Source organism: Panthera uncia, chromosome E1, assembly GCF_023721935.1.
Source record: "Panthera uncia isolate 11264 chromosome E1, Puncia_PCG_1.0, whole genome shotgun sequence".
Classification (NCBI taxonomy): domain Eukaryota; kingdom Metazoa; phylum Chordata; class Mammalia; order Carnivora; family Felidae; genus Panthera; species Panthera uncia.
The window spans coordinates 10,588,347-10,732,525 of record NC_064814.1 but is presented as its reverse complement, the minus strand read 5'-3'; the positions used below and the strand labels follow the sequence as shown (position 1 = coordinate 10,732,525).

At 42.7% G+C, this 144,179-nt stretch overlaps 4 protein-coding genes, 1 long non-coding RNA gene and 1 pseudogene across 6 annotated transcripts; 5 read left to right on the top strand and 1 right to left on the bottom strand.

Annotated features, from left to right (window-relative positions):
* The first annotated feature begins 8,331 nt into the window (after positions 1-8,331).
* Positions 8,332-13,579, top strand: KRT24 (keratin 24). The gene is made up of 8 exons (XM_049636015.1): positions 8,332-9,071; positions 9,872-9,954; positions 10,570-10,726; positions 11,453-11,614; positions 11,710-11,835; positions 12,180-12,397; positions 12,610-12,737; positions 13,139-13,579. The coding sequence occupies exons 1-8, from the start codon at positions 8,442-8,444 to the stop codon at positions 13,240-13,242; spliced, it is 1,608 nt and encodes a 535-aa protein (XP_049491972.1). The 5' UTR covers positions 8,332-8,441; the 3' UTR covers positions 13,243-13,579.
* Positions 13,580-45,099: 31,520 nt separating this feature from the next.
* Positions 45,100-53,782, top strand: KRT222 (keratin 222). Its single transcript, XM_049636014.1, has 6 exons — positions 45,100-45,311; positions 48,409-48,537; positions 49,249-49,469; positions 51,760-51,836; positions 52,013-52,148; positions 52,582-53,782. The coding sequence occupies exons 1-6, from the start codon at positions 45,216-45,218 to the stop codon at positions 52,808-52,810; spliced, it is 888 nt and encodes a 295-aa protein (XP_049491971.1). The 5' UTR covers positions 45,100-45,215; the 3' UTR covers positions 52,811-53,782.
* A 10,434-nt stretch (positions 53,783-64,216) lies between these two features.
* LOC125926509 (uncharacterized) lies at positions 64,217-66,574 on the bottom strand. The gene is made up of 2 exons (XR_007459110.1): positions 65,005-66,574; positions 64,217-64,319 (listed from the first exon to the last, which is right to left on the bottom strand). It is a non-coding gene; the product is annotated as an uncharacterized LOC125926509 (long non-coding RNA).
* A 173-nt stretch (positions 66,575-66,747) lies between these two features.
* Positions 66,748-86,155, top strand: SMARCE1 (SWI/SNF related, matrix associated, actin dependent regulator of chromatin, subfamily e, member 1). 2 transcript variants are annotated; one of them, XM_049636012.1, is made up of 11 exons: positions 66,841-66,925; positions 68,926-68,977; positions 69,151-69,194; positions 72,158-72,262; positions 77,222-77,302; positions 78,477-78,608; positions 78,869-79,040; positions 82,036-82,208; positions 82,969-83,070; positions 83,703-83,913; positions 85,880-86,155. In XM_049636012.1, the coding sequence occupies exons 2-11, from the start codon at positions 68,971-68,973 to the stop codon at positions 86,086-86,088; spliced, it is 1,236 nt and encodes a 411-aa protein (XP_049491969.1). In that variant the 5' UTR covers positions 66,841-66,925; positions 68,926-68,970; the 3' UTR covers positions 86,089-86,155. The 2 variants fall into 2 exon arrangements, with proteins under 2 accessions (XP_049491970.1, XP_049491969.1); XM_049636013.1 differs by lacking the exon at positions 68,926-68,977 and having other exon boundaries at positions 66,748-66,925.
* A 30,035-nt stretch (positions 86,156-116,190) lies between these two features.
* LOC125927631 (nucleoside diphosphate kinase, mitochondrial-like) lies at positions 116,191-117,289 on the top strand (annotated as a pseudogene).
* A 10,991-nt stretch (positions 117,290-128,280) lies between these two features.
* On the top strand, positions 128,281-141,979 carry CCR7 (C-C motif chemokine receptor 7). The gene is made up of 3 exons (XM_049636011.1): positions 128,281-128,605; positions 134,812-134,861; positions 137,815-141,979. The coding sequence occupies exons 1-3, from the start codon at positions 128,596-128,598 to the stop codon at positions 138,892-138,894; spliced, it is 1,140 nt and encodes a 379-aa protein (XP_049491968.1). The 5' UTR covers positions 128,281-128,595; the 3' UTR covers positions 138,895-141,979.
* The last annotated feature ends 2,200 nt before the right edge of the window (positions 141,980-144,179 follow it).

Sequence of the window (144,179 nt, the reverse complement as noted above, 5' to 3'; positions counted from 1 at the left end):
AAAGAAGAAATTCATATTTATTTTTAATTTTTATTAAAAATATTTTTCTTTAATTTTTTTCTACTATATTCTTTACTTTTGTGCATATTTTTTCAAATTCTATTTTACTCCCATCACCTCATTTTAGTCTACCTCAGTGTATTCACTTTTTCAGATTCTCAAACGATTTCCTTTTTTTTCTACCCTCCCTTTTTTTTCCTCTAATCTGTCAAATCATTTTCAACACCCAGACCAAAGCACACCTAGGATCTAGCATCATTTATTCGATTTGTGTGTGTGTGTGTGTGTGTGTGCTTTTAATTTTTTAATTTTAATATTTTTAAAATTTTTTTAATTTTAATTTTTCTACCTCATTAATTCCCTTTCTCCCTTCAAAATGACAAAACGAAGGAATTCACCCCAAAAGAAAGAGCACAAAGAAACAACAGCCAGGGATTTAACCAACACAGATACAAGCAAGATGTCTGAACCAGAATTTAGACTCCCAATAATAAGAATACTAGCTGGAGTCGAAAATAGATTAGAATCCCTTTCTGCAGAGATAAAAGAAGTAAAAAATCACCAGAATGAAATTAAATATGCTATAACTGAGCTGCAATCACGGATGGATGCAGGAGCAGCAAGGATGGACGAGGCAGAACAGAGAATCAACGATATAGAGGACAAACTTATAGAGAATAACAAAGCAGAAAAAAAGAGAGAGATTAAGGCAAAAGAGCATGATTTAAGAATTAGAGAGATCAGTGACTCATTAAAATGAACAACATCAGAATCATAGAGGCCCCAGAAGAGGAAGAGAGAGAAATAGGGGTAGAGGGTTATGTGAGCAAATCAGAGCGGAAAACTTTCCTCACTTGGGGAAAGACACAGACATCAAAATCCAGGAAGCACAGAGGACCCCCATTAGATTCAACAAAAGCCGACCATCAACAAGGCATATCATAGTCAAATTCACAAAATACTCAGGCAAGGAGAGAATCATGAAAGGAGCAAGGGAAAAAAAGTCCCTAACCTACAAGGGAAGACAGATCAGGTTTGCAGCAGACCTATCCACAGAAACTTGGCAGGCCAGAAAAGAGTGGCAGGATATATTCAATATGCTGAATCAGAAAAATATGCAGCCAAGAAATCTTTATCCAGCAAGGCTATCATTCAAAATAGAAGGAGAGATAAAAAGTTTCCCAGACAAACAAAAATTAAAGGAGTTTGTGACCACTAAACCAGCTCTGCAAGAAATTTTAAGGGGGACTCTCTGAGGAGAGAAAAGATGAAAATATATATATAGAAATAAATAAATAAATAAATAAATACCAAAAGCAACAAAGATTAGAAAGGACCAGAAAACACCACCAGAAACTCCAACTCTACAAGCATCATAATGGCAATAAATTCATATCTTTCAGTACTCACTCTAAACATCAATGGACTCAATGCTCCAATCAAAAGACACAGGGTAACAGAATGGATAAGAAAACAAGATCCATCTATATGCTGTTCACAAGAGACCCACTTTAGACCTAAAGACATCTTCAGAGTGAAAATAAGGGGATGGAGAACCATCTATCATGATATTGGTCAACAAAAGAAAGCTGGAGTAGTCATACTTACATCAGACAATCTAGACTTTAAAATAAAGACTCTATCAAGAGATGCAGAAGGGCATTATATGATAATCAAGGGGTCTATCCACCAATAAGACCTAACAATTGTAAACATTTATGCTACAAATGTGAGAGCACCCAAATATATAAATCAATTAATCACAAATATAAAGAAACTCATCGATAGTAATACCATAATAGTAGCAGACTTCAACACCCCACTCACAGCAATGGACAGATCATCTAATCAAAAAATCAACAAGGAAACAATGGCTTTGAATGACACACTGGACCAGATGGACTTAACAGATATATTCAGAACGTTTCATCCTAAAGCAGCAGAATATACATTCTTCTCCAGTGCACATGGAACGTTTTCCAGAATAGACCATATACTGGGACACAAATCAGCCCTCAACAAGTACAAAAAGATTGAGATCATACCGTACATATTTTCAGACCACAACACTATGAAACTCGAAATCAACCACAAGAAAAAATTTGGAAAGGTAACAAATACTTGGAGACTAAAGAACATCCTACTAAAGAATGAATGGGTTAACCAAGAAGTTAAAGAGGAAATTAAAAAGTACATGGAAGCCAGTGAAAATGATAACACCAGAACCCAAAACCTCTGAGACGCAGCAAAGGCGGTCATAAGAGGAAAGTATATAGCAATCCAGGACTTCCTAAAGAAGGAAGAAAGGTCTCAGATACACAACCTAACCTTACACCTTAAGGAGCTGGAAAAAGAACAGCAAATAAAACCCCAAACCAGCAGAAGACAGGAAATAATAAAGATTAGAGCAGAAATTAATGCTATCGAAACAAACAAACAAACAAACAAACAAAAAACGAAACAGTAGAACAGATCAATGAAACCAGAAGCTGGTTCTTTGAAAGAATTAACAAAATTGATAAACCACTAGCCAGTTTGATCAAAAAGAAAAAGGAAAGGACCCAAATAAATAAAATCAAGAATGAAAGAGGAGAGATCACAACCAACACAGCAGAAATAAAAACAATAATAAGAGAATACTATGAGCAATTATATGCCAATAAAATGGGCAATCTGGAAGAAGTGGACAAATTACCAGAAACATATACACTACCAAAACTGAAACAGGAAGAAATAAACTCTGCCTTCCTTCAATCTGTATTGGCTCTGGACTCCGGAGGACAGAAGTCCCTCAACCCCTACAAAGTCACTTACCCATTCTTTTAACTCTTGGTAAACCGACTAAATGATCTTCAGGAAAATTAGAAAATCAAGCTGTTTGAAGAGATTGTAGGTCATTCAATCTCAACAAGGACGAAGCTGAATCATTTTCTCCCAGAACAAAATTTGGCAAAGTGGCGTGACCAAACAGATGCTGGTAAAGAAGAGGAAGCCTAACTGAAACTATAAAGAGAAAAGAATGCAAAAGGACTACGGGGAAAGAAAGTGGGAAAGGAGAAGGTGTGAAGGAAGAGAAGCAGGCACAGAATAGGTGGCGCTCTCCCCAATCACCAATGGGTGATTTGGTGTCTGACCATAGCACAGGGCTGAAATCCATTTGTGGATGGCACTACCTCGTCTGTAAGTGGCTTCTCAGGACACGTACTATTGCAAAAAAAATTTTTTCTTTTTCTTTCTTCTAAGTAGTTGAGCCTGGTGGGGCTCACGGTGGCCACTATCTGGACACTGGCCTAAACAGTGATTATTTCCAGGGGCCGCCCCCAGGGGATGCTGACATGTCCTCCTCTGCCCACTCCCCAAACAATACTTCCTCTCACTGACAACACCCCCAACACACACAGGATCACAAACCCAGATGGTAGAAAACAGGGGTTTGGAAGACAGAACACGTAGTAAAGGACAAAAGTGATCAGCTCCCGAGTTGTTCATGAAGAAGGAGAGCCGTGCTGTTTTTTATTCATTCAAGGAATATTTATGGTTTATCTACAATACGTAAGTTTCACAAAATGCCTGTGTACACAACAAAATGGAGCTTTTCCCTTTTCCCTACTGTCTGTCACGAGAATTTCTGCCAACACCCAGAGAATACTCCATGGCTAGTTACTTTCCTTCGCTATTCTGATCTTATGCTTCCATTTGAAAACCATGTAACAGGGGCGCCTGGGTGGCTGCGTCGGGTAAGCGTCTGACTCTAGATTTCAACTCAGGTCATGATCAGAGTTCGTGCCACCGAGCCATGTGTTGGGCTCTGTCAGCATGGACCCTGCTTGGAATTCTCTTTCCCTCTCTCTGCCTCTCTATCTCTCAAAATAAATAAATAAACATTAAAAAAGAAAAGAAAACCATGCAACAGATTCCCTAGAACAAGCAGAAAATAGGAGCCCCAAGTTTATTCTAGTCCCTCAACTCAAGATTCAGCAGGGGTAGAGGTGCCTGGCTGGCTCAGTCAGTGGAGCGTGTTAACTCTTGATTCCAGGGTTGGGGTTTGAGCCCCACATTGGGTGTAGAGATTACCTTAAAAATATAAAATCTTTCTTTCTTTTTTAAATTTTTCTGAGTTTATTTATTTACTTTGAGAAAAACAGAGACAGTGCAAGTTGTGGAGGGGCAGAGAGAGAGAGAGAGAAAGAATCCCAAGCAGGCTCCGTGCTGCCAGCACAGAGCCCAGTCCACGGCTGGAATCCACGAAGCTACAAGATCATGACCTGAGCCCAAACCAGGAGACACTTAACCAACTGGGCCACACATTGCCCTCCTCCCCCCCAAAAAAAATCTTAAAAAAAAAAAAGATTTATCAGGGGCAGTATCCCACACCTTTCAGTACTTGGTTTTCCTACCAGTCTAAAAACATAGACTATATTAATCTGGATATTTAAAAAATGCTAGTAATCTATCTGATAAAAATTTTGTCAGCGGTCACTATTGGCAAATCATTCTGCACCCATTGCAAAAGTTTGATTGCATAATGAACCCTAGTTTACATGATTCTTTGCAAGTAAAAGAAACTGTTAACAAGAAACTGTTCAAAACAATGTATAACTGAGGGCAGCATTGAACTGGGAGCCTGGATATTGGGGATTCACTCCATTTCTTTTAAACCACCTTATACTGAGCAACTTTTGATGCCAGGCACTGAAGCTGGCATTTCTGAACATTATGTTTCACTGGAATCTTACCAGATTCTTGATTCATTTCAGTTTACAAATGAAAGAAATGGCAAGAACTAATTTGTGAGCTTTGCGCGTCATTATTTCAAATAAAGAGAGTGAGTATCAAATTTGGAGGATGTCATAAAACAACGGGGACCAATGTTTACTAAAGAATTCTAACACTTCAGGCAAGAACAGAGTTGTATTGACATATGTGATTAAAACCCTTTAATCCACTGAACACCAATGGTCTAGAGTTTGCAAATCATAGAATTAGGATTAGTCGGATAGTTTTATCATTTAAAAGTAAAGGAACACGGGGCGCCTGGGTGGCTCAGTCCATTAAGTGTCCAACTTCGGCTCAGGTCATGATCTCACGGTTTGTGGGTTCCAGCGCCATGTGAGCCTCTGTGCTGACAGCTCGGAGTCTGGAGCCTGCTTCCAATTCTGTGTCTCCCTCTCTCTTCCTGCCCCCCACCGCTAGCACTCTGTCTCTCTCTCAAAGAAAATAAACATTAAAAAAAAAAAAAAAGTTTAAAAGTAAAGGAACATAGATACATACAAAGAAAGCATTAAAAATGCATTTCAGGGAATACTAATGAACAGAAAAAAATCTGTGGGTTTACATCTACATTTATTTATACATTACTTCATTAGGCAAAGAATTTGAGGTAGTAATAGTCGTTTTATTTATTAAATGCCCTTCCCAGCCATCCTCTCTGAATACAGAGTATCAGAGAAGCATCTTAGAACTTAATCTTGAATCTGAATTTTAAAAAACAAAGAAGAAATAGATGTTAGCATTAAAAATTATACCAAGAAGAAAGCTAAAAAAAAAAAAAAAAAAAAAAAAAGGACACAAGAGGAATACCTCAGTCATCACAAGCTTCTTCAGTGGAGACCCAAACATCCAGATATCCCAAAACAGAAGGTAAGTAAAGCTGCCAACATGAAAAAGGCACAACTCACAGGACAACTAAAAACACAAACTCCAAGCAAAATTCAGAGGCCAAAGATCCTGCTGAATGTTGTCTTTTAGAGCTCTTTGCACAGAAAGCTCTTTCTACTTAGGCTCTGAAATTTCTCAGTTTTATGAGATTTCTTTCACTTAGCTCTTGTTCCTTTCTTTAAACCTTCTTTTAGCCAAATGCCAGCCTTTCTGAATGTGGAAAGATTACATTTTATAAATTTAAAAGGGAAAAAAAAGCCCAGTGATTGTTTCTCCTCTCCAGTATTTACATATCATTTAATCCTTCCTGCTCCAGCTTCCTGGGTTTCCTGGCTCTGGGGAGGGGTGAGGCAAGATGACCAATGTAAGGTAATGGTTGGTGCTTTTTTTTGTTACGGGTGTGATGGGTGTGATGAGAATTACTCCCAGCTTAACAATTTAAAATTTATAAAGCACCTTGGACGCCTTGGAGAGATAGCACCCTACATATAAGATTGTCAACACATCACTCCTGTGAAAGCAGAGCAGGTAAATATAAAAGCTAATTCCTGAAGAGCCACCCAGCAAAGGAAACTATCACCTACTTAATAGTGTGCCCCAGTCAAAGGCAGTCCAAGAAGAAATTAACAGAAGGCAGAATGCTGGAAAATAAATGATCAATTATAAAGGTTAAAGCACACACATAGTTTAACATGGACTGCCAAGATAAAAACAGTTTTAAATAAGCAAAAGTCAGCTACTTGAGCATACAGCTAAGGAGGCCAAGAAATATTTTAGAAGCATCTATACTTTTTTTAAAGACACTTTTTAAAAATTGTGGTAAAATGGACATAACATAAAATTTACCATCTTCACATTTGTTAAGTGTGTGTTCAGTAGTGTTAAGTACATTCACATTGCTGTGCAACCGACCTCCAGAACTCTTCATCTTGCAAAACTAAAACTATATCCATTAAAGAACTCGTCATTTCCCCCACACCCAGCCACTGACAACTACCATTCTATTTTCTGTCTCTGAATTTGGTTACACCAGGCACCTCATATAAATGGAATCATACAGGAATTGTCTCAAGAAAAAATAACACTTTTAAACATTGTTTTTTAAAGTTTACTTATTTACTTTGAGAGAGAACAAGAGAGCAGGGGAGGGGCAGAAAGAGAGAGAAAGGAAGAGAGAGATAATCCCAAACAGGCTCTGCACCAGCAGCTCAAAACCCGACTCGGGGCTTGAACCTATGAACCGTGAGATCATGACCTGAGCCGAAACCAAGAGCCGGATGTTTAACTGACTGAGACACCCAGGCACCCCCCCCTCCAAAAAAAACTTTTAAACCACAGAAACTACTAGCAGAGGCAAATGGAAATAATCTAAAGTACAAAGGGACAGAAAAACAGGAAGCAGAAAGTGAACTGGGGAGGATTCTAGACTTTGGTATTTATAAAATGAATCCCAATCATAACATTAGTTATCAGAAAAGGATACAGATCTTTTCTAAATATCTTTTCAACAAAAATTGAAAAACACGAGCAGAAAGTAGACTGGGGGAACTCCACACTTTGGTATCTGCAAAATGACTCCAGGCATAATATTGGTTAGCAGAAATGGATTCAGGACCCTTCTGTAGGTATCTTTAAAACAAAGATGAAATCAACATCATCCCTTAGTTTCTTAATATTTTACTCCAAAGAAGGAAAGTTGGTATCACCATCTCAGACTTCAATTCAATCAGAAAGAAAAGCATCTTCGTACCCATTACATCAGTGACAATCAACTCCCAACGGATGCTGAAGCAATCCACCTAAAGACGTTGTCAATCTCTCTGAGACATTCTCTGCTCAGATAAACATGTTGCTGAGATCTACTAATACATGCAGGGAAGACTGTTATATTTAATGTTTTCTTATTAACAGCAAAAATATCTAGCCTGATCTCAGAATACAGAGAAAACTTCAACACAAACGTAACCTTAGAAATATGCTGATTGAAATAATCATAGAGGGGCGCCTGGGTGGCGCAGTCGGTTAAGCGTCCGACTTCAGCCAGGTCACGATCTCGCGGTCTGTGAGTTCGAGCCCCGCGTCAGGCTCTGGGCTGATGGCTCAGAGCCTGGAGCCTGTTTCCGATTCTGTGTCTCCCTCTCTCTCTGCCCCTCCCCCGTTCATGCTCTGTCTCTCTCTGTCCCAAAAATAAAAATAAAAAAAAAAAAAACGTGGAAAAAAAAATTAAAAAAAAAAAAAAGAAATAATCATAGAGAAAGACAATTAAGTCTAAAACTAATGCTGATGTGCAAGCTAATTCCAACTTTAAGAGAATAATATGAACAAAAGTTATGAGTTTGATGGGAAATTTCCATCCTCATTGCATTAAGTATTTTAATTACATTTGCTAATCTGGGGATGTGTCCTTCAATTGGGAAATCATGAAGCAAAATGAATAGAACTCATTCAGAAAAGCATGATCAGTCATCTAAAACTCTGAAAGATTAAAACTGTAATTCTGGGGGAAAAAAGTTTTTGCTTTGCTCCACCTTTTTTTTTTTTCTTGATATAGTAAATGCCCTGAGGCTCTGGCCTAGCTTCAGAAAAAGAGCCAGGGGAGTGTGTTCACAAAAAAGAAATTATCCAATTGCAGATTAGCAAAACTGTAACAGGGATTAAGACGTGACACAGAAAAGGAACACCCTAAAAGTGTGTATATAAGGGCAAAAGGAGAGCTTGCAAATACATTCTTCCCTGTCCTCTCTCTTGTTCACCTGGACAAGCTGAACGTTTGCAGGAGCACCATGTCTTGCTCATCTCGTGTCTCCTCTTCCAGGGCTGGGGGCAGCGGCTTGGTCAGGGTGTCCGCTGCTGGGAGCAGCTTCAGCAGTGGAAGCAGATGCGGTCTGGGGGATGGCTCTACCCGGGGCTTCCGAGGAGGAACCGGTGGCTGTGGCCTGAGTCGGGGATCAAGCAGTGGCTCCGGAGGAGGTTTTGGTAGCTCGGTACAGGGTGGCTTTGGAGGCACTTCAGGCTCTGGGGCTGGCTTTGGTGGGGGTTCTGGCTTTGGCGGGGGTTCTGGCTTTGGCGGAGGCTCTGGCTTTGGTGGGAGGTCTGGCTTTGGTGGGGGCTCTGGAATTGGGGGGGGTGCTAGTGGAGGCTTCTACATCTATGGCAGTGGTCTGGGGGGTGGAAGAGGGGGTGGTGTTGGTGATGGGGGACTTTTCTCCGGAGGTGAAAAGCAAACCATGCAGAACCTCAATGACCGCCTGGCCAGTTACCTAGACAAGGTCAGAGCCCTGGAGGAGGCCAACAGTGATCTGGAGAACAAAATCAAGGAGTGGTATGACAAATTTGGGCCTGGGTCTGGAGATGGTGGATCTGGAAAAGATTACAACAAATACTATCCAGTAATTGAAGATCTCCGGAATCAGGTGAGACACTATCCACTGCTGAGTTCTATTATTTCTGTATCTTCTGCTCTTATTCAGATCATGTACTGTAATGAAGATTTTAAGTCAAGGAATTATTTGAAGACATATTTGCTTGTTGTATATGTAAAATGGGATTTGGTGTGTTTTAACTATGACAATACTGCATATGACATCCGACCACATTAATGATCTGTTTGCCTCTCAAATTTGAGTATTTCTACATAAGAGAAAAATTTATATAATGCGAGGCAGCTAATTAACATGTACATAGAAGAATGATGGCAGTGAGTCAATACTAGCTTTATCTAGTATTTATTTTCATGATTAATTCTAGCAGGTTGACATATTCCAGTGTCTTGTTAGATTTAAATAATCTTTACAACTGTTTTTCTTCCTGGAAAATCCGGTGCAAATATTGTATGAGAATGTGCGTAATCTGAAATGTTTAGCCATTGTTGTATGGGGAATATTTTTTAAAAACTTTTTAGAAGTGAAATTCATTTTTTGCACAGTTTTCTGAAAGAACTTATAGAACAACTGATCTTCCAAAGCAGCAGAAATAAGCAGAGGACTGTGTTCTATAAAACAATGTTCCATGCTGATTCCAGCAAACTGTTACCTTTTTGCAGAAAGATGTAGTTCAGCTATGCCAGATTATCAATAAAGATGTCATTACTAAGCAAGTTTTCAAAACAATTTACCTTTAAAAACCGACTCATGGGACACCTACCCTCACAGGTGCGTGTGCAGATACAGGTAAAAAGCATCCATGATTCATTCACTATTATTGTCTTTTCTAGATCATTGCTGCAACTATTGAAAATGCTGGGATCGTTTTGCAGATTGACAATGCCAGATTGGCTGCTGATGACTTCAGACTGAAGTAAGAAAAGCAAAGACTTGAAAACAAATGTTGTAGGAAAAATAAAATTCAATCTGTCTGTTTCCTTTATTCTAAGCTCAAAGAAATATCTTTTAGGGGATCAAGACCTACATTTACAAACATTCCACCAAGAGTAAATTTGAGAGAGAAAGAGAACACCAGTGGGGGGGAGGGACCGAAGGCAGGAGTGAGAGAGAGAGAGAAACAGAGAGAGAGAGAGAGAGAGAGAGAGAGAATCTTAAGCAGATTCCATGCCCAGCACAGAATCCAATGCAAGGCTTGATTTCACAATCCTGAGATCATGAGTTGGGCCAAAATCAAGAGACGCTCAACTGACTGAGCCACCTAGGCGCCCCTCCAAGAGTAAATTTTTAAAACCGCCACTCCACCAACAAGGAAACAAAAAACAGGTCAAAATAAAGATGAGTTTTTGTTATAAAAAAAAATTAGCCATCAGTAGGATTAACATTAGGTTCATAATTTTCTTTCCATGGGAAAAACTCCTAAGAGAAAACTTGGTAGCTTTCTTTTATCAAATAGCTCAGAGGAAAAAAACTTTTTCTTGAATACATAAGAATGGATGTACTCTGAAATGCTCTATACTGTCCTTTCCAGGTATGAGAACGAGCTATATCTCTGGCAGGCCGTGGAGGCCGACATCAACGGCCTTCGGAAAGTTCTGGATGACCTGACCATGACACGCTCTGACCTGGAGATGCAGATTGAGAGCCTCACCGAGGAGCTGGCCTACCTGAAGAAGAACCACGAGGAGGTAGGAGCACATTCCGCACTATTAAATGACTCTGACCTACGTACTTCCCGCACATCCATTCTGTAAAAAATTCTATCTAAGTGGATTTCCAACTCTTATGTCCAAGGAAAAAAGCAGTCATGAACAAATTATATCTGATTTTGGTGGGAAGCAGGGGGTAGCCTTTAGTGTCCTAGTTTCAATTTTTTTGTTGGCTCTGCATGTTTTAAGAAGTCTTGGGGCGCCTGGGTGGCTCAGTCAGTTGAGTGTTCAAGTCTCGATTTCGGCTCAGGTTATGATCCCAGGGTCATGAGATCCAGCGCCTGAGCCCCTCATAGGGCTCTACCCTGAACATGGAGCCTGCTTAAGATTCTCTCTCTCCTGCTCCTCCCTCGGACACACACTTGCCATCTCTCTAAAAGAAGAGGAAGAGGAGGAGGAGGAAGAGGAGAAGGAGGAGGAAGAAGAGGTCTTTGCTTTTCTGTTTTTAAAATTTTTTCTTTTTAATGTTTATTTTTGACAGAGAGAGAGACAGAGCACGAGCGGGGGAGGGGCAGAGAGAGGGAGACACAGAATCGGGAGCAGGCTCCAGGCTCCAAGCTGTCAGCACAGAGCCCGAGCGGGGCTTGAACTCATGAACCTTGAGATCACGACCTGAGCTAAAGTCGGACGCTCAACCGACCGAGCCACCCAGGCGCCCCTTTGCTTTTCTGTTTCTATCACCGTGATCTTTTTTCTTCGCGCTAGGAAATGAAGACTACGCAAGGAAGCTCCGGAGGGGACGTGACCGTGGAAATGAACGCCGCCCCCGGCACCGACCTGACCAAGTTACTGAATGACATGAGGGCACAGTATGAAGAGCTGGCGGAGCAAAATCGCCGCGAGGCCGAGGAGCAGTTCAACAAGCAGGCAGGTTATCACTGCTGGGTGTCTGAGAGTCACACGCAAGCCACTTCAGGTCATTTCTTCAGCCTGCAGCGACTGCCATTCTCTTTTTTATTTAGAGCGCATCACTGCAAGCACAAATTTCTACTGATGCCGGAGCAGCCAGTTCTGCCAAGAATGAGATCACAGAACTGAGACGTACTCTGCAAGCCCTGGAAATTGAGCTTCAGTCCCAAACGGCCACGGTGAGCGCAAAGAGGTTTGCAAAACCTCCAACAGGGAGTTGAGCGGTTTCATTCTCCCTCTTTGCCAAGATGTTCCGCTTGGCACTTAATAAAAGGGCGTCAGGAGCACTGGCTTGTGGTTGTAGAAAGCGTGAAACATTCTAGTGAAAGACAATATACTTTCATAAAAGATTTAGCGTCAAGGAAAGCAGTTATGCCAACAAAAATGAAGGAACCCATGATATAACAACATAGGGTGTAACTTCTCTTTGTACCTTACGCTATTTTGCGTTAAAAAAAAAAAAATCATCCCATGACTTATTTTCATCATGATTTTTTTTTTTTTAACTGGCTTTTTCTTTTAGAAAAGCTCCCTGGAAGCGACCCTGGCTGACACAGAAGCTGACTACATGGCTCAGCTGTCGGAGATCCAGATGCAGATCAGCGGCCTGGAGGAACAGATCTGCCAGATCCGGGGCGAGACTGAATGCCAGAACGCAGAATATGAGCAGCTGCTGAACGTCAAGACCCGCCTGGAGATGGAGATTGAGACCTACCACCGCCTGCTGGATGGAGAGGGAGGGTAAATGACAGTCAGCCGCTCAGTGCGTTCCTTGGGGTACTTATGTTACCAAACCAAAATGGGGGTTGGGGGCTGGACTTGGGTTTGAAAAGTCACAGTGACATGGTTGAATCAAAAGTCATTTACTTTCCGCAGGGAGAGCCCCCTGCGTGAAGGGTTAGTCCCGCCTTTGCAAACTACAAAGGAACACAATTCCTTTTTTCCTCTAGCAGTTCTGGTTTTGGAGGATCTGATTTTAGAAACTTGGGCTCCAGAAATACAGGATCCAGAAACATGGGATCTAGGGATTTGTCCGTGTCTGGTGACTCAAGATCTGGAAGCTGCTCTGGCCAAGGAAGAGGTAAACATATTTTAATGTTCGTGATCGTTTTATCATTTAAAGTAAAGGCATGCTTTGCTTGTCATATAAAAAGTGTACAGGGGCACCTGGGTGGCTCAGTCAGTTGAGTCTCCGACTTCGGCTCAGGTTGTGATCTCACGGTCCATGAGTTCAAGCCCTACATTGGGCTCTCTGCTATGAGCACAGAACAAGCTTTGGATCCTCTGTCTCCCTCTCTCTCTGCCCCTCCCTCCCTCCCTCTCCCTCTCTCTCTCAAAAATAAACATTAAAAAGAAAGTGTATACTCTTGTTTACATAATCTTAACCCAGAGAGAACATACTTAAGGAATGTACTTGAATTTCTCTTGATCTGGGTTTCTGTGATTATTTCCAAACTGACATGGTGATTCTGTGATTTTCAGAGGCAAACAAGACAAGAGTAACAAAGACCATTGTGGAGGAAGTGGTGGATGGCAAAGTCATCTCATCTCAGGTCAGCAATGTTTCTGAAGTGAAAGTTAAGTAAGCAATTTCCAGATCAGCAAGAGTGTCTTTCAGAAAAATAATGAAAGGACACAAATGAAGAAATCACATCAATCTTTCTAGCCATCTTTCTGGATGTCTTCAGGGAAAAGATTCCATCCAGAAATAGCTAACCAAATAATTTTTCTGCATCTTCTTCTTTTCTTACCCACAACGCTCTTGAAAAAGTTGAAATGACAATTTTGCTCTGTTTCCATGCTTCAATAAACTTACTTTTGCAAGTTAACTAAATGCTTCTGGAAATTTTTTAAGAAATTCAATATTTTCCCTAGAAATAAAGCTTTCAGTTATGATCTAGCTGCATTGTTATTATACTAATATTAATTTGTTATTTATATAGTACCCTCTTCATAAAAATCAAGATTATAGCCATTTGGCGTGTGGGCATTTCTAGCAACATCCCATTGGAACTCACTGAGAGCTGAAATTAGGTCTTAGTGTCCCTAAAAAAGTTGTGGGAAAGAAAATGGGATATGTGATATGGCTCCAGATTTCTGAAAACCTCAAAAGCTCCAAAGAGAAGAGATCTCAGATACTTGTACCCTTACCAAATCTAACCACACCTCTAGCCAAAAACTGTCACTTAGCCAAGCTGGTGTTTCCTTTTCCCACTGTCCACTGCTGAGTTGGCCACGGGGCTCTGTCTTGTCTTGCTTGGGACAATGAAGCTTGTTAATGTAGGGCAGGAGATGGTACCGGCTCAGTCCCAGGAAGAAACAGACACAGGACAAAGCCACACTGGTTAAGGACTTTTCCACTTGAGGAATTCAATAGCACCAGATCACAAACTAGAGAATCAACCCCAGAAGCCAGTCCTCAAGAAAAGAATGCCAGGCGTGGCATAAAAAGCCAAATTTAAAATTACAAAGGATGAACCTGAACATAATTTATGCAAATTATACCTTCAAATATAAAACCAATAAGATCTGTATGAGAGTATCAAACTTTTTAAAAAAAATTTTTAATGTTTATTTATGTTTGAGACAGAGAGAGAAACAGCATGAGCAGGGGAGGGGCAGAGAGAGACGGAGACTTAGAATCTGAAGCAGGCTCCAGGCTCTGAGTTGTCACCACAGAGCCGGATGCAGGGCTCGAACTCATCAACTGATGAGATCATGACCTGAGCCGAAGTCAGACGCTCAACCGACTGAGCCACCCAGGTGCCCCGAGAGTATCAAACTTTAATAATCCAAAACCACCCAAAACATGTAGCTTTTCATTTTCTAGGCATATTGAATAAAACCTAAAAATGAACCTGCAAGCACACTGGGACTTCTGCTTTGATAGATAACTACAGAGTTATATATAATATATATATAGTAATATATATATATATATATTATATATATAATAGCTACAAGCACAAACCACTACTCAAAAAGAGCAACACTGTCTTCAAACATATGTTTCCCATCAAGCCATTACAGTAACTTAAACCTTGGATGTTTTTCCTCTAGTGAAAATTTCAGAAATATGAACCAGCTGATCCAATGTGGATTAATAGTGGAAAGACACAAATGGAAACCAGTTGTGTGCAGCCTCTGGTCCCTCGGGTCATCACGGCCACACTGGGGAAGCCTCTTTCTGTGAGTCTTCCCAGATGCATGCTTGTAGTCCTGTACCACCTGGCACCTACGTTTATGCCTGGTATTATCTGCATGTCAAAGCAACAGTATATGGCCACTCTGAAAATCATCTTTAGGTGAAAACCCTCATCCTGTGTTTCCCTGACATGTGTTAAGAGGCCACATTTGTACTAAATGACCATTTACAGATACAGAAAAGGCCAGAACATGCTGAGATGCAGTAAAATACGTCTCTAGCATTTCAATTAAAAAAAAATTTTAATGTTTATTTATTTTTGAGAGAGAGAGACACAGACAGAGTGTGAGCAGGGGAGGGGCAGAGAGAGAGGGAGACACAGAATCTGAAGCAGGCTGTACTCTGAGCTGTCAGCACAGAGCCTGACTCAGGGATCGAACTCATGAACTGTGAGATCATGAACTAAGCCAAAAAGGACGCTCAACCGACTAAACCACTCAGGTGCCCCATGACCACTTTTTTTTTAGCTGGTTCCTCTATAATGCCTGCTCCATCTTTTCTCCCCACCACGTGCCCCAGGAGGTCACCTCTCCTCTTCAGAACTCCTCTGCACCCAGAATACTTCTTACAAACAGTAGCCATCCAACAACCAAATGACTGAACCATGAGATCATGACCTGAGCCAAAGTCGGACACTCAACCAACTGAGCCACCCAGGCAACCCGCATTTCAATTTTTAAAACGGGAATTACTGAGCCATTTGGGATCATGAAATTTCCTTAGAGTACTGAACAAAATGTTAAGGATAGGGTGTTTGCACACTATGACCTGTCCTGAAATCACTTCAAAACCACATGACATAAAACTGCGTATGTTTTATTCTGGAACTCTATAGTTCAGCAATCCACCAACTTTTCAATGAGTGCGGACTTACTCTTAAGAAGGAAGAGCCAGTGCCTACGTGGTATGAATTTTCATCGGTTGACTTTTGATCCAGAGATTCATACGGTCGTTCTTGTCACTCCGACCTCAAGGGACAATGGGCAAGAATGGTGAGGGTGCTGGACATGGTATCTGTCCTCACAAAGATTAGAAGCAAGAAACGAGGTTTGTAGGAAGCAGGGAAGAGGAAACAGCCAAAGGATTTGAGACCCTATGGAAAGTAGCCTAAATTTGCTTAATGACTTCATGGAATTAGACCCTGTTCAAAAGACCTATAAGAGAATACAGTGATGAATATAAATCACCCAGAATGTAGCTCAAGTAATATTTTCCCAATAACCTCCTCAACTAGCAAAATACTACATGTAATACAACATTTTAAAAAATTATCAGTGGCTCAAATGGGATACTTGAAAAAAAAACAGGAAATATCGGTCAAGCTCTTTTAAAAACAATTTTCTGGGGGCACCTGGGTGGCTCAGTTGATTAAGCATCTGACTGGATCTCAGCTCAGGTCATGATCTCACAGTTTGTGAGATCCAGCCCTGTGTAGAGTTCTTTGCTGACAATGCGGAGCCTGCTTAGGATTATCTCTCTCCCTTTCTCTCTGCCCTTTCCCGGCTCCCATGCACTGTCTCTGTCTCTGTCTCTCTCTCTCTCTCTCTCTCAAAATAAATAAATAAACATTTAAAAAGAAAGAAAAAAAATTTTCTCATTTGTAATATCACTGGCAATATGAAATGATAAGGTGGAAAGGAGCAAACACTGAGATAACATTTCAACTAATTTTTTTTAATGTTTAGCATTTATCTTTATTTTTTTAAGAGGTGGGGGAGGGGCAGAGGCAGAGGGAAAGAGAGAATCTTAAGGAGGCTCCACACCCAGCAGGGAGCCCGATGCAGGGCTCCACCTCATCAATCCTGCGATCATGACCTGAGCTGAAATTGAGAATCACTGCTCAACCAACTGGGCCACCCAGATGCCCTTAATGTTAGTATTTAAATGGCGTATAGAAGACAAGCCCAGAACATATCTATCACAGATCTATCATGTATCAAGTGCATAGATTCCTGGGGTGGGGGCGGGGGGGAATATGTTTATTTCATTGACCAAACCGCAAGGAACACGAAAGCCTACGGTTACAACACTGCAGGAGGACTATATCACTCGGACTCCAGCTTGCTTCTTAATGGCCCCGTAGAGCTGGGAAGTGTTTCCCAACACCACCACCTCCACTAGCTCATCCCTAACACCCTGATCTTTAGAAACACGTACTGCTTTTAGCTTTATTCATTGCTGGCAGCTAGCTACAAAATAAATTACTTCAAATGACTTTTTATTAGTTTGCCTAAGACCAAGAAGTCAGGTTTTTAAATCTCCATGATGGTTGTCACGTAAACAAAGGCTTTGTGGCACCATTTCAAGATAAGGCAATTGTACTTTCCCCTCCGGGGGTGCCACACTCAAAAGTTTCCATGAAGATCCAGTATTAATGCTTGCGATTTCTATCACAATAATAACATAAAAATCACAGAGTTTTAAAGAGTTGGATGGCGACTTTTATTCCAAACCCTCAATTTCTATCCCAAACACCCAGGATAGAAATTCTTCCTGGAAGATTATTCTAGGCCTCTAGTCCCTGCTTGAAGGTGCCCAGACCTTGCAAAGTTCATGACTTGGTAAGGGAGATCATTCCATTTAAGAACAGGTGTAAAGTTAGAAATGGTTTCCTTATATGGAGCCAGATCTGTCTCTGTGTAACTTCCAGCAATCTGATCCTGGTTCAGGCCTTTGGAGCTTTTTTTGGTTTTTTAAATCAAGATGTTGACAGAGCTGTGTTCCTTCTGAAAGCTCAAGGGAAGAATCCTTTATCTTGTCTTCCAGCATTCAAACATTCTTTTTAATGTTATATTTGTTTTTGAGAGAGTGTAAGCAGGGAGGGGCAGAGAGAAAGAGGAACAGAGGTTCTGAAGTGGGCTCTGTGCCGACAGCAGCCAGCCTGCCATGGGGCTTGAACTCAGGAACCTGGAGATCATGACCTGAGCTGAGGTCGGACACTCAACCCACTGAGCCACCCAGATGTCCCGTTTGGAACTATTTTTAAATGGTCACGTGTCTTCTTTTTTCTAAACAAAAATCTCAATTTCTTTAGCCATGCCTCATCTGACATTGTTTCCATACTCTTGATTACCTAGACCACATGTTTTGGATATAATGGACATATTCACAATTAAATAGTCTTCTTAAACTATGGCACCCAGAATTGAACACAAGGATCAAGAGCAGTGGGAGGATGACCCCTAAACTTGTAAATCTTTTGATAGAGTCTAACTTCAACGGCCATAGCATATTCACGACCATTGAGCTGGGACTTTTACAGAGAAACTTTATCCTTCACCGGATGTTTTTTTTTTTTTTTTTTTTTTTTAATTTTTTTTTCAACGTTTTTTATTTATTTTTGGGACAGAGAGAGACAGAGCATGAACGGGGGAGGGGCAGAGAGAGAGGGAGACACAGAATCGGAAACAGGCTCCAGGCTCCGAGCCATCAGCCTAGAGCCTGACGCGGGGCTCGAACTCACGGACCGCGAGATCGTGACCTGGCTGAAGTCGGACGCTTAACCGACTGCGCCACCCAGGCGCCCCATTCACCGGATGTTTTATTCTCTCTTTTTCTTCTAACTCATGGAACTTCCTTTTTTTAATTCTATTTACTTTATAGAATCTTACCACTAATTTGGGGTCATCATTTCGCCCTAAAAAGTGTTTAAAATACATTTTTTATTCTCTCACTCAACATACTAAATAGGTATTATTTAGAAAAAATGCAACAAACCTTAAAATGCAACCAGTATTACACCAAAGCCCCCCACCTGCCAGTAACTATCAGCTTGACATGTATGTTTCCTGAATAAGCCATTTGAATATTTTATTCCACGTTAAATTGTTTCAATGTTAATAAAAGTTTTAAGAAATGCTTATTTACTGGGCCAGCAGGTTGTATAAAGACATAGGAATAGGCTCATAGGAATAGTTACCCTTTAGAAAAAGGAAGCAAAGGTCATGCATGAAAAGCACATCAAGTGACACGGAGTTTATTTACCAAAAATATTGTCTTTCTAGTGTGACAGCTTTTAGTTAAAGATAGATAGATACACAGATAGATAGATAGATAGATAGATGACAGATTTATTTCACTGCCTCTGACAATATACATAATGAAGAAAAATGTGTTTTGTAATATGGAAATCATGGAGGGGGGGGCTTCCCATTAGAAAAAGGCATCTGGAGAGAGGAAGTAGGATGTGTCATGGTTATTGTCTCCAAGTTTAGATCACCTGCTGCAATTCAAAATCTGCATATGTTGATTCACCTGCAGAAGGAGCCAGGGGTGGCCACAGCAGAGGTTTACAAGAACCTGGAGAAACTTACAAGTTTGTTATTTAATACTAAATCAAAACATTATAGCGTATCAGTTCCTCCTTTTCTCTTTAACTTTCTTGGGGGTCCTACACTTCCATAAAACAAGAATATACAGCTAGATATTATTAACCACTTTGAAAGCCCAAGGTAGGCTTTGAGAAAAATTTAAAACTTAAAATATTATTTTCTTACAATTGACAAAATCAAGAAAGAAGAATATTAAAAGGAATCTGACCATTCTCTCTTCCTACATTTTATTCTTATTTAAGACAGGATACATAAGGTAAGGATCTGCCACTTACTATAACTTCACCGGAAATCCCTAAAATTGATTTCAAATAGCTTCATCTGAAAAGATGGCATATTCATCACACAATTCCAAAGGAAAATAAGTTGGTACAAGCACAGTCACCAAAATGCATGAGGGCAGAAATTCCATAAGTGAAAATACAAGCTTAAGTAGGCTGATATCTGCTTCATTTCTCCAGTGGGAGATAACAAATATCTGAAGGCATTTTCTGTGCTTTAAAATAAATAAGACAGTCTATGGGGTTTAACAAACAGTTAACAAAACAAGAATTTAGTACTACAGATGTCACTGAAAATCCTTTAGGTAATTGTACCAAAAAGGAAACACCCACTTTATCAACTAGAAAAGGAGGTACTAATTGATAACTCCCTAACATTCTCTTGGAGGATTGGTTTTGCAGGGTTGAAACCCTTCCATCATGTCCCATTTTGCCCAAAAGTCTAGTCTATTAGATTCTGATCATGGGAAAGGAAGAATCATAGGGGAGAAAGTGGCTCAAGCGGCTCCTCAGGGGGAGATTTTCCCACCAACTTTGGGGGTGCTAACCAGGGAGGAGGTGTGAGCAGGTTGCTCTCTGATAATGAGAAGGATATGATGCAAAACCTCAATGACCCTCTCCCAGTCTACCTGGACAAGATGGCGCTCTGGAGCACCATCAAGTAAACTTCAAGTTCACTTGAAGATAAAATCAAAGAAATTTGGACCTGAGGCAATGGTCAAAAAGTAAAACAGGACTAAAGAAGTATCATCATCTGAGGGGCACCTGGGTGGCTCAGTCAGTTAAGCATCTGACTTTGGCTCAGGTCACAATCTCACAGTTTGTGGGTTCGAGCCCCACATCAGGCTCTGTGCTGACAGCTCAGAGTCTGGAACCTGCTTCAGATTCTGTGTCTCCCTCTTTCTCTGCCCCTCCCCCACTTGCACTCTCTCTCTCAAAAATAAATAAGCATTTAAAAAAAAAAAGTATCACCAGATAATTGAGGAACTTAAAAACAAGGTAAGAAATTTTGCTACTGCTGGACAAAATATGACAAAGTGACAAAATATGAAAAGATTGAGACCATCTTACACCATATCTGTACTTCCCTCAATTCAACCAGATTAAGGAATTTAACAAGCAACAGAATGTACTTCTTAGCTATGTTCCATTTTTTTTTTCTAATTTGCTTACTTTTATATAGTTCATTTTCTGGAAAGAATTATAGAAATGTTTCCAAAATACTTAAACAAAATTAAACTGAGTACATTGCCTATAGTCACTCTATCCTCAAAAGAAGAGATAAATGCTATAGATATACTTATACAACTATTTAATGTATTTGTCATTAAGAACGATATACATAAAAAATTTCTGTGAAGACCCTGAAACAGGCATTGCTAAATACCAGTGTATGAAAGTTCAGAATATGAGCATAACAAACACAGCTTCTATGTGTGTCCTGCTTTTCCAGATATTAAACACAACCATTAATAACACCAGCTTCACGCTCCAGACTGATAGTGTAAAATTAGCAGCTGAAGACTTCAGACAGAAGTAAGACGTGGTTACCTTCAATGGCACAATGGAACATACAAGCTATGGAGAGAAGCTGTGGGTGAAGCCGTGCTTATTTTTATACTGGAATCACAAGTTACAAAAAGAGGATTGTTCTTTTTAGAAATAAATGAAATCCTAAAAATGGAAAGATGCTTTAGCTGAATACACTACAGAAGGCCATTATTTACAAGAACATTATGGCGATTCTGTGTTCAAAGAATCATCGCCTAGTTTATAAGTAAAAAATTTTTTTAAGTTTATTTATTTTTGAGAGAGAGAAAGACAGACAGAGAGCAGGAGAGGACAGAGAGAGAAGAAGACACAGAATCTGAGTAGGCTCCAGGCTCTGAGCTGTCAGCACAGACCCCAACGCGGGGCTCAAACTCACGAGCTGTGAGATCATGACCTGAGCTGAAGTTGGACGCTTAATGGACTGAGCCACCCAGGTGCGTACCCAGTTTATAAGTAAGAACTTTTAGGGTCGCCTGGGTGGCTCAGTTGGTTAAGCATCTGACTTTGGCTCAGGTCATGATCTCACAGTCCCTGAGTTCGAGCCCCGCGTCGGGCTCTGGGCTGACAGCTCGGAGCCTGGAGCCTGCTTCAGATTCTGTGTCTCCCTCTCTCTGGCCCTTCCCCCATTCATGCTCTGTCTCTCTCTGTCTCAAAAATAAATAAACATTAAAAAAAATTTATAAGTAAGAACTTTTATGAATTAGGTATATTTTAAGTGAGGTACCATTATGTGTGTCTGACGATTCTTTAACTCCTTTCTTGACATGTATGTACAAGGCCCTCATGAACAAGAGGAAAATAAAGTATGGCAACTGTGTCCAAAGAAAGAAAAATGCTAGAGAGTTCTTCCTCAAAGCTTTCAGTGTTTTATATGCAGTGCCATGGTACTCCCACCCTCCCCAAAATGTGAAATGCAAATAGCAAATTATATTTGCATCAAATATAAACTGAAGCATTTCTGGAACAGTCCTTAAAAAGATTGTTTAGAATACAGTATTAACACAAAACTAATAACCACTGAAAGCACTTGAAACTTTTTTTAGGTGTGGGTCTGAACTGGCCCTGTGGCAGAGTATGGAGGCTGACAACCACAGCCTGAGCCCAGTCCTGGATGACCTGACTGTCCAACACTGACCTGGAAATGCAGGTCGAAACCCTGGCAGAGGAGCTAGCTGATCTCAGGAAGAACCATGAAGATGTGTGTGTCTGTAGGGTGAAGTGTAACTTGCCCTTTTCTTTTAAAAAAAAATTTTTTTTTAGGTTTATCCATTTTTCAGAGACAAAGAGGGACAAAGCATGAGTAGGGGAGGCGCAGAGAGAGAGAGGGAGACACAGAATCTGAAGCAGACTCCAGGCTGTTGACACAGAGCCTGACCAGAGGCTGGAACTCACAAGACCACAAGATCATGACCTGAGGTGAAGTCAAAGTCAGACGTTTAAGGGATTGGGCCACCCAGGTGTCCCTAACTTTCCCCTTTCTTATTTTTTGTCTTTGATTCCAATCTAATGATGAGGTTAAAGAAAAAAAATTTTTTAAGTTTATTTATTTATTTTGACAGAGACAGAGACAGAGTGAGTGGGAAAGGGGCAGAGAGAGGCAGAGAGAGAATCCCATTCAGGGTCAGCGCCATCAGCCCAGAGCCTGACCAGGGGCTTGAACTCACCAGCCGTGAGATCATGACCTGAGCTGAAACCAAGAGTCAGACACTTAACCAACTGAGCTATGCAGGCATCCCAGAGGTTAAGGAAAATTCTAATAAATGAAGTGAATGCTACTGCCATTGTGGTTGAATTCCTTGATGGTTGTTTCCCACTCAGGAAATTAAAGGCCCACCAGATATGGCAGGCATGTGGAGACGGTCGTCATACCTGGAGCTCAGCTATCCCGGCTCCTCAATGGCAGAACTCACCATGGGGCCCTCACCGAGCAGAATCACCAGGATGCTAAAATTAGGTTCAACAACAAGGCAAACTAAAAACACAGTCAAGGTCGGAGAATTAGGACGACTTCCCTTTGCTGATAAATGACTCTGTTTTATAATGGTATTCCAGAGCAGAGTGCTACTTCAGCAGATAGCTTCCGCCGCAGAAGCCGCCAATTCTGCTAAGGTTCAGATGAATGAGCTGAAGCAGACTATTCAGGCCATGGAGCTAGAACTAGTCTGCAGGAGCCCTGCTATGTCACGATCTCCTCCTGGGGGACTATGCCAAAGACCAATTTGTCCCCACAGATAATTTCCTGATTTCACCTCAGCAATATGGTTCCAAAATATTATATTCCCAAATGGGCTCTATTTTTTAAAGCTCTTAAAATCTTAAGATCTTTGGCTTCTTAATTATTAGCTTAGACAGTAAAGTGTTCACTTAATGCATGAAAAATATGTAGAAGCAAAATGAACTGCACATACCAGCCCCTATTTTGAAAATACCACAGCCCCTGAATCAGCTAAGACACTGCAAATATCAACATGAGCTCGCTGTGAGGGAAACACTGGGCTGGCTCATTTTCGGAATGAGATCACTTGTTTCTATTTCCGGGTAGGTGGTAAGGCAAGACTCCTGTCTAAAAGCTTAAGACAATTAGTGCCGGTAAAATGTCTTCAGGAATATCCAGCTAGGATTTCTTTCAATATCAAGGAGTGATGTTGAATGTTGTGTTTTAATTATGAAGATTTCATACATTTAAACTTGAATAACAATGTTTTCCTTTTTAAGTCAATCTTCACTTATATTCCCAAAAGATGAGATGATTTGTGGTAAGCATTTACTAAGTATCTGATGTTTCAACAGCTGTGACATAGGAAACAGGATAGTGGTGGCATGTCTGTCTTCTGGGAAGCACATTTCCACCATAGGGAAACGTTTACTAACCTAATAATGCATTAGCCAGTTCCTATATTTTGCATCAGCCCAGTAGACCCGAGCCCCAGTCCCAGGCTGTCTCTAAACTCAGAGTGTGACCTTAGATAAGTCACTTTTCCAAAAGTATCCATCTCTAGACCTCATTTTTCCATTATCTATACAACAGGGGAGTTGGCAATCCCTATGATACCTTCTTATTCTACAGTCTATGACCCTATGCAACCAAATTTTTAAAACCATCAAAAAATATCAAGGTGGGTGAAATGAATATTATAGTGAATTAAAATTAGGCCAGATTTACTCTAATTCAAGGAGTTTGTTATATCTTTTTAATACATCCAATGTCAGGTTCTAAGGTAGGGTTTATCAACCCTGCAACTCTAGACATTTGAGGTTGGATAATTCTTTGGGGAGGGGGTAGCTGTCCCGTACAACCTATGCGTTGTAGCAGCATCCATGGGTTTTACCCACTAGATGCCAACAGCATCTCCTATCACCCATTTTGACAGCCAAAATGTCTCCAAATGTTGCCATATGCCCTCAAGAGGAGCAAAGTGACTCCTTTTGAGAATCACTGCTCTTCACATGCAAAGAGCATTTTCATACTCCACAAAAGCGAGTGCTCATCACGGTATGAAATGCTCAGCCTGGTACAAAACACACAGGATGAAGTACCCTCCTTCCCTCAAATCTCAAATCTTCACCCCTTTAAAACATGGCGTCCAAGCAAAAAGGGTTATCTCTGTTTCACTTGAAAGAGAAAGGGCTGGAATAGAGGAAAGAACACGCCTATGAGTCCTGTCTTCTTTCTCACAGCACAAATAGGAACCCTTTCTGATACTTATCTGCCTAAATAACTCTTTGTTTCATCTTTTCTCTGGTGCAAACTTCAAACTTCACTATATCCTCAGTAAACATCCCTGCAAGCCAGGCTGACAGAACCCGAGGCCAACTACCAGACTCAGCTTTCACAGACCCGAGTATAGATGCTGACCCTGGAGATCCAGGTGCTCATGTTTGCAAGGAGATAGAAAGCCAGAACACAGGCTACCAGCAGCTCCTGGGCATCATGGTGTACCTGGAGAACCAAACTGAGACCTCCCACTGCCTGCTCCAGGGACAGGGCTGGTACCTGGGAAGCTGTATTCTGTGAAGAAGGGGAGCAGGTGGGGCTGGGGGAAAGTATAGGTGTCCACTTGCTTCTATGCACGTTCTTAACTAAATGCAACAGTATTATACTACAAGGGCTGAACAAACTTCCACAAGACCCATCCTGTAAGTGCCGGCTCTATAAAGGCAGCGACTGAGGCCTTGATTTATGAACGCACCCCCCACCCAGTCCCACGCATTACCATCCCACACAAGACACTCCACGAATGTTTGCCCAACTGAACTGAAGTTTAGGGCAGCGCCGTGGCCCTATTTCCCCTGCTCAGAAAACAAGCACATTATATCCAACCTGTTATATGCTTAATAGTCATTTGGGGCCATGTAATTCAAAAACAGAATGAATAAAAATACACCAAGTTAAAATGCAATGCCTTCAACTCACAGTCTTTAAAAACAGTCCTGGGTATTACGATATTTATGAATACCTCAAACGATTAAAACAGAGTATAAGATGTTCTATTTTTCTTTTCAGTCATGAGTTTAAAACTGGATCCAAAGGAGGAAATAAATTGAGGGTAAGTTCTATAAGAAAGATTGTCTTATTTCATTCTCTTTGGAGGAACAATATATTCCAGGCCCAAGAGAATTGTGTTTTTATATGAATTTATCATTTATATTATGCAATTAAAAGCATATTTTTAAAAAAATTTTAACATTTATTTATTTTCGAGAGAGAGACAGACAGACAGACAGAGCACAAGCAAGGGAGGGGCAGAGAGAGGAGGGAGACACAGAATCTGAAGCAGACTCCAGGCTCTGAGCTGTCAGCACAAAGCCCGATGTGGGGCTCGAACCCATGAACCATGAGATCATGGCCTGAGCCGAAGTTGAATGCTCAACCAACTGAGCCACTCAGGTGCCCCAGCAATTGAAGGCATATTAATCCAAGGCTTAATTATGGAATAGTTTCAACTGACATATTTGTCAAAATAGCACTGTAATTTTTTTCTTTGAAATGTATGCCTATATGAAGTAATAATAAATGTCCTAGAAGCTTTTATCACACCACATTTAAATGTTTTCCTTCCAACATTGTTCAACTCAATATGTGGGGAGACATTTTAATGAACATTTCTTTTGAAAGGTCAAAATAACAAGATTTATGCTGATAGGTTAGTTTAACACCGTTTTTCAAACTGTATGCTTTGACCCGTTAATAGCTCTTTAAAAATATTGGGTCACAGTCAGCATTTTTAAGCAGAATGTAAGAGAAAACAGCAAAGTACATATTATCTATGAGTGGTAAATATTATTTTACAAATGTTTTAATTATAAGTGTGTGTTTCTGGGTATGTGTGTGTGTGTACGCTGATGTCACAGCATAAAATGCATTTCTTCTTATGGAAGAAATTGGAAAACTACTGTGTTTTTTTGGGTTTTGAGGGGTTTTTTGCAACCTGCCTCTACCTCTATCAGTTCATCGTCCACACTGCTGCTAGAGCCATCTCCTAAATCTGGATCACATAGTTCAGGCACTGTTCCAAGCACTGTATGTGTGTCAACGAATTCAGTTCTCATTATGATCCTGTGAGGCAGACTATTAGTAACCCCATTTTACAGATGAGGGAACACATCTGTAACACAGATGTAACACAGAGCAAGTTAAATAAATTGACCAAGGGAGTCGATAAGTTACTTTCCAAGTTTCTGACACAGGTTCTTCTCTGGATGAATCGACAGTCTAGAAAGAGAAAAAATATATGTAAATATATAAATAATAAAGCACTAACCATAATTCTGACTGGACTTTAAGAAAAATCACTCTGCATTAGTGAAGCTCTAAAGAGTAACGATTGAAATCAACAAGATTTATATGCTTATCTTTCTGACTATTTAGTAGGTAGAGAAGTTAAAAAGTGCCCAATAAGACAGCTGTCTTGGGGCGCCTGGGTGGCTCAGTTGGTTGGGTGTCCAACTTCGACTTAGGTCATGATCTCACGGTTCGTGAGTTTGAGCGCTGTGTCAGGCTCTGTGTTGATAGCTCAGAGCCTGGGAGCCTGCTTCGGATTCTGTCTCTTTCTATCTCTCTCCCTCTCCTTCACTCATGCTCTGTCTCTGTCTCTCAAAAATAAACATTAAAAAAAACTTTTTAATACAGCTGTCTTACTTTCTTTTTATATATTTTTTAATGTTTATTTTTTTATTTTTGAGAGAAAGAGCACATGAGCAAGGGAGAGGCAGAGAGAGAGGGCAAGAGAGAGAATCCCAAGCAGGCTCCACACCATCAGTGCAGACCCCAATGTGGGGCTCAAACTCATGAACCGTGAGATCATGACCTGAGTCAAAACCAAGAGCCGGAAGCTCAACAGAGTGTGCTACCCAGGCGCCCTGACAGCTGCCTTACTTTTGATTAAAGTGGAATGCTTTATCAGTTTACTTCATTTCCATCAACATAAAATTGACTTTTCATTTTCCCTATTTTCTTTTCACAGAACCAACAAAAATAATCCAGTACAAGACAATTGTTGAAGAACTTGTTGATTGCATTGTCTCATCACACACAAAAAAAGATATCTACCAAAGACCAGCTTAAGGAACATCACACAAATCAGCTCACAAAAACTAAGACAAATCAAGGACCATTTAATCTTAGTCATATATATAAGATAAGCCATCCAATGTTTAGAGAATCAAACTGAAAAAGATGTGAAGACCATGGGATATATCCAAACAATACTGATCTTTTAACAATGGGAAAAAGAAATGTCAGCAAGATAGTTGGATTTTTTTTTTTTTTTTTTTTTTATTTTTTTAAAAAAAATTTAAGAAAAAAATTTGTTTTTTTTTTTTTTTTTTTTTTGCTTATCTGCAATGAAGTCATAGGAACAGATCCATCTTCATTTTGAAGTTATTTTAATCTTTCTGAATTTACTAAAAATGAGTACACCTCTGATTTAGGAGGTCTAATTTTGAGGTTTTCCGTTCTGGTCTGAAGCAATCAACTTGGCTCAAGTGCCTGGCTAAACACTCTAGATAGCAAACAATAAGAGGTAATATTTTCCTTCGAGAAGCTAACATCTAGCTGGAACGTAAGAAATACGTGAAAAAGTTCAGTGGCATCAGAATATCACATAGCACCAAAATTAGTAGTACAGATGGTAAATGCCAAGAGAATTCACAGATGAGAGTTCAATATGGTCCAGAGAGGCCAATGAAGATCTCATGAAGCTCTAAAGTAAAGCTACACTAATATAATAGTTCGTACTCAGCAGTGAGCAAAAATTTAAAAGACAGTATCAAGTGTTGACTAGGATATGAAGCAACTGGAACTCACACCTACTACTAATGGGGGTACAAATCAGTGCAACCACTTTGGAAAATGCTGTTATCTACTACAGTTGAAGAAGACACACTATGAACCAGAAATACCTCTCATTCATTCATTCAACAATAATTGAACTCCTCCCATATACCATGCACTGTTGTAAGCACAACTTTCCAGTCTAAACTACCCTGGGTCCCCACTAAAGCAAAATGTATGCATAGATACACCAGAAATCATGTTCAGAAATGTTACCAGAAGCACTGATTATAATGGCCAAAAAAGTATTTTTGAAAACAGGTCTGTGGATTAATAAATTGTGAATTTCTTCATAAGAACAGAATTCAATAAACCAGGGAAAATTAATAAACTAGAACATACAACAAGGATGAATTTCAGGAACATATTTTTAAAAAGCAAATTGCAGAAGAATATATATAGTATTATTCCATTTATATAAAATTAAAAAAACATGTACCACTATTAAATAATGTATGGTTTAGTGATGCAAACAAATGAGGGAACACTGAAAAGAAAAGCAAGTGAAATATAAACAGAATATGAAGGGGGCAAGGAAGTGGGTAGGGGCGCACAAGTGACTCACTGGTAATGTCAATGTTTTATTTCTTTTTTTTAATGTTTTTTTTTAAACTTTTTTTAACGTTTATTTATTTTTGAGACAGAGAGAGACAGAGCATGAACAAGGGAGGGGCAGAGAGAGAGGGAGACACAGAATCTGAAACGGGCTCCAGGCTCTGAGCTGTCAGCACAGAGCCTGATGCGGGGCTCGAACTCACGGACCGTGAGATCATGACCTGAGCTGAAATCGGACGCTTAACCGACTGAGCCACCCAGGCGCCCCAACGTTTTATTTCTAAAGTAGGTATGGTTCATGGGTATTTGTTGCATTGTTTTCTTACTACCTTGTACATATTTTATAAAAATTCTTTTGCATCTACTCAATTATGTTTTTTAAGTTCAGTAAAGTGCAAAGTGTTGTCTTTTGAAGGAAGGATTTGAATAGGCAGACATGAAGCCAATACAAGTGAAGGAAAGGGATAGGGTTGACCATGATATACATGGAACCATGAAGTGGAATCTGGCAGAGTGAAGAATTCATCTTGGATAACGACAGGGATAAGACTAAATATGGAATATGGTCAAATCATGGAGAGTCTTAAGAGCTTCTTTGAGGAGTATAGACTAATCTGAAATTCCACAGGGAACTCTTGAAAACCTTGGGCTTAGGAGTAACCTATCAAGGGTTGAAAAAGGAAATTAATATAACCTCTGTATGCAAGATGGATTGGGGCAGTGGGGATGGAGACTAGAGATAAGGTAAATAGGTTACTGTGACAAATTAAGGATAAATTGAAATTTTTCTGGACCTAGATACTCCTGGGGGAAGTAAAGAATCTGAGAGACAGGATTTGGTTAATTATTAAACTATAAAGAATTGGGGTGCCTGGGTGGCTCAGTCGGTTAAGCGGCCGACTTCGGCTCAGGTCATGATCTCACGGTCCATGAGTTCGAGCCCCATGTCGGGCTCTGTGCTGACCGCTCAGAGCCTGGAGCCTGTTTTGGATTCTGTGTCTCCCTCTCTCTCTGCCCCTCCCCTGTTCATGCTCTGTCTCTCTCTGTCTCAAAAATAAATAAATGTTAAAAAATAAATAAATAAAATAAATAAAAAAATAAAGATTAAAAAAGTTTTTAACCATAAATTATAGAGCTAAGATGGTAAACAAAAATTCTAAAATTGCAAGGTGAAATAAAAACTGGAAAGTGGGGAGAGAGAGCAAAATCAGAAGGGAAGAAGATACAACAGGCCATGCATATATTGAGCTTGATGTAACAATGGAACATCCACCTAGAAATATCCAACAGAAAACCAGAGATACAAATGGATAATGTCTACAAATTGCACTAAGATAGATATTTATAGCATGAAAAACACAATAGTCTTAACTGTCATGTAAAATTGATTATACACAACAAAAATCCTAACCAACAGGTAAACATTCAAACCTTTTAAGTGCATTTTAAAAACCATGTTATGGCTAACAAAACTCTAAAAATTCAGAACTAACTGTATTTTGAAGTATGAATTATCAAGAACCATAGCAGAGGGGTGTCTGGGTGGCTCAGTCAGTTACGCGTCTGACTCTTGATTTCAGTTTAGGTCATGATCTCATGGTTTGTGAGATTGAGCCCTGTGTCTGGCTCTGCACTGGCAGCACAGAGCCTGCTTGGGATTCTCTCTCTCCCTCTCTCTCTCAGCCCCTCTCGGGCTCACATGCTCGCTCTCTCTCCCTCTCTCTCAAAATAAACAAACTAAAAAAATTTTTAATAGAAAAAGAACCACAGCAGAGAGGTCCCTTTCAGAAATGAGTCACACACAAAAATACCCAATTCCATATTCAGAAAGGAATCATGCAAAGCCAGCCTCATAGGTACTTAACTCACAAGCCATTTATTGCTTACAATATGCAGGTACAGTTGTAAGGTAATACAGCTAAACTATCAAATAATAGAATATAGAATATAATATGATGTAGCTAAAAAGTAATATAGCTAAACCATCAAAAGTATCATAGTTGAAAAAAGACCAAAGTGAATCCTAAAAGATTAACACTTAGGATTTCTCAAAGAAAGTTGAAAATGTTTCCCTAAGTCTCAAACAATGCTGACTTCAATGACCATCTCTTCCAAAGTATGAGTCACTAGTTTTCTGGCTACTTGGAGAAGTTTCAAAGGTAATGATTTGTGAGGGTAACTGAGCTTGTAGTACCTGCGTGTCAACATATCACCAAGTTTCATGTCAGGAGTCAGCAAGGATAGATGTACTGAGCCACTGGTGAGCTGAGATATTTGAAAAAAAAAAAAAGCAATTACGAAGGAGTTGAAGCTTAATGGATTAGTATAATGAATTTTTCTGAAGGCAACACTGAAAATATTCATAAAAGGTGTGGCAGAACGTGGAGTTGCTAAAGGGCAACTATTCTACCCCTACCAACAGTTTGTTTTTCATATAGACTGGACTAAATTTCAGGAAATGTGTTAATTTCCAAATGTAATTGCTTAAGATTTAAGCCAAAAGACATTTTAAAAGGTATTAAACTTAATTTTTTTTTTTCTGAATGGACCAGTGGTGTAAGAAGCCAAAGAGAAACAGAAGCCAAACTGAGGGGCCAAAAAATTAAAAGGAAACAAAAAACGTTCACTGATTTCGGAACACTTTGTACCACCAATGAACATAGTATTGCTGAAGACTAGTCTTCAAGAAATCAGCAACTGTGTTAAGTGCTAAATCAGCAAATCAATCAGCACACTTTTATCTTAATACCAGATTATTTTTTTTAACTCTTTTTTTTAAGCAGGCTTCATGCACAGCATGGAGCCCAACACGGGGCTTGAACTCACAACCCTGAGATCAAGACCTGAGCTGAGATCAAGAGTCAGATGTTTTATTTTTTTTATTTTTTTAATGTTTATTTATTTTTGAGAAAGAGAGACAGAGTGCAAGCAGGAGAGGGGCAGAGAGAGAGGGATACACAGAATCTAAAGCAGGCTCCAGGCTCCAAGCTGTCAGCACAGAGCCTGATGCGGGGCTCGAACCCACAAACTGTGAGATCATGACCTGAGCCGAAGTCGGACGCCTAACCAACTGAGCCACCCAGACACCCCAAGAGTCAGATGTTTAACCAACTGAGCCACCCAGGCGCCCAAATGCCAGATTATTTTTAACAGCTCAAAATTTATTGACTGCTAACTATATGAAGTTATGATTAGAAGTAAAAAGGTAACATAACTAAACTATGAAAGGTATCGTACAGAATCCTATAGTTGAAAAGAATGGGTTCTGATTTACTCAATCTCTAAGATTAACACTGAGAATTTATCAAAGAGAACAGAAAATGTTTCCCTAATTCTCAAACAACGCTGACTTCAACGATCCTATCATTGAAAGCACACATGGCTAGTTTTGTGGCTGCTTGGAGACGTTCTGAAGATGATTTTTGAAGGTCAAACTACTGATTCCAGCATTTTCTCCAAACATGTAAAATTATTCACAGAAGTAGAAGTACTATTTTCACATAAAGTGATATGATCTGTAGATGTAATTATGTTGCATTAAACCGAATAATTGCTGGGTATGCTGGATTAGTGTCTTTAATCTGAACACAGCCCCACACCCAAGAGGAAAAGATTATCATTCTATCTTGAGTATACAACACCAATCCCTAAGAGAGCAACTCTTCTCCTGGTTATACAACGAGAATGTCAAAACAAACCTGAACCTTGCAATGAACATTTCCAGAATCCAAAACATATTTTTGACAGAAGTTTAACAATAATCAATTCACTTTCAAGACATGATATAAAGTCAGTAAAAGATGATCTACTCTGATATTCATCCATTTGTTCGAAAGCATTAAATGAACATTAAGTCTAAAGGAGTCATGGCAAAACCCATTAAAGCCGGGAGTTGGGGCAGGTTCCAAAGAAATATAAAACATATACTCTGTGCCCTGGAGAAGTTCTCAATTTAGTGAAGGAGGAAATAATTACCAAGCATTTTGAACGCCACTAAAAGGTTGTGGAGAAGTAAAATTTTTATTAATCTATGTACTTTTAAATGCCATTCATTTAATAGTTAAGGTCAGATACTACCTCCTCCAAGCCAGTGGGGAAATAAATTAAAAAAAATTTTTTTGTACAGCTAAAATTTCTTTTGTAAAATGTGTCTTTATAAAAAGCCTCAAGGTACCACTGCTGGGACTCCAGTTTTTATACATCAAGCTTAGTTAGAAAGGGATCCATGGGTATATACAAGTATGAATGTACTACTATGCTTCCTGTGTCCTCCAAAGCTATATAACCTATCTGAGCAGCTGGAAGGCACTCAGATACTTACACACTAACCAGGAAGGTAGAAGCAAGAAAAGAAGAGAAAGATGGGGAGATAGAAACCGATGCATTTGACAGCAGTTGGCAGGGAGCAGAGTCCGGCCCAGGGAAAGTTGGAGGGCTCAGCACTGGCAGCAAGAAATTAAGGAGACAATGGACATCATGGAGAAATAAAGCAAAAAGGGCCACGGGATATGGAGAGGCGTTTCTGGAGTGGGCACATTCATCTGGCCACTTTGGGCAGTGGAAGAACATTTAAACCTGAAAATAGAACTTAGTAATTCCAGTCATTATGTGCAGACCAATAAGCAAAAATAATATCCAAAAATATATGAACTTGTGTTATAGATAAGAACTACGTCATACCTTTGAATGCGATCCACGCACGTCTCATGCTGCTCACACAATCTGTCATGGGGAGGCTATTGGAGAGGACAACCACAGTGGGGTCCTGCATTCAGGGCATTTGAAACACATAAATGCTCGATTCTGAGGACTGGACTATCACAACTACAAGAGTTGCACAGGGCGTATATCCAGGACCAGGAATTGACCGGCCTATGATCAGAGAAGGTTCATACTGAGGCACCAGCTGGCTCAGGTAGGGTGGATGTTGAAAGCCAAGCAGAGGAATTTCTGTGAAGTCTTGCTTCTGCCATCATCAGCCACCCTCCGATTTTCCACTTACCATCTCTTCCACTTTACTACTTCTATTTACCAGAAAAACAAAAACAAAAACAAAAACAAAAAACTCCACACAATGACCTAATCATCTCTGATATAATGCATATAATGCATTTAGCATCTAATGCTATATAATGCATATAATGCATCTAGCATATAATGTCTTCCTGCGTGTGCTAAAATGTTCCCTCAACAATTTTTTTGTTAACCAATTCTGGACATTTCATATAAATAGAAGCATACAGTATGTGCCCTTTGGTGTCTGGCTTCTTCCACTTTGTATAAGGTTTGCGGGCTCTTCCATACATCAGTATGTCATCCCTTATTATGGATGAAGAAAATTCCATTGTACAGAAATACCACAATTAGTGTGTCCATTCATTTGCTGATGGACACCTGGGTTATTTCCACCATTTGAGTATTATGATCAATGCTGCTATCCGTGAGGACACAGCAAATCGATGGTAATGATGTGAAATTGTTGGAGTTTGGGAGTGAATGGTCAAGAAAGAATTTTGGGGGGTGCCTGGGTGGTTCAGTCAGTTAAGCTCAGGTCATGATCTCATGGGCTGTGAGTTCAATCCCCATGTCAGGCTCTGTGCTGTCAGCTCAGAGCCTATAGCCTGCTTCAGATTCTGTGTCTCCCTCTCTCTCTCTGCCCCTCCCCCATTCACACTTTGTCTCTCTCCCTCAAAAATAAAATAAACATTTAAAATTTAAAAAAAAAGAAAGAAAGAATTTTGGAAATGCCTTCTGTGCAAAAAAAGAGTGGTATTAGTAAAGCAGGAGGACAGGACCTGTGGGCAGAAAGAGTTGCACTGGGGCTGTGAGGAGTGACTGATTATATACCTTCAAGCTGGGAGTGGGGTTAGGGATAGCCTAAGTCTCTAAGGAACTTGGAAGCAAGTTTTCCAGGACCTGAGGGGCTAGCTGTTATTAGGAAAATGTCATTTACTACTAGTAAAACCTTAGTCATGAGACCCTTCAGATGTATATCGGGGGCCATATGCTTGGAGGATGATTGTTAACATATATCTTGGGGGGTAGAGACATAGGAAGTTTCTAAAGGGATTTTTGGTAGGATCCTGGAGGTTGGGCTAATGTTGAGCTAAGGTTGCCTTTTGCCTTTAGCAAAGTATTAACACTGAGGCAGCTGAGCTCCTTGAGGAAAGTCGCTATGCTTGTCTCAAGGACTTGTCAATGGGCTATAAGTTATAAGGAAGTTTCATTTTTTTTCCTTTTGTCATTATTCTCCACATCCATTACATAGGCTGGGGGAAGAGGGAAATGGGAAGTGACTGTTTAATAGGCTTGGAACTAGATAGATATGTTGGTTATACAACATTGTGAATGTACTAAATACCAATGAACTATACATTTTTTTAAATTTTATGTTTTGTAAATGTCATCTCCATTAAAATTTTCTTTTAATTTCAAAGCAAAGTCTCCACCATCACCTGCCTAAAATGTAGGTTAAACTACAAATAGAGAGTGTTATATATTTTTAAATAGATTGCCTGTAACATTGCCTGTAAGCCATCCTTCAAAGCCAAGGTTGGACACTATCTCCCCCATGAAACCTGTTGGGGAAATAGAACTAAAAACAAAATCTTCTCTGCATCTAGAAATCTTCTCCACAAAGTATAGAGAAAGAAAACACTTGTATTATTGAATAAGCATCAAACCCGAATGCAATTCCCATTACAGGTAGTCACTAAGAGATCACAAAGACAGAGAAGAGTCTCATTCTGAGCAGACAGAACCCATTACAGACATGTTCTCAAGATAAATAATAACAGGTCCTTGAGTAAAAGGACTTGTCAGCATCATCTGTCACATGTAGCTCATCCTAACTTTACCTGGCAATTGGGGTCACCATCTGTGTTAGCTATTAGACTTTATATAAAGGAAAAATAAGTTCCTCTTATCTTTAGGGCAGGAGGTGGTTGTGGAGCAAGGCATCCACCAAAGTGAAGCTCCTAGCCTCCTACAGAGACTGGGAGATGGGGCTGCTATGTTCCTTGGATGTTTACCACCCAAAGATCTGGTTCCCAAGTCCTTGAGAAAGACATTCCAGGGTCCTAAAGAGGGCCAAAGATTTATTTAGTTTTTTAAAAGATTTACTTACATTTCAAAGAGACAAAGAATGTGCACTTAACAAGGTTTCTAAAGCTCTAAGAAACAAGGTTTCTAACTTAACAAGGTTTCTAAACGCTCTAAGAAAAGGGAGTGTGAGTGTGTGTGTCTTCCCTTATTTTCAACAGGGAGAATTAAGCTCCTTATTTTTAATTTGTATTTGCCCTTACAAGCCTCCTCTGATCCCATTAGCAAAAAGTAATTACTCTCTCCTCGGGAGGTGCCTTTTCTGTGGCGCCTTCCACTTTCCACCTTGAATGGAAACAATGTCAACAGGATCCATATCTGGTGCCTTTCTTCATCCCTTGCAGTGCCCAGCATACCACACAGAGCCACCAATCGGGAAAGGATGCAGACAACAGGAGGAAACTTTGTGGCAATGGCAATCTTGTGATTCTTGACTGTATAACATCTATGTCCTGGTTGCAATATTGTCCTATGGTTTTCTAAGACATTATCACTGGGGAAACTGGGTATGTGGGATTTCCCTATACTATTTCTTCCAACTGAATCTACAATTACCTCAAAATGGAGAGTTTAAAAAAAATAAATAAAAGCGCCCTAGGGGCACCTGGGTGGCTCAGTCAGTTAAGTGTCGGCCTCTTGATTTTGGCTCAGGTTCTGATCTTACGGTTTGTGAGTTCGAACTCCACATCAGGCTCTGCGCTGATGGTGCAGAGCCTGCTTGGGATTCTCTCCCTCTCTCTCTCTGCCCCTCCCCTACTCACACTGTCAAAATAATTAAATAAACTTTAAAAATTAAAAAAAAAATGAAAGATTATCTCTCCCTCTCCTTCTGCCCCTCCTGTGCTTGCTCTCTCTCTCAAAAAAAAATTTTTTTTGGAAAAAAAATAATAAAAAGGCCCTTGAATAAATAAACACATGTGTGTTATTAACATCAAATATCAGTCACAGAATACAATAAAAAGAAATACAGGGGCACCTGGGTGGCTCAGTAGGTTGAGCATCCAACTCTTGATTTCGTTCAGGTTATGATCACAGGGTTGTGGGATTGAGCCCCAAATTGGGCTCCGCACTGAGTGCGACGCCTGCTTAAGATCCTCTCTCTCTCCCCCTCTGCTCCTCCCCCACTCCTGCAATCCCCCTCTAAAATAAATTTTTTAAAAAGGGGGGTGGGGAGCTAAGGGAACACCTGTCAAATTGTTGAGAAAGTTGTACTCGGGGCCCAACAAAGACCTGTACTCCAGGGACCAGAAAAGAAAGACAAATATTGTAGCTCAAGTGGGAGCAGTGAACGGGGTCACAAGTTTCAGCTGAAGAACTAAACCTTCAAAGGTTGGGGCTTCATGAAGGCACCTCCAGAGGAAAAGGGGATGGGGAAAAGAACATGGAATTTCCTGAACTGTTTGCTTAGTGCTTATAATCTGCAAAGCTAACAACATAGCGACATATGAGTTGTATCTGCAATACATGGAAACTGTGTATAACCACTATCCGAAATTGCCCTCATCCCTGAGTGACAGTGATGCTCATTTTTGAGCATGAAATGCCTGTGTGTCAGGCTGCAGTGAACAAAGTAGGAACAGGCACTGTCAGAAGGTACCAGAGAAAACAAGACCCAAAGGCAGAGTCCGTGATTAGAGAAATGGCTCTGCTTTTTACTTGTGGGTTCCAGGAGCAAAGAATGAATTCAGTACCTGCCAAGAGCAAGCCTGTGCATGTACAGCCTGCTTAACCACTCCAAGTGAAATGTATGTGCAGGGCATGATACGTGTACAGACATTGCACATGCAACTTGAAACATGCTAAAAATGCTGGCAAATATGTTCCAACACAAATCTTTGTCTACTTACATTCTTAACTGATAGTTGGAACAAGACTAAGCCATATTAGGTGGAGGCATGTTCCTATGAATAGAAAAATCACCAATATAACAAAAAGGGGACAAACCGGTAAAGTAAAAGCCTGTCACTTAAAACAATTTTTTACAAGTACAAGAAAAACACATCTTTATTTTCTCACTAATTATGCATCTATAATCTTATTAAAGTGCATGACTGAGTAAAAAAAAGAAACACAATGTCTTTAGCTGCTGAAGAAATGACACTTAATAAATAAAATATTACCCCAGCTCTATGGGATTATCTGCCAAATTAAAAGATCAGTTGGACTGATAGCTCTGTCTAAGGAAAAGAGATTCATGTTTACAACTGCCTGGAGTAGAAATCCATTTAATATAAACTTATGTTGCCTTCAGTTCTATCTGCTATGCTTGTTGGAATAAAACCTGATCACATTTATGTGTAGGACAAAACATTAAATGGACTAAGATTTGTGACCCTTGTATTCAACAAACTTAGGTACCTTAAAGGAGGTTCAAGTGCATTACATAAAAAGTGCATACATATGTGTCCAAGTGCAATGCATACAAATAAATTAGTTCATTATTTTATTTTCAATATTTTTTTCCTCCTTAAAGCAAAAATCCAATCTTAAGTCGAAACAGGTTAGAAGAGATGTTATTTCCCCCAAAGGTTAATGAAAATTCTCATCATATGACTCAGTAGAAACCCACCAAGATGGTGCATCCCTGACTCACTTGGATCTACACACGTAGAGAGGGTAATGTTCTTGAACTTCTTACCTGATCCCTGGTAGTTCATCAGCAACTCTGTTCTTACCTCCTTTGAGCAAGTAAGTAGCCTCTGGGGAGAGTGAACAAAGCCCTTCCTCCTAGATTGAAGAGGTCTCAGGGACCAGACAGAAGATACAGAAGAAACATTCATTCTACACACTTTTTTTTTTTTTTTTTTTGTTCTGCCATCTCAGTGCTAGGCACAGAGCTAGACAGATTCATGACCAGACAGACAGGTCTTGGAACTTACATACTAGACTAGAACCCTCAAGAATAGAAGAGCTTCTCTGGACCAAAGGGAGAGGGTAGAAAGGAGATGGGCAGCAGTAGGTCCCTGAGGGAAAGGGATGCCCAGACCCCTCTTCGGAGTCAAAGCAGCAAAACGGGAGGTAAGTTGGGGACCTGACTGCTTAGGAGCACTGTGTCCTGCTTCTTGGATTGTGTCCCCAGGAAAGGGACAAGGGCCAAATAGGTTTTGGTTGAGCAGTGTGTCTGGGCAGATGGAGCCACAATTTACCTGCTACTTCCCTGCCATAGGCACACTGACGCAGCAGAATGGCTCCCAAGCCCTCAGGCATGGAAGGGTGTATGGAAGAGAGCAGCTGGATGTCGTGAGGGCAAACACAAATTAAAAATAAGAGGTTTAATTCTCTCTGTTGAAAATAAGGGGAGAGACACACACTCCCACTCCACTTTCTTAGAGCGTTTGCTTTAGAAACCTTGTCATTGTAAATTCTTTCTCTGTCTCTTTGAAATGTAAGTAAATCTTTTTAAAAGCTAAACAAGCCCTTAGCCAGCTTTCTGACCTAGAAATGTCTTTCTCAAGGACCTGGGAACCATATCTTTGTACTGCAAGCATAAGGCACATAGCGGCCCTGCCTCCCAGTTTCTGTGGGGAGGTAGGAGATTCTCTCAAATCTACATCCTGTTATAAAGAAGTAAATTTTTCCTTGTATGAAGCCTCTTAGTGAGCCCAGATGGTCACCTCAATTACTAGGTAAAGTCACCAAATTACCAGATGAGCTAGTGTGACAAATGGTGCTGGCAAGTCCTCTTACTTGGGGACTAGTTATTGTTTATCTTGAGAACAGGGATGTATGGGTTGTATCTGCTTGGCTACATAAGAGGGTGAGATTTCTTTCTGTCTTTGCAACCTCTTAGTGGATTACTTGTGCTGTGTATCACATTTGGTTTAACGTGTATACAATAACGAAAGTGTTTTCTTTCTCTACTATAGAAGATTTCTGGGTTGGGGGATATTGTTTGTAATCGTTTCCCCAACATCTTGAACGGGACAAATGGAAAGAACAATGGACTGACCTAGTGAACCCAGACTTGGACAAAATGACCTCAAGGACAATACTGACCTCCTAATCCCAGCTACTGAAGTTCCCCAAAACTTAGACGCAAGGTTTTGGAGAAAAAGCAGGAAACCCAATTGATGAGATTTCATTACACATCCTCTACAGAATGGGAGCTCAAAGGAAAGATTAATTTGTTGTAGAAAAGTAAACAATTCTTATGTCTTATCTACCTGACTCAGATCTACAACAGCTACCACACGAATACTGGGATTTGCCAATGTTTAGCTCCTAGAGTCTTACTTAAGACACTTGTACTAACAACCCATTTCCTTTGGGTGAAGTGGGAGAGGGATGAGTAGAAGGAAACATTCATAACATGTACAGCTATAATTGTCAAACTTTGCCATGTATTGGACTCACCTGGGGAGTTTTTAAAAATGCAGATGCCCAGGAAAAACATCCTGAGCTAATAAATCAGAATCCCTGGGAGGGGATGCAGTGTCCCTATTCCTTAAAGTTCCCCAGGTGGGCTCACTGTGCAGCAAGTTTGGGACCAGTGATTTTGTTTTTAAATTTTTTATTTATTTTTGAGAGAGACAGACAGACAGAGCACTAGTGGGGGAGGGGCAGAGAGAGAGAGAGGGAGACACAAAATCTGAAGCAGGCTCCAGGCTCTGAGCTGTCCACACAGAGCCCGATGTGGGGCTCAAACTCGTAAACGAGATCATGATCTGAACTGAAACTGGAAGCTTAACCAACTGAGCCACCCAGGCGCCCGGAGAACCAGTGATTTCAAAGTGGTACCAGTGTGCACACAGATTAGCTAGAGATCTTGATTAAATGCAGATTCTGATCTAGGAGGTTGGGGTGCAGCCTGAGAGCCTACATTTCTAACCTGCTCCCACTCTAAGTAGCAAGGAGGTAAAGACCTCTATTACATGCCAGTGTTTTACTTCTGATTACCAGGAAATTAGAAGTTGTGCTGTAAAGGGGTAGGCTCTGGAGTCAGACTGCCTGGCTTTGAATCTTGGCTCTGCACTTGATTGCACTTCAGTGTCTTTATCTGTAAACCAAGGATGACAACAGCGTCTACCAATGTTAGCAACCATAGTAGTAGTATGAGAAATGTATCATTAATCTTAATTCACAGATGAGGACGTTGAAATTCAAAGAGTATCAGTACTTTACCCAAGCTCACCTTGCTAGTAATTGGCAGACAGAGGTTTGACCCCCAGTCTTTTCCCACTATATCCTGCAGCTTTAAGGGTCTGGATTGAAATTAGCCCATTATCCTCCTGTCTTCACTGTTTCTGATCACGTGACCACCGATGTTCTGGTCGGAGAGTGCGTTCCTGCGTCACCTCTGACTCCACTCCCCTTCCCTTTAGTAAACAGCTGTGCCTAGCTGAAGCTCCAGAGGTCATACCTGCTCCCCCTGCTCTATTCCCACAGTGTTACTCAAATTCAGCTTTCTAGGGTCTCTCACCCTGAACTTTGGTGGAAATAGCTTTGTTCTTTTTCATTAGCACTGCTTCTCCAATCGGCATCCCTACACTGAAATCTTTTGCAATTAATTAATTAATCCAAATTAATCCAACCATGGGACTTCCCTTTCATAAATCAGCAACGATTCTCCATTATTTGCCAAATAAAACCCAGCCTTCATCACCTGCTTTTCCATGATCTGGCCCTGACCACTTTTGTTTTTAAATTTTTTTTAATGTTTATTTTTGATAGAGAGAGCACGCGCGCGCGCGCGCGCGCGCGCACACACACACACACACACACACACGCAGGCGCGCGTGCAGGAGCAGGGGACAGGCAGGGAGAGAGGGAGACACAGAATCCGAAGCAGGCTCTGCACTGTCAGCACAGAGCCCTACTCGAGGCTCTAACTCACAAACTGTAAGATCATGACCTGAGCCAAAGTAGGACACTCAACCGACTGAACCACCCAAGTGTCCCATGACCACTTTTTTTTTTTAACTGGTTTCCCTGTAATGCCTTCTCCATCTTTTCTCCCCACCACGTGCCCCAGGAGGTCACCTCTCCTCTTCAGAACTCCCCTGCACCCAACACACTTCTTGCAAACAGTAGCCATCCAATAACCAAATGACTGAATGAATGGCTTCAGTCTTGAATACTAAGCCCCAAGGATCTGGGGCCCACTCTCAGGAATGTCCCTAGAGCCAGTGTCCTCAACCACAGCATTTTGGCTGTTGTGAAGTGTGTTATAACTAATGAGTTCCTATTAATAAAGTACAACATTTTCAAATGATTTCCTTCTGATAACCAGAGTGGATTCAGGATTGTCCCTATGACACCCTTGCTTATTTGCAATGTTACGATTTTTGAAGCATAAGAGAACAGGGTGTAATAGAGTTAGTGCACTGAAAATTGCATGAAACCTGCAATTTTATATATGCCACAGTGTTTAATGAGCTATTGTTACTGATATTTTTAAATGAAGGGCAGTGGGTTTTTAAAAAAATGTTTTAATGTTTTATTTTTGAGAGAGAGAGAGACAGAGACAGAGTGTGAGCAGGGGAGGGGCAGAGAGAGAGGGAGACACAGAACCTGAAGCAGGTTCCAGGCTCCGAGCTGTCAGCACAGAGCCCGATGCGGGGCTCGAACTCACGAACTACGAGATGATGACCTGAGCCAAAGTTAGATACTTACCTGACTGAGCCACCCAGGCAGTGTTTTTGAAAAGTAAATTAGCAATATTTTTTCCTTGAAAAATGATATTTGAGATTTTTGAAATAGTTAACTTCATTGTTCACATGCTTGCAGAATACCTTTTTAAAGGAATTTTTTTAATGTTTATTTATTTTTGAGAGATAGAGAGACAGAGCACGAGTGAGGGAGGGGCAGAGAGAGAGGGAGACACAGAATCCGAAGCTTAACCAACTGAGTCACCCAGGTGCCCCAAATACTACTCCTTCCCTTCTCCCCCCACCTCAAAAAAAAAATCTAGCACTATTTCCTTTAATCTAAGATTCATGTGGAGGGGCACAGGCATGGAACTCTCATTTGTGTGAGGCAGTGGGGGCCAAATTCTAGAGCTGCACTGTTCAACACAGTAGTCACTAGCCATGTGGCAATTGAGCATTTGAAATGTGACTTGTCTAAATTGCAATGGGCTATACCAATATACGTTGGCTTTGAAAGACAGTATCAAATATAAAGAACATAAAATATCTTAATATTTTATATTGATTACATGGTGAAATAATTATACCTTGGCTTTATCAGGTTAAATAAAATATATTAAAATTCATTTCACTTGTTTCTGTTTCTCTCTCTCAATCTGGCTACTAGAAAGTTTAAAAATATGCATGTGGTTTACATGTGTGGCTCGTCTTATATTCCTATTGGAAAGCACTGCTGTAGGGTACTTAAGACACATCTGGGAGTCCTATTTAAAATGCAGATTGCCAGGACCAGTCCTCTATGGAATCCAGTTCAACTCTCTGTATTTTTCAGCAGAGATTAGCAGGAGCTACATAAAGTAATGACTGTACTTCTTTACTTTCTTGCTGTTTTTCCCACTACCAACCACCTGATTCTCTTCGTATGTCTCCGTTGCAATTACCAAGAAACAGGAAGAGTCTGGTTTAGATATTCATAACTGACCCTTTGTAATCAGAGCTTTTGTATCAGGCTAACTCATAGGTCTCTGACCTATGGACTGTCTGTCCACACTTCAGTCAAGTGTCCATCTCTAGGCCAATCAGTTGTGGCTGGTGGGGAGGGTGGAGGAGGCAAGGGTCAGGTTAATCAGAGGACAGGAATGACCTGGAACCTCTCCTCTCAGCTTGGTTTACACAGGACTGTAGGAATGCCCAGCACAGACTGGCCTGGCCAGCAGTGCGTTAATTCAGAAATTAAAAGAACACGTTGCATATTCAAAGGCCCTGTGAGCACTAGAGCCAAGGATTGATTATTTCCTGAACTACCATTTGGACACAATTCCAGCCAAGCCACTCTACAAATAACAAAGACGATAGATCCATTCTCAAAAATATTTCAGTCACCCACATTTCAGTCATAACAGCGAGCTGGCCAGAGTAAACAATAAATTTAGGTGACGAGGGAGAGAATACAGAGGCAGATGAGGCAATATATGGAAGAAAACCAAGCAATCATAGTTCCAATCCCAAAGATGCCATCACATCGCCATAAGGCAAGACACCTTAACCCCTTCTGCTTCCGGTTTGTCACCTTTTCAGGGTACAAAGTGACAGGGATTAAGAAGTGGCTTAACCCCTTCTGTTTCCGGTTTGTCACCTTTTCAGGGTACAAAGTGACAGGGATTAAGAAGGTTAGATGGAATGATAGATGTAATGATGCTTTTTGAAGGTAAAAGAGTGCACAAATGTTATATTTACAGGTATAAGTTGTCTGTGAACTATACGTTTCCTAATGAAGGAGTAACCCCACAATAAATCTTACCCAGTGAATACCCCCTGTAGGCAGACCATCTGGTTGTATTTCTTCAACCTTGTTAAAACATTGGAAATGTTAACTCTCAGCTCTCACAATCTATTAGCCCTTACCTGCGGCTATAGCCCTCATCAGAATATGCCTTCAGGAATCTGCCTCAATACATCAAACCCTGCCACCAGGCCAGCAGCCTGCCATGAACCACACAGTATGCATTTGAGAGAAATACAATCAGTCCTGTGGCTAAGGACAATGGCCAACTTAATCTGATGGTAGCCTTTTCCAACACCTGTCAGAATACTCCAGACTTACAACATGTTCTAATAATGCCCTACCACAGCATTTCTGTTTAAATAATCCAAATGGCAAGAAAAACTATAAAAGAAAATTTTAGCTATCATGTTTGCAGCCCGGATTAATTTCCATGCACTATCTTGGGAAAAACAAAATACAATTTCCTTCATCTTGTTCCCCATGTCCTTTTCCACAAGGTAAGTTGACCCACACACACACCCCCACCCCCCGCCAAGGGCTCAACTTTACAGAGAACCAATTTCAGAATACTGCGGATGTTTTCCTTTTTCTGTTCCTTTATGGAGAGTCTGACACATCTACCAAACCGACAGTAGGAGAAAAGGGTTTGCCAAGTATTTGCACAATTGATTAGAGACACAGGAATTTCCGCGGTTGTGAAAAAGGAGCTCTGCGTCTTTAAGGCTCCGCGGAGCTCTCGCTCTCTGCTCGACGCAGACAGACCAGCTCTGCCGCAGCGACTCATCCTATCGATAAGGTTCACTTAGCCAAGGTGGAGGATGGGAAAAGAATGGAGCTGTCCCAGCTACTCAATGAGATCAGGGCAAACTATGAAAAGCTCCTCACGAGAAATCAGATAGAGACCGTGCTCTCAACAAGGATCCAGGTAATGATTTCATACAGACAGGCACCTTCCAGGATAAGGAGACAATCCATGTCTATCCAATTCCTGTCCCGGCCTCTCTGAGGTACAGTATTTCCTTTTCAATGCAGCGTCTACTGGGGAAGGAATTTAGGTTTTACTGCAATGTGACTGGACTACAGGGGGAAACGCTCTAATTAGACTATTAAGTGACCATTCAATGAATGTCAATTGATGCATTTGATTTTTGTATCAATTAGGAGGTTACTATCATTAACAAAACATGGGGCCAACATACAATAAAATGGGGCACTCTAACCTCTTTTAGACATCCTTCAGCAAGGAAGTATTTCAAATACCCTTCGAAGATATTACGGAGTTATTTATAGAGATTGTTTAAATAACATCTTTTAATATGGCAAGCTTTCTAGTAAGATTTATTAGCTTGCATACTTTGTAGAAATAAAACTAAGTAAAATATTTCTGAAAGGTTTCCATCATCGTTTTAATGAGCTCAGTTTTATACCAGATTGTTATAAATAGAAATTACCTAAATATGTGAACATGGCATTCAGAAGCAGTGGTATAAATTGGGACAAATCAAAATTCCCCACATTGATAATGACTCCCCACTTATACAGTTTTGCTTGTGTACTACAAGATGAGAAATGTTGATTTCCAATAACATTGTCCAAGTTATTGGACAAGCCATGAACTATTTAAGCACTGAAAAAAAGAGAAAGCCAAGTTAAATAAGGGCTGACTCTCAATTTCATAGACTTACTTTGCTTTAAAGTGACAATCACATTTAGCAACTCATGAATACCTCAAATGTTTAAATAAATGCACAAATAAATAATTTAGAAACAAAAATTTACAAATTCAGGATTTGGGGGATTTTGTTTGTTCATTTCGTTTACCTATCATATCTGAGTTCAAGTTCTAGTCCAGGCACCCAAATATGGCAAAGAGTGAACTTAAGAACCTCACTGAAAGGGAAAAAATATTTCCAGGAAATCATAGGGCTTTATTTCATTAGCAGTTCATTTTTGGTAACAATATAAATTGCACCTCAGGGTAATATTCTCAGTCTTCACAAAGAATGATCAGTATCCTAAATCAAGCAAAGTCACTGGAATATTTAAGTACTGGAATAGTTCACTCACCTTTTGCAAAGAAAAGGGAAAAAATTAATAGATGACAATTTCTGAAAATTATAGATCAAAGAAACTATTTTGCAATGGTACCAATACAAGTTATCTAGTTTGTAAGTCATGATGCCAAAATGAGTAAATTAAAGTAAAAGGGAAAAGTTGCAGTAACTTGTTTCGAGTCTTCTTAACGTCAGTCTACTTTAGGGGATTTCTTTCAAGGAACTCAGAAATTCAGAGAAGCCTGATTAATTATTACAAAATAAAGAAACATAAGCTTTTGGTGATTCATTGTTGTAGAATAAACTACCCCAAAATTCAATGGATTAAAACGATGGCATTGTCTCTCATGATTCTGTGGGTTGACTGGGTTCAGTGGGGGTGATTCTTCTGCTACATGTGACGTTGGCTGAGACTATAATCATCGTGGGGCACAACTGGGCTAGGACATCCAAGGTGGCTCACTCATGTGTCCGGAACCTCGGCAGGGTGTTTGGGGAAGGCCGGCTCAGCTGAGACCATTGGGTTTGTTTCTCTCTCTCCATCTGGCCTGTGTGTGAGCTCTCCAGCAGCGTATCCAGACTTCTTAACATGCTGGCCCAGAACTCCCAAAAGCACAGGAGTGCAAGTTTTCAGGGCTTCCTAAGGTTTAGGGCTAGAATGGGCACTTCTGCCACATTCTACTGGCTAAAGCAAGACACAGGTCTGCCCAGATTCAGTTTGGAAGGGGACCACACGAGGACATGAATTTGGGGGAGGTGTGGTTCAGTGGAGGCCATCTTGGGACTCCAGCTGCCACGTGAACATAGCTGCCAGTTTCATACACAATCCAAACGACCGGCAGACACGAGCATTGTTATGCTCTCCTATTTCCTAAGTTCTTGACATTCTGTTTTGTAATTGCTCTGGTATGTATTGCTGCTTGACTCTGCCAACATAGCGCTAAGAGCAAGTGATACAACAAACCTAAAGAAATGTATGAATTTTGTCCTTTAATGCCTTGCCCTGAAGTTTGTAAACGTTCATTTACTACAATGTTTGCTTTAAAAAATAGCTATTGTGTCATCAAATTAAAATTTTTTATTTCAAAATGCATTTTGATAAAAACATTAAAAAGTTATTTTTGCTTTAAAAATTATACACAATCAATTCCTTCCATTGCTCCTGCTGCTTTTGGGGCCAAATGTTGAGAATTCTGTCAAAAGATACTTTCATTTGATTTGAACATCAGCATAAGAACATTTAAAGCCAAATATAACATATTCCATTTATTATTTAATATGTCGACATTTAGAAAACAATCTTTAAAGATGTAATTTTTACTACTTCCCTAGATACCCAAGATTAACATGCTTTCCAAAAAGATCATTTGAAAAAGGTAAATCACCAGTGGGTTCTCTTTATACAGAAGTCTATTTTAGAGCTTCTAATGCCTATGATAACTTAATTCTCTAAATTATTCATAATATACTTCCCAGCAGTGTTTAATCCCCGTCCATATACCCAGTCCCAGAATTGATTGGTTTAGACTATATGGCTGTTTATCTGCTTTTACAAAGCAGCCTACAAGAAAATATGGGGGGAAATAATAGCTGAGTTTCAATCCTTCTTCCTGAATAATGCCATAAATAATAGAATGGTCAGAATCAGAGGTCTCAAGCTTAGATCCTGCAAGCTGTTACTTTTCATTAAAATAGATGTATTTTTCTCTGCATTTCCTAGACTGTCATAGTAGGAAGAGACTTCTAAGGTTCATCTTATACCTGAGAAAACTAAAGCTCAGCATGCAATCCACTCACTCCCATACCTGATTAATTAGTAACTAAGCACTGGAACACACATTTGAAATTTAACAGGTTAAAGAAAAAATGAGACAACTATATTATGTTTTTAGGATTTACTTTTAAAGGTCTCATTTTCAAGACTGCTCTTTGTGTCTGTTGTTCTTGGTGGTGGTGGCTTTCTTAAAGCTAGAAGAAGATATGAGCAAAAAAATGGACAAAGATGAAGAGGCTCTAAAAGCAGCTCAAGCAGAACTCAAGGAAGCTCGACGCCAGTGGCACCACCTGCAAGTGGAAATTGAATCTCTCCAGGCGGTGGTGAGAATCATCTTGATCTTAAAAGTGACTGGCCCACTCAGTCCCCAGGCATTTGCTGATTAAGAGACAGAAAGGAATAATGCCTATTAACTTCCAGTGAGAAACTGAAAATCAAGGCCACTGAAATCTATCCCTGGTGCTAGTTCGACTACCCTGCTCCGTCCATCGTGGCCACGGCTATTAGCAATTCACTCGAGGTTTAGTTCACGCCTATAAAAAAGGAAGTAATCCTTGCTTATCATCCTGGGGTTCTCTAATTTCTGGCATGGGAGAACATAGCCTTTTTCGTTATCCAAAGTTGTGACTGTGGGGAGTCTTCTATCTACAACCCTGTGACTTGTAATAGTAAAAAAATATTTAAACGCTTTCCTAACATGCCTTTAAAAGCAGCCTGCTCTGCTTTGACATATGATATGCTACATTTTCAATTTTTAAAAATCAAAAAATCAGAGTGATAAGTCAGTTACGTTGTAGATTTGTTGTTGTTGTTGTAAGAATTATCACAGGATTCCTTTGAAATAGTACGCTCTCTAGCTATGATTTTTGTCATTTGAGTCATACACAAATTTGTCAGGAAACATCTCTTGCATAAGTGATATACTACGATTGCAAACCTTTAAGAAAGAACATAATCGAATGAAGGCATTACACATCAGATTCAGAAACACATTTTGTTGCACTGATTCACTGATGACAATCTGTATAAAACAGGAAAGGGGCCTTGAAAACTCCCTACATGCCAGCGAGCAGCATTACCAGATGCAGTTGCAAGACCTAGAAGCTGTGATCGAAGGACTAGAAAAAGAGCTACAGGAAGTAAGGCGCGGCATCGAAAAGCAGCTGCAGGAGCACGAGATGCTTCTCAACACAAAGATGAGGCTAGAACAAGAAATCGCCACTTATCGCCGCCTCCTAGAAAAGGAAGAAATCAGGTACCTAATTCCATATACAGTACTTAATGACAAGTGGCCAGAAATACAGAGTCACTTACATCTTTGTTGAGGTAGTTAGAAATCACATCTAAAACCCCAACATTCAGGGCACCTGCATGGCTCAGTTGGTTAAGGTGGGACTCTTGATCTTGGCTTAGATCATGCCCTGCATCAGGCTCTGCACTGACAGTGTGGAGCCTGCTTGAGATTCTGTCTCTCCCTCTCTCTCTCTGCCCTTCCCCTGCTCCCTCTCTCTCTCAAAAATAAATAAATATTTTTTTAAGTTCATTAAAAAAAAAAAAAAAACCAACATCACCACAGCATGCTCACTGAGTTCCTAAACAAAATAGGATTAAGTAGGCAGAGAACTATTTTCAGCCTCCCAAAATTATGAACAGAATGGCCAAAGTCGGGTACATTAGCTACAACAAGGAGCGTGTCAAGCCTAGAACAAACTGTAAATAATTCTCAGTTGCTACAAAAATGACCTTTCTTAACTTCCTCATTTTCCTTGCCATTCATCTCTTTTAGAATTAGTCACTGTCTTCCATGGACCACCCACAAAGAAAGCTTGGAAAATTCACCTATGACCACATCTCCCCACCCAAGGCCCACTCCCATCACACATCAAAAGCCAAAATTAATAATGACAATAATAATAATTAATAATAATAATAAAACATGATTATATTACAACCATAAAAAGTTTAGTTCTGAGCACATGTTTTGAAAGTCTTCCAGATGTCCTGATAACAAAAGGTATCAAAATATCACAAGAGAAGTTCTTACTAATTTACAGTTTCATAATCTGTAATCACGTATAAGGTCACGTGGCTCTGAACACAGCACAACCTCCAATTTTCCGTGTTCCCGTGTTAAGAAACTTTCATTCTTGCTTGCTTCAGAATTCCTAGTCCTCTACAAAATTAGAGGAAACTACTTTAACCTATAAGTCTTGACGTTTATTAAGTGTCTTGACATTTATTAAAGTTTTGGAAAACACAAAGTGAATTCCAAATCTACCGCTTACTAACTGAGGCACACGAGGCAAGTTACTGAACCTCTCTGTGCCTCAGGGTTTTTTCATCCATAAAATGGGAATAATATTACCTACCTCATAGGGTTCCCTTGTGGATTAAATAGATTAATGTTTGTATAGTGCTTAAAAGAGTGCTATATAAACATATACACACATATAATTTGTTATTAAATAAAATAAGTGGTGGTGGATTTTATTAAATGCCTAATCATTCAAGATGATGGTAAAGTGGTCTTTAAACCTGTATTCCTTTAATACAACTTAAAACATTTTCGTTATGCTATATTTAAGATACATGAGAAAGCATCAAGAAGAATCTCACAAGCCTCACGTACACACTTCCCCCAGCTCAAGAAATGAAACGTATACAGTATTGTTGCGATCGCTCCACCCCGACCCTAGACACCTAAAGCACATCCCCCCACCTTCTCCTTCTCCCTCAGTCTAACCTGGATCCTGAATTTGATGCTTCTCAGTCTCACACATTCCTTTATACTAATATGTAGATATGTATCCCTAAGCAAAAAGTGAAGATATTTTGCATGTTATTTTATTATTATTATCTTTTTAATGTTTATTTCTTTGAGAGAGAGAGAGAATGCGAGTGGGGAAGGGGCAGAGAGAGAGGGACACAAGATCTGAAACAGGTTCCAGGCTCTGAACTGTCAGCACAGAACCTGACACAGGGCTCAAACTCACAAACTGTGAGATCATGACCTGGGCCGAAGTCAGACACTTAACCAACTGAGCTACCCAGGTGCCCCGTGTGTTATTTTAACCTTTATAAAATTACCTACAAATTACCTCCCCCCACCCCCACTCAATGTTATACTTGGGAGATTCATCCATAAAGGTACAGTGTACCCTGGGGCGCCTTGGTGGCTCAGTTGGTTAAGCGTCCAACTTGGGCCTAGGTCATGAGCTTGCCATTCCCGAGTTCAAGGTGTACATTGGGCTCTGTGCTGACAGCTCAGAGCCTGGAGCCTGCTTCAGACTCTGTGTCTCCCTCTCTCTGCCCCTTCCCCATCACGCTCTGTCTCTCCGTCTCTGCTTTCTCTCAAAAATAAATAAACATTTTTAAAAATTTTAAAAACGATACAGTGTATCTTTAGCTCATTTATTTTCACTGCTAAGTAGTATTTCCATTGTATGAATATACTACAATTTATCCATTCTCTTACTGGCGAGCATTTGTTTCAATTAAAGGCTAATATGGTCTTGCTTCTATAATATAATTCTTTCCAATTTCAGATACTATGGTTGTATCCAAGGTGAGAAAAAAGAACAAAAACCTACGACAAGTAGAGTTGGTTTTGTTTTACCTTCAGGTGAGTTTCTGATATAAGTAAATGACTTGAAAAGTAAAACGTCATTTATAGGGATTATAAATAAATACTGTACAGTAGCAAAAACAAGCAATGTTTGAGTAAACTTCGACACAGAAATTGACTGTGACTATTATTACAACATTGTGATTGAATGTTTCATGTTAATGTTTACACAGCCATTATAAATGAAATATCTTTCTCAACCAAACTCCCACAAAAGTATGAGAACGAAAAAGTGGAAACAGTGACCAAACAAGCAATACTGAATGGAAATGTTGTGAAGGAAAGCACAGAGGCTCGTGGCACAATTCAGTAAGTAAAATAATTTTGACTAAGAAACAATAATACACACATGCAAAGAAATTAACTTCACTTGTGTAATCTCGGTGATCTTTGCATGTTTCCAAACATAATTTTAATATGCTGTGATTTTTTTAAATCCGACATGACTAGATATATATAAACAAAAACCCAGAGGAAGGAGTACTCAACCCTTAATTCACCATTTTTCTAAAATTATAACCAAAACATGTGAATTGCATAGAATTCCTTGGAAATTATATTCATTTGATTTTTAAAGTATGTAAATTATAAATTTCACTATGTCAATTGTGAGTTATAATTCAAAATGTGTCAGTTATGAACTATGCAAATTTCTTGATTTCTTTTTCATATGGAATATATATTAGGTATTTTTAATAGATCCATCCTTCTTTATATGAAAAGGTTTATTTTATCATTTCAGGACAGAGAAAGTGGATGAAGTTATTAAGGAATGGGAAGGCTCCTTCTTTAAAGACAACCCTCGATTAAGGAAAAAATCTGTTTCTCTTCGTTTTGACCTTCATTTAGCAGCCACTGATGAAGGGTGTTTACAGACTAAGCAGGATAATCTACCAGATATAGAAGTCAGGCTTATCATGAGAAGATCATGTAGTATCCCCTCTATCAAACCTCCATCCGGAGCTAATTAATCCAAAGACAATATTTGACTTGATTTGAAAATGACATTAGGGTGGACCAAGGGTAGGCCATAGGGTAGGCCATACTGATCACCCTCTGTCCCAATTATTAAGTATGTATGTTATGATCAATGTGCAATTCTCTTCAGAAAACAAACAGTAAGGAACAAAATTTCTCTGAATCTAATTATGGATGTACTCTTTGAAGAGGGGGAGCTTAAAAATAAAATCAGAAATTCAGTATGGTTTCTATTTTATTTACTCCACATAGTCTTCTCTTTTTTCCTTGAAATGTTATCGGAGACTGTAAGTGTTAAGCTGGCTTAAATCTTTGAAATTTCACTCAACTGGCCAAAAATTCTAGGGAAAAAGAACAGTTTGTTTAAGTATGATTGTATCACATTAAGAATCCTACTAACTTATGCATCATTATTCCATGACTGGTTATATCTAAAAAGATTTTTCTACTTAGAAAGGAAAACAATTATAAACAAACTTTTAAAGAGGGCTCACTATTCACATAACTAAAAAAAACTTTTTTTGAGACAATTATTTGCACACTTAGAAAAAAAACAGTTACTTTCCATGAGCAGTTCTGAGCAAGCTATAGAACACACCCCTCGCTAATTTGATGATTAAATAAAATTAAGTTAATCTTCATACAAAAGCTTTTTGTAACCATTATCTGATTTCCAGAAGAGTAACTTTATTCAAAGAACTTGAAGGTTGTGTCCTCCCCCACAAAAAAATCAGAAGGCCAGCGGCACAAACAAAAGATGAAAATCTCGTTGCTATGGTTACTAGAATAGTTCTCCAATCTCACCATCCCAACTTTTCCATCTGTCAAGCTCAATGTGACTAATTTGGATATTCAGTGTGAGCATTAGATAAGATACTATAAAAAGTATTATAAATATTTCTTGCAATCATTTATGTGAACTATGATAACAGTACTGTTATCTAAGCTATTTGCAGGATTTATGTTTTTAAATTGTTCAAACTGTAATAAATATGGACAGAAAATATATTTGTGAATAAGTCAAGTATTGTTGCAAAGTTTTTTAAACAACCTAATTTGTTTAATACAGGCATATTTATTTATTTTAAGACCTTAAATAATAATACCTGTTTTAAAACATTAGAAATTTATAGGCTATCACTTTTTTTCTAAGCAGAAAAAATGTTGAGTACAACTCACCATACTTTTTCCCAGCTAAAGTGTCATATAAGGGCTACAGCTCATTTAGCATTTTTAGTATAGCCTCTGTAATCTCCCTCTCTCTCTGTCTCTATTATTTCAAACAGAACAAAATGTATATTTTAACCAGGAGAAAATTGTGTTAAATAATCTTTAACATAATACAGGGATATAAAATTTTAAATTTTCTTTTTCAATTACTTTAGATTCCTTTTAGCCTGTCTTATCCTATTTAGCAGAAGGGATGATTTTGTTTTGTCAAGGATACAACGGCACGTTAAATGCTTATTCTTGTGCAAGCGTCTGACATAAAATACATCCTGTACATAAGTGTTTTCATTCAATATTAGTTACATGCTATGCTACAAACTTTATCAATGCTTTGGAAAAATGCAATCGTATAAGCTATTGTATTAAAGTTACTATACTAAGCAACAGTAAGCATAATAAAACAATGTATCCAGCGTAATCTATATGCAGTGTTAAAAACAGTACTGGGCGTCATGAATGTAACTGCTTGTTATAGTAATTCCACTATGCAGCTCTTGTGTGTATAACATGTACATTTTAAAATACAGTACTTGACTTTATAAAAAAGTTTTATTTGCTTTGGGGCATTTTAAATTGGGATATGAATTTACCAGAGTAAATGATACCACTACAATAAAAAAAAAACCTGAAACATGAACTTGAAAGTTGCATTTTATTTGAGTGTGATACATTGTATTAAGTTTAATTGTTCTGATATTATTAGCTCACTTGGGGAATGAAGAAATGTGCAAGCATGGTGGAGACAGAACAGTTTTTATACTTTTTTTGGCAAAAGAGAAGTTAAGAATGGTATAGTCGAATAAATGGTATATTCTAATTAAGAGAATCAAAATAATCCCACCATCCTGGTAAAAGTGTAACAGTAGCTATAATTTGCAAAATGTTTACTCTGCCCTTGGCACTGTACTCAGCAAAGTTGTACATAATCTCCAAATTTTACAGCAGTCCTACAAGATTTTATCCTCATTTTACGGTGAATAGAACTTAATATTCTGGAGTCTCTGACTTTTGTATATGTCAAAATACAAATACAAAAGTAAAGAATGATTCCAATTACTAACGATTATAGGATCCTAGCCCAGGCACCATCACTAATTCCCCATGTGACCAGAAAGGAATTACTTGAGTCCCCTAAGCCTCAGTGTTCACACTTGAAAACAAAGGAAAGGTGATGCTTGGCAATATTCCTACCTTGATTACAGCACAGAGTTGTTTGAAATAATATACGTGTGAAAATATTTGACAAAGCACTACTCAAATATACAATGCCATTTGGATGAAAATTGTCATTGGGAATTTGTGAGGACAGTTATAGCTGATGGTGATTAAGTAATAGTTCAAAACACAAACGGTGAAGAAATTTTCCAAATTCTTCAACTGCTGCTAAATTATTCTTTCCCAGTGAGTTACCTAATTTGAACTGTTCTACCATGATAGTTTTCAAATTACAAAAGTGTTCTCTAAAGTAAAAAAAAAAAAAAAAATGCTTAAATTAATTTGAAAGTGTCAAGTGGAAATATATTATGGAGAGGAGGAGCCAAGATGGCAGAACAGCATGGAAGGTTTTTTTGTGTGTCTCGCGTCCATGAAATACAGCCAGATCAATGCTAAGCCATCCTGCACACCTAGAAAACTGATTTTAGGATTAACATAACAATCTGCACAACCTAAACCCCAGAACTCAGCAGGTACGGATGCAGAGAGGTGAACTGGGGGAGAGAGAAGCCACGGAGGGCAAGGAGCCGCTTTTTCATGTAAAGAGAGGATGGAGACGGGGGGATACAGGAAAAGCACCCCCCAAAAGCAGCTGGAGAGAAAGTGGAAAAGTGGAAACAGCCTCAGGGACTGAACTAAAAAGGGAGAAAGGAGAAAGGAGAGGGTTGAAATTCTATTAAGACTCTATAGAGTCTGAAACGCCACAGCTCGATACCTGGTGGTGCTCTGGTGAGAAAGGCGAATCCCCAGGAGCAGAATGAAGTCTGGAGGGTCTTCGAGCCACACAGGGAGCGGCGGTTCCCCTGCTGGGCGGACACCTGGCAGAGGCTGTGTGGGTCCCCCAAAGGGAAGGACCCAGTGGACCCGGGAGAACAACCACATTCGCTGGTGCTGGAACAAAGTTGCTGGGGGTGAAGCCCGGTGCCAGATGCACTTTGTGATTTGCCATAATCCCTGAAATGCTGCTGCTACACGATCGTGTGTGAACTTTTTCTGGGGCGGGCTGGCACCCTGCCGCAATCTCTGAGCATTGGCAGCAGCACGGTCCGTGAATGTTCCTGGGTGCAGCTGGCACCCGGCCATTGCTCGGTGAGACCCTCAGCAGAGGGGCAGAACGGGTCAAAGCCGCAGTCCCTCAGAAGAAAGGGGTCGGGAAACACAGCCGCATCGGAGATAAAACTCAGGAGGGAGGTGCTGCCTGGGGCTTGGTCACGGATAGTGTAAAAGCGGGGAGTGGATAGAAGCCGAAGACAAAGGACAGGTGCAGGGTTGCTGGTCAGGGAGAGCAGAGTTCCAATACTAGAGACTGGGTAGCTGGGTGACACCATTTTCACTGCTCCCGCGCATGCCCATACACACCAGCATGCGTAACAACAATCCACCCCAGTAAGCCAAGCAGCGCCATCTAGTGGAGAACAGAGCCACTACACTAAGCCCCGCCCAACGGAGCCAATCTCACTCTTCAGGAACACAGAAGAGTGTTCTCCGCCTGCTTAGTTTATGGACTATAAAGCACTTCATAGTTTGACTTCTAGGGGAAAATGAAGTAATTTCAATTGTATTTCAATCTGTTTGCTGGTCCATCTATTCAATTTTCTTTTTTTTTCTTTTTTTCGTTTCTTTTCTTTTTCTTGAATACAGAAACAATTTATTTTTATTTTCAATTTTTATTAAAAAGATTTTTAATTTTTTTCTACTATACTTTTTACTTTTGTGTAAATTTTTTCAAATCCTATTTTACTTCCATCATTTCATTTTATTTCAGTGTATTCATTTTTTCAAATTTTCAAATGATTTCCTTTTTTTTTTTCTTTCCCCTTTTTTCTCTAATCTGTCAAGCCCTTGTCAACACCCAGACCAAAACACACCTAGGATCTAGCATCATTTATTAGATTTTGTGTGTGTGTGTGTGTTTAATTTTTTAATTTTAACTTTTTTTAATTTTTAAATTTTTTACCTCATTAATTCTTTTTCTCCCTTCAAAATGAAGAAATGAAGGAATTCACCCCAAAAGAAAGAGCAGGAAGAAACAAAAGCCAGGGACTTAACTAACACAGATACAAGCAAGAGGTCTGAACCAGAATTTAGAATCACGATAATAAGAAAACTCGCTGGAGTCGAAAATAGATTAGAATCCTTTTCTGCAGAGATAAAAGAAGTAAAAGCTAGTCAGGATGAGATAAAAAATGCTATAACTGAGCTGCAATCTCAAATGGATGCCAACGGCAGCAAGGATAGATGAGGCAGAGCAGAGAATCAGCGATATAGAGGAAAAACTTATGGAAAATAATGAAGCAGAAAAAAAGAGGGAGACTAAGGCAAAAGAGCACGATTTAAGAAATAGAGAAATCAGTGACTCATTTGAAAAGAACAACATCAGAATCATAGGGGTCCCAGAAGAGGAAGAGAGAGAAATAGGGATAGAAGGGTTATGTGAGCAAATCATAGCAGAAAACTTTCCTAACCTTGGGAAAGATACAGACATCAAAATCCAGGAAGCACAGAGGACTCACGTTAGAGTCAACAAAAAAAACAACCACTAACAAGTCATATCATAGTCAAATTCACAAAATACTCAGGCAAGGAAAGAATCATGAAAGCAGCAAGGGAAAAGAAGTCCTTAACCTACAAGGGAAGACAGATCAAGTTTGCAGCAGACCTATCCACAGAAACTTGGCAGGCCAGAAAAGAGTGGCAGGATATATTCAATATGCTGAATCAGAAAAATATGCAGCCAAGAAATCTTTATCCAGCAAGGCGGTCATTCAAAATAGGAAAGACTAATAAAAGTTTCCCAGACAAACAAAAATTAAAGGAGTTTGAGACCACTAAACCAGCCCTGCAAGAAATTTTAAGGGGGACTCTCTGAGGGGAGAAAAGATGAAATACATACATACATACATACATACATACCAAAAGCAACAAGACTAGAAAGACTAGAAAGGACCAGAGAACACCACCAGAAATTCCAACTCTACAAGCATCATAATGGCAATGAATTCATATCTTTCAGTACTCACTCTAAACATCAATGGACTCAATGCTCCAATCAAAAGACATAAGGTAATAGAATGGATAAGAAAACAAGATCCATCTATATGCTATTCACAAGAGACCCACTTTAGACCTAAAGACACCTTCAGATTGAAAGTAAGGGGATGGAGAACCATCTACCATGATATTGGTCAACAAAAGAAAGCCAGAGTAGCCATACTTACATCAGACTATCTAGACATTAAAATAAAGACTGTAACAAGAGATGAAGAAGGGCATTATATGATAATCAAGGGGTCTATCCACCAATAAGACCTAACAATTGTAAACATTTATGCTACAAATGTGAGAGCACCCAAATATATAAATCAATCACAAACATAAAGAAACTCGTTGATAATAATACCATAATAGTAGGGGACTTCAACACCCCACTCAGAGCAATGGACAGATCATCTAATCAGAAAACCAACAAGGAAACAATGGCTTTGAATGACACACTGGACCAGATGGACTTAACAGATATATTCAGAACATTTCATCCTAAAGCAGCAGGATATACATTCTTCTCCAGTACACATGGAATGTTCTCCAGAATAGACCACATACTGGGACACAAATCAGCAAGTACAAAAAGATCGAGATCATACCATGCAAATTTTCAGACCACAACGTTATGAAACTCAAAATCAAACACAAGGAAAAATTTGGAAATGTAACAAATACTTGGCGACCAAAGAATGAATGGGTTAACCAAGAAGTTAAAGAGGAAATTAAAAAGTACATGGAAGTCAATGAAAATGATAACACCACAACCCAAAACCACTGGGACGCAGCAAAGGTGGTCATAAGAAAGAAGTATATAGCAATCCAGGCCTTCCTAAAGAAGGAAGAAAGGTCTCAGATACACAACCTAACCTGAAACCTTACAGAACTGGAAAAAGAACAGCAAATAAAACCACAAACCAGCAGAAGACAGGAAATAATAAAGATTAGAGCAGAAATTAACGCTATCAAATCCAAAAAAAAACCAAAAAACAAAAAAAATAACCAGAACAGATCAATGAAACCAGAAGCTGGTTCTTTGAAAGAATTAACAAAATTGACTGGCTAGTGGTTTACTAGCCAGTTTGATCAAAAAGAAAAAGGAAAGAACCCAAATAAATAAAATCAAGAATGAAAGAGGAGAGATCACAACCAACACAGCAGAAATAAAAACAATAATAAGAGAATATTATGAGCAATTATATGCCAATAAAATGGGCAATCTGGAAGAAATGGACAAATTACTAGAAACATATATACTACCAAAACTGAAACAGGAAGAAATAGAAAATTTGAACAGACCCATAACCAGTAAAGAAATCAAATTAATAATCAAAAATCTCCCAAAAAACAAGAGTCCAGGGCCAAATGGCTTTCTAGGGGAATTCTACCAAACATTTAAGGAAGAGTTAACACCTATTCTCTTGAAGCTGTTCCAAAAAAATAGAAATGGAAGGAAAACTTCCAAACTCTATGAAGCCAGCATTACCTTGACATCTTTGTCTCCAAAACCAGACAAAGATGCAACTAAAAAGGCAAACTATAGACCAATTTCCCTGATGAACATGGATGCAAAAATCCTCAACAAGATATTAGTCAACCAGATCCAACAATACATTAAAAAAATTATCCACCACAACCAAGTGAGATTTATTCCCGGGATGCAGGTCTGTTTCAATACCCACAAAACAATCAATGTGATTCATCACATCAACAAAAGAAAGTTCAAGAACCATATGATCCTCTCAATAGATGCAGAGAAAGCGTTTGACAAAATACAGTATCCTTTCTTGATAAAAACCCTCAGAAAGTAGGGATAAAAGGATCATACCTCGAGATCATAAAAGCCATATATGAAAGACCCAACACTAACATCCTCAATGGGGAAAAACTGAGAGCTTTCCCCCTAAGGTCAGGAACAGGACAGGGATGACCACTCTCACCATTGTTATTCAACACAGTATTGGAAGTCTTAGCCTCAGCAATCAGACAACACAAAGAAATAAAAGGCATCCAAATTGGCCAGGAGGAGGTCAAACTTTCACTCTTTGCAGATGACATGATACTCTATATGGAAAACCCAAAAGATTCCACAAAAAAACTGCTAGAACTGATTCATGAATTCAGCAAGGTTGCAAGATATAAAATCAATGCACAGAAATCGGTTGCATTCCTATACACCAACAATGAAGCAAGAGAAAGAGAAATCAAGGAATCGATCCCATTTACAATTGCACCAAAACCATAAAATACCTAGGAATAAATCTGACCAAAAAGGTGAAAAATCTATACACTGAAAACCATAGAGAGCTTATGAAAGAAATGGAAGAAGACACAAAAAAATGGAAAAAGATTCCATGCTCCTGAATAGGAAGAACAAATATTGTTAAAAGGTTAATACTACCCAAAGCAATCTGCATATTCAATGCAATCCCTATCAAAATAACACCAGCATTCTTCACAGAGCTAGAACAAATGATCCTAAAATTTATATGGAACCAGAAAAGACCCCAAATAACCAAAGCAATCTTGAAAAAGAAAACCAAAGCAGGAGGCATCACAATCCTGGACTTCAAGCTATATTACAAAGCTGTAATCATCAAGACAGTATGGTACTGACACAAAACAGATACTCAGATCAATTGAACAGAACAGAGAACCCAGAAATGGACCCACAAACTTATGGCCAACTAATCTTTGAGAAAGCAGGAAAGAATATCCAATGGAATAAAGACAGTCTCTTCAGCAAGTGGTGCTGGGAAAACTGGAGAGCAACATGCAGAAAAATGAACCTGCATGTGGTATATTTCTTACACCATACACAAAAATAAACTCAAAATGGATGAAAGATCTAAATGTAAGACAGGAAGCCATAAAAATCCTCGAGGAGAAAGCAGGCAAAAACCTCTTTGATCTTGGCAGCAGCAACTTCTTACTCAACATGTCTCCAGAGGCAAGGGAAACAAAAGCAAAAATGAACTATTGGGGCCTCATCAAAATAAAAAGCTCTGAACAGCAAAGGAAACAATCAGCAAAACTAAAAGGCCACTGATGTAACGGGAGAAGATGTTTGCAAACAACATATCAGATAAAGGGTTAGTATCCAAAATCTATAAAGAACTTATCAAACTCAACACCCAAAACACAAATAATCCAGTGAAGAAATGGGCAAATGACATGAATAGACACTTCTCCAAAGAATACATCCAGATGGCCAACCAACACATGAACAAACGTTCAACATCACTCATCATCCGGGAAATACAAATCAAAACCACAATAAGATACCGCCTCACACCTGCCAGAATGCCTAACATTAACAACTCAGGCAACAACAGATGTTGGCAAGGATGTGGAGAAAGAGGATCTCTTTTGCACTGCTGGTGGGAATGCAAACCGGTGCGGCCACTCTGGAAAACAGTATGGAGGTTCCTCAAAAAGTTAAAAATAGAACTGCCCTATGACCCAGCAATTGCACTACTAGGGATTTATCCAAGGGAGACAGGTATGCTGTTTTGAAGGGGCACATGCACCCCAATGTTTATAGCAGCACTGTCAACAATAGCCAAAATATGGAAAGAGGCCAAATGTTCATGGATGGATAAATGGATAAAGAAGATATGGTGCATATATATACAGTGGAGTATTACTCGGCAATAAAAAATGGAATCTTGCCATCTGCAACTACGTGGATGGAACTAGAGGGTATTATGCTAAGCAAAATTAGAGAAAGACAAATATATGACTTCACTCATATGAGGACTTTAAGACACAGAACAGATGAACACAAGGGAAGGGAAGCAAAAATAATATAAAAACAGAGAGGGGGACAAAATATAAGAGACTCAAGTATGGAGAACAAGCAAAGGGTTACTGGCGGGGTTGTGGGAGGGGGCATGGGCTAAATGGGTAAGGGGCATTAAGGAATCTACCCCTGAAATAATTGTTGCACTATATGCTAACTAACTTGGATGTAAATTTTAAAAAGAAAAGAAAAAAAAAAGAAAAAAAGAAATGTATTATGGGACACGGGCCAAAATGAAACTTTAGTTAAATGTATAGACACATCATTCAAATGATCAACACATAAAACCAAAGGAAAGTTTGTACACAGGGCAGAATCTGCTTCTGTGGCTATAAATGATGATCAGCATGGACACACCGACTGCTAATATTAATGGACATACTACAGATTTTGAAGGAAGGTATGTGTGCAAATCAGTACAAGCCTCTTCTGGTTTCCTTTACACACTTAGACCCTAGGCCAAGGTTGGCCAACTTTCTCAGTAAAAGCCCAGGTAGCTAATATTTTAGGCTTTCCAGGCTATATGATCCCTGTAGGAACTACACCATTCTGCTTTTGTAGCTGAAAGCAACTATAAATAATATGGAAACAAATGGGCATGGTTGTGTCCTAATAAACTACAAAAACAGGGGGCAGCTCAGATTGGGCCTGCAGTAGTCCTTTGCTGGTATCTTCCCCAGATCCTCAAACAAGGTCTATGGATGCCAGACCATACCTTCAGATTCTCCACGACCATCCTATTTTCATCCTTTTCCATACCATGTGTCAAAGCTCATGTCCCAAATCCTCAAGGTATCTTGTAGGCAATGCAGAAGCTTGTAAAAACAAACCATACTTTGTCAAATTCTACAACACGCTGTGAAATTACTCTGTCCTGGAATCTACCGGGCTTCAAGATTTCACAACTATTTCTAGTGATAGAAACTGAATACCCATAACTTCTGCTTTCACAGACACAGCTGAGAAAATTAACCTATTTCACCATTTTGCCTATCACCAGACTTTTATAAGCTATTTGGCCTGGGAGAACTCTGTCTTCTCTTTCCCTATTTTAAGAAAAAAAAATTCCAGGGGTGCCTGGGTGGCTCAGTCTACTAAGTGTCCGACTCTTGGTTTCGGCTCAGGCTTTGCACAGAGCCCTTTGGGATTCTCACTCTCTCCTTCTCTCTGCCCCCCCCTCCCCACTCACAGTCTCTGTCTCTCTTAAAAGAAAAAGAAAACTTAAAAAAAAAAAAAAAGAAAACAACCATTTAAAATAGCTTCATTAGAAAATACTACAAACTGCATGGTTCAACGATTGGTTCAAAATCTTTCTGGAGTCACAGATCTCTTTGAGAATCCGTTGAACTACTAACACTCTACCTGGGAAAAAAAAAAAAGTACAAAAAATTGCACATAATTTTAAAGGGTTGATAGACCTCATTAGGGCCTATTCTTGGACTACCTAAGTATCTAAGGACTGTAGATTTTCCCTTGTTCTCCCATTTTCTCCTTTTCCTTCTTTCTTCCCAGCCACGGCTCTCTTCCTACCCCTCATTCTGTCTCCTTCCCCAGCTTCTTCCTACAGCACTGTGCAAAGAAATCAAAGAGACCTGGGCTTAAATCCAGCTTAATCACTTACTAGTTTTGGCTTCCCTGTTTGAGAAAGTATGGGTACGTGTCAGAGAGGAAAGCAGACCAAGTTCCTGGATCTTGCTGCCAGAAAGAAAATTAAACTACTTAGGCCTAAGACTATCTCTGGGGTTTACCACTAGGTTTCTGTAAGGGTTCCCAACACCCTTTATAGTTACAATAGTTTCAATAGTCATATTAATGATGCATCTCATATTTTCCAGGAATAGTCACGATTCCAAAAGCCTGTCCTGTTGTTCCAATAAACACCCTAGTACATACAAGATCATACCTGAGTTTGCCTTGGTGGGGGGGGGGGGGGGGGGGGGGAGGGGAGACACAACACAGTGTAAGTAGAGTCAATCTTGGTGAATATTTCACTCTTCAGTCTTAATTTCTTCAGGACTAGGGAATAGATTTTTTTGTCCATTATATTTTGTCTGTATTCTTCCTTTCTTAATTTTGCAAATCTTTGGGAATGGAAAAAGAGCCAAGCAGAGAAAAGGAGGTAACTATTTATTCACTCCACAAACATTGAGCACGTGGATGTACCATACACTGTTCCGGATATGAAAAGTCCCCACGCTGAAAGAGCTTTCAATCTGATGGGAAGAAAAAGGCAACAAAATAAATACATAGTATGCCAGGTGGTGATAAGAGCTATAGAAAAACAAAACAAAGCAAAGCACAGACCATGGATAGAGATTGGGAAATGAGTTGCAATTTTAAATAGGTCTGAAAAGACCCACTGAGAAGATGACATTTAAGCAAAGACCAGGAGGTGGGAAAGTGTATCAATGTCACTACTCCACTCAGATCCCCTTTTCTTTTTCTGCCATTTTTGTGCCACCTCTTTCCCACTACAGTGTAACATCCGGCACCTGCAGGACTGCCTGGAAATGACACAGAGGAACACCTGCCCCAGCACCACACTTGCCCAATCCCCCCACCATAACCCCAAGTGCAGGGAAGAAACCAGGCTGGAGGTGCTGGACAAAACCAGAGAAAGAAGGTACTGAGATTCTTGCTGAGGCTTTCATGTATCTTACATTAATCTTTTATAAGTCTTAGATGCTTTTATATTAAAAAGGTGGTTTCAAGTACAATTGACCCTTGAACAACATGGGTTTGAACTGCACACGTCCACTTACACGTGGACTTTTTTTCAATAAATATATTGGTAAAATTTTTGGAGATTTGCAACTATTTGAAAAAACTTGCAGAGGAACTGCATAGCCTAGAAATGCCAAAAAAAAAAAAAAAAAAAAAGATAAAGTTAGGTATTACTGTTAAGAATATAGTATGTATTGGGGCACCCGGTGGCTCAATCGGTTTAGCGTCCAACTTCGGCTCAGGTCATGATCTCCAGGTTGACGAGTTCGAGCCCCAGGACGGGTAGTGTGCTGGCAGCTCAGAGCCCCGAGCCTGTTTTGGATTCTGTCTCCTCTCTCAGCCCCTCCCCCGCTCATGTTCTGTGTCTGTCTCAAAAATAAAAATAAAATAAACATTAAAATTTTTTTAAAAGAATATAGTGTATAATACAAGGCATAAAATATGTGTTAATCAACTATTCATGTTATCAGTAAGGCTTCCAATCAGAAGTAGGCTATTAATAGGTAAGTTTGGGGGGAATCAAAAGTTACAGCTGGATTTTCTACTGGGGGGGGGGGGGAGGAGGGCATCTCTAACCCATCCCCCTAATCTCCCTCCTTCAAAGTCAGCTGTACATTATCTCAAACACCACTCAGACTACCTGTCATCCTTTGATGACCTCTCTTTTAGTCGTCCCCTTCAATTTCACTTATCTCCATTTATGACTATGAAAATATTGAGAGCGGAAGAATTAGACAAAATGTCACTTATGCCTGGCTTTGCAGACTTCTAGAAATGTCCTCATCTCTGCTGGCATGCCCAGGATGGTGGCTAAGAGCAACCCAAAAATTCAATCAGTCAAATGTCAACAGTGTTTTCAAGTAATTACAGATTCTTCTCCCTTCACAGCGGCCCACAGCATGGGTCAGGTGTTTATATACCCAAGGAACGGGGTACTACCCGGTAAACCAACGTACTCATGGTTTGGTGGAAAGAGCCCTGGACTACACCAGAAAGCTGCCTCAGTGCACATTTATTGAGCATCTAACAATGAGCCAAGCCCTAAGTAAGCACTGGAAATAGAAAGATGATCAACGCAAGATGACTGAACCTTTGCTCTCAAGGCCCACAATACGCTCGAGATAGCAAACACAGTCTGATACAAGAGAGTGGGTACACAGTATCATAAAGTTACCCAACTACCGTGGGAATTCAGAGGAAGGACTATTGGGGGAAAGTTCCAGGAGGGCACCACAATGAGAATCTGAGCAGGATCCGGAAGGACAGAGGTGTTTAAGCTGAGAGTGGGGATAAGGCAAGGCAGCACTGGGCAGAGACGGGTGGCATCCCGGCGCCGCAAGGGCGCACAACCTCGGGCGAGGGGATTTACATCTCTGGGCCCCGGCTCGGAAACCTGGCAATTCGACTCCACTCGCGCTTGGAAAAACTGAAAAGGTCCGTGTTGCTTTTGGTCAAGGGTTAATGCCCAGCCGTTAAAGCAGGAAGCCCTGCGAGGCGCCCGTGGGGACCGAAACTCCGCGAACCGAGTCGTCCTCGCCTCCACCCCTCGGCTCGCTGAAGTATATACTCTTGTTCCGAGAGAAAGAGCAAGGAAGAACCCGGAAAAAACAACCACTACTCCCCCCACCGCCGCGAGCGCGGTGGGGGCCAGGCCCGCGCGGCCGTAGTGGTTCTGGGCCTTTCTTCTCGGCGCGAGCCCCGCCGTCTTTCGGCCCCGCTCGTGGAAGCCGAGGCCCACGCTTCCCGCCACGCCACCTGCCGCCGTTCGGGCTCCGCGCGGTCGCCGACCGGGCCTCGGCCGCCGCCGGGCCCCTCCGCCCACTTCGCCGTGACGAATCGGCGCCAGGCCTGAAGAGTGCCCACATTCGGGGGGTTTGAGGAACGTTTGTGGCCTGAAAAAAAATCCCTGACTGGACCAAACACCACCGCGTCCTCACCTGGAGGTTTCCTTTTGCAAAAGAGTCGGGTGAGGGCTGGAAAGCAATTAAGAAGAGTGTGGAAAGTGCGAGTGCGGACGCTCCGGACGCGAGGGGCGGGGCGTGCGCGGGACAAAGGAAAACGAGGCCGGAGCTACGGGCGCTTTTTCTGCCCGCGGGTGAGTGTTTCCGACTGGGCCCGATGGGGTCGGGAGGGTGGCGAGTCGCGGTGTCCCTGCTTGGCTGGACCTCGAGTTCCCGGGGGTTGCTGAGGTTCAGGCTGGGCCGCGGGGCCGGAGCTGGGGGCCGGTTGCGGCCTCCTTGAGGCCTAGCGGAGCCGGAGCCGGGAGGGAGGTCTATCTCGGGCCCCTCCTCGGCGGCAAGATTTGCCCCTGCCACTAGCCCCGCCAAACTGGTCAAGGCACCCATGCATTCCCTTCTTTAGTGGAGTTGCTGGTGAAGTGCCTTCTCTACAACAACCTAAAGGAAACGACCTCAGGGGAAGCCCTGGGGCAAGCCAAGCCCTTGGTCCCTCCCCCCCAGGAAGGTGGTTTCCCCTTGTTTCGGCAACGACCGAGGAACTTGTGGCTTAGAGTGGAGAGCGAGAGCTCTGAAACAGTTTGGCCTGGTTTTGAATCCCGGCTCTGGCACTTCCTGGCTGTGTGGCTTTAGACAAGTTACTTAAACTCGCCGAGACTCCCATTATTCCGGTGTAAAGTAGGTTATCAATACATACCTCGTAGGGTGGTTGTGACCATGAACCAAAATAAGTGATAAGCCTGCCCCGTATAAAGTGTTCAACAAATAGCTAGTATTTTATGCCAGGCACGGGGGATGGATCCAGTGGCAGACAAATGTACAAGCTCACGCTTAGAATTTATAGTAGCAGACGAGAGCAATAATTTAAAAATATTAACAATAAAATGTGATGTACCAGGGAGCTTTGCCAATTATTGTCAGGGATCCCCGCAGCAAGGCCTTCTGGATGTTGACAGTCCCTCCACCCACACCCCACCCACTCCCTAATGTGAGCGGAAGGAAATCTATGTGCACCGGAGTCCATGGATTCTGCCCCTTCCTTAAGAGGGAGAGACCCAGGTTGGGCCATTGAAAAATTTCTTTCCACACAGTCCTCTTATTCCTTATGCTCCAGGGAATTCCCTTAAAATGTAGAATAGAAGCAAAAGCATCATGCTTGTTTTCACGTAATGTTCCATGAAAGTATTCCAGTAGTCATAGAAGTTATTTGCTTCTTTTTTAAAAATGAATGCTTGTCTCTTTGTACACATCGTGTGTGATGTATTTTGATGTGAGGAACAAGCTCACGCGTGTATGGTCTTGTTCTGAGCTGGTAATATTAGGACAAAATGCATTAAGAATTGAGCTAGGTGCTGGGACTGCAATAATGAGTTAGATGGTGTCTATTCCACAATCTAGCCATATTAACAGGTATGATACAATGTAATGAACAATATTATAGATCTGTAAATTGGATAGGAGTACAGATGAGGAAGCAATTCATTCTTCCCGGGTAATTTATCATGAAAGTTCCACTGTGGAGATAATATTTTGAAATGGGCTGTGAAGGGTTAATAAGAGTTTCTCAGGTAGACTCTCAAAGTTATTCCCAGGAGAGAGAAAGTTATTTGCCACCATTAGAGAGCGTAAAGCTCATGATCACACCAGTTACCTTTTGCGTTGCCTCCAGGAATAAAATGCTGCCTTGTTTTAATAGAAGTTGTTATTCTAAGAGGAAGGTAAAGCTGCTGTTCATCAGTGATCTGTCAGTATCTGGTAGGCCTTGTTGGGGTGGGCCCTGATAATACATCACATTTTATTGTCATTGTATTTTTATCAGTTTAATTAAATGTTCACATGGCATTAGCAATATGTTTTCCATGCAAGAGGTGGCCCAATATCATAAGAAGAAACTTGGAAGTCTATGTCTAATATTAATGCTAATATCCCCAGTAATTTGTTTTAGTTGTTTAATTCTGATGAGCCAAATGACCTATAAGAACTAGTTAAATATGCAGAAAATTGGATTATTAGAAGATAGTGTAATTTTACTAAGAAGTACCAATTTAAACTACCCTATTCTTTAGGGAAACATCTCTTATGCTTGCTGAGTTTTGATTCTCTTTTTTTTTTTCTTTTTTTTTTTCTTTTTTTATTTTAGTGTCTCAGATTCATTCTTAAGGAACTGAGAACTTAACCTTCCAAAATGTCAAGTAAGTTTCATTTTTTATATTTATCAATCTATTAATAAGAGACTAATGCCCTAGCAAATGGGAATTCCAAAATACTCTCATTTTTTTTCTTCAAAACAGGACCATTGGTAGTTTTGTTGCATAGTATTATATCTCAGTTGTTTACAAGAAGTTATTTATTTTCTTTCAAACAGAAAGACCATCTTATGCCCCACCTCCCACCCCAGCTCCTGCAACAGTAAGTTTTAATTTTCTTGTTAATGTAATAGCCAAGTCTGGCCTTGATACAAAAACCCAGATGTCTTCCAGTGACAGTCACTCAGTCATCACAGCAACAGGATGAAAAATTCAGCCAAAAAACAGCACTTCCTACTAAATAAAATAACTCTTTGCATCTTACCTTGAACCAACCCCAACATTTAAAGAAACATACTGCTGAAATTCCAACCTCCTATGCTCAGTTCTTTTTTTTAATGGGAAATAAATGATAAGTTTAACACCTCTTTCTAGTTAATCTGTCAAGACTCTTAAAAGTTAATATTGAGTGAATGCTCATTCTGCCATTTGTTATTATTTTTAAACCTAACCTTCAAGTGGTTACATTTTTCTCTCCTTGTTTATATATAATTTTCATATTAAATCAAATAGTGAAGCTTCCAGTTCTATAATAACACTCATTGTAAATGTTTATTTTTCAAGCTGTTTAAGTAAGGATTTCATTATCCGTGGGTCAGATCCTGCCTATTGAATGTTTCAAAGTTTCTAAATACTTGTGAACTAGGTTTTTCACCCAACAAGTTCTGGCCCAGCTTGGACAGCATGTAAAATAATCATCCAATCCACAAAACAGATATAACAGGAACTGTTCAGGCCTTGCTGAAATGGATTCCTTGTTGGGTTTTTTTTGTTTGTTTGTTTTTGTCTTAAAAAACAAAACAAAACACTGTTAACATTGACCATAGCCTACAAAAGCAATTCTTTAACAGCTGTCAGCCCTCCTTCCTTACCCCTTAGCCCCAAAATTTCAGGCTAGACTACTAATTAGGTCCTTGTGTAATTTTTTTCTCCACTCCATGACTCTTCTTACTAACCCTCAGATGTATGCTTTAGTTATGTTTATCAACAATTTGTTTTTCCTAAGATACTTCTTAAAAGAGATACCGTATCTCATGGTCTCATTTCCATTTATGTAACATACAATTTCAGAAGTTACTTCCAGTACTCTTAAAGTCCTGTGTTTGGTTTGTTTTCTTTCTTAAATCAAAGAACATTTCTTATGACCATCTCCTTGGCACTCTGCTAGTGGTTATACAGGTGGAGTTGAACAGTTGAGATTCCTGACCTCAAAGAGCTAACCATGTACTTCAATTTTGGAAATGGTATAATTGTAATGTTTTAGTTTTGATTTTTTTTAATTCCCTTACTTAATTTTCTTACATTGTGATTCTCATTCTTTATGCAACCTTTGAAGATGTCATTTTGACGTAAATATTGCCTCTGACACTGTATAATCTCTTGAAGACAAAAACTTGATTTTTTGAGATAACAAAAATAGCTCGAAAACCAAGTGTCCCCTTATGACTTCTCAAATGTAGAAAGGGATTTTTTTTTTTTTTTTTTTTTTTGGCCTTTCTTTAGTCCTATTTCTGTACCATTGTAATTTCACATTGACACATAAAATACAGAAGACTAGGGATTAGGACATCCAACAGAATGGATATGAAATGAATTATCCTCCTTCCTTTTCTTTTTTTTCCATTACCTATTTACCATCACCACCACCACCACCACCAATACCACCACCACCAATACCACCACCAATACCACCACCACCCAAATGTACCACTCCAAGTAACATACACTTCTTTTGTGCCTTTGATACTTCATCTGTGTTTTGCCTACTTAAATATGCTTAATTTGCGTCTTTTATACCTATACAGACTAGAATTGCTCAGTTGTTCTCCTAAAGAGTTGCAAATGTAATATCTGCTTGAATATCTTTCTTTTGGACACTTAGGATATGTGTAGCGGCATGTTTTAGAAAATTGTGTTTATAACAGCTTCAGCTTAGTTGGGGTGTGTTAAGTGTATTTTACATTCTACACGTGAAGACTAATATTGTTAATTGCATGTTAAAATTAAATTAGTTGTTTTGATTGAGTTTCATTAGGTTAAATACCCTACTTTTGGTTTCTCTTTGCTACATCCTTTTTATGCATTCTACCTTGATTCTCATGAACATCGGATGTCATTGTTTTAACCATGAGGGCACTACTGTCTAAGAGCCCGTTTGTGATTACATCAACATACAATTCAAAAAGAAAAATTCCATTGCTGCAGTGAGCAGCTGTGTTTTGAAAGGGTCAGAGCTATCAAGAAACTAGATGAAAAAGGAGAGTTCAAGTCTGTCGACTAGAAAAGTAGTTTGCATTAAAACTAAATGCAGAAAGTGTTCATGATTGACCTCTGGGTGATGGATCAAAGAAGAGATGGAAGAGAAAGTCTAAAAAAGAAAGACTGGGTTGAAAAGATGAGATAGCACCCCAGAATTAAATCCATGCATTTCTTACAAGTCTTTGTTTTGAAATCATGTATGTGACATCCATTGAATCCCACATATGTTCTTTTCTATTGACAACTCTGGCTTCCTGATTTGAGTATCTTTTCATTTCTCACATTATATAGAATGATTTAAAACTGTCTTTGAAAACAATCCATTTCTTGTTTTTATTTGTTTTTAATAGATAAATACATTGGCAGCATCTACATAACTGTCAAATAAATCACATTTTGTTTTGCATGTAAAGTGTTTTCAGACTTCTAGTTTATCACACTTCAAGCCTTCCTATCTCAGACATGTATTGCTAAGTTGTTATGTTATTGACCATAAAGTAATCCTGAGTGTTTGACACACCTCAGTGTGTTGCTTATTTCAGAAAAATCACACACATTCTCACTCACAACAAACACCACTGGCCCCCCCGCAAAGAGGAAAAAAGGGAAGGAAGAAAGAAAGAAAGAAAGAAAAAAACACTTGCAGACTGGTTTCTCAATGAAAGAAAAAGAACAATTACAACACATCATTGCTTGTTTAAATTCAGGTTGCTTTTGCATGCCATATGCAGATCATTTTTCATTTCTGTGTTTTCCTCGTTTGAGCTCATTTCTCATTCGTGTTTTTGTCTCATTTGTTTCCATCAGCAAATGCCCAGCACACCAGGGTTTGTGGGATACAATCCATACAGTCATCTCGCCTACAACAACTACAGGCTGGGAGGGAACCCGGGCACCAACAGCCGGGTCACGGTAGGAGAATCAACTATTACAGCATCCGGCAAACAACTGGATTTGACCAGAAATGCCTCCAGAGTTAGGTCCTTTTGAGTCATCAGCACAGCCATCTAAAACAATTTTTTTAACCTGGCTTTTTCAGTATTTTAAACATTCGTTGTACGATTGTACACTGGAAAAAAAAGTAGTGAGATCTGGATATGTATATAGAAGAAAAGAAGAATCCATTCTGTTTGGTGGTTGGTAGAGATAAAGCCCTGGGCACTGCTTATACTATATGTAGACAAACCTAGAATTTATTACAGCTAAAATACCCTTTTTGAGATAAAGAGTATCTTTCATTTAAGGTCATTGGCATCAAGCTCAAGGACTCAGTTTCTTAATAAAAGCCGGGCTTACGGACCTGAGCTTTTTTCGGTGGCCCACCAGTTTGAACTGCTACACATAATTGTTTGTCTTTTGGATTTAAGAGCTGACTTTCTGAGATTCATTTCTCTCCAGTTAAAAAGAGAAAAACATTTTCATATCACTTCAAAGAATTGCAGAATGCAAGTTGAATGTGCCAGACCATTTTGAAGTGCATTTATAATCCATAGGACAAGGGTATGATTTCTGTAACTGACGATGTTTCATTTAAATGATCAACTTAAGACACCCAAATTGGGTAATGTACTTCACATTTTCATTTTAGAATCATCTTAAACTACAGTCAAAGAAGCTTAAGTACCAAAGAAAGATAAATGTGAAAATGATTTACCAAAAGTAAATAAAAATAAATCCAAAAGCCAAATACCTACATACATTGGAATGTGGCATTGGTGAGAATTTTTACAACCCATAATGGCTGTAAAATTTTTAATACTTGGTTTTTGTTTGCTGTATTCATAAATAATTGAATTAATGTGACTTCAAAAGAGCCCTCTCACCCTGTAGTCAAGCTAGAGCAGAAAGCTTGTAACTATCAAACTGTATGTCTATCTTGGTAAGCATATTGCTTAACTTGATAGTTTTGTTTGTCTAAATTTTTCATTGTTTCTGCATAATTTGTACTTCATAAGCATATCAAGTTTTATGTGCCATGCATATTTCATGGTATCTGGAAAGAATTTTGACAAGTGTGTGTATGTATGCATTTCACAATGCATACAGTTTTTATGTGCATCGGTACGTGTTTTTCCCTGGCCTAAATGTGTTTCACAGGTATAATGGGTGGCAAGGTTATCCAATGATAAAGAACATTTAATTTAAACAAGGAGCAGAATCAATTTTGGATCATTCATGTTAATGCAGAAAATTATTCATGGGGAGTGAACAAGAGAATGATTACATTTTAATAGCTCTATACAGTCAGCTCTTGATTATCTATGTTAATGGCATAGAAATGGTGATAAGTGTAATATTAGAATCATTTGTATTTCAGTTTGTATAAGCATTTTGTTCCTAACTTGGATGTATCTGCGGGAATTCTCTGTTAATAAAGAGAGATCATTCAGTAGGAAAAGGAAAGGTCACTCGCTGTCTCAGGGCCTGTGAGTCAATGATCTGTTTCTCATTCCCTCTTGGAGATGTTAGAACCCAGCATTTGCATTGGGCACTAGTTTCCGGGTCGATTAGTGCAGGAGGGTTGTTGGGCATAGAAAATTTAGTATTTTGCTTCTTTGTGGTGGTTTTCTTGGTATCATTGTCCTCTCAACACCAGATTGAAGTGTAATCAAACTGCTTGCTAGACTTAACCTTGAAGGGCCTAGAAACTGAAGGGTTTCAGCCTGTGTTAACCCCAGCCCCTTCAACTTTTAGTCTTCTCTCCTTTAGGTCACTGAATTGCTGTCTAAGAAAATTAGTTATGCCTGAAGTTTCATACACCTTTTTTGTATATCTAACTTAAGCTTTGTTATGACTTAATAGATCTGATTTTGACCATGATAAAAGTGTTTTATTTTCAAATGACCCCAATTATGTGTTACCTTTTTTTTTTCTCCCCTTTTTGGCTCTTAGTTGGTATTATTGTTTGCAAATAGTCTTAAGTCAGTGATTTGAAGGAATGATTCTGTGAAACCCCATCAAGTAGCTTCCTTTAGGCTCTACAGAACATCTGGTTTCCCTGGTGACTCTCATGCACTTGAATGGTTTTGAGACTATATGCAGTGTGTTGAAACCTCTTGGAGCACCAGTGACAGCTGTGAGATGGAATCCATTCCTAGTCAGTCCTTCTTCCCGAAGGTGATTAGCATGCTCTTAAGTACAGGTGTGAAACCAGGTAGAGACAAGATGTTAAACACAGCTTATTTCTGTACTGCAATGGAAATTCCATCCTAGAAGGAAACCCTTAAATGAGACCCTGCCAGAGAAAGCAGGGAATTGGAAGAAACAACAATAAAATCTCTTGAGTGGCCAAAATAGATTTCATAAAATTATGGTGATTCCCAGGAATTACTCTCATGTGAGCACAGTTGTGACAAGCATAGTCACACAGTTACTTTCCCCAACTCATTGCCAGTTAGAAAATGTAAAGGTGGACAGTTGCGGTTAGAGGTAGCTTTCTTGATAGAAACACGTGAAAAAACCCTCCAAAAGCATAACCACTGGGCCATTTGGTAAAGGGGCCAGCAGCTTTTCACTCCTCAAGCTAGAGGACTACAGGAAAGCAGGGGTTGTTTCTAATGGACTCTTCTCAAAACAAGGTTAAAGTGTCTTAAGTGCAAACTGGTTTTGTGTGTGTGTGTTTTTTCTTTAAGAGTAATGTTTAAGGCATTGTAGAAGTCTGCTGAGATGGCAAATAAATTAGGGATGTTTAGTGATATAAATCTTCAGTGTCCTGAAAACCTGCTAGAATTTAACTTTGTGATTCTTGTTTTGGGTTTTCTTTTGTTTGTATTTATAAATTGACTATCATTGTAATGAAAATACAGCCTCAGTATGTAGACGATTTAGGTACCTTCCTTTGGAAGAAAGGAGGAGAAATAAGCAAATCCATTAATATTATCAAATGTGGTTCTCTGAAAAGTAATCAGAGCAAATATTACTAGAACTTGTTTTTAAAGTGTTTTAATTTGATATATTTAAACAGACCTTTTAGAATTCTTTCTCTTAAAAAAAAAAATCTGTGAGTGGCGGTCTACCAACTTCAGTTATTGGCATAATTCCAACTTTATTTGTAACCCACTTCATGGAATTCTGAAGATTTATGTTGGAGATGCTTTCTAATAACTTTATGAATGAAAAATCAGACCTTTGTGTGTCTTGCTCTGAACCCATGATTTAAGTTTAGCCTTGTAGGAGTTCCCTCACCCCTCGTTGAAACTGCTGCAGACCTGGAGACAGATCTTCTCTTACTGGCTGTTCAGATCACTGCTGTTTACAGTTTCTATCCCTTGTGGCTCACCTCCATTGCCCGCTGCTGGCTAAAACAAAACAAAACAGGGTCTGTCTGCATGGGCACCAGCATGAATTATTGTATAAATGTATAGGAGGAGTGGAAAGAAGAGTGGAAATCCTGCTTCAAAGGTGATATGCTTTCTAACAATTTCATGTATGAAGAAGCAGAGTTACTGAAAAATATATAAGGATGGAGGAAGACCCTCCTTGGAGGAGGAAGCATTGTTTGAAAACAGTGGAATTGGGGCACAGATACACTAATCTCTGAGCCTTGGACAAAAAATAAGGTTGTAATTGATGTCCCAACTCAAAAGAGGCGTTTGTCCAGGGTTTTATCATAACAACTGAAGGGCAAGGGAACAAAATGTCACTAAGTCTCTTTATAAGGAGTTGCCAGTCTCTGTCTTTTGATAATTAGAGTGAAGCCAGCACCTCTTCCCCCTCCCCCAAGCCTGGCAAGGAGAATCAATATCAGTTGTCTCCTAGAAACTGGGGGGAAATATATGATTCGGCCATGATTAATTTATTCTGGGTCCTACATCAAATGTAGTCATATATGTTAAAATGAAAATAAGTTCAGAAAGAAACACTCTTGGATTGGAGTTATCTGGGGTGCTCACTAGAAGCTCTTTGGTATCTCTTGCCTAGATATTAGCCCATAGAATGAACCAATCTCTCATTTTTTCTGCTTTGGTTTTTTTTTTCTCTAACTCACTTTTTCTTCTCTAGCTCACCTTTTTCTTTACCTTTTTAAAAAATATTTTGTCTTTCCTCTTGTTTTCATTTTTCTTTGTTCCCACCAACCCCAAAATTTTTAAATCGATATAAGGTAAGGCCTCAGAAATAACTTAATTGGGCCCTGTGTCTGCCATTTCTCTGTTCCTGATAACTTATTTACTCCGGCACTGTTATTACGACTCAGGACAAGAAAAGGCATGACTTTAGTTTACGCTTTTGGATCCCCTCAATACAAACCACTAGATACAGACAGAACCTTAAGAAAAATAAAATGTCTAGTCCTGATAAAGGAAATAAGGGTTGTTGTTTTTTTCTGTTTTTGAACCTAGGAGGTAGTTTTTGTAGGGGTGTCATTCATGTGGGGGTGCAGTGTATTCCTGAAGCTGTCCGAGTAGATACAAAGCCCCCCTCAGACTGTGAGTGTGGTAAGTGCTGAAAGAGCCCAGACTCGGGCAGATAATCAAGTGTTGACTGTATGTGTAATGGTAAATTAAGCACAACAAAAGGGTGCTAGGTAATGTCCTAACATGGGACATGTGATATGTAACTCTATATTTTTGATGTATGGATTATTATGTAATACTTTGTTTGTTCTTACAGCCAGGTTGTCAAAGCAGTAGCAATAAACTGCTAAGTAAAATATTTTAAAATTTTGTGCCTAAAGTCATTTTCTTTATTTTCTTTTGATGTGAACATTTCTGAATTTGCAGTGATAGCTATTTTCAGTGGAGAAAATATAAGAATCTTGTATCCATGGACGAGTAGAAGAAAGGCGCATTAGAATTTGTTAAGGGACTCTCTTTTCATTTTGCTGGTGAACTACTTGCGATTGAATAATGAATATATTTAACTCTTTTGTAGGCCTCCTCTGGTATTACGATTCCAAAACCCCCAAAGCCACCAGATAAGCCGCTGATGCCCTACATGAGGTACAGCAGAAAGGTAGGTGCCCAGGAGCCAGAGGGGAGTGAGGACTGCTGTCTTTGCTTGTTTGCTTTCCATCACATTTCATAATGGCTTAGCCAGTTTTTCTGTGCACAGAGGGAAGGATAAGGAATTGCAGTTTTTAAAGAACTTAGTTCTGATTTCAGAATTCCAGAACTAAAATCCAACAAGAATAACATGATTAAATAAAAATGGTTTAAATCCAGAAGGTAATGTTATGTAGCCAATATATAGTCTTTTGGAGAAATTCAGTGACGTGAGAAAAGTGTGAAGTGAAAAAAGGAATACAGGACTACATCTGTTTATTTGTGTCATATTTTTTATTAAAACAGTGGCAGCTATATGTTAGTTTGAAGGAAAAAAAGCCCAGAAGGCAGTAGTTGTCTCCAAACAGTGTAAGCTTATGGTAATTTTTATTTTCTTTACATTTCTTAAATTTTCCCACATGTTTTTATTTTGTTCTGTTTAGTTCCATTTGGTGACAAACCTATATTCTCTTAAAATGACAAACACAGCCAGTGTCTTTATTAATGACAAGAACATTTAGCATATTTGCCACTATTTAGAAATTTTGGGTCATAATTACTGTACATGTATTTGAAGATAAGGTCTGTTGTGTTAGCAGATTAACCACTTTCCTTCTAAATTCTGTGAACCTTTAAAGAGACAGAGACTGTTACTGGGTTAGTTCATCTGAACTGTTAACAGTGATCGGAGATGTCTGAGATCTGCTGTGTATTAATCCAGCAGAGTATAGATGAAATGAGATTGGCCAGCTATTGATAATTGTTGCAGCGGGCTGATCAGAACACAGGAGTTTAATACAATTCCCTCTGCTTTTGTTCATGTTTAAAAGTTTCTGTATTGGGGTGCCTGGGTGGCACAGTCGGTTAAGCGGCCGACTTCGGCTCAGGTCATGATTTCGCAGTCCGTGAGTTCGAGCCCCGCGTCGGGCTCTGTGCTGACAGCTCAGAGCCTGGAGCCTGTTTCAGATTCTGTGTCTCCCTCTCTCTGACCCTCCCCCGTTCATGCTCTGTCTCTCTCCGTCTCAAAAATAAATAAACATTAAAAAAAAAAATTTTTTTTTTTTTTAAGTTTCTGTATCAAAAAGTATTGTTAAAGGTCTATATTTTTAGGCATCAATACTGAAATTTCATGTTTCCTTTTTAAGGTCTGGGACCAAGTAAAAGCTTCCAACCCCGACCTAAAGTTGTGGGAGATTGGCAAGATTATTGGTGGCATGTGGCGAGATCTCACTGATGAAGAAAAACAAGAATATTTAAACGAATACGAAGCAGAAAAGGTAGAATGGGGACCACAGCGGGATGGAGACAATATAAAATGCATAAACATTTGCTTGTTGTATAGAAAAGAAACAAAAGATCTAATCAGCTAAGTCTGCACTGTCTGTCTGCCTGGGTCAAGTCCCTTAATTTTTCTACGCTTCAGACTCCTTGTCTGTAAAAAGGAAATCATTTTATCTTTTGATATTCGAATGAGATAAAGGTATTCATATAACCTGTAATATGTGAATTATAAAACTGAAAAACATTTGAATTTCAGATAGAGTACAATGAATCTATGAAGGCCTATCATAATTCCCCCGCATACCTTGCTTATATAAATGCAAAAAGTCGTGCAGAAGCTGCTTTAGAGGAAGAAAGTCGACAGAGACAGTCTCGCATGGAGAAAGGAGAACCTTACATGAGCATTCAGCCTGCTGAAGATCCAGATGGTAAAAAAAAAAAAAAAGTGGGGTTTTGTTTATGCATTCTCTGAGAAGTAAAATTACAAGGAATCTTTTAAGTTTGTTTTTATTTCCTATCCTAAATGGAAAACAAAGCATACTTAAGTGCCATTTCAGTATTTTCATTAATTATTTTAAGATCTGTGTATGAATTTCCCACAAGAAAAAGATATCTTTGTTAGTGCAGAAAATAGCAAAAACTATTTATTGTTTATCAGAATGTTTATACTCAGAATGCAGGAAAGGTTTTTGAGTCAGAATTTTGCCTTACCTGCTTTTAAAGAGCTGAATGCCTTCTTATGTCCTGTTTTCTTATTGGTTCCTTAAGCTTGCTGAATTAAAGGCTCTTAAGGGAGAAGGTTACTGAGTGGGTAGAAGTATTATAAATTTGTTTGCCATTTAATTCAGAAATCCAACATAACTCATGGTGACACGTGAGGGAACACATACAAATTTTATGCACATGTACAAATGTATACACATACAAATAGCAGAGCTTCCTGATGGGCAATCTGTGACTAGGTTGCAGGCGTACAGATTAATCCCGGGTTCTCCACAGCCAGGCAGGGTCTGACACTGCAAGGAGCCTCAGAGTTGGCCTCCTGCAGCTATGAGCATTCTCCTCCACGAATCAAGCCTGCTGTACAAATAACATTTTCTCCCTGTGTGGCTGTGATGTGGAAAAGGCCAGAAGCTCTAGCTACAAGTAACAAAAACATCAAGAAAATAATTTAAGATCCCATAGTGGTAACAAAGAGGAAGCTTGTAAGAACTTTAAAAATAACATTGAGGGAGGAAGCAATAATGTCACCTAAACACAATGAATAAACATATACCCAGAAGGAGAGGAAAAACAATGGTTTTTTAAAAGAATGGACTGGGATATTGATAGATATTCACATAAATACAGAGTAGAATAGAATACTGTAAATAATAATAATAGAGTAGAATACAGACTAGGAACAATGCCTAGTGTTAAACTCTGTTTAACAGAGTCAGCAGTGCTTAGGACACACTAGCAAACACAGACCAAAAATTACTCAGATTGGATGATTAATGCAAGAAAAACATACTGAACTAAAAAATAGAAGAAGATCCAGTCTACAAATAATTGAAAAGATGGTGAGGGTTCAGTATAAGAGTACACGGAAGCCACAAGTAGAAACAGTTAACAGTCTTTGTTAGGTGAAAGGTGGCTGCATGAACATCGAGCAGGATTGCAGAGATTCATTCAGAAACAGTCTTCAAAAGATCTCTTCTCTGTTCCTCAGACTTTGGCCCATTATGTTTTGTAAGTTTAAGATAGGAACTTAAAGCTGCTGGTAAGAAAGTAAGGTGAAAATAAAGATGCCAGGATAAGAATAACTTTAGACCTTGGACTTATGCCCCTGAACTGAGTAGAAAGAGGAAGGTTTGGGAGGTGAGGATGAGCATCAGGCCAAGAGAAGGGTGGTCCCTGTGAGCACAGCAGCTGCCAGCTTCTGTTACAGAGAAGGCATACACAGTTTCCACACAAAGCAGTGAAAGGTTTTTTAAATGGCATTTAGAGAATATTCATGAGATCAAGTAAATAGCTGGAAATTAGAAAATAACCAGAAAATATAAGCCTACTCCTTCCCCCCAAAAAACCCAAATTAGACAACTAGAAGTGGCAGGAAAGACAAGTCTAGATTGCTAAGACTTGATTTCCCCTCCAAGTGATCAACACTGGCTCCAAGTAATGAAAGAAAACATCAAAAAGCAAATACATATATATAATTTAGAGGTAGCACGAATATACCATGTATAATCTCAAGTGTGAATATGGAAAACTTCCTTAACAAATAGAAAAGGTCACAATCTTTTTAAATAGTATTCTTTCTTTCAGTAGTTTTAATTTTAGAAGTATATGTCCTAAAGAAATTACTCGAAAGGAGACAGAAAGTAATTTGCACAGCAGTTTGTAGCACTGGTATTATGATGATGGGCATTTTAGGAACTACTTGATTACCAAATGATAACGGAGGTGCTGAACTGTGATAGAGCCACACAATTCGGGCCTCTAGCAAAGTTTCCTAAACCATGGTCCCTCCACCTTTGGTGGGCCACTAAGATAGTTTAGGTGGGTTGGAGAGGAACTTCTATTTTAATGTGTATTGCTTTAGAGGGAGCTTTTTTTTTTAAGTGAGTTAATTTAAATAAACATGTTAAATAAAAATAGTACAGATTATTATCAGGTATGTCCAAAATCATGGAGGTGATAGAGCAAGGGTTGAGAAGAAGGAAATACTGTTTCATAGCTATTAAAGATAAGCATATGAGCCTGATCCATACTATATATGTATGAACTTGAGTGAATGAAAACAAAGTAATAGCTTTACAGACTGGCAACAACTATATTTGTATGTGGATTAATAAAAGTAAAATTTGGTATTAAACATTCATTTCCTATAAAATTACTTTAGGGCTTTAATGGTTTTTTAATCGAATGAAATGTATATGCTGGTCTGGGAAACAGTATTGCTAGAGATAATGTTTTCTCCGCGGTGGGCATTTTCATTATTTTACTATTGAAATTAAACAGAGACAAAGACACTGCCCGGTTCAGATGTTGTCATTAGGTGTAAATGCCTTAAATTACTACCAAGAAAGTGAACCATTCAGCAGCATTTCACTTTTGCTGTAACATGCAGCCTTCCCGTTGATGGATTTCCAGGCCAGAAGACACATGGCTATCTCATTTGTGTTTCAACCAAATCCTTCTAGACACATATCATCACTTAAAGATTTTGTGAGAAAAACCAATACCTTGGCCAGTGAACATGTTAAGTCCTCTGTATGACTTTTATCACGTGACTGCCCCGGTGCTCCCACAATGCCCTTGTTAGGCCCCATTGTTAGACCAGTGAGGGCCATGGCTCCTTGGTAATAAAGCATTAACATTGTTACTCTCCTGTTTATGGTTACTGGTGACCTCATTTCCAGAACATCTTGTTTATTCCAGATTATGATGATGGCTTTTCAATGAAGCATACAGCCACCGCCCGTTTCCAGAGAAACCACCGCCTCATCAGTGAAATCCTTAGTGAGAGTGTGGTGCCAGACGTTCGGTCAGTTGTCACAACAGCTAGAATGCAGGTCCTCAAACGACAGGTCCAGTCCTTAATGGTTCATCAGGTAAAGTCACAAACTGTTTGTTATAATAAGTTGGGCCTGTGTCACAGACCCCCAGTGGCGTGATTCTATACCATGCAGCGGTATGCCTGTTAAGTATTTCTGTGTTCGTTGTAACCTGTTCCTGATTCGGAGAAGAGCTAGAGGAAACGGAGGTTTCCCAGGGATTTAATAAGTTGTTAAAACTGTAACAAAGACGCTTGTGATGGAAAGTATGTCCATTCAGGATTTTAAGACATCCTATCATCCTTTACTGCTTAACTAAATATTTTTTTCTGAAGAAATTAAGCCTGAAACAATATTCTTTAACAGCTACTTGTTAATTGTAATCATTCCTCTATACTGCATTTTTTGCTTTTAAGATCTTAGCTAGACACATTGTGTAATAAATGATTTAAATAAAAAATTCAAAATCTTTGTCACACTGTTAAAAAGTATAGACTACTACAGGGGTGCCTGGGTGGCTCAGTCAGTTAAATGTCCGACTTTAGCTCGGGTCATGTGATCTCATGGTTCGTGAGTTCGAGCCCCACGTTGGGCTCTGTGCTGACGGCTCAGAGCCTGGAGCCTGCTTCAGCTTCTGTGTCTCCACCTCTCTCTGCCCCTCCCCTGCTGGTTCCATTTTTTTCTCTCACTCAAAGATAAATAAACATTTTTTTAAAAAAGTATAGACCGCTACAAAATGAGATGTATTTCCTGTGTTTGACATTTGCTTTTGAGAAAGTAATTCAGTAATAAGAAAGCTGGATCCTGTGTCTTTCAGCGAAAACTAGAAGCTGAACTTCTTCAAATAGAGGAGAGACACCAGGAAAAGAAGAGGAAATTCCTGGAAAGCACAGATTCATTTAACAATGAACTTAAAAGGGTATCAATTTAATGTGTTCACTGTACTTTTTATCACTGTGTCTGTTATTGTTTTTCTCATTCTTTTTTCTAAAATAGTGTTTTTATTGAATGTTACTTTCAAATAGAATTAACTGTGCTATAACCAGTAAGATCTTTGTTTTATGAAATTATTCCCATTTTCTGGCAAAATTGCAGTGGGTTTAAAATATAAAAACACACACGTGCTAAGTCCGTAGACTCTGGACCCTCTGGTGTTTTAATTTAAACTCCTGCAATCATGAGTTTGTTTTCATTTTATTGAGATTTATTCATTAAATGTTTTCATGAAATGTAGTTTACAGTGTGTACTTTGTATTAAAACAAGTACATCTAATGTTAGGTAGCTTGAGATAAAAAATGGAAGCCTTGTATATAACCCAGTACTTTCAGCATCGCCTCCCCAACCGTTCTGCAGTCCTTAGGGTTACGTGGCTGCTTTCTTTTCCTGTAGACACAGAGTTTCAGAGCAGACCTAGAACCATGTTTTTTCCCTTCCTGTATACATGTACATAGTTCCTAGCCAAGAAAGCCCCCTTTTGAAATAAAATTTCTCTGGTTCAGAGATTGTAAGAAAAGAACATTAACTAAGAGAGTTTTCTCTCTTTCTGTTAGTTGTGCGGTTTGAAAGTGGAAGTGGATATGGAAAAAATTGCCGCTGAAATTGCACAGGCAGAGGAACAGGCTCGCAAAAGGCAGGAGGAAAGAGAAAAAGAGGCAGCGGAGCAAGCTGAACGCAGTCAGAGCAGCATGGTTCCTGAGGAAGAGCAAGCTGCCAGTAAGACCGAGGACAAGAAGGATGACGAGAGTGTCCCAATGGAGACAGGTGAGCTGCCAGTTGACAGCAAAGTGAATGTCAGGATTATTCTCTTTGTGATCTACACATTTCTCTGCAAATCTTAATCTCTGTCCTAGATTCAGCTAAAATGTTGGTGTCAACACAAAACAGCAGTGGGGCATTGGTGTTTAGTCTGGCTATTTGAGGTCTCAGGTATTTGCCCAGATCGAGGCATCATTTTCTAGCTTGGGAATATAAAGTATAATGATACAAAGGTTAGGATCCTGGCCCTGGAGTCAGACAGATCTGGGTCTGAACTCTTTCACCACCTGCTAGCATATGACTGGACAAATTATTTAATCACAGGTTCTTTGTGTAAGTACTCTGGTGCCAGCCTCTGAGAAGGAGTGCCCAAGGATAAATAAGAAAATGTATATAAAATCATTTAGTATTGGATTTGATGTAGTGTTGGCAGTCAGTATTTTAGCCTTTATTGCTAAAATGTGATTTGTGGTTGTTGCTTTTAAGGATCAGGGACACCTGCAAGGGACACCTGCAGGCCAAATCCTTTCCCACTGCCTATTGTCATAAATAAACTTTTTTGGAATATAGCCTTACCTGTGTGTTTACATGTTGTCTGGATGCTTTGGGGCCACCACAGTGTAGTTGAGTGGTTGCAGAGACTGCCTGGCCCATAAAACCTGAAATACTTGACTGTCTAGCCTTTACGGAGAAGACTTGTTGACCCCATCTGAGAAAAGTTCTTACTACCAAGCCTACTGCTTTTCCTGTTTAAAAGCATTTCTCAAAGCACAAAATAACATGTCAAACTCACATAAAATATTGATTAAATCAATTACTTGAAATTTTGAGATCGCCTCACCTTAGGTACTACTTTGACCCTGTCCCGTGCCCTGTGCAAACAGGACTGAGCTCAAAGTATCATGGGAAATACAGCTAAAGGCTCCCTGGACCATCATTGCAGAAGGGGGAGGGACAGTCTTCATACTTGGTATTCAGCTGACAGTTTCTGATTTGACATCAGGAAAACATTTCATGGAATATAGATCTCTTTACCAGATGTTTCTACAAGATCTAATTCAGCAGATTAGCATTTCAGATAGTCAGATTTTTAAGTTTCATTATCTGACTCTTTTTCTGCTTTGAACATATTTTTTATCTTAACAAATTTGGAGCATGAGCACATTTTTGTGGTTAAAGCAGGAGCTTGAGAATTAGGGTATGGAGTATGATTCTTTGCTTATTTTGCAAGTAGACAGAACACTCTGTCCTTTGCCTCTGTTCTGTCTATGAGTAGAGCATGCCTGTATAGTCTTTACTTAGATTTTATCCTTCTAGCTAAAGAAAAAGATGAAATTGAGAATATTAGAATAAAAACTTCGTGCTCTTAATTTCGTACAGAAAACAACCCAGCATGACATTTAACAAAGTACCTAAAATATCTCCCTTTTATCATTTCCACACCTGCTTTCTTACTAATTAAATCCAAAGCACTCCAGAACAGCATTGTCCAATGGAAATAAAATGTAAGTCGCTGTGTAATTGTAAATTTTCTAACGGCACTTTTTACAAGTAAAGCAGAACAAATGAATTAATATTAATAATATATTTATTTGTTTAACCCAGTATGTCTTGAACAAGATTTTAACATGTAATCAATATTTTTTTAAGTATGACTTTTTTACATTCCTTTTTCATACTAAGTTTTCAAAATCTGATGTGTATTTTATACCTGTAGCACATCTAAATTTAGAAGCTAAATTTTCATCAGAAACACTTGATCTGTATTTAGCTTTTGTAAATTTACAGCTAAAAAGTAGATTTGCAAACCCAAATTGTTTCAGGGGTGCTAACAGTTCCTCAGTCATGCTGGCTCTTAATATTACTCATGGTGAGCGGCTACCATGTTGGACGGTACAGCTCTAGACTGTCAGCATAATTAGAAGAATGAATTTGTGTCTTGGAACTAACAGTGACAGATGTGTGGTTACAGAGGAGACACACCTTGAAGAAGCGACGGAGAGCCAACAGAATGGTGAAGAAGGCACATCTACTCCTGAGGACAAGGAGAGCGGGCAAGAGGGGGTGGACAGTATGGCTGAGGAAGGGACCAGTGATAGTAACACTGGCTCAGAGAGCAACAGTGCAACCGTGGAGGAACCACCAGCAGACCCCACACCGGAAGACGAGAAGAAAGAATAAATGTTGCCTTGTTTTATGTGTTCTAAATACTTTTTTAAATGAAAAAAAGATGTTTTTTGAGTTTTAATGGTGTTATGTGGTTTGTGTATTAATATTTTTCTTGTCTATATCACACCACCAAATGCTTTTGGACCATTTAGCATCATGAGCCGAATGGCACAGTCACCTTTCTTAAGCCGTTGTGAAGATGGTTCCTTTCTTTGGGTCTTATTTCTAGCCCTCGACTACTGAAAGCCTCAGAATTTAAATTAATTGAGAAAACACCCACCTCTTTTAGAGAGTTCTCCTTTGATGCTGCACAATCCGACTCTTACGAATGCCTTCCTATAGCTCACTGGGGTGCTTACCAAAGCCATAGCTTTAAACCTCCCGGTCCCTGTCAACAGTCTCCTGAAAGTCCCCTTTCCTGTAGCCTTCCACAAAGAGTAGCTTCTTGAAAACGTTATCATGTATGAGTATGTATTTGTTCACTTACCCTTTTTTATTTTTAATCAATGTCACATACCAAGAGTTGTGTTAAGGAGTTGACTGCAACTGAGCTTGGGTCGTATTGATCCAGAAATAGTTTCCATAGGTAGAGTAGTTACCAGCTTCTGAAGTAGTCATTAAAGTCAACATGGCACATACACATTACGTGTACTGCTTTTTGTTATGATTAATATTGGGTGTGTTCTGATAAATTCATCCTTATTGTACAGGAAAAAAAAAATTACTTTTTTACCAAGTTTTCCAAAGACAGAATAGATCACAAAGCTTAAGGAATTGAATAGTCTTGCGGTGAACTAGACAACTTCAAAATGATTAGCCTATTTCCAGAAGGAAAACAGCTGGGAATTAAGTTCATCCACTTGGAATTGTTCTACAATAATCAAAACGTTCAAAACCTCAAGGCTCAGGATCCCATAGATCAGAGTCTACCTTTTTGATAAATTCTTAGTAAAGTCTTGGAGACTAGAAGAAAGATAGTTTGTGACACGTATGCGTCCCAAAAACTAGAGTAGATTTTTACTGAATAGTGGTATATCTGATGGTATATGTTTCTTAAAGGTCCAAATGTAATAAATAAGTGGAAAAAAATGTCTCTGTGTTTTTAATGCACTATTTTTATGCAAAGCAAATACTTTGTTACTGTGACATCAGGGAGTGGCCTCACACAGCCATTATAGATTTGCATCTTCAGGGCCCTTCTATCACCCAACGATGTCTGTAAACTGCTGCAGTAGCAAGTTCATTTGTACAAGACACTTAGAAAAATCCACCTCCTTATAGTCATGCCATATATAAAGGTTGGTCTTTGACTCTAAAAGGAAGTATGTTCCTACATTTAAAAAAATTTTTTAACATTTACTTATTTTTGAGAGAGAGAGTGTGCAAGCAGGGGAGGGGCAGAGAGAGACGGAGACACAGAATCCAGAGCAGGCTCCAGGCTCTGAGCTGTCAGCACAGAGGCTGACACGGGGCTCGAACTCACGGACGTGAGGTCAAGACCTGAGCTGAATTTGGACACAAGGGACTGAGCCACCCAGGCGCCCCTCTACATTTAAATTACCTTTGAAAAGGTGGGTAAATAAGCCCTCAACTTACATGGAGAAAACTCCATACGGACAGGACTTAATTCATAGTGATGTTTTTTATAATTTCCTGCTGTTGAGCTCACAGCACATAGTAACCACGGCTGACTCCACTCACTCAGGCGCCAGAGACTGAGAGGGGAAAGGAAGCTTGATACTGGGTGGGAACAACCCTCGATCTCTTTTTCTAAATAGCATATGGGATCTTTCTTCTGTTTGTGAATTGAAGAACCAACCGGTCAAATAGATCAGTTTCTGGGTGTCGGGCATCATAAGGCCAAGACCTGTAGGCATCTCCTACCTAACAAACTGGTAACTGCCTTGGTGTATTCCCTCCATCAAAACTGGGCAGAGAAGTTAAATATATGCGTGGAGAAGCATGCCAGAGCAAGATTCGGGTCATTCACCATGGTATTGAAGTCTTAAGACGACAGAATCAGTGCCTTTTGCCAGGCTGGATTCAGCCCTGAAAAACAAGCCTATCTACATATGCCTGCCCACACCATGCTAGGCCAATTGGCTGGAGAATGAATTCAGTCAGATCCGATGTGACTGCTTTTAACCACAGGGCAGGGAAGATTGAATTAAAACTCCCACTTGTCAGAGCGATCTGTGTAGAAGTCACCAATGCTGGAGATGTTTCAATGTTTCTTTGACAATGTGGGATAGAGCTGAGGTCTTTTTCTTTTTGTTTCCCATATTCCCATAGGCACTGGTCAAGTCACATAAACTCTCAGCCTATTTCAACTGTAAAATAAATTGAACTACTTTGTCTCGGTGTCTTCCTGCTCCAAAGAGCCATGACCTTTAGTGCATTTATTTTGAGTATGAATGCGTAGAATTTAAGGGCTTATATTTTCATTAATTTTTAACAACCAAAAAAAAAATGGGAGGGGAAATCCCCCACAGTCCCCCAGTTTTCTTACAGGAGTTTCAAATTTCATTTTTTACCCTGTCTGTCAACAAGCATGTATTTTTAAATGGCTCTCCTACAGTACATGAACATTATTCTGTAAAAGAGAACTTTGGGAGAAAGTTACTAGGAGCTATCCCATTTTAACATAGTAGAATGTCCTATGGAAAAGATAAAATACTTTGTATATTTGAAAAGGGAAATCTGACATTTGACTAAGTTGCTCTAAATTTTTAGTTTTGGTCCTTCACATTTAGATACCAGTTTGGGGTTTCAGACAGTTGGTGCTGACAGTGTGAAACTCCCACTGCCTGCAGTTAAATTGAAGCTTTGGTTTCTCATGTGAACAGGCAGGGAAGCTGGGATTATGCTTTGTTAAATCCTCGTTTCATGAATAATCCCCCTCTTCCCCCAAGCACTACCACACATGGTCTCCCCACCTGGTTTCAGCATACGCAGGGGTTTTATCTTGTTTCTGACCACTGGGCACACCTTGCTGGAACAATAATTGGCTTCTTAATGATTTGCACAGTAGAGGGCTTAACGTCTTTGTGAATGAAAAATCCACTGTGCAAAGCAAGTTAAAAGGAACTTGTTAAAAGGAGGCTTTTTAGAAGAAATCATGCTGAATTATAATTTGGCTTACTGTGATAATGCTTCTTTGATCAGTATGGGAAGAAAAATTCTGAATTTAGTAGAAAACAATGTCTAAATGTATTAGAAACTATAAAACTATATTTATAAATGTCTTTAGTATTAGGTTGAACCATATGAAATTGTCAATGTAGGTTTTTGTCTACAAAATGACAAGTTCAGCTGGTTCAACCTAGTAATTTTGCATTTTATAGTCCAAGTATAAGCTCGAAATAGCAGCTTTCTGAGTGTGAAATGATAGAACCTTCGATTTATCAGGCTGATCTATATACTTCTTTAATAATTACTGCATATTGTTAAATAAAACCCTGATTCAAATGCAAATCCCAAACTATCAAGTATTTAACCACTGATTTTGAAAATACATTGCGGGCGGGGCGCCTGGGTAGTTCAGCTCAGGTCATGATCTCACAGTTTGTGAGTTTGAGCCCTGCATCAGGCTCTGTGTTGACAGCTCAGAGCCTGGAGCCTGCTTTGGGTTTTTTTGTTGTTGTTGTTGTTGTTTTCCAGATCTATTGTATAGGTTTTTTTTTTTAATATACGAAATTTATTGTCAAATTGGTTTCCATACAACACCCAGTGCTCATCCCAAAAGATGCCCTCTTCAATACCCATCACCCACCCGCCCCTCCCTCCCACCCCCCCATCAGCCCTCAGTCTGTTCTCATTTTTTAAGAGTCTCTTATACCTGGAGCCTGCTTTGGATTCTGTGTCTCCCTCTCTCTCTCTCTGCCCCTTGCCCACTCACACTCTCTCTCTCTCTCTCAAAAATAAATTAATATTAAAGAAAATGTTTTTAATATAAAAAAAGAAAATACACTGCAGGAAAGAGTTAAACCAACAGGTTTACGTTCACATGTTTTCTCATTTAGCACCAAAAAGTTTCTTATTATTTCTTTTTTTTTTTTTTTTTTTTTTGCATGTATCAGGAGTAAAAAGTATTGTGTACGGAGGGGAAATTCCCCAACGATTTAATTGCTTTTTACATAAAACTGAGACAATTGCAGATAATGGCTTCCTATGTTGAGCCATTTGAAAGGAAGGAAAGACTGCCCCAGACTCCTTGACATTCAAAAGTGGCAAAGAGGGGCGCCTGGGTGGCTCAGTTGGTTGAGCGGCCGACTTCGGCTCAGGTCACGATCTCACAGTTCGTGAGTTCGAGCCCCGCATCGGGCTCTGTGCTGACGGCTCGGAGCCTGGAGACTGTTTTGGATTCTGTCTCCCTCTCTCTCTGACCCTCCCCCGTTCATGCTCTGTCTCTCTCTGTCTCAAAAATAAATAAATGTGAAAAAAAAAAAAGTGGCAAAGACCTTAGGTCTCATCCAGCCTTAGGACAGAGAGCATCCCCTTCCCCGTATTCCCTAGAGTTGTCATGCGCTGCTAAAATAAATAATCTCTGGTCTTGGGAGACCCATCCACTCCGAAGACAGAGCTTTCCTTGTTTAGCTAACTCAAAAGTATTTCTCCTCATTGAGCTTTAAAATCTGCCTTCTTATAATGTCAACCCTCTTGTCCTGCTCCCACACCTGGAAATCGAAGAGAATAAATGTAATCTTCTCCTGAGTAAAACACCTTCAAATATGTCAAGACCAGTGCCCCTTGAGATCCTGCCATAGGACACAGTTTCTCCCGTCCAGTGTCTCTTGATGAACTGTGGGTAAAGGACTATGTCTTTTCTACTCTTCAGGTCTGAACTGCTAGAAAGCACTAATGTTCTCTCTAATAGGGTAAAATCATAGTTCCTCTGCCGTGTACTGCACTTGATCAAGGCACATGTCGAGACCTCAGAAACCACCTGTCTGAAATAAGGAGGGCTGTTCGATGATGCCCTTAAGGTCCTGTCTGGCATAAAATTTTTATAACTATGGTATAGATGCAAACTCCGTACAATGAGTGTTGATCAATAGTTTCATATGGACCAAAACGGGGAGCAAGGGGGCTCGATTCACTAACACGGTACTTCTCAAAGTTCAATCATTTGCATACATCACCACAACTACCATTTCTAGGTACCACCTGTACCATTATTACTTAATAGCTTTCTCTGAATCAACTTACTCATTCCCCTTGAATCATTTATTTTAGAAGGAAACTTTATATCAGCATAAATGTGAAACCATTATCTTTTGTCATAAAACGAAAATAGTCTTAAATACAGATATTTTGCTGGTTGTGTTTATACTTAAATCACATTATTTTAAAGAACATTATTTAAAAGATCTGCACAGGGCCACCCGGGTGGCTCAGTTGGTTGAGCATCTGACTTCAGCTCAGGTCATGATCTCGCAATTGGCAAGTTCAAAAGATCTGCACATCATCCAAAATCATCTGAAGGCTCCCATGTAGTAGACTGGATAGAGATCTTTGGGGAAGGCTGCAATAAAAGGAAGGCATACTTCCTGCTACCTGGAATCCCAGGAAACTATCCCTGGGTCAACAGCAGTTTGTAATTCAAGGACAAAGTAGTGAAAGCTGACCCTGTGATCACCTAATATTAAAAACCAACATCTGTTGAGCACTTACCATATGTCTCTGTGCTTTTCATACTTTTGAGTTTTATTTTCTAATTTCCTAAAGTTAATATTAGAATAGATCACTTTACCAATGAAATCTGTATTTATAATCTTAAGCCAAAGTTAATCAACCCCTACAAACCATTTTCCTTGGAGAAAAAAACAGCCTCAGGCTGTAGCACAAGGTACTAAAATGATATGGAGATTAAAGTTGTGTCCTAGGATTTCATCACTGCAGACCAATAACCCAAAAGACTTGAAGACAAAAGAATCTACTTGGAGGTCAGTGTTCTTACACTGGGAGTTGTATGCGTGAAACATACTCCCTTTTGAATCGTCGTCTTCTTTCCTTCAGAGTTCTCTGTACCACCAAAATAAACAACAACAAAAATGCACCGATTTAAAACTAATGACTTGTAAACTTTGAAGATACAAGTTATCATGCGGCATGGAGTATGACTCCCATGTCTGATAGGGTGTGTTGTGTTTGCATTTTACCCCTGTTGTGGTTTCCTGTCAGTCTGTGAGCTTTGGGAACCCTTTGAAAAGACCTTCCTGGCTGAGTCTCAGACATTTCAGGAAGTACCAATGTCAGATGGCTGCCATGCAGTTACTTACTCTGTAAACTTTACCCACCTCTTCCTGTGTGTGAGCTTTGGATGGGTCTTCCTCCTCCTCCAAAAACACTCCACATATCCTGGGACATTAGCTTTCAAATCAAATGTCAGTCATGGTCCAAATGGATGATTCTCAAATTAATGGGCATCAAAATTTCCCCAGGGAGGCTGCCTGGGCCCCACCTAATCCTACCCAATTAAAGCCTGCCAAGTGGAAGCCTAGGAATCCAGCACATCAAAGCTTTGAGAACCACCAATTTAGTTTAATCCCCTCATTTTCCAAAAGGGGAAACTGAGGCCCAAAGAAGAGAACTGAGCGACTGACTCATCCAGGAGCCAACCATCTGGGAGCCAGGGCTAGAATTGTTCTCTACAGCTTCTCCCTCCTTCAGATCTTCAGGACATTCAAAAACCTGTGCAAGCCCAGCTGGACTGAACTTTGCTGAAGGCTTGACATCCTTCACCTGCCAATTTATTTAGACCAGGATCACTTTCCTTGCAAAGAAACCTTCCTACTTCTCCCCGCTAAACAGCAGAGGCTAGCACCATGAGTTGTCATCAAAAACCCGAAACCAGTTGTGACCGGTATCCAGGAACCTAGAGTTTGATGTGCTCTCCAGAAGCAAAACCAGTGAAATCCAACCTGTACAGGGTGAGATCCACCACGCGAAGAGAGGCTGTGAAGAGTGGTGTCAAGAACGTTGCTTTCGTGCAATCCCAAGTTCAAGTCCAGTGACGCCATTTCCATTTTGTCGTCTGCACAATGGGGACAAAATGACTGCAGTACCAATTTCCCAGGGTGATATGGAGAAGAAAATCATTAATCATTTTGTCGGTGTTTTCAGCCAGGCCCTCCTTGCAAAACAGTTCTCCTAGGCTTCTCACTGAACTGTAATGATCACCGAAGCGTGTAGCTTCATGACAAAAAGTGAGCAAATGTAAGAATTGGTACAGGATCCCGCCACCATAATATCTGTTTCCAAACACTTCGCAACCCAGTTGAGCACACCAACACTTCAGCACTTGGTGTCATGCACCGAAGCAGAGGACTCATGTGTTGAAGCAGGGGGAAATTTGTGCTTATCAGAATAGCTGACTCACCGTTGGTTACAGCCAAGCGAAGGCCCAAAGCAAGATCTGCCTGGGTCTCCTCTCTTGCAGCAAGATTATCTCATCTTTATCCACACCGCCCCCTGCCCCCCCACCCTACCGACTTTGAAAGTAAATTTTATGATTTCCCACTTCCCAAGATTGGTCTGTAGACCAAGGACAGGTGGATAGTTAATTGACACACTTAAAAAGAAGCAAGCCGATTTGTTCTGCTGTGGTCCAAGTTGTTCTAGTCAACACAAGTTGGAGTATCCTGCTGTCAGGGGCGTTAGAGCTGCTGTCAGCTAGAACATACTGGGTAGTTTGATAGCCTGAGACGAAATGCAATATATTTATACATGATTTCCCTTCTCGGGGTCAAGAAACAGAGAGGGCTCTTAACACCAGGCTTGTCTCATGAGGTAACGCCCTCTTCTGACAACAGGTGTGAGCTCCCTGCCGGAGGGGGAGGAGATGGGCTGTTTCCTGAGACACCGGCCAGAGACAGAATCCCTAGTCTGACGGTGTCCTGGAGGTATTGCCTCGCACCTGGGAGGCAAATGCTCCATCCACCTGGGTGCCTGTCTCCCAGGCTGTGCCTCCGGCACCCTCTACAGGACATTGCCAAGAACTGGATGCAGGAAGCTTGGGACAAAACCCTCAAGTTCACACATTTATCTGGGACGGAGGGGGGACTTTCAGTGCTAAAACTGGGAAAGTCCCAGGCAAGCTGAGACAAGCTGGCCACCCTATTAACTAAAAGGGGAACCCTATTAACTAAAAGGGGATCTAAAGCCCGGTGTAAGGGGTAGAGATCCTGAGTTATTAAACCACCTTCACTTTTTGGTTGAGATCAGGGAATGAGGGGGAGAGAGCATGGATGGACCAGAATTCTAAGGAGAGAGGGGCAGGAGCTATCTGGGGGTTGGAAGTGAGCTATTGAATAAAAGAGCCCTTTTCCCTGAGTCAAAACCCCTCGGCCCTGAAGCAAAGAAATGTGTCAGATTCTGCAGCAGCCTGGGAAAGAGCTGGGGTTGGTCATTTCTGTTTTTCTTGGTGAGCTGTGAATCATTCTTTCAAGTGTTGTTCCCTCAACAACTATTTAACACCTAGTATAAGCCAAGAACGTTCCAAAGCACCAGTAATAAAGATTCAGTATGACCTGGCCCCTGCCTTTCACCTGGTAGAGGAGTTGTCTATACACAAGGTCAGAGTCCAGTGGGTGAATACCAGCATGGATAAAAAACTTTGCCCAAATGTGCCCTGGAAATGCCCTTACCCTACCGAACAGTGAGGAGCTCCTTATGGGTGCCCGAGTACAGCAAGAACCGCTTGGCAGGAATCAGGCCCAGGGCCTGTGTTGGGGAAGCATATGAGGGACAGCTGGAGTCTCCTGAGTCCTGCAAGATCCCCAAAGCTAGCCCACCTTCTCTACCTGGCCTCCAGGAATTGACAGAGCCCAGAAAAGACAGGTGAACACCTTGGTGGAAGTGTGAAAGAAGCAATCAAATCTCTAACCACAGGAGGTATTTTGTGTGTTATCCATGATGGGAAAGATCATGGAGCAACATGGGACCATGCATGTGCTCTCAGATTAGATTCTTTCAGAAGGTAAATGTATATTGGGATTATATCATGCACAATTAAATACCTGTCTGGACAAGGACTGGAAGGGAAATTGGATCCAGTGTGTTTGTGGTGAGATCAGGGGTGACCTTTTATTCTTCTCTTTTGAAAACTGGGTTTAATAAAGTTACATTATTTTATAACAAACAAGGACAAATATCTTTAATGTTAGAAAGTTCACATGTCCTATACGTTAATGAAAAATGAAGTCAAAAACAAACAAACAAACAAACAAACCCATGACTGCTATGAATTAGACCAGTTACAAAAGAAAGGACAGTCCCTAGATGAACGCATCTGAAGTTCCCCAGGAAGAGAAGAAACAAGAGTTTGCACAGCGGAATTAATTCTCCTTTCAACTCATGAGGTTAATTATTTTGTTCATCTTCCCACCCTAACTGGTGCCAGAGCTGGCGTCGGAACACCCAGGCCCGGAGTGAAGACACCAGCTCTGCCCAGCTGCCCCCAGGCAGGCTGGGAGATGTAACAAGAGGCTGGTGTCCTTCCAACACATGGTCTTTGGAGGATAACAAATCCAAGTTGCCAGCAAAACGAAGAGATGGAAGCTCCTGATTCAACAGTGAGGCCAGACTGAGCCTCGGGGTCCCGCAGGGCTGGGGTGTGTGTGGACGACCAAGGAGGCCACCAGGACAGGTTCCCAGCTGCTGAGGGCCTGGCTCTGGGGCTCAGAGGTGGGTCCAGTGCTACCCCCTCACACATCCCCCCGGATCCCCCCACCCCGTCTCCGTGGAACTTCCGAAAAGGCTTAGGATCATTTATGTAAACTTTAAACAGGATGCGTCCTGTTCATCCGGTTTCAATGCTGCAGAGAAACCAGCAAAGCCCTATCACATTATGTTCTCCACCCAGGGCCTATCCCAGGACCCAAGGCCTCCCCCACCCCCAAGGTCTGGCCTGGATTGTGGACAAAGAAGTAAGTATTAGCTGGTAGGAAATTTGAACCGTTGTTGAGTCAACTCTGTACCAGAGTTTATCCATTTGCAAACATGGTTCTGGGGGCCAAGGTGGCCACCCTGAGAGGTCGCCTAGCACCTCTGCCCCTTGCCATTCACCCCACTTGCTGTACCCTAGAAAGACAGAAGAAACTGGAATCTACCTGGGTAGAACCTTCCTGGCCTCACCTGAAAACCAACCGACCTCCATCCCAAGCCCCTAGGCCAGGCAAATTCCTGCAATGCCAGGGCCAGATTGCAAACATTTCTGCCCTCTTTCTCCTGTGTCAGACGAGCAAAGAGCTCTGTTACTCCCAATGGCCCTGGCTGGGTGTCTCCTGAGTCTGGATCCTGACCCTGATGAGATTTCAGCTCTCTTCAGATCCAGGGGGAGGATTTGCTATGAAATTTCCTTCCCAGCCTTGTCCCCAGCCTCTTCCTCTGACACAGACAAAAACAGACTGCCTCTTCTCCAGAAAACAAGATGGTAGCTGAGGAGCCAGTGATGGATCGTTTTTCACATGTTCATCCAATACTTACTGACAGCTTAATAGATAGCCGGGTGATAGGGTACACTCCGAGATAAGAGGGACCTGGGCGCAGGCCCAAGGGGGTGGATTCTTGAAACCAGAGGAGAGAGATGCCCTGAATGCCTCAAGCTGGGGTCACATTCTTGGCCCCTGAGCCAGAGGAGCTCGGAGGAGGGACATAGCAAACCTTGGAGTGTGGAGGGGCAGAGGGCCCCCTGCACGATGATCTCCATGCTTCTCCATTGGGGAACTTTGGTTTGTAGTCCAGTGGGCATGCCCAGTAGCTCTGTATTTTGATATCTGTCAAACAAGGGGAAGAATAACCCCTTCCCTCCCAGAAACCCTGATCCCCAGCTTCTCCAGCCCCAAGATCCCAAACCCCAAACAAGCCAAAACCCACGGGAGACAGGAGAGGGCCGCCATGATGTGCCCTCCCCAGCAAGCTCCCTGTCCATCCTCCATGTCCCAGACCCTTATTCTCAGTTCAACTAAGCTATACGAGGGAGTGCTCCCAAGGGGAAATAGGAATGGGACCATCTGAACTGCAAACACTCTGGCTGCTTTGGAAGTTCACACTTGCCCTATCATGCATTGCTGATTTTCAGCGCAGAGTATGTGGTCCCAGGAGCAGGGGCCACTGGGTCCAGAGACTCTGTCCTGGGATTTGGCCTCGGGGTTCCAACATCAGGCTGCCTCAGTCATCTCTAGCACTCCCTCCCTTCCCCACCCCAACTCCTCTATTTAACCCTTGTGTTTGTGTGCAAGTCTGTCCGCACCAGGAGACTGAAATCTCTTGGAAAGCAGGGGCTTCATCCCTTGGCTGTTTATTCTCCCCACCTTCCCACCAGCCTGTTGCATATATCAAGTTGTCAGTGAAGTCTGCCAAAGCAACAAGAAAGTTTGGAGGCATGCCTACTAGACTCTGGGAAAATCAGCCCTCTCTTGGGAGCAGATACTGCAATTAGGAGCTCTCAGAGTCCCTGGGCTTTGGGGTGGGGGGATCCCCAGCATCCAGGAGAGTCCCAGAGCTGAGAGTAATGAGCAGATAGTGCCTCGGGGCTGAGGAGCACAGCTTCTCTGTCTTCCATGGCCGAATGGCTCCACCCAGAGGATAGTCGGCTGGGATCCCTGTTCACACAGACCTTTCTCCATCCAGTATGGATGAGCTTTCCTGAAGAAACTCAGAAACCCCAGCTGAATAGCTCTGAAGAATTACCTCCTTTTCCAGAAATAGCCAGTGTCCAGCCCTCGCCTCCATCCCCAGGAGTGCCTCCTATCTGCAAATGAGAGGGAAATTGGGGCAGCTCAGAATTCCGCCTCCCACCTGGGGGAAGCTCTGAGAACCAGATGAGGCAATCCATGGATGGGCACAAGCTACTAAAAAGTACAAGGCTCTGCTCAAACCCAAGGGGGTTTTCGGTTGTTGTCTTCAGGGCAAGAGGCGCTGTAAGAAAATTCTCCCCTCCTGTTTTCACTTCCTCTTCTCTCTCTTTACCCTGGGAAGGGGAAAATCCTGCAAAGATTTGCAGCTGATGTATAAAAATACCAAAATAAATTTCGAGTTGCATTTTAACAGTATCTTTCTGGTGGCAGCCACGTGACTGGGTTCTGACGTTCCAGATGCAAAGCCCAAAAGAATCACGAGACCAAAACAAATTGTGTGAGTGGTAATGCCTTCTGGTCCAATGCACCACCATATTGTCAAAGCCCCTCCAGCCTGGATGTGGATGCCTCTAAATGATCCCCACACTGTTACCGTCTTCAGGCAACTCTGTGAAGACACTGTCTCTGGATTATGCTAGAGTCCATGGACCTACCACCCACTGGTCTCCGGTGGGGGCCAGGTGGTATTTCAATGGCACAGAGAACCCAGAAATACTCAATCCTGCCAAGCCTGCCCCCCCTCCCACAAGAAGTTCCCAAGGAAGCCAGACCAAGGAGCAGCCACTAAATGGGAGTCACAGTCCCGTAGCCATACCAGCACGGATAATGTCACAAAGCTCTGAGAGCTGTTCTTATATTTACTGGGATTAATAGTAGCACATATCTGTGCTATACGTTTACTATTGTGCTGGGCCTGGGGGTGAGCAAAGCTGGGAAGAACAATGAAAGACTAGCAAGAGGGAAGGTCATGTTCAGTGGGTTCAATAGTGGGGAAGTGAAGAGTGAGGAGGTGTGGCTGGAAGGTGGTCCCAGTGTGCCTTTGAGAGACTGTAGGCCTTGATATATGCTGCCTAAATGCTCCCCTCAGCCCCACCCCAGCCCAGTGAATGCCTACCTACCGAAGGGTGTGGTCCCAACGTGAGTCACCACGGTAACCTCAGAGCCTGGCTGGTGATGGGTAGTATATTACAGAAGAGGGGCTGGGTAAATGTTCTTTGAATGAATGAATGAATGAATGCCAAGTGATTACAGGGCTAGCATATGGCCAGACTTTAAGACAGACACCCTACCTTACACCACTTTTGTCCCCATAGGGCTTCACAGTGAAGCAGCCACTTCATTGGAAGGACTACCTCGCTCAACATTGTTTTTTGATGCTTATTTGTTTTTGAGAGTGAGAACATGAGCAGGGGAGGGACGGAGAAAAGGGGGACAGAGGATCTAAAGCAGGCTCTGCACTGACAGCCAGTAGCCCGATGCGGGGCTCAAACTCAGGAGATCATGAGACCTTGAACTGCAGGATCATGACCTGAGCCAAAGTCAAATGCTCAACTGACTGAGCCACCCAGGTGCCCCTCAGTCAATATTTAAAAACCCCTTTCCTTTCATTCCTTCTCCTTGTTTGTCCGAGGCCCTAGACTTTAGCCCTTCGAGGCACTGGTGATGCCCTGCTTCCTTCCAGGAAAATCTGCGTTCCTCAGAAAGGATAACAGACAAGTGACTCACAAAGGGCAACACAGGAGTAGAATGGGGCCATCTCTGTCATCTGTGACAGGGGCAAGGGAGGTGACACTTTTGCTTCCTGGCTCTCAAATCTCATTCTGCATCCCCAGACAGTGTCTTCCACCCAGGGGTAGAACTGACCCTCCTGTTTTACTTAAAGTGAATTAAATTGAATCACCTTTCATAATTGAGTGACGCAGAAATGTCCCTATGGCCACCCTGGCCCTGGGCACCTTGCCGGCATTGCCCCAGCTTTCTTCCTCTGGCTACCCGGTTTCTGCCTGGGGGTCTGTTAGCCCTCCCACATGTTTGTTGTGTTACAGGCATTTGGAGAGGGGTTGCCACCCCCTAGCATGACTGTCTGCTGGGATGTGGGTGCTGTTCTTAGACAGCATTTCCCACTTTCCTGGGTGGCATGACTATCTCACTAGGCACTGGAGGTGGGTGCTCAAAGACACCAAAAAACATGCTTGCACAGCATGAGGGGGTGTCTGTTTGCCTTAGAGATCTGGCCTATGTGGTTTTCTTATAGAGCTAGGCACACAGTGCAGCCTCAAAAAAAAAAAATCATTTTTGGGAAAAGAAAAAAAGATACAAAATGCAGAAGAAGAACTGTCTATTTAAAGTAATCATGTGGTGAATTGTTGCAAAGTGGTTAAATCCTTTTTTATAGCAAGTCTTTTTTTTTTTTTTTTTTTTTTTTTTTTTTTTTTTTTTTTTTTTTTTTAGAGAGAGAGCTCGAGAGCAGGGGGCAAAGGGCAGAGGGAGAGGGGATATCAAGGAGTCTCCATGCTTCAGCATGGAGCCCCACACGGTGCTCTATCCCATGACCCTGGGATCATGACCTGAGCTGAAATCAAAAGACAGATGCTCAACCAATTGAGCCACCCAGGTGCCCCTCTAGAGCAAATCATCTTAATTGAGTTTTCAGGATGTGGATTTGTTAAAAATTTGGAGTGAATTGCATCCTTCCAGATTCACTTTTCCTATGGGCTCCCTGAAGTCAAGGGGCTAACAACTCCTAAAAGTAGCCATCAGTTACACAATCCTTATCATACCCACAGCACTAGGGAAGGGTATAAACCTAAACCCTTTAAAGAAAGTCAGAATTTCCACCATGAAAGGGAATACAAAGGATGGTGTCGGTAAACAAAACAAGCTATGCTCCGTGTTTCACAGTTAGTAAGTCAGTCCTTCATTCTTTTCCCATTTTTGCCAGGAAAATTGAGCTCAGCAGGCCTGCTTTTTTTCTTATAATGCTAACTGATGAAACTGCCTTCAAAATGCAAGCCATCATCATGATCATAAGTCCCTAAGAAGGGATTGCAAACAATGGCCTCTCTCCCCACACAGCTAAGGAGGGAGAGGTGCCACTCTACATCACAAAACCAACTCAAAGAATCAGATCTGACAAGGTGTTAGGATGAAAAGTTTTACAAAAATAAAAATCTTGTTCTCCAGGGCAGGGTGTAGACTCGGGTATCCATCACTGTTCTCTTAGTTAGAATAAATTTGTCCCTGGATGAATACACTCAACAAAGCAGTCTGGTAAGATTCCTAAGGCTTTAGAAGTGGTTGCCATGTCCAAGAAAGAAAGAAAGAAAGAAAGAGAAAGAAAAGGGAAGGGGAAGGGGAAGGGGAAGGGGAAGGAAAGGAAAGGAAAGGAAAGGAAAGATAAGAAAAAATAAGCCCCAGGGCACCTGGATGGCTCAACTGGTTAAGCGTCCAACTCTTGATTTCTGCTCAAGTCATGATCTCACAGTTCATGAGTTCAAGCCCCAAGTAGGGCTCTGCACTGACAGTGTGGAGCCTGTTTGGGACTCTCTCTCTGTCTCTCTCTTTCCCTCTCTTTCTCTCTCAAAATAAATAAACATTAAAAAAGAAAAAAACCAAAAGCCCTCACAGACATCTGTAGTTCTGACTGGTTTGCTCACTTGAGAATGGGCTGTTATCTAGAAACTGACATCTTCGTATTTCTACGCTCTTCTGTCAGTTTCTCTATCAAATCATCTACAAAGCCATTCCCATTTCCTCATCTCCCACTTGCATGATAGAAAAACATGAAACCTAACAGCATGTGGGCTTTATAACATAATTTAAAAGGCTCGGGTATTGAAATTAACAGGGCTAAGCATTATTTCTCTATTGAATGGCCCTTTGAGTTGTTTAAAATCCACAGTGGGTGGGCATCCTGGAGATGTGCTTCCTGACACCTGTCTCCCCAAGAGGCCCTCCTCGTCCACCCTGAACTTCCCCTTTGGACCCTTCAGAGTCTTCAGTGTGAAACAAGACAAACAAATTTTTATCATTAAGTCCCTGTCATTTTGCTTCGTGTTATCAAAGATTTCTCTCATCAGGGATAAACAGTTGGGAGGGAGAGAAGGGAATGAGAAATGGGAAAAACAATAGTCACTCATCACTAAGAGTCACTCATATAAAAAAAAAAAGTAGCATCTCAATTAAAACTTGTAGGTGTTTAAGTTCAGTCTCACTCTGTAGAGTCAAATATTGAATTTCGGTTGCCTTATGGGGTGTCATTGAGATCCTGATTAGTCAGACACAAATTGTACAGCTGGCTCAATTCTCGGGACCCCTCAGGAATTCTCAGAAGAAATAGCACTGTCACATCCACAGTCTACCCCCACCCAAAAAAATTACACATACATGTAAATGTAATCTACCTGATTCTGGGAACTCTTCTGGCTAGTTCCACTCTGCTGAAATGTAACCAACACTATGCTCTTGGAGCTCATATCATTCCCTCCCACAAATCTACTTCTCTACCTGGCTTGGCTGATCAAAATCCCACCTCCCACTGCTTGAATACAGTGGATACATCCTTATAATGAACCAATATGCAGCCATTTATTTTTTTAGACATAGATTTGTTTTTTCATTTATTTTTAAGTTTATTTACTTATTTTTGAAAGAGAGGGAAAAAAGCAAGTAGGGGAGGGGAGAGAGAGGGGGAAGAGAGAGAATCCCAAGCAGGCTCTGCACTGTCAGTGCCCCAACTTGGGGCTCGAACTCATGAACCACAAGATCATGACCTGAGCAGAAATCAAGAGTCAGACACTTAACGGAGTGAGCCACCCAGGTGCCCCAATATACAGCCATTTAAAGTGACGTTGTGAGAGAATAGTTAATTACAAGGAGGAAAGTTCATGATGTATTTGTTAAATGAAAATAGCAATTACAAAACAACAGGTGTTATATACCTATTTTTGAAAAGCATATATTCTTTTTTTTTTTTCTTTTTTTTTTTTTTAGTTTTTTAGTGTGTATTTATTTTTTAGAGAGAGAGAGAGAGACAGAACTCGAGCTGGGGAGGGGTAGAATCCAAGGCAGACTCCAGGCTCTAAGCCAGCAGCACAGAGCCCGACACGGGGCTCAAACCCACAAACTGTGAGATCATGACCTGAGCCAAAGTCAGACACTTAACTGAGCCCCCCAGGCATCCCTTCTTTTATTTAAAAAAAAAGATTGGACAGACACGTGCCTGGGTGGTTCAGTCGGTGAAGCGTCCAACTCTTGGTTTCGGCCCAGGTCGTAATCTCATGGTTGTGAGTTGGCGCCCCGAGTTTGGGCTCTGGGCTGGGTGTGAAGCCTACTTAGGAAAAAAAAAAAAAAGATTGAGCAGATATGGTCATCTCTTAGTGGTTTATTTCCTTTCTATACTTCTCAGCATTTCACATTTTACTTTTGCAATTGAACGAATATAATAGCAAACATCCCACTTGCTATTGGCTGCATTGTGCCCTTCCCCAAATTAATATGTTGAAGTCCTAATCTCTACTACCTCAGAATGGATTTGGAGACAGGACCTTTAAAGAGGGGATTAAGGTCAGGGGTGCCCAGGTGGCTCAGTCTGTTAAGCATCTGATTTTGGCTCAGGTCATGATCTCATAGATCATGGGTTTAAGACCTACATCAGGCTCTGTGCTAATGATTCAGAGCCTGGAGCCTGCTTCGGATTCTGTGTCTGCCCCTCCCCTGCTCATGCTCTTTCTCTCTCTCTCTCTCTCTCAAAGATAAATAAACATTAAGAAAAAAAATTTTTAAGAGGGAATTAAGATCACATTAGCAGCCCAACTAACTTAACACACTACCGGTCTTCCAAAGACCAGCTCAAATGCCAGCCCTGCCCCCAAACCTCCTCTCACCCCCAAACTGCCCCTCTTTCCACCTTTCTGTCGCCATCACTTTTGTGTCCTCTGGCCTCATTTAGAGTCACACTTGTTGACACTTCTCCCGGGCTAGGCCAGGCCAGGCCGGAAGCTTCTTGAGGGCTAGCGAGGCCCACGCCTCACTCCCTCTGCTTCCCCGCAGCCAGGGCCAGCTCGGATCCCCGGATGAAAGAACAACTTCCCCAGGCCGCCAGTAGGGGTCAGACCGCCGAGAGCTTTCCCCTTTCCGGGGGGGGGGGGGGGGTGCGGCTGTGGCCCTGGGCCCGTTTGTGTCTGCGTGTAGGTGTGTGTCCCCGCTGGGGGAGGGTGTGGCGGTTCCAGGAGGGCGCCACTTGGTGCCAGCTGTGTAACCTTGGGGGCAGTCACACGTCACACCCAAACCTAGAAAGTTCACACAGCATTTGTATCCTCTGGTTTCGTTGTCATGACGATCCACTAAGATTGCCTATTATTTCCCCCCGTTCACAGGACAGGTAACCATCCTCCAAGAAGGTGGAAGAACAACACATTTCGTTGTGGAAACTTGTGACAATAGCAGCCAGAATGTACCGAGTGCCTGGCAACGCACTGCACAAGCCGTGTGACTTGTCCCAAATAATCCTCACAACAAAGCCTAGAAGGGAGGAATTATGACTTGACCCATTTTATAGATAAGGAAACTGAGGCTCAGAGGGGTTGCCTGAGATCACAGGACTGGAAAGTGGTGGAGTTGGGGCTTAACCACGGGTTTCATAGCCACGGCCCACGCTTGAAACCAATATGCCACACTCCCCCTTCCCCACATAAATTAGCACATCGAGAAGGTGTTCAATGAGGGGAACGGGCAGGAACTGTTTCAAACACCAGAGACTAAGTTCTTCTGGAAGGTCTTCTTACAAATGGGGTGATTTGAGCTAAGCCCCTTGGACACGGTTGAGTGGAAAGGATGGGGAGGGGTCAGGCTGCCTCACTTAATGCTGTTTACGTCTGAGTTTCACGAGTCAGATTTAACCACCAGCTTCAACTCCCTACATCCCCCTTGGGCCCCCCAGCATGTGCCCTCCACTGGGCTGGGAGGTGCAGGGGAGAGGAAGACAAAGGAGAGCTCCCTTCCCTGGGGAAGGCAGACTGTGCCTAATAATAGGGACTCAAGATGACACGCATCAATTCCATTGCCCTGATTTTAAGGCTCTACCCAGGGCTTTGAGTGGGGAAGCCCTGCTCCCAATTCTGCCATGAATTTTCTTCCTCCCCCCCCCCCTTTGGGGAACCTGGTTTGTTTCTGATGCAGGTGAATCTCAGAACAGAGGCACTGCCACGAATTTTCTATTGAGATTTTAGGCAAATCTAGCCAGTCTCGTGGTCTCAGCCTCTGCACCTGGAAATGGAGTCACTGACTATGTATTGCAGAATGACTTCCGTAAGCTAACAGCAATCATTTACACGCAATTTCCATTCTTTCTCTCTCTCTTTTCTTTTTTCTTTTGTTAGAAAGGTGATTTTAGGGGCACCTGGGTGGCTCAGTTGGTTGAGCAACCGGCTCTTGGTTTCAGCTCAGGTCATGATCTCACGGTTCAGAGTTTGAGGCCCACATCGGACTCTGTGCTGACAGTGCAGAGCCTGCTTAGGATTCTCTCTCTCCCTCTCTCTCTGCCCCTCCCCCTGCTCAATCTCTCTCTCTCTCTCTCTCTCTCTCAAAATAAATAAATAAACTTAAAAAAAAAAGAAGAAATGTAAGCTTAATGTTAAGGAGAGAGGTCAAAACAAAGACATAGGTTTAAAAGTCAGCAACATACAGATAAAAGTCATGGGAGTGGATGGACACTCCAGGAGAGATGTTTGTTAAATGAAAGAAATGTTAATCCATTCTCCCAGGCCCACCTCATGGTTCCACACAATCAAAAACTCTAACCCTGGCAATTAAAATAAAGAAAAGCAGGGGCGCCTGGGTGGCTCAGCTGGTTGAGTGTCTGACTTTGGCTCAGGTCATGATCTTGTAATTTGTGAGTTTGAGCCCCACATCGGGCTCTGTGCTGACAGCTCAGAGCCTGGAGCCTGCTTTGATTCTGTGTCTCCTTCTCTCTCTGCCCCTCCCCCACTTGTGTTCTGTCTCTCTCTATCAAAAATACATAAAATTAAAAAAAATTTAAATAAAGAAAACCAGCTATTTATTGAAGGAGGGGATAGAAATAGCACCAATCACCAGTTTTCATGCCCCTGGACTGGATGATGCTTTCAGAGAAGATGGTATAAGTGGATTAACCTCACAGTCCCCCAGGAAAACCAGAGGAAAAGAGTTGGGTCTACAGCAATAACGTGAACCCAACAGTAGCACCCATGTGAATCCAGAGGGTCTGGTTAGGGACCCTCTCCTAACTTCTGCCCCTCTTGCTGGACCCACTCTTACCAGAACAGGTACCTGAACAGTGGGGGCATACTTCTCATTGGCTTATTTCTTGTAAGGCTCAAGACACAAGACAGAGTCTTAAGGAGTTGACTTGAGAACATTTTCTTGCACAAACCGAATAAATGGGAACATTTCCCTGGCTGGGGCCAATGCAAAGTCACTTTAGATTCATATCCACATTTAGCACCTTGGCATGTATCTGATTTCTCTGTATTTTCCTTTTTTCTTCCTTCCTTCCTTTCTTTCCTTCTTTTCTTTCTTTCTCTCTCTCTTTTGTTCTTTCTTTCTTTCTTTCTTTCTTCCTTTTTTCTTTTCTTTGGGTCTTTATTTTCTTTCTTTCTCTCTTTCTCTTTATTTTCTTTCTTTCTCTCTTTTGTTCTTTCTTTCTTTCTTTCTTTCTTTCTTGGTAGCAGAAAAACTATCTGCAGAGAAAATTTCTTCCATGTGGATTGAACATGCTACCTTTTTCATCCCAGCCTCCAAGTTTAGATATCCAAACCCAGTTTTGAGAATATTATGACCCCCTTCTGCAGAAGGTAAAGAAGAGAGGGGTCCCCTCATTCCCTCATCCTATAATCCCAGGGCTGCCTAAGTAGTGCCTGGCCTCTCCTAATTGCTCTCAATGTTAGCATTCTGCAATGCACCCAGTGTATCAAGGGGCTGGGGCTCTGTAAGGAAACCTCACTTTCCTGAGCTTCTGCAGAATCTGAGAAGATGTGGTGAAAGAGAGAGATTTCTCAGTAACTGTGCCCACGTGGTTCCGGGGCCTTCACAAGCTCTGTCTATGCCAGATGATTCTCCTGTCAAGCAGGACAAGCTATCAGTGCTGCCAGTCATTTGGTGCAATGAGGCCCCCTTATCACCGTCATTCGTTTATCTGACAAACATTATACATTTATCTGCCTGGCACCATGTTCTATACTGGGGATACAAAAATGAAAAGACAAAGTCCTTGTCTCCAACGTCTCAAGACCTACTAGGGCAATAAGAAAGTCTCCCTTTTTTCTTTCTCACCCCCTCACCCCCACTCCAGTCCCATATCCCTGATATCAGGAAGTAAGACAAGACTGGGTTGAGTCAAGTTGGAAAAACTATTGGGTTGGGCTGTTGGCTACCATTTTGGCTAAGAACCCAGTAGAATCTGAGACATTTAGAGTGTGCAGTAATGTTGGTTGCCCAGATGATCTTCTCTGTGGCACTATTTGGAGTGGGCTGGGGGTAAGCCTTACTCTAGGCTCCTAGGAAGGGACAAGCCTACAAAAGGAAGATAAAACAGTCACAAAGCTAAACACACTGCCTGTTCCCCTGGAGAAAAGAAGATGATACAAGTAGAAAAATATCCAGGCAGCAGAGAATTATGCAGGGACAGGCAGCCAAGCGGGGGAAAGATGTGAATCTAGGTGCCAAACTCCATGCAAGGGCCCTGAGGCCTGGCCCCAGCAGCAGGGGGTGGAAAACTGTTACCACCTCCCCTTTTCTGGTTGGGGAGGTATGGAAGGTGAGTGGAGAGGTTGCTTAGGTAGACTAGACTTATGCAAACCCCTTCCCAACCCTCTCCCTGCCAACAACTTGATGCCAAGAGGCTGGGTCTAATTGACTCTGGTCAGATCTGGTCAGGTCTGGTTGCATCTGGCTGAGTCTGATTGGATCTGGTTGGATCTAGTCAGGTCTGGTCAGATCTGGTCAGGTCTTAGTTGAGTCTGGTCAAGTCTGATCAGGTCTGGTTGGGTTTGGTTAGGTCTGTCCAGGCATGGAGCTGAAATACTACCCCTGCTCTACATGGACTAGTAGTCAACACAGACACCTAAGTTCAACTCCCGGACTGCTCCTTGCTAGGAAAAGTCTCTGCTTCTCTTTAAGCTTCAGCTTCCTCGTGTATAAACAAGGGCCCTATCAGTACTTATCGTAAAATTGTTGTGAGGAGTGAGACAACTTGTAAAAAGCACTTGAACAGTGCCCAGCAGAAGTGGGGTCTCAATGCCTGTTATTATCAGCTACCTGGTATCTTTCCACCTGCTGCCCCTGCCCCAGCAAAATGGACTCTGTCCGCCCCCTGGAACTCACATCACCACCTGGCTTTATCTTTCATCTTCTGCCCTTGAAGGGAAGAGACGTGTTTGACTCAAATCTGTCAGAATTCAAATGAAAAGTGAGAATTTCATTGATTCTTGTGAGAGAGGGAGAGAAAAGAAAAAAACCTAGAAGTGATGGTGTCTATTGGCAGAAATAGGCAACCCGTGCCAGTTCCCAAAATACAACATAGATTGAATCACTGGTAGTTAGAGACAAGTGGACATTAAAGATAGACTTGCAGGGCTCCTGGGTGGATCAGTCGGTTGAGCAATCGACTTCGGCTCAGGTCATGATCTCACAGTTCATGAGTTCCAGCCCCACATTGGGCTCTGTGCTGACAGCTTGGAGCCTGGAGCCTGCTTCCAATTCTGTGTCTCCCTCTCTCTTTGCCCCTCCCCTGCTCATGCTCTGTCTCTCTCTCTCTCTCTCAAAAATGAATAAATGCTAAAAAAAAATTTTTTTTTTTAAAAGATAGACTTGCTACTACCAAGTGTGGCCCGTGGGCATCCCCTGTGAGCTTGTTGGAAATGCAGACTCTCGTAACCTACGCCAGGCCTATGGAATCAGGATCTGAATTTTAACACAATGGCTCCTACGGTCTCCTACGCTACATTTGAGATGTACCGGATAAACCAGTGGTTCTCAATCTTGGTCACACTGGAATCATCTAAGGGGCTTTGAAAATTTCTGTATCTCAGAACAGCTCAAATCTCACCAGGTTTTTCCAATACGTAACCTGGGTTGAGAACTATTGGGCGACCCCAACCCTACAATTTACAGGTCAAGAAGCTCAGATCCAAGAGGTAAACTGATCTACCCAACTCACATGGCAAGGGAATGACAGTGCTTGCGACTTGAGCCCAAGTCTCCAACTCCCAGGCTCCCTTCACTGTACTTCACTGGCCTACAGTAGTTTGGGAAATGGGAGTGGGGAGGGGAGAATCAGGTTTCCCTTTCTGATTTGGTGTCTCTGTGGTTGGGTCCTCGTGTCAGGTCCTAAAGGAGGGCTTCCTGGACATAGGTGGCCTTAAGCTTTGAATTCCACAATGAACTATGTCCATGGGGACCTCACCCTCCCAGGTGGTAAGTTCCCAAATCTCAGGACCATGTGGGATTCTGCTTCCTAACAGATTACCAGTATCTGGGTTAAAACACTCTTACCCAGACAGCCTGGCCCTGCCATTCCCACACACCTCTGTCTTCCCAGAGCTTCAAGTGCTCAGGGACTGTCCCACCTCCCAGGCCACAATGTTCTCAGAACTCAGGTGAAGTTTCTGAGCCCCCACAGTCTCAGCTCCCGGCCCCTCACAGAACTGCTGGGACAGGCCCGTTCTCAAGTCAGCAACCGCGACCGTCTCGAAACCATCAGGGCTAGAGGCTCCCCCGTGACTTGTTTTTGCTCTCTTTCAGGGTTTGGAGGGGGTGGGGGGAGTGTGTGCCTCTCAAACCTCTGATTGTGTCTGCTTTCTGACTTTTTCTGGCATGTTTTTGAAGTGGCTTTTTGTTATTCTGCCTCAGCTCACTCACCTTTCTCAGCAGCCGTGGAAAACACAGCCCTGTTCTACTCTCCGCTGAGCACTTGGATTCCATGTAAACAGCTCGCCTGCTGGCCTGACCCGGCTGAACAGGTCGGAAGGGCCTGGGCCTGTCGAGCCCTTGAAAATAAACATGTGGCATAAAGTTTCCCCATGCTCAAGGTGGAGGATGGGGTAGACACAAGAAAGCATAAGGAACTTTCTAGGCACAGGATTATTGATGGCCCAGGCAGCCCTGGAGCAGCCAAGGATAGGGACTTTCTCTTTCCATGAGCATCAGGCCTCCAAGAAAGAGGCCTTTCTGATCTCCTGTCCTGAAAACTGAAGGATAGCTGTAGAGCTGTGCTGTCCAATATGGTAGCCTCTAACCACATGTGGCTACCGAGCACTTAAAATGTGGCTGATGTGGGGCGCCTAGGTGGTTCAGTGGGTTAAGCGTCCAACTTCAGCCCAGGTCATGATCTCACGGGTCGTGGGTTTGAGCCCCGCGTTGGGTTCTGTGCTGACAACTCAGAGCCTGGAGTCTGCTTCAGATTCTCCCTCTCTCTGCCCTTCCCCTGCTCACGCTCTGACTCTCCCTCTCTCTCAAAAATAAATACTAAAAAAAAATTTTAATTAAAAAAAAAAACATGGCTAGTGTGACTAAAGAACTGATTTTTAGTTTTACTTAATTAAATTTAAATAGCTACATGAGGCTGGTGGCTGCCACGTGGGACAGTGCGACTCAACAGAAGCGGCTCTCAAAGCTGCACATTAGAATCATATGGGCAAATGTAACACTCTGATGCCCGGATGCACCCCCAGGTGATTCTGATTTATTGGCAGAGGGTGTGGACCAAGCAGCAGAGTTTTGAAGGCTCCACGGGCAACTCTAATATGCAGCCAAGTCTGAGAACCTCTTGGCCCAGAGAACTTGCAGCAGCCCCTCCAACCCTAACTTCCTACATTTGATTTCGTTTCTGCAGTATTCAGAATTCGAGGACCAAGGCGTTTACTTAGGGGATCAACTCAAGCACTTGAAGATGTTTTGCCATGCTCTGAATGTAATAGGAACATGTAGGAAATGGAGAAAATTCAGAAAAATAAAAAGGAGAAAGTTAAAATCCCCTAAAATCCCACCACCTCAAAAAAGAATTAAAACATTTGGATGTAAATCCTCCCACTTTCCCGTGGATACAGCCTTATGTTTTGTTCAAAATTGGGGCCATACCATGCTTCCTATTTTGTGATGGATTTTTGGCACTTTGCTTACTTGGTTAATACCCATTCATGTACCATAGATTGTCATGGCTACCTGGTATTCTATCACATGTATAAACCACAACTTTTTTATCCAAATCCATATGAATATTGGTCCCATTTTTGCTATTGTTTAAAAAAAATCGCTAGGAACATAACAATAGCAATATCTTTATGAAAAGCCATTCACTAACCCCTTAAGAAGATGGGGGGGGGAGGGGAAGGAAAGAGAAAAGAAAACAATACAGTCAAGAGGCATACCAGATTCAAAGTAATTCAAATGACTCTCCTGTCAAACCTGTTTACATTCTTACCAACAGAGCATGAGGGTACTTATTTTTATGCATGCTAGCACTGGGGATTGAGTTCTCAAATTTAACCAGGTTGAAAAAAAAAAAAAAAAACACCCACAGGCAACTCACAGTGAAGTTTGGCGTGAAGTAAGGCATACCTAAGGTACTGCCTTAGGTATTGGAGATAAGGATGAATGGAACACCTACCTGCCCTCTGAGCACTCGGGGCAGGGAGGAATTCAAGGGCTTGGCTTTAAGTCAAGGAGAACATGGATGCTAAATACAGGTAGGAAAGCCATGCTGCGGAGCAGGGAAGAAAAGCTCGAAATTCTTCATGATGATGTGGGGAAGTCTGGTGTGGGGGTTGGGATGCATTTGAGCTGGCTCAAGACGGATGAATACAGGCACCAACAGGTGGTGAGAGGTGATGGTACTTGGCAAACACCAAAAGGTGCTGGAGGCTCAGGGACTGGAAAGGTGTCACTTCCATGCTTCGGTGGCTCTCACAACTCCCTGCAATCAGGAAGCTCCCCCTTAGATCCATCATCCCACAGCCTCTTATTGACACTTAAATCCCTTCCCTCCAGCTATTCGCAATGGGAATAGGAGATGACTTGTTTGTCCACAGTCACCTTCAGAGAATTCTAGATCAATGCACTATCAAGCATGGTATGGTATGTTTTTATTTGGATTATTCCCCCCCCCCTTTTTTTTTAAAGCAACACTGACATATAATGTCATTATGTCCATTTTAAAAATGAGTCAGAGCATTCCAGGTCGCAGGGTAAAAGTCTGAGTGACTTGGATTCCCCGGGCCTCAGGCCCCGAGCCCACCCTGTACACTCTTCTTGGGATGGCCCATGCCAGCCCCGTGTAAAGAGGAAGGCAGCCAGTCCAAGTTCTGGCTCTTCCACTTAAGACCATGGGAGAATTCACTTCATCTCACTGAGCCTATAAAACATGGATTGTAGGAATCATGACCATTAGATTTGAGGGGTGGGAAAGCATTCTGTTAAAAATAACAATGAGATGAAGAACCTGTAACTCCCATCAATGTGGACAATGGCCAAGTAAGCCAGCCTCTCGCTTTCTCTTTTTATGAGTCTCTGTGGCACACACACACACACACACACACACTTTAAACCTTAAAGTCTCAGACATACTGGCATTTCAGGAATAAGGCAAGTCCCCAAAGATGGCCTTTCTTCAGAAGCTCACGAAAAAGGAATTAAGAAACTTGCCCAACCGTGACCTGAAGCCAGAGGTATGAAGGGCATGACAGCCACAGGACCTTTGAATGTGAGATCCCCTTTTCCATCCATTGACCTACACTCCCCCTTTCCTCAGATCTGTCCTATAACGTCAGGAACAGAATCAAATTTCCCACCTGCCTGTTCTCCTTATAGCTCTGTGATACATGTCCCTGGAGAGTCCCACACATCAACGCAGAACAAAAACAAAAACAACAAAGAAAAAATACCAAACCTGCCCCCTCAAAGCCCCCGCCCCTCTACTATGAGTCGCCCACATGATAGGAGTTCTTTTACTCAGGTTCCAAATACTAGAAATGAAATGGCCTTTTTTTTTTTTTTTCACTTCTGCTATTTACGCAGAAGTGCCTGCCAGTGACCTCAAGGCTAAACCCACCATATTCAAGTTTATTTTTAGATTTCTCAGCTGTAGAAACCTACAAGATGCCAAAATGAGTTCAGTGATTCAGTCAACAAGGGGAAGGAGTTGTGGGGGACCGAGCCCTGTGGAGAACCTGCTTCAGGCCAGGTACCTTCCTGGTTCTGTTTTGTGTCGTCCTTCCAGAGACAGAGGAAACTCTGCGAGCGATCGTACCTTCGCAGGTATTGAAATCAAGGTTCCAGGTAGTTATATGACTGTCAAAATCAATCAGTTAGTAGTGGAACCTGGATTTGAAATCAGGAATGACTCAAAACCCAGGGTTTTTGTGCCAAACCCTTCCCGCCTCCCTTCTTTTCTCTTGTTCACAGCCAACTCCCACATATCTCCTTGACCTGAGAGTTTGCACTCTCTCTGCCCTAGCTACCTGTACCCTTTTATGCTTGGGAACAAAAATAGGGTCAACCCAGGGAAGGTTCTGGAAACATAAGGTTGTTTTTTTTTTCCTCCCCCCTCAAAGCAGCGGCACAGGCCTGATTCCAACCCATCCAAGTGACTGACTGCTTGCCCCATACAAATCCTGGTGTTAAGGAGAACAGAAGTGAGGTACAACTCTCTAGTACCATGGGGCACCGCAGCTGGATCCAGGCTGGAATCCCGGCTTGCACCCTGGAGGCACTTACACGTCACTAAGCCTCCATTACCTTATCTATAAATTGGCAATGATATACCCACTTGTCAGGGTAGTTGGGCCCAGGTCAGATCCCAGCACATAGTTGATGTCTAAAAACTGCTCGTTCTCTTCCTCTCTTACCTCCCCGGGAGAGGGGAACAAGGCTACCACCAGGGAGCAGGGCCCACAGAAAGCTTTGGTAACTATCTCTGAGGAAGCTGAATGGATTCCTTTAGGCCTGCCTGAAACATCTGCAGGGCCCAGGCAAGAGTACCAAGCAATGGAGGCCTACATACCACATGCCCAGATATTTATGTTATAGATCAAGCCAATAAACTGTTAAATAACATAGGTTCTATCCTAGTTTGAAAATCTATGTTTCCATAATGAAAAATGTATTTTATAATGACCTAAAAGGCCGTGTTCAAATTTAGAGTTCTCAGACTCCATGGAGACCTTCCCTCCCAGCCCTCAGCGCAGGCCTGCAGTCCACTCCCCTTTTCTCTTTCTCCGCCCCTGCCTGCACATCTAAGCTATGTCTACACCACCACCTACACATACTGCCAGCCTTTGGCCACCTCGTAAACCTGGGAGTTTCTGGATGCTGTGACCTGGAGCATGACGCGGAAGTGGGGACACAGACCCACCACGCGCCCCTCATTTGCCCGACAGGGAGGAGGGCCATCAGAAGGCCAGAAATGGGCCTTCCTCTACCCGGGTCTGCGGAAAGCACTGCATGTGGTCAAGGCACTGTGTGCCTGTCCTACTAAGCAGGAATTCATGCCGTGAGCTGGCACCACGACAGTTAACCTCATCCTTCTTCTATTGCTAAGCCCTAAACCTGACATTTGAAAGGAAATTATACTTTTGACCATTTCAGTCTATTTGCAGTAATCTTTGTCTTTCTCTACCCCCAGGGCAGGAGCCAAGGAGGGGGAGATTCTGATGTGCATATGTTGATAGTTACACATAGAATCTCTTCAGCTCTATTTTTGTTCTCTGCTTAAAAAATCTTTGCTCTGAGAGCTATAGGGGATGATGAAACTGTTACATACTGTGTCTCCCTTGTGGCAGTGGTTACACAACTGTATGCATTTATAAAAACCCCTAGACGTGGGCACTAAACTAGGTGAACTTTACTATACGTAAATTATATCCCAAAAAATTATGTAATAAACGTTCTTTCGTCAAACCACATTTTAAGAAAGGAGCAGGAAGAGAAATATGTTCAGGCACTCAAAATAACTTCTTTCAGTGTGACATTTAGCATGAGTCAGTGTCACGAACATCTGTCACATTCGTAGATGCCCATCATCTTACGGATAGCCTTCCTTTTCTGGAGGAAATTCCCTTGTTAAGGTCCTGCCTCCCCAGGAAGAAGTCAAGAACTCAAACTCCCAGGCTCCCTTGAAGCTAGGACATGAGCACGTGACCTACTCTCTGCCAATCAGAAATGCAATGAAGACTGATTTCGAAGTGAGTAGGTGTGAACACCCAGACCGTAAGGGGCTTACATTTTTGCTGACGTGTTGGCAGTAGAGGCGGTCCACTCTGGGGCTTTCGGTGGTGGAGTGTAGAGGGGAAAGAGGATGGATGGGGGAGTTCCATTCCTTGCTCTCGGCTACTGGCTGTGAGTCCCCTTTGGGAAAGTCCTTAACTTCTCTGAGTTTCTATTTCCTCATCTGCAGAATGGGCAGAATACTTACCTCGCAGGATTATTGTGAGATCGAATGAGGTGATGCAGGGTCTGGCATGCCGCAGAGTCCGAATAAGTATTAGCTCCCTTCCTTCCTCAAACGGTAGGTAAGATCCTTGAAATTAATGGCCCTGCCTTACCAGCCTTCCCAGAGTACAGACCCTATGAGTTTTACTCAGAAGCCAAAGCTGACACTGACCTGTAAGGAGCAGGGGCAGGTGGCCATGCAATTAGGGAAAGATAGGCACATTAAGCTTCCCTCCTCCACCCATCTCCTCCCTGTTGTACCAGAGTGGCCACTATTTCATGAGCTCTAGGTGAATCCTGTTTGGGGTCAATTCAACAGAAAAACCCTTCGGTGTGACTTAACATCCACTAGTTGAACACCAAAAATATGCCAGGTGCTGTGAAATAAACATCTAAGAAATAAATAAGGTGCCACTTAGTTGTACCCTGATGGAGAAAGATGCATACATGCCTAGGATAAATATTAGACTGAGGGTGCCATCACAGCAGTGTGAACAGCATGGTGTGGGCATCAGGTGTGAACGGCATGCTGTGGGCTTGAGACATCAGAAATTCCTCAGGAGCCGAGGGCTGTTTGAGTTGAGTCTTAAATAACAAGTTAGAGTCTAACAGGGGAAGAAAGGGACTTCTCTCCTTGAGAAGTGCATAGTGCTTTGGGAGAACTCAAAGTTGGCCCAGAAAGGCTGGGTACAGGTTGGGGTTGGAGACTGAGGCCAGGGCTGGTGAATGAGCTGTGTTGAGAAGGGCTTTGCATGCACAAGAGGAGAAAAAAGCAGACATGGTTTCCCTAAACAACTGTGTGAGAAGGATGGTTTCAAGACTCCTCCTGTGTTTTTTTTCTCACCAATGCTCTACTAGGATTTCCGAAATGTGCTTAAACAGAGCTTCTCTGAACGCCACAGCCCCTCCTGGAGATGATCAATGGAATCCCCAACCGTGAGGCCAGAGAGGACATCCAAGGTCATCTGGTTCAGTCCCCAGAGGAGGAAGCAAGAGAGGGGCTCCTGGAAACTTGGCAGGCCAGGCTGAGACTGGAACTCCAAACTCTCCCACCACAACAGATGGTCTTGAGCTAAACAAGCATAAAGACACTGGGCTTTCTAATAACTAACATATACAAACTCCAGGCACTGAGCCAGCAGCCCGCAGGTGAGAGATCACGGGCAGCTTCTTGGAATGTGCCGTGGGGACTGCTGAGTGGCTCTAGGCCCTGGGCCTGAGCCTGTTCATATGCCCCAACTCGGGAGGGTCCTCCTGGACCCAGGAGTGGACCCTGACTGCGGTGAAGTCAGGTGGGATGCAGCAGCGGCTTGTTGGGGATGTGATCCTGTGCTTTGAGAGGAGGGGCTTCAAGCCGGGTGGGGATGAAGATGCTACAGGCACCAGAGTCCTTGCCAAGCGCTGTCGTGACCTGCAGACGAAGCCCTTCTAATGAGCCCTCCTCAGCTACGTGAGCTCCGGCTGGTGGAAGCCATGGTCTGGGAAGGCCTCGACGTGGTCTGGTCCTCCAGGGCCCTGATAGGACACAGTGACTCAGCAGAGACTGCCCCCGACACCATCAGAGGGGACTTCAGCATCCACATCAGCCACACCAGTGACTCCATGGAGGGGGCCCAGACGGAGATCCAGCTGTGGTTCCAGAGCAGTGAGCTGGTGGATGGGGCAGACGAAGGCAACCAAAGCAGCATTTACCCAGCCTGAACCCTCAGGCTGCCCTCAGCCACCCCGTCAGCCACCCAGGATCAACTACCTCTGTCAACAAGAACTTGAGCCCACATCCATGGTCCACCTATCTGCTCCAGACCACCTCCTTGTCCACCTTCTGCCCCACTGCAGCCCAGGGGGGTTGAGCAACCAAACTTTACGCACCTTTAAGTATCCTAAGCCAGCAAGAACTCGGACCAAATCCTCTCTGTACCAAAGTGCCAGAAAACCTTTGGGGTGTCTCCAAAAGTGTGTAGTGTGACCTCCCTTCCCCAAGAGGAGGTGGACATTAAAATTCAATGTGTCATGCACAGAGGTGGATCATTTATTATATTCTGCCATGTCTGAGGTAACGATGAAGACTTTATGGAAAGTTGTAAGAGTCTGAGAGTAGAAATAAAGCTTACCCTCTCACACACCTTAATTAATTAATTAACTAATAACATGTACAGACTCCATTGTGAAATATGTAGGATTAGCCCAATGGTGGGCTTGGTCTGGGGGGTGGGGAGTTGGCACTGTGGATTTCTCACCCATCACTCGCCTTAAGATCAACCTCACCATTTCCGGCCCCTGCTTTCACCACAGAGGCTATTTTAGCCCGAGTTTCCAGTCGCCCTCACCACCTCCCCGAGATAAAGGTCACTGCAGAAGTCATCACCAGGTTCTCACTAAGGAACAAAAAGAGCCAAGGGGATTCTGGGCAGCCCTCCGCCACACACAGGGGCTCTGGCACGGAGCTGTTGGGACAGTTGGCATAGTGTGGCCATCCCTTCTCCCCACGGGCTGAAACTAGAACGGCATGAGGTTTCTCTGAGCAATTCTAGAACTGCTCCCTTGCTTTCCCTTTCACCTTTCCTCAGACCCCCATCCTCACCTGCCCCCACTCCTTCCCTCACAGAGCTTGGCGACGTGAAAAACACAGACCTATAAACTCTTCCTCTCGGCACTGAACCCAGGTGGCAAAACAGGAAGCATCTTCTTGTTAAGGCAAACCCATTGTGTTCTCCGTGCACGCGTGTCCCGACAAGCAGCAGGAAACCGCCACTGGGCCGTGGCAACAGGTGTCAGGGTGACCTGAAGCCTCCTGCTAGCCTGTGCCTGGCCCTCCTTCCCTTTCTTCCTCCTGGACAGCCGCCTCCTTCCTCCTGCAGCCTGACAGCTCTTCACCTCATACCTCTTGCTCCTGCCCTTCGTGGTGGCCCAAGGCCTGATACAGACCTTAAAAGGCCCTAAACCCTAAAAAGATTATAGCCGCTCTCCAAATGTAATCTGTAACACTGACCAACCAACACACATACACACACACACACACACACACACACACACATATGCTGGAATTAAGAGAGCTGCTTCTTTAGATTTTTGGGTTACAAAATTCTAGGTAAGTTCAAAGCAGAACGTTTCTCAAATTTGGGGCATCCCTGTCTGGTTGGAGCCCTAAATCTAACTAACCAAGTTACCCAGCACTGACGGAGGCCCACTCTGCTTGGCTTCACATGGGAGTAGATTGTTCCCAAGTAAACTAAAACAGGGATTGGAGCTGGGGGAGGGCTAAGAGATATGATCGTGGACTTGATCTACTTGCCCAGAGGGACTGGAAGCCAGAGGACACTCGGGAGAGTCAGGAAATTGGTGCTTTGACCAGGGCTCCAGCTGCAGGAAAGGCAGGACTGAGTTTCTGCAGATCTGGCTCCCTCCAAGGGACTCTGGGCATGCTTCCTTCTGGTAGGTCTCTCCAGATCAGACCTTCTAGAGAAGATCTCTGTTCTTTCTTGCCCTTTTCAAGACTCACCCTGTTCTTTCTGATGGTAATGGGGGTGGGGGGGGGGAGTTTATGGTAAGCTATTATTCCTTTGTATTTATTTTTTTTTATTTTTTACGTTTTCCATTTTTACTGAGACATAATGGACATAACAAACACTGTATTAAGTTCAAGGTACACAGCACAATGACTTTGATTTACACATATTGTGAAATGATTGCCACAGTTTGTTAACATCTATCATCTCGTAGATACAAAAAGAAATGAAAAAAATTTTTTCTGGTGATAAGACCTCTTAAGATTTACTCTCTTAGGAACTTTCTTTTTTTTTTTTTTTTTTAAACGTTTATTTATTTTTGAGACAGAGAGAGGCAGAGCATGAACAGGGGAGGGGCAGAGAGAGAGGGAGACACAGAATCTGAAACAGGCTCCAGGCTCTGAGCTGTCAGCACAGAGCCCGACGCGGGGCTCGAACTCACGGACTGTGAGATCATGACCTGAGCCAAAGTCGGACGCTTAACCAACCAAGCCACCCAGGCGCCCCTTAGGAACTTTCAACTATACTGCCCGTCAGGGTTGCCTACCACATGTTTCCTACCACACTCCTGCTCAGTCTTTACTGCTCCTGAACTCTTCCCAACTTGTGTTCTGGTCTCATGTTTCAGCTGACGCCTCAGCTTGACAAAGATAAATGTGTTTTTATTAACATTTTTGAGATTTCAGCGAAGAGGGAAAATCCAGACTTTTAAATACTGTTTTCAGACATGCCTTTGGTATATTTTAATTTCTTCTGGATTTTGTACTCAGCCAATATCATCTATTCTGCATGTCCTATATAATATACCTGAGTAGACTGGTTAGTCTAACCTAGGCCTTTAAAAACTAATCTTGAAAAATCAGTATTTTCCCAGTTTATTGTCAGAATTAGCACACGGACCACGTTTCACTTGAGAAAACTTGATGGATCAGATCAGTAGATAGTATATCACTCTTTACAAAGTCTAGCAGCCTACCTTCTTTTTTTTTTTTTTTTTAATTTTTTTTTTTCAACGTTTTTAATTTATTTTTGGGACAGAGAGAGACAGAGCATGAACGGGGGAGGGGCAGAGAGAGAGGGAGGCACAGAATCGGAAACAGGCTCCGAGCCATCAGCCCAGAGCCTGACACGGGGCTCGAACTCACGGACCGTAGCAGCCTACCTTCTTAATTGGAAAGCACAACTCTAACCAATTGATTCCGAAAAAGGAGTTCATCAAAAGGATACAAGGTGGGTCCGAGAATTGGTAAGAAACAGCAAGACCACGTTCTTGCTTTGCAGACAGAGACAACTCAGCTAAGGTATATTCATATATATATATATATATATATATATATATATATATATATTCAGTGGTTGAACTGAATAACTACAAAAGTTTCTTGCAGATCCTGCTCCCTGCTCCTTCTTAGAAACCTTTGCTCATGGGCAGGACTTCCCCAAAAGCAGTACGCACATCCTCGGAGAATAAGACAGGGTGCAGAAAGTGTAGTATGAGGGCATCTTTTCCAGGCAAGGAGGGGGACAGCCAGGACCTGTCTTTCATGTATGTCAGGTCATGCCTAGCGTCAGTCTGGCATGATGGGAAAAGCCCCTTAGCTTGGAATCAAAGGTCAAGTCACTTTCTCTCTTGGAAGTCTCAGTTTCCTTAATCAGAAAACTGAAACATAGCGAACAGAGTAGCCCTGGAGGTTACATGGATAAGATATAGGAATGTGCTTAGAAATATGCAAGCTCCATGCATATGCAGAGACTTATTACTTCCCATTAGTTGGCATGCTCTTTGGTCATTAGTTAACTGTGGTTTATCGGGCCTTCAAGTCCTAGCACTTGACTCAACACCTGGCTGAGTAGGGGCTCAGTAAATGGATGCCAGGTGAATGGATGGATGAACAAATGGACAAGCAGAGTCGTGAGGAACAGTCAACTCTAGGAAATGCTTTGCACACCATCTATTGACACATCACAACAGCAGAGAGAGACTCATTCGCTCCAAAGATACAGCGAAAGCAAAAGATGTCTCACGTGCCAAATACAACTTACCCATCGCTCAGGTAACGAAGGCCAGAAACCTGATCCACAGGCTACGTGTTCCCTGCAAGAAGGCCAAGTTAAACAGTGTGGCTCTCCCTGTGTCCTGAACTCCCAAACTGAGAGATGCTGAGAAAGTAAGCAACCTGTTCAAGGTCTGCTGGGCGACACTTCTGGCCTTGGCACTCGCTACTGATCACTCACCACTACCTTCCTTCCTTCCCCTGGGTCACTCCGACTCCTCTTTGATGGCACTTTTTTCATGGCCTTCCTGATTCCCTTCCTGTGTGCTCTAGTGGCTTCCTGGGCTTGCCCCACCCCTACTCCATTCGTTCCTACAACATTGTACTATATTTTGTCTTCCATTATTTTTAAAATATTCTGAAATATTTAAATATATAAAGGTATAATGAATAATACAATCATATTCCTAGACACCTCTCCATTTGCAACCTCTTCCCTTCCCATATTGAGTTTAATGTATGCCTTGTCATGCACATTTTTGTACTTTTAGTGCTTATGGGTTAACTGCCTCTTTATTTTTCCATCTTCCCCACTATTATGGAATAAATGTTTGTGTGTCTCCAAAACCCATATGTTGAAGCCCTAACCCCAAGGGTGACTGCATTTGAAGGTGGAGCCTCTAAGGCAGTAATTAAGGTTAATTACTTAACCTTAATTAAATTAAAATAAGGTCGTAAGAGTGGGACCCTGATCCAATAGGATTAATGTCTTTATAAGAGATATCAGAGGCCTCACTTTCTCCCTCCTTCTCCCTCTCCCTCTCTTCCCGCCCCTTTGCACACACTGAGAAAAGGCTATGTGAGGACATAGTGAGAAGGTAGCCATCTGCAAGCTAGAAAGAGACGCTGACTCTCCTGGACCCTGATCTGGGACTTCCAGGCTCCAGAACTGTGCGGAAATAACTTTCTGTTGTTTAAACCACCCAATGTATGGTATTTTGTCAGCTTGAGCTGACTGCTACATCCACTGTGCCCCAAGTGGGCTAGGAAAGGCCAGGGACCACGGGTGTTCATCTCTGTAGACTCCACAGCCATGCCTGACACGTACATGCTTGTCAAATATTTGTAAAATGAATGAAAAGGAAGTCACTGCAGAACCAAAACAGATGTCCTAGGGCCTATTTCCCGGGACCAAAGTGTTCTCTGCTCTGCCACAATACAGGTCCCATTCAAGCTGCTGCTGAGACCACTATAGTCAACTCCCAACAAAGTAAATTTAAGAGGAGAAAAGGGAATTCCCAAGAAAAAAGTGCAGGAAGTGCTGGCATCTTAAGAAAGTCGCTTTAGCGACCAATTAAATGTGTATCAGGCACCTGCTTATTAGGAATTCAGTGTTGAACAGCCTCCATTTCTGTAAGGCAATAGTCTTTATATTTTTTAGTTTTTTTATGTGTTTATTTTATTTTTGAGAGAGAGAGAGAGAGAGACAGAGTGCGAGTGGGAGAGGGGCAGAGAGAGAGGGAGACACAGAATCTGAAGCAGGCTCCAGGCTCTGAGCTGTCAGCACGGAGCCTGATGTGGGACTCGAACTCACGGACCGTGAGATCATGATCTAAGTTGAAGTCAGACGCTTAGCTGACTGAGCCATCCAGGTGCCCCGGCAATCAGTCTTTAAAAGACCAAAGACCTAGTGGTCCTAAGATGCCCTGGATATAAGCAAGCACTATGTGTCTGCTTCTGTTATGGACATGTCCTTTGTATGGACACTTTGGAGTATTCATGGCACTCCAAATGGAGAACATAAGCTGAAAGACCTCTCCTTCAGTTTATAAGACTAAGCACATCCGTGGCACAGCTTGAACATGATCGTGACCACTCCCACGAGCCCCTAAGCATCAGTAAGGGGCTTTACTTCTGGAGTCTCTGCTTTGACTTCTAAGATTCTCCAGAGGGAAAGAGGCAACAGTCTCAAGAAGCTGGCTTCAAGTCTCTTGCTCAACGTGCATCACATGCTCCATAACAAGTGCGATGAGACAGAACCCTCCATGATGGAGGATATCACTGTGGGACCCATTATTGAACTACTATTGAATTATACCAAACTACATAAAAAATCTGTTGTTGTTGTTGTTGTTGTTGTTGTTTAAATCACAGCATTGTTTGAGACAATGCAAAGACGACCCAGAAAAGTACCCAGCACAATTTTGTTTTCAAGAAGCATAGAGTCTATTCCAGAATAGAAAATAGTTCCCGTGCCATGGCCGTATATACCAGTTTGGGTGTCACCAAACTAAAGTGCTATGGAAGTGCCGAGAAGAAAGGGCAGAGGAGGTGGGCCATCCTGAGTCTCCAAGGATGGGATGGGACTTGGAAAGTCATACTGAGTTCTTCCTACACTGCACCTCCCATAAAGAGTGTATTCACAGTAAATAGTCACTGACTGCATGCTAACACTCATGAGGGATTATGAGGGAAAGCTCATAATCAGTGTTGAAAATACTAGGGAATCCCCAACGTCTCACTCAGAGACCAGCTAAGAAACTGAAACTGAAGGCTCCCAGATCACAACATGCCACATCCACGTAGCCAGAGCTGGAGGGGCTTGGCAGTACAGTGAGAGGAGGAAAAGGCTTTGAAGTGAGCACCACCACTTAGCATCAGGCAGAAGCTACTAAGGAGACCAGAATCAGTAGCAGCCCATTATCTCTCTACCCCCAAAAACGTGGTGTATCTGCCACAAAATTCTCTAGTCCTTCCCAGTGTACTTGCGGACTTTCCATGGTGGCCTATACCAGTGAGAGAACCAAGAAAATCCCTAAGGATAACAAGGAATAGCCTGAAAAGAGAGTCTGGAGCTTATGGAGAGTCTGGAGATTATGTCTAATCCCGTAACTTTTTAGATGGGCAGCCAAGAACCAGAGAGAGGAACTGACTTGAGCAAAGTCACATAGTAACTTATGGCAGAAGCAAGACTAGAACACAGATCTTCTGCCTCTGAATTTATTTTTTCTTAGAAGCATCTGGCACACGGAAAAGGGCTCCAGGAGGAAGCTTCCGGAATAATTCCAAACTGAAGTTGTCCTGACGTTCCTTACCAACACCCTGCCCAGATATAACCCCTGAGGATCCTCTCCACCTGGTTCAAGAGATTGCCCATATCCCTAAAAGCAAATGGGTTCCAGATGCCAATGAGAGTAGCCAAAACCTTTGGGTTGGAGGAAAAGTTCAATGAGGTCTTCTCATGCTTCCATTTAGGGATTTGGAATAACAGGGAGTAGTTAAATAATAAGCAGGATGCCATAAAAAAAAAAAAGTCTTGCACTTCAGAGTCTCAGATGCCAAAGTTTAGGCATCTTCTAGGCAGCCCAGTCTCCTCACTTTGCACTTGAGAAAACTGAGGCCCAGAGAGGGGAGGCAATTTGCCCAAGGTCATACAGGGAGCTAAGCCCACTGCACTATACCCCAAAAGAATGTTCATATGTCTGGGGAGAAGAAATCCTATTCTATCTACTTGCCCATCTGCTCTGTGAAATCTTGGATTTTTTTCCCCCTTATTTTAGGTAAAGCATCATTTCATGCTTGGTTTTGGTTATAACTGTAGGGAACAGGGGTATAATCTAACTTTAACTTCTTCTGTACCTTAAATTCTTTGGGGACAGGAATCACCTTGTATCAGTCAGGGTTGAAACAAGCAAGACCCACTCTAGATATTTAAAACAAAATCAATGTAATATGGGGGGCTAGTTATCCAGGTGATGGAAGAGCTGAGAAGTCAAACAAGGGATGGTGAGGCTGCCCAGAGATTAATAACAGTAGAAAGTTTCCAGCATCCCTGCGGCTGGAGGGACACAGGAAGAAAGTAGTACTACCAAAGCCCAGAAACTAGGGCAGGAGCTGCAGCCAAGGTGGGGGTACTCATCAGGTACCGGCACCACAGCAGCAGGGGCTGGCTGATGGACTCTAGGATCACAGACATGAAGCCACTGCTGGGGACACCACTGGAAGCAGAGAAGGAAACACCCTAGTGATGGAAAAAGCCATACCATGCAAACAACACCCACAAATGAGTTTGAAAGGCTATACTAATATCAGACAAAACAGACTTTGAGACAAAAAATGATTATAGAGACAAAGAAGAACATTTTGTAATGATATAGGGATCAATCCATCAAGAAGATATAACAAATACACATATATGCAGTTAAAAAACAGAGCCCCAAAACACATAAAGCAAACACTGACAGAATCAAAGGGAGAAATACTCAATTCAACAATCATGGTCGGAGATTTCAAAACCCTACTTTCAATAACGGATTAAAAAACTAGGCAGTAGATCAATAAGGAAGCAGAAAACTTGACCAACTATAAATCAACTGAACCCAACAGATGTCCATAGACTGCTTCACCCAACAACAGCAGAGTACATATTCTTCTCGGGTGCACATGGAACATTCTCCAAATAGACCATATGTTAGGCTATAAAATGAATCTCAACAAATTTTAAAGAATTAAGATCAGGGTGCCTGGGTGGCTCAGTTGGTTAAGGTCTGACTCTTGATTTCAGCTCAGGTCATAATCTCATGGTTTGTGAGTTTGAGCCCTGTGTTGGGCTCTGTGCTGACAGTGTGGAGCCTGCTTGGTATTCTCTCTCTTCCTCTCTCTCTGCCTCTTCCCTGCTCTCTTGCTCTCTCTCAAAATAAATAAACATTAAAAAAAACTACACATATAAAAATATTAAAAAAAATAAAAGAACTAAGACCACACAAATGATAGTCTCTGATCACAATCAGTAACAGAAGGAATGGGGCACCTGCGTGGCTCAGTCAGTTGAGCATCCAACTTCAGCTCAGGTCATGACATCATGGTTCATGAGTTCGAGCCCCACATTGGGCTCTGTGCTGACAGCTCAGAGCCTGGGGCCTGCTTTGGATTCTGTGTCTCCCTCTCTCTCTCTGCCCCTCCCCCACTCGTGGTCTGTCTCTCTCTCAAAAATAAATAAACATTAAATAATTTTTTAAAAAACAGTCAATAACAGAAGGAAAATTTCAGAATCCACAGATACGTGGAAATTAAATAACACACTTGTAAATAATCAGTGGACCAAAGAACTCACAAAGGAAATTAGAAAATGCTTCTAATGAAAATACAACATATCAAAACCTATGGGATGCAGCTAAGTCAGTGCTTGGAAATTTATAGCTATAAATGACTATATTGGGGAAAAAAAGAAGAAAGATTTCATATAAAGAACCTAGCTCTCACCTTGAAAAATCAGAGAAAGAAGACCAAACTAAACCTGAATCAAGTAGAAGGAAAGAAAGAATAAAGACAAGAATGTAACCAAATGAAATAGAGAATACAAAAAAGTAGGGAAAATCAATAAAACCAAAAACTGGTATACTGAAGAGATTTGAAAAATTGACAGATCTCTAATTAGACTTACCCTGATACCCAAACCACACAAAAACATCACAAGAAAATAAGACTACAGACCTTTATCCCTTATAAACATATATGCAAAAATCCGCAACAAAATGTTAACACCCCAATTCAGCAGCATATAACAAAGATTAGGGGCTCTTGGGTGGCTCAGTCAGTTAAGCATCCCACTCTTGATCCCAGTTCAAGTCAAGATCTCCCAGTTCATGAGATCAATCCCCACCGTGGGTTCTGTGCTGACATCGAGGAGCCTGCTTAGGATTTTCTCTCTCCCTCTCTCACTGCACTCCTGCTCTCTCCTTTCTCTCTTTCTCTCTCTCTCAAAATAAATAAGTAAACTTAACATTTTTTTTGAAAAAAAAAAAAAAAACATTATACACCATAACCCAATAATTTATCCCAGGTATCCAAGGCTGGTTCAACATACAAAAATCAACCTACATAATACACCATATTTAATAGAATAAAAGACAAAAAAAAAACAAAAACCAAGGTGGAAACAGAGAAAGCATTTAACAAACTCCAACAAATTGGGAATAGAGGAGAACATGATATATAGAAATTAACTCAAAATGGATCAGAGTTAAATGTCAGAGCTAGAAGTATAGACCTGTCGGAAGAAAACATAGGAACAAGTTAAATCTTGAACTTGAATTAGGCAGTGGTTTTTTAGATAGAATACCAAAAGCACAAGTGATGAAATAAAATAAATGAATTGGGACCTAAAATTTAAAAATTTTATGTTAGAGGTGAAAGACAGGGGCACCTGGGTGGCTTAGTCAGTTAAGTATCCAACTCTTGATTTGGGTTCATGTCATGATCTGATGGTTCATGGGTGTGATCCCTGTGTCAGCCACCACTCTGACATTGCAGAGCCTACTTGGGATTTTCTCTCTCTTCCTCTCTCTCTCTCTGCCCCTCCCCTGTCCCCCCCCCCACACACACACACATACTCTCTTTTTTTCTCTCTCTCTCTCAAAATAGATAAATAAACTTAAAAAAAAAAAGAACATGAAAAGACAATCTACTAGATTGGAAGAAAATATTTATGAGTCCTATGTCTGATAAAGGACTTATACCCAGAATAATGAAGAACTATTACAACTCACAATAAAAAAACAAATAACCCAATTCAAAACTGGGCAAATGATTTAAATAGGCATTTCTCCAAAGAAATATAGAAATGATCAACACCATTAGGGTAATGCAAATCAAAACCACAATGAGATACCATTTCATAACCACTAGATGACTAGAATTCAAAAGACAATAACAGGTTTTGCCAAGGACGTGTAACCTTCATATAGAACTTATGAGACTGTAACATCATGAGGCCACTTTGGGAAATAGTTTGACAGCTCCTCAAAATGTTAAACCTGGAATTGCCATATGACCTCACAATTTCACTCCTAGGTCTGTACCCAAGAGAAATAAGAGCATATGCCCTACACAAAAACTTGTAAATGAATGTTCATAGCAGCGTTATTCATAAAAAACAAAAAGTAGAAACAACCCAAGTGTCCAACTGATGATGAATAAATACAATGTGGTATATCCATACGATGGAATATTATTGGGCCATAAGAAGCAATGAGGAAATGAGACATGCTATAACATGGATGAACCCGGAAAATATTATGCTAAGTGAAAGAAGCCAGATATAAAGGCCACATATTATATAATTCTATTTATGTGACATGCCCACAATAGACAGATGTATAGAGATAGAAAGATTGGCGGTTACCAGGGGCAGGGGGCAAAGGTGGAGGGGAGATGGGGAGTCATTGCTAATGAATAGGGGGAGGGTTGCAGGGGAAAGTGATATAAAATGTTCTAAAATTGATTGTGGTAAAGGTTGCACAACTCTGTGAATCTACAAAACCAAAAAGAGTGAATCTTAAATGTATATGTGGGTTATAGCTCAATAAAGGTGTCAGAAAAAAAGGAAAGGAAGAGAAGAGAAAGAAGAAACATTCTGACAATGTCTCTCATTCATTCAATGCCTCCCATTGGCCAAACCTACCCAAGAAGCTGGGAGGCAAAATTGTTTGGGAAATGTAGTTCCCTGTGACACTGAGCAGGGCAGAGGAAGGATGGAGATAACCCCTCATTCACCTCTGATTCTCTGGCCCGTGAGATTCAGTCTATAAACACGTGTCAAATCTATAACTGGCCCTTATTCTCCTGCCTTGGGCTGGGATCTGTCTGTTGGACTATACAGGGGGCTTTTTGAATATAAATAACCTGATGATTCATGATCCTATGACCAGCGAGTGGGCTATCACTGTCACCTTCTCATTCCCCTTGGTTCCAGAAAGCACTATAGGGTTGAGGCCGGATTGGAGGGAGGAGCAGGGGTAGGAGGGGCAGAGAAGAGGGTGGCTGCTCTCACAACTTAAAAGCACTTCCTCCCCAGACAGTGAGAGCTCAAGACCCGGCACAGCCTTCCTGTGTGGTTTCAGCCGCCCAGAGAGTGTCATGGACCTGGGTGAGTGAGCCTCCTATGTGAGAAAAAGCAGTACTGGGGTCACTCTGACATCCAGCCTGACTTTGTGGAATGGAGGTGGAGGAGGGGGATGGAAGGTATGGAGGAGCCTCCTGAGGAATCAGGTTCTGAATTTGGTGTCTGCTCCCAGAGAGTGCCACCCTGTTCTCCCAGGCATGGTGGATGCACCTGTCAGACCTGGGGAAGGGGGTAACCATCGGTACTAGGAAAGACAAGGCAGAGTGAGGTTGTGTCTTTCTAGAACAGTAGGGACGGGAGAAGGCTGCAGGGCTAGGGTTGGTGGTGATCTGGACGGCACCTGTTCTCATCTCAGCTTGGGGTGATGGGTGAGGCTCTCTAGGACCTGTTCCATCAGGGACAAAGTCTCCCCAGAGGGCTCTGGGCCCCTCCGCTTCCCGCCTTCCCTCTGATTTCCACCTTTATCACCTGCTAACCAGGGATCAGAAGCTCTGTTACCTCAGGGTTGCGAGGAGGAGTAAATAGGAGATGATGCCTTGTGCCAGTGGTATAGGCGGTGCAAATGCAAGCCGGCTGCCCACCTCTCTGGCTTTGCCGCCGCCTCTTGCAGGTTAAAGGCTGGGTGGGCTATGGGAGATGGGACCGCAATGGGGCATTCAGTTTGAAGTCAGAGCCCAGGCCTCCAGCACAGCCTCTGTGTCACTTCATTGCTTTTTCTGCCCTGGCAGATGAGTTTTCCCTTTAAAAAGCCTGTCCTCTGGTCTAACCTCAGTCTTAACTAGAGGGAACGAAGCTCTTGAGAGGGTTTTGAGGGGTACGTCCAGCTCCAGACACCCCATTTGTAAATCTCAGCTGTGAAGTCAGACCCGGCTGAGGCTACAAAGGCCAGGTTCCTGGATGGTTCATTCTCACCAGCAAGCGAAGCACCACGGCGGCCTCAAAGCCGCAAGAGGTTGGCTTTAAAAAGTGAAGGTTCACTGGTGCTGTCCTCATACTCCTCCCACCACACCACAGCTTCTTGCCTTTACTCTACCTCCCCCACACCTGCCCGGAACCCTGGGCGGACAGAGTGATCAGCTGTAAAGGGGTTAAAGTAGCCACCCACCCCACCACCTGGGGCTCCTGGGAAGGTGGGGTCTGATCTTTACCTCTCCATCACAGGTGCTTTGGGGGTGTGAGCAGAAAGTATCTGTGGAATGAATGAATGACATCAAGAACTCTGAGTTGATTTTAGTTTTTAAAAATCTCTTCCAACCTCCTCTCCTGCCACCAGCCTGCTCGCTAATCCCACTCCCCAGACCCCCACCACTTACCATAATCACAAAACGCAGGCATCACCCCCTAAGAAGCGGTCCCTGACTCTCTGTGTGACCTCTGTGAAGGAAACCAAGCAGGGTCCCAGTGGTGTGATGGGAAATGTTGGAAAACCTGCTCCCCCCCCCCATCCCCCTAGGAGGAAAGGCTGTGATTGGTAGTTCTTGCCAATTTCCATTGTGTAAATTCTCCCGCCATGGTTAATTTCAAGCCTTAGACAATTTCAAGGGATGAAATGGCTGAGCACAGAGTCAGGGAAGGATGTACACAACTAGCTCCCTGGGCCTGTGAGAACCAGCTCTCTAGTCCACCACTGAGGGTCCCCCACCCCTCCCCAACCTAGGTTTGGGGAGCTAGTCTCACAGGCTTTGATGGGGGGAAGGAGGGCAACCTCTGGTTTAGGAGAAAGGGATGTTCTTGCCTGCCTCACTCAACTCAAGAGAGAGCCCCAACGGCCAAGCCTGAAATGCTGGTAAGAAGGGAAGCCACTGAGAGAAGCGTTGCTCAGAACGGACTCTGGACGGTTGGTTAAGGCGTGTGGGCCACAGAGGATCTGTTTTTCTCTCTTCATCTGCCCAGCAGGGAGCAAGAGGTGGGCGAGGAGACAGAGTTTCTGTTACACAAAATGAAAACACTGAAGCAGGACTGAACTGGTCTTTGATTCACGATTTGAATGAGCACCCCCCACTCCAAGCATCCTCCCCACCTTCGAGGGAGGAAACTTAAGACCTCAGAATTCTCCAAAGCAGAGAAGAAAAAAATGAGTCCATCAGAGACTTCTCTCTCATAGCTTGACCTGAAATGGTGGCAGAGGGGTATTGAAGGAACTCAGGGCCAACGCTTCCCGGCCTTTTGGGGCCTGGCCGGGTGGGGGTGGGGGTGGGGGTGGGAATGGTACAGCCTGAGGGGGCTGTTGGAGAAATCTCTCCTCTTGGTTTGGCACCTTCTTTCCATCGGCTATCACTGATGGGCGAATTGGGGCATGACAAGTCTCGTGGAGTGAGAGACACATATGTCAACAAGCCACTGAGACAGAGAGAGATACAAAGCTGATGGGGCGAGCGTGAGGCACTTGGGAAGCTCAAAGAAAAGAATAGTGAGCATGGGTCAGAGGGGCATTTCAGTTGGGTTTTGAAAGGTGGGTAAGCGTCACCAAACCAGACAAGGAGGAACAAGGGATGCGGGATGTGGCAGGGATAACAAATCCAATTTTCATCAGAGGCCAATAAGTCAAATGCCCTTATGTCAGGGCAGATGTGGGGCCAGTTCTGCGATGTTAGGGGGATAGAAACAACAGAACTGGATGACCCGTAAGATATGGGAAAGTGAGGATTCCCATCCTGCCCCATGGAGGTCCCTATACACAGTGGGTTCATCAGAAATGTAATGGGATGCAGTCGTGAGAGTTCCATTCTAATCTCAGATCAGTCTCTTAGAAGCTGTGTGGCCCCAAGCAAGTGGCTTAACCTCTCTGGGCCTCTATTTTTGGGAATATAGTATAAACATCGCAAGACATCGCTCACAGGATGTTGCAAGGGAGACATACACAAAGACGAAAGGGAAGAACAAAAGAGGGGTTAGGAGTGTGGTTTCTGGAGATGGAAGGATTCAAAGCCCAACTCCACTACTAGCTGACCGTGTGACTCGGAAAATTACCAATCTCGCTGTGCTTCAGTTTCCTCAGTGCCAGATGGGGATACCAGGAATACCTATGTCAGGTCTTCTGTGAGGATGAAATTATCAGACCTGGGAAGGGTTTGGTGTGGACTGAGAGCTCAGTGGGATCTGAATATCACTGGATAAAACAGTTGATATCACAGTGACTGCAGGGTTCAACAGCCCTGCCTACTGCCTGAAGGGCACCCCCCCCCCCCAGTTCTCCCACCTTCTCTCCAAATTTCCTTACTGCTTCCTTGCTTCTTCCCTCCCCTTCTCCACTGCCTCCTCTCCCTCCAACCCTGCCCCCTGTAAAAAAAAAAAAAAAAGTGTCAGCAGGTGAGGAATTCCAGAGAGGAAAAAGTCTGCAGGGGCTTTGCGGGGGGCAGCTGATGGGCAGCTATAATTCTCTGGGCAGCCTTGAGGGCCCGGAAAATGTGGAGATGGAAGTTCAGGATTTGGGGGAGTAACTGACCAGCAGTCTCCTCCTCCCAGACAGGGAGGCAGTTTCCCTTGCTGGGGGCTCAGGTTGGAGTTCTAGGGAATTTTCTTTCCATTATGATTATTACTAGAAACTCAAGAACTCAGAAAATACCCAACATGTAAGTCACCCACTTCTCAACCTCTGAGATTCCCAACGTCAGTGACCTCACCCAAGCTGGTGCTCAGGGTCCATTGCTTTATGACTTTGTGCCAGACAGAAGCAATCTGACTCATGGCCGTTGACCAGGCTCCTGTCCCACCACAGAGTTCCCCTAAATTCCCATTTGATAACCTTTCTTGAAAACGGCCTATTTTTGTTCTACAAATCCTTGCTCATCCGCCATTTCCAACACACCTGGAATGAGAAATCATCTACACACACACACACACACACACACACACCCTGGTCCCGCCCCGTTTCTCTTCCCCTCCACTGGTGAGCAAAGGAATGGGACAAGGCCCAGGAGGAGAAGGGGTTGATGGAGTAAAATAGAGACACCTCTTGCTCCTTGTATCTCACCCGTTGTGACTTAATCAAACCTTTGAGGTTTCTCAGTTCTCACTGACAGTCAAAACGAGCTTTCTCTAGAGTAACGAAATATTTGTACGTGTTTAAAGAAACCTCGAGCGCTTCACGCCAAGATGAGTCAGTGGAGGCTGGGCTGTGCGCGTTGGACCCTGACGAGAGCGTGGCTGAAGTAAAGACGTGGGCTTGGGCAGGGCCCCTCCGGGTAATTCAGCGGATGGGAGAGGGGGGCTAGGATGTTGCATGACAATCTGTTCCCTACCAGGGAACAAGGGGGCAAGCTGGGGACAACCGGCTAGTGGGTGCCTGCCCTCAGAAAGAGAAGACAGCCAGGAAGGCAGGTGCAGGCAGACCATGAGGGTCTTGACTGCCATACTAAGCTAAGGGGGCTTCCTCCTTAGGGGTGGATGGCGAGGTCCTCAGGATTTCGGAGGACAGCTGGTGGGGGTGGGCATCAGAGGTCAGCCTCAGAAAGACGTGTCTAAGCAGTAGTGTGCCGTATAACTTGCTTGACGTGAGAGAAATACCTATTTGCTTATGTGGCCTGATGCCCTTCCTCCTTCACTCAGGAACCCCCAAGCCCAGAATCCCCCGCGTTAGGCTCTCCATCAGAGCACACGGTGTGTGAATTGGGTGTCATGCAGAGAGGCTTCCAGCAGGTGGCGCTGTGGCCAAGGAAACAGACTCCGGTGCTCTCCCTCTTGGAAGCAGAATTCCTCGCTGCAGGAAGAGGGCCCCCAGCTTCCAGAAGGTGCTTGAAGCACAGTCCGAAGCATTTCCCTGTCCCTGCTGAGGCTGGAGGTGCGACCGGCCCGCAAGTCCTGCCTGGGCATGCATTGGTGGCACCCCAGTTATTGACTGTTCTGTGGGCCAGGCCCTGGCTGGGAACTGAGGGTCCTGTTACTATAGGGAGGGGGCTACAAAGGCAAGAAAGCACAATTCCTGCCCTCCGGGTGCTCCCAGAAGGTTAGGTGATCTGTACATAAAGTACCCTGTGAACTGTCCTCCCTGCTCAGGCTCAGAGGAAGTAAGCTCCCGCTCCAGCCCCTCAGCTCCTCTACAAAGCCGAACTGAGCAGCCAACTGTCCATCTTCTGACTGCAGCACACCAGGCCTGTGCTCACCTGGGGTCTCGGCCTGCTGCTCAGACTCAAGGAGAGCCTCCTGGCTTCCAGAATGTACCCAGGGCACTCTCTGGACAGGCCAGACAGGGTCCCTTCCCCACAGCTGAACACGTTCCCCTTTCCCACATCACACAAGGCCCCAGATTAGCAAGAAGTTAAAGAGAGAATGTATACACACACTTCAGTCAAGCCAAAAAAGTAGTTACTTCAGAGAAGTCTCCCATCATACCACACTGTCACAGGACAGTGTCCCCTCAGGCCATCCTGGTGCTCTCTCTCCCTTGGAAGAAGGGGAAGCAGGGCATTCATTCGTTCATTCATTCACCAACACACAATTCCCTGGTGCCTTCTTGATTTGGGGTCTGCGCTGGGTAAAAGGGAAGAGATCCCTGCTCTAAAAGCAGGCTGAGAGAACAGGCAAAGTAAACCACCAGTTGGCCTTGATGAATGTCACTTGAATGAGAGGCTATGGAGGCAGATGGGTCCCCAGAGCACTTTCCCATCTTTGAGATGCCAGGAAATAACCTCACTCCTCCACCCATCCCTGTGACATTACCCTATTTCCTCAGCTGGCCTCACCCAGAAGACACTCAGGGCTGTATTTGGGGCTGCCCACTCACCTGGGTGTAGGAAAAATGCTCCCCAGTGCTACTGGCACCAGAACGGTGCAGGACACACACACACACACACACACACACACACACACACCCTGACCACCACCACCTCAGGGCTGTGCTACCCATATAACCTGGAATGGGAGGGGCCGCTCAGACCCAGGAGTCAAGGTCAATCAAAATTCAGCCCTGAGGGGTGGTATGGGCCAGAGTGGACTTTCCAACTCCAGAAGACACCCTGAAGAACCAAGAAGGGGGTGGGGAGCAGGGACTGCCCTCTGATCCCACTCCTTCCCAGGACCTCGGAGTAGAGAAAGAGGAGGAGAGGGCGGCAAGGCTGGGCAGGCAGCCAGGTGCTTCAAGGCACAATCTGGTTCTGATGTTCCAGGCAAATGTGGTGCCTGGGGCTTGTGATGAAAGTTCCCAGCAGTGCCCCCACCCCTCCCAGAGGCTTTCTTTCATAACAAATCCCTGGCCCTGCCACGCAATAACTTTCTCACCTTGTCTCCTACAGGGAAACCAATGAAAAGCGTGCTGGTGGTGGCTCTCCTTGTCATTTTCCAGGTGAGATCTGTGGCCGAGAAAAGCTCTGTTCCCTCCTCCATACCCCCTCCCCAAGTCCCCCCCCCTTCCCATCCCTGGGGTCCTGGTGGAGGAGGTGGGCACTTGCTGGAAGAAAATAGACCCAGACACAAACCCACTCGTTATTCCTTAAGCTGATGACCATCCCTCTCCATCTGCTGAGTGACCCTACAAAGCCACAGATGGTCTCTGAATGTCCTTTACTCCATTTAAATGAAAACATGGGGTCAGGGAATAAAACACCACTGTCTCCCCCACCCCACTTCCACTGTCCCCATTCAGGATCCAGAAATGTGGGCTCCATCTGAGTTCGTGGGAAGGAACTGCACAAAGCAAAGGCTGTGAGGTGACTGGAGTCTATGCATATGTATGCATAGCCACACATGTAAAACTTCATACGTGAGCTGAGAGAACCCTTGGTCTGGTGGCCTGGTTACTATCCAGTTACCGCAAAGCTGTCTCCCTCCCCCAGTGTCCAGCCGAAGCCTCCCCTGGAGGCCCCAGTCCCTTCTGTGAAGTCAAGAGGCCAATTTGAGCCCCACTTAATGGGGAGGGAAGAAAGGATGAGGCCTGGGACACTGGGGGTGGGGGTTGGTGCACATACTTTATGGGGGCCTGAACTCTGCAGGAGCAAAGTCCCCCAGTTTACAACGTTCTGCTTCGCAATCCCAGAAACGGAGACAGGAAATCTGGCCCCGTGAAGTACCAGAGTTAGAAGAAACTGTAACTCATACAGTCTACTCTCTTCCATTTGTTCGGGGCGGGAGCTCTCTTGGAGGGGGAGGGGGAGGGGGAGGGGGAGGGGGAGGCTGAGGCCAGAACTGGAGAGGCAGTCCTTCAGAATTTGGCGCTTCCCCGGGTCTGGAGGCCAGAGGGGCAGCTTTCCAAGAGCTCCGGCCAGAGGCAGGCCCCAACCTGGGCGCTGTTCCCAAAACCCCATCCCAGAGGCCCCCCCGGAGCTTGGGCTGCAGCCCACAGCCTGGCCCCCCTCCTCATCACCACTCACTCCCCTCTTGCTTCCCATTTCCAGGACTCGGGAGGGGCTGTGTTGCTGCAAGTGGAGCCTGGAAGGTTGGGGAGGGGACAAGACAGCTGGGGCTCATTCTTCTCTTTCCTTGGGGGGGAGGGGGGTGGCTCAGATGGGGCAGGATGTGGTGGGGCTGAAGGCTACAGAGGCATCAAGCCTGGTGGCCTGGAGCCAGGAGGTAATAAAGGGGAGAAAGAGAAGGCGGGACAGGGTGGTGGGGAGCATGCTTCATAGAGGCTGGGTGTACCCCCTTATGTCCAGGGACCCCGGACTTAAAATCCTGGGCCTTACCATGGGTGGCTGAGAGCAACCAGCCTCTTCCAGGACTCCCAGGCTGCCATCATGCCCACATGAGGGAAAGGGGGTTGTCACTGATATTTGCTCAAGATAGCAAAGCCCAGAGAAAAGGCTCCTGGACATTAGTTTGTCCTTGTTCTGTCCCCAAGCAGGACAGTGATAAATTCGGAATTCGGAAGTAAGAAAGACAGAGACAGGATGTGGGGAAGTCAGTAGACTGGGTTCCACTCTGGCTATGTAACTTTGAGTGAGGCTCTCCAAGAGCCTCCCTTTCCTCAGCTCTAAAGTCACTCCAGCTCCCCAGTTGTATGCAAACCCCACCCTGTTGAGCTGCCCAGAGCCCACTTCCCAGAGGAGGGACCGTGGGCTTCCTGAGGCGATCTTGCAGCCCCACTGCCAGGCTGCACAGGCTTAGCCATCGCTGTGCGCTGAGGCACGGGGCAGGCGGACGTGAGTCCTCCTTCATTGATAAAATCACAGCAGGCTGCCTGAACCCTCACCCTGCCCTGCAGACAGGCTAAAAAAAGCCCTGAGCAGCTGAGCCTGGCTGATTGGGATCTGCCGGAAGAGACTGCAAGGAAGAAAGAGACAGAGAGGTAGGGGAAGAGGGTAGCACAGAGGGAGAGGGAGACAGAACCACACTCTCTTCCTGAGGTGCAGGAAGGACTCCGTCACAGCTGAGGAGGCTATGGCCCAGTGGTGCATCAACCACTCCTGCCATAGCCGTGCAGTTGAGTGCACTTGGGCACACATTGTCTGAGCCCCTACTGCGTGCCGGGCACCGTGCCTTGGGCCCCAGGGATTCATAGAATTCTTCGAGTCCCTAACCGCCCAAAGTCACAGCAGCTCACCCCACACCAGGGTTTCAAGGCCTCTCAACCAAGCATTTGCCTTCCTCTCTTCTCGCTCTAGGCCCTCCTCAACCTTAACCCCAAGGTGGATTTTCCCTTAAAAGCTCAAGTATTTTGTAGGCTCCCTGGAAAAAATCTTTCTAGCAGATTCTAAAGGAGGCTCAAGAAGAAAGGCACACATCCCAACTCTCCTGGAGTTTCCAGGCGCCAGAACCTAAGTTAGGCCCCTCGCCACAGCCACGTGAGGGAGATAGTACCCATGTCCATTCCACAGATGAGAAAACTGAGGCCCAGAGATAAAGTGTGTTTATCTGGCCCAAGGCTCATCTGACCCCAAAACCCAGACACTTTCCAGTCCCCCATCAGGGCATGTAGTGACAAGTGTCTCAGAGATGGCAAGATCAGACCCTTGCTACCTATTAGAAATGCAGAATCTTGGGTTCCAGCCTATTAAATCAGGACATGCATTTTGACAAGATCCCCGGGTAATTCATATGTGTGTTAAAATTTGGGAAGCACTGGTTTCACACCAAAGAACCACCTGGAAAGTGGCCCAGATCCATAGAGCCCCGCCCTCTGAGATTATGGTTCGTCTCAAGTAGGGTTTGAGAATTTGCAGGTGATGCTGATGATGCCAGTGGTGGGGGCCACACGTTGAAACCACTGCCCTGGGGCAATCCCAGGGCAGCAAGATTCGCTGAGCTGAGCTGGAAACCACTTCACTAAGCTGGATCATGTTGCCCTATTCCCGTCCCCGCAGGTGTGCCTGTGCCAAGATGAGGTCACAGATGATTACATCGGAGAAAATACCACGGTGGACTACACGCTGTATGAGTCCGTATGCTTCAAGAAAGACGTGCGGAACTTTAAAGCCTGGTTCCTGCCAGTCATGTACTCCGTCATCTGTTTCATGGGTCTGCTGGGCAACGGGCTGGTTGTGCTGACCTACATCTATTTCAAGAGGCTCAAGACCATGACTGATACCTACCTGCTCAACCTGGCCATGGCAGACATCCTCTTCCTCCTGACCCTTCCCTTCTGGGCATACAGCGCGGCCAAGTCCTGGGCCTTCGGCGTCCACATTTGCAAGATCATCTTTGGCATCTACAAGATAAGCTTCTTCAGCGGCATGTTGCTGCTTCTTTGTATCAGCATTGACCGCTACGTGGCCATTGTCCAGGCCGTGTCGGCCCACCGACACCGTGCCCGCGTCCTTTTCATCAGCAAGCTCTCCTGTGTGGGCATCTGGATGCTGGCCATGGTGCTGTCCACCCCAGAGCTGATGTACAGCGGCCTCCAGAAGAGCAGCAGCGAACAAGCACTGCGGTGCTCCCTCATCACTGAGCACGTGGAAGCCCTGATCACCATCCAGGTGGCCCAGATGGTGGTGGGCTTTCTGATCCCCCTGGGGGCCATGAGCTTCTGCTACCTCGTCATCATCCGCACCCTGCTCCAGGCACGCAACTTCGAGCGCAACAAAGCCATCAAGGTCATCATCGCTGTGGTCGTGGTCTTTATAGCCTTCCAGCTGCCCTACAATGGGGTGGTCCTGGCCCAGACGGTGGCCAACTTCAATATCACCGGCAGCGGCAGCTGTGAGCTCAGCAAGCAGCTCGACATCGCCTACGACATCACCTACAGCCTGGCCTGCGTCCGCTGCTGCGTCAACCCTTTCTTATACGCTTTCATTGGCGTCAAGTTCAGAAGCGATCTCTTCAAACTCTTCAAGGACTTGGGCTGCCTGAGCCAGGAGCGGCTCCGTCAGTGGTCTTCCTGCCGCCACACCCGGCGCTCCTCCATGAGTGTGGAGGCTGAGACCACCACCACCTTCTCCCCGTAGGAGGCTCCTCTGCCAGGACTAGATGGACCTCCCCCAGGGCCCCTGGGCTGGGGATAGGGAGCAGATGACTTGGGCTCCAAAAACTGCAGAGGGAAAAGCAGTCCTGGCTATTAAGTTTTATCTCGTGGGGAAAGCCTGTGCCGCAGCCCGGGCTTCACCCCGGCCCTAGCTACCTCCACCAAGGTTGCAAAGAGTTGTGGCCGATGAGCCACACCAAGTCCTGCAACACTCCCAAACCGAGGCTGTTGTCTCCCAAACCAAAAACCCAAAGTGGAAGTCGGAATACGGTCCACACTCTTGGGGTAAACAAGTAGTTGGTGACAGGTAGGCTGGCGGAGGGGGCCCGGCGGGTCCTCTGAAGGAAACTCCTTCTGACCTAGAATGACATCCTCCCTGAGATTCAAGGGCTGAGACAAGGTCTTCCAGAAAACAAGGCTTTGTCTCCAAGACCAGAGATGGTGGGGAGGCTTGGCATGGCAGCGAGAGGAGGATGCCAGTGGGCCCAACTCCGACTTTCTGCCTTCATCGCTTTTTCCACTGTCATCTGAGCCAGCAAGAAATGGCAGCCTCTAGGCCTCCCCCAAAGCACACTTGCCCCTCGCCTGCCACCTCTCATCAGGCTGCTGCCCTCCCAGGCTCTCCTCAGGGAGGGGTGTGGTGTTTCTTGCAGGTCAGGCCAGCCGCTTCTGCCCGGCCAAAGCCATGCTCCCAGCCAGGACTCTGGGGCAAGGATGACGTGTGGCCAGCCCTTCTCGGGTCTCAGCTCTGCTCAGATGGAGGAGAGGGCAGGGAGAGGGGTTAGGGGCCACGGGGTGGTGACAGTGCTGGCTGCCAAAGACCAATGAGCTGCTTTTTGTTCTTAGTCGTGGGGACAAAAAACTCTCATCCTGTCCAGCACGGTTTACTCACATACAAATACAAGTTTTCCCTTGAGGAAACAACAGCTTTAAAAGAAGGGAACATTTTTTGATAAATGACAAATGGGCATGTTCCTGTTTTGCAAACTCTCACTTCCCACCTGACCACCCCCACTCCTCTCTTTGCCCCGGTCTTCATTGCTCAGAGATGCTCGGAGCCACGAGGTCTGCCGAGCTATGTCCTGAGCCCATCCAATGACGCAGCCCCAAGAGACTAAAAGAAGCAGGGGGAGGGGAGGCACAAGGTGCCTGTCTTGCAAATGCCCTTCCAGAGCTCATGGGAGAGGACCTAAGCCTGCACCATCAGCAGTGATCTAGAGACACGAGTGTGAGCTGACCTTTGGAAAGAACCAAGTTGTCCCTGTAACCTCAATGGCTGGGAGCTCTCCCTGACCTTTAGGAACATTGACACACTGATCTGCTCATCTGTCCCGACTCAGCCTGGAACCAGAGCCCCTGACCCTTTGTCAGTCCCTTCAAGTTCCCCAAAATGGTGTTTCCAGGGAGGGCCTCCCCCTGGGCACAGAGACCACAGCATGCTGGATTAAGGGGGCTTGGGATGAGACCCATGTGATAGGCTTACCCTTTGCTGGCTGCTTGAAAGCCAGGTTCACCCACGTCCCTCCCTACTGACCATTGTTGCAGCAATAGCCAATGTATGGTTACCCACCATGGAGGGGCAAGAATCAAGAAACAGCCACTGCCCTCCACATATATCCATGTCCCTGGGTGCCCTGATGCCCAGAACCTGACCCCTCCAAGCCAGAGCGGAAGTTAGCCCAAGCTGTGACGTATGAGGAGGGATCTAAAGGGCCCTGAGCACCAATACTTGGGGGCCTGATGCGGGGAAGGGGGTGACATTTATGCAAAGGTGATTCCATCAACTTTACAAAGTGAAAAAAAGCCTGTCTGGTAATGAAGCCCATTGTCCAATTTCACAAGCACATTACATTACCCTCTGCCGTGGGATGCCCTGGGCACTGTTTGTCAGCCGGCCTCCATACCGGGAACCGGCGCCCTGGGAAAAAGGAACCCGGCAAGGACGCAGTCAGCGTGGGGCAGTGCTTGCCGCAGCAGCATTAAATATTAAATGGTGCAGCTGCAAATGTGTGTGCACGAGTGTGGGGAGAAAGGGGGAGCCCCAGAGTGCCTGTGGGACCCCAAAAGGAGCGTGGAGCCCACTGGTGTGCACATCCTAACGAGGGTACAGGCAGGAAACCCAGCCTCAGTTCCTGAAGGGAGAAATGTAAAGGAACGGTCGTGAACAGGAAGCCAGTCCAACCGCACAAACATGCCACCTCAGCTTCAAATACATTTTTCTAAAATAACTGGACATCTCCAAGTATTTACAAAACCCCAGCAAAGTTAATTCCCCAAACTGCTCTATCTCAGCTCATTGCTGGCCTGGCCCCTGTTTCCTTGCCCAGCACCCTCATGTGCCTTCAATGAACTTTGGGGGACCCCTAGGAAGAAAGAATAGACTCACTGGGGAGCACTCCCCCAAGGGCTTCTCTCTCTCTCTCTCTCATCTGCTTCATACAACCGCGCCGTCTTCCTAGGTTCATGGCCCCCACAGCCCCTCCCCGTCTCCCACAGCTTCCCCCTTCTTTCCAGCTCCAGCACCTTGCCCCCCAGCTTCCCTGGCTGCAAACCCAGGCCACAAATCTGCCCTTCCAGCCAGAAGCACCACACCTCTACATGGTTTCACGGAGCTGCAAGGGGCCTCAAAGATCCCCAAAATGGTGTTTCCAGGGAGGGCCTCCAGCTGGCCCAAGCCCCAATCACTCTCTAGATGGGGAAACTGAGGCTCAGAGAGAGGAACTGACTTGCTTAAATAGACACTGCAATGTACGGATACTGGATAAACTTGCTTTGGGCGCCTGAGGATCTGGCAAGATTGTGGAGGCGGATGGGGGAGAGCCGAGGCTCTGGAGACTGGCTGACTGTGAACCTCAACTCTATTGCCTCCCAGCTGTGTGACCTCCAACTGTTGCTCAACTGCTCTGAATCTCAGATTTCTCAACTGCAAAGTGGAGAGGATTTGGCAAACATTTAGCACGGTGCCTGGAATGCTGCATGTGGCGGTGAGGAACCCAGCCTCTGCGGCCAGACTGCCTGGCTTGAATCTCAGCTGCGCTACTGGTCTTAGTCTCTCCATGCCTTGGTTTCCTAATCCATGTGATGGAAACAAAAATCATTGCACCTACCTCCTAGGGTTGTCATGAGGAGCAAATAAAATTCATATATGTAAAATGCTTAGAAATCCTTACGGAAGTGTTGTTGATAATCGTTCAGAAATGTTCAAGACACGGTAACTAAAAAAAAAGTTGCTAACCACAAAGAAACCAAATTCAATTCTTTAGCCCCATTTCCATCCTCATACAATTTGTAAATCAAGCTGGAAGACAAGCTGAAGATTAGTCAGTCTGTCCTTCCCACCAATTGTACAGGTGAGCCAACTGAGGCTCTGAGAGGTGAATGACTCCCCTGGGGTCTCTCAGGAGCTCTTGGCCATGCTAGAACTTGAACCCACGTTCCCAAGCTCCATCCAGAGCTCTTGCTCCGGACCTCCTGCACTCACTCACACTGCCCTACACATCCACCCTGGCGTTTGCCACCCTCATCCCAGACCACGTAGCTCTGCCCTGACAAGCTCCAGCCCTCCTGTCCTGTGGCCAGGTCCTTAAGGAGACTCTCCCCTCTCCCCCTTAAATCATTCCTGTCCTTGCCATTGAGTCTGGGAGAATGAGGTACAAAGAAAAGAACAATGGCAGCAGGCCCAAAGGAATTCAGGCAACTGATCTTTTTAAGAAACGATCCTTTCTGGAGGTCACGTTCTCAGTTATTTGTCTGTATTGAAGGTAAATAGTTGGAGGGAGAAGAAACAGGCCTATGGGGGCGGGGGTGGGAGTTGAGGCGAATAAGATGGGGAGCAGAGGGGCGCAATTTTGAGTGGGGGCAAAAGGCAGGGGGAAGGTGGGGCAGGGGTGTATTCTAGGGACTACTCAGGTAGGGACCAGACTTGGAGAGTGTTGTCAGTGGATGGAAAGATGTCCTCCCACCACACACACACACACACACACACACACACACACACACGGCTTCCCTGGACCTCCAATCACAGGTGAGGAGAAAGGAGCTCTATTAATCTTAGACACAGGTGGGCTCATGGCCTTCTTTGCCAGGAGGAGGCTAGAAACAGCCCAGTTCCCCTAGTCTGAGCCCCTAGAAAAACCCTATGGAGTAAAAGAAGCAGGTGTCTTCTCCCTGAAATCAAAAGAACAACCATGTCAGCCCTCCCAGCTTCCACTCTGAGAGCAGATGTTTGAGAGGCACTGCAGGGAGGAGAAGCCTCATCACACACGTGCACACACACACGTACACACACGTGTGCACACACACCACCCCCCAGCTCAGCCATTTGTCTTGTCAGGGGCCTAGAAAGAGACACAGACAAGGGGTCTGCTGTAGAAAAGGCTACATGGCCCCTTGCTCAGCCAAAGCAGCTCTAGACCAACAAATCTCATCTGATCTCCAAAATCAGCAGCGAGGGCACGTGATTGCTCCACGACTCCCCTCCTTGGGTGCGTGCGTGGCCAATTCAGACTGCTCTTCCTCCCGCATTCGCTGTGAAGATGAATATAACCTTCTTTTTGTCTATTGTTTCCTAACCCCAGGGAATCCACTTGCTGGATTGTTCTATGTGTAATAGTAACCACTACACAGTGTGGCCTCCAGGTGCTCCTCTCTGTGTAAATAAACATCAGCCTGCACGAGCAGGGTGGGGTCAGGCTTTGCCCGTTTCTGGCCAGTTTCATTCCCTCCGGGTGCAATAGGTCCAGAGGTCAGACAGCCATCCCCCTAGCAAGAGGGCAAGTGAGGAAACATGCCTTGCCCCGGCGTTCTCTTGTGCCTATGTCAGAGCTTGTTTAGGGCAGCGTAGTTTATATTAGTCCCAAGTAAATATCTGACACGGTGAAGTTCAACAGATACTGCAGATGAAATGCCCCAGACTCTTTCCCAGAGTTTAAAAGGAGGCCTGGAAATGCACGCACATTTATCTTCTATGGTTTATGCAAACTACTCAAGTGACTGAAACAGGAACATGGTCACGTGTGAAGGCCAAGTGAAGCATTCTTCCCAGGCCCAGGAGGTGTTTTCTGTGGCATGGTCAGAGCCTATGGTCCAGCCAGGGGCCAGGAGTCACCTCTGGTGGCACCAGCTCTGTCTCTTGCGTGGAAGCCTGGGCTCCCACCCCGGTAGCTAACTCCCCGGACCCTGCCATCTTGCCTGCACTAACACCTCTTTCTGCCACCTGCCTTCTTTGGACACCCCCATTTCAGGGATGCTCAGCTACCAAGGGGTATT

Bases quoted from the DNA above. Each gene is read 5' to 3' on its own strand.
- KRT24 (XM_049636015.1), top strand. From the start codon at position 8,442: ATGTCTTGCTCATCTCGTGTCTCCTCTTCCAGGGCTGGGGGCAGCGGC. The intron at 9,072-9,871 runs GTGAGACACTAT...TGTCTTTTCTAG, and splicing joins TTGAAGATCTCCGGAATCAG to ATCATTGCTGCAACTATTGA. The intron at 12,398-12,609 runs GTAAATGACAGT...TTCCTCTAGCAG, and splicing joins CTGCTGGATGGAGAGGGAGG to TTCTGGTTTTGGAGGATCTG.
- KRT222 (XM_049636014.1), top strand. From the start codon at position 45,216: ATGGAGCTGTCCCAGCTACTCAATGAGATCAGGGCAAACTATGAAAAG. The intron at 45,312-48,408 runs GTAATGATTTCA...GCTTTCTTAAAG, and splicing joins TGCTCTCAACAAGGATCCAG to CTAGAAGAAGATATGAGCAA. The intron at 49,470-51,759 runs GTACCTAATTCC...TTCCAATTTCAG, and splicing joins CTAGAAAAGGAAGAAATCAG to ATACTATGGTTGTATCCAAG.
- SMARCE1 (XM_049636012.1), top strand. The intron at 77,303-78,476 runs GTAGGTGCCCAG...TTCCTTTTTAAG, and splicing joins ACATGAGGTACAGCAGAAAG to GTCTGGGACCAAGTAAAAGC. The intron at 83,914-85,879 runs GTGAGCTGCCAG...GTGTGGTTACAG, and splicing joins GAGTGTCCCAATGGAGACAG to AGGAGACACACCTTGAAGAA.
- CCR7 (XM_049636011.1), top strand. The intron at 134,862-137,814 runs GTGAGATCTGTG...CCGTCCCCGCAG, and splicing joins CTCTCCTTGTCATTTTCCAG to GTGTGCCTGTGCCAAGATGA.